The sequence below is a fragment of the Ctenopharyngodon idella genome, chromosome 15, assembly GCF_019924925.1.
Source record: "Ctenopharyngodon idella isolate HZGC_01 chromosome 15, HZGC01, whole genome shotgun sequence".
NCBI classification, from domain to species: Eukaryota; Metazoa; Chordata; class Actinopteri; order Cypriniformes; family Xenocyprididae; genus Ctenopharyngodon; species Ctenopharyngodon idella.
Window position 1 is genome coordinate 28,133,582 of NC_067234.1, and position 122,892 is coordinate 28,256,473.

Sequence of the window (122,892 nt, forward strand, 5' to 3'; positions counted from 1 at the left end):
ACATCCATCCATCATAAACGTGTACTCCATGCGGCTCCGGGGGGATTAATAAAAGCCTTCTGAAGCGAAGCGATGCATTTGTGTAAAAAAATATCCATATTTAACAAGTTATGAAGTAAAATATCTAGCTTCCACCATACCGCCTTCCGTATTCAACTTAGGAAGAAAGCGCAATGCCTCTCGCAGTTCAAAAAGCTTACGTTATGTCCTACGCCTTCCCTATTCAACTTACAGAAAAGCCTAACTGACGTGGCGCCAGTTCAGTTTTTTCCGTAACTTGAATACGGAAGGCAGTCTGGTGTAAACTAGATATTTTACTTCATAACTGTTAAATATGGATATACTTTTTTTTACACAAACACATCGATTCACTTCAGAAGGCCTTTATTAACCCACCAGAGCCGTGTGGAGTATGTTTATGATGGATGGATGGATGTAGAGGGATGCAGTTTCTTCAGCTCATACTCGTTGATATCGCTCACTGCCATTATAAAGCTCGGATGCGTCAGGATATTTATTAATATATATTCGATTATGTTCATCAGAAAAAAGAGTAATATACACCTAGGATGGTTTGAGGGTAAAGCTTGGAGTAATTTTCATTTGAAAGTGAACTAATCCTTTAATCGTTTGACAGCACTATGTAAGAGGAATGTGGAAACTCATATTCACTACTGTACTAATATTATTTTGTCATCTGTCAAGTGTGCACAAATACAAAAAGAATTTGCTGTGGTTTCCAGATGCACATACATGCATATATAACACGAGAATAGACAGAAAAAAATAAATGAGTAGGATTAAGAATGAAAAATAAAAAAATATACTTACATCTAGAGTACGCAGAATATTATATATTATAATTATATATATATTATAAACGGAATATATTTAAACGTGTTTAATGCGCTTGTATTTTGAACTATCTTTTCAAATAAAGATAAATTACAGGAAAAAATGGGAGTCCTGAAGGACAGCAAACCACGTGGTGGCGCTGTGAAGACGGAGCGCAGCGCAGAGTGTGGTGAAGTGCTCTTGCTCTAGTCTCCGCCTCTGCCAGCACCACCGCGGATGACGTTGAACAACAAAGATGGCAGGAGGAAATAGCAACTATTGGGAAGGTGAGGTGGCAAAGCGATACAAATTCCACTTGACCAAAAGCTTTATTGCGCTTTGTGACAACTCACGCCAATTCCTAGTTCTGAAGAGTCTTTGGTAACGTTTTCATGGAAGCGCAGCCAGATTACCACATTAACTATCGCCGTTAGCATTAGCTCGCTAGTCCGCAGAAACGTCAATGCTTTCGATTAGCCAGAAACCTTGAGGAATACAGCGAGATGTCTTTCACTCCTCTAAATCTAAACATTTGTCTGATGCCTTTATACAGACTTTCTGTACTTAATGTACCACGAACATATGTAATCTGTCAGAAAAGTTACACAACTGTTTGTATATGAAACTGAAACGAGCTTTTACACCAAAATAGAATAAACTCATGGGCTGTGTTTTAAAATCTAGTAAGCTTCCTTCCTAGACAGCACTTTTGGGCTTCATATTCGCGTTTTGAATGTTCGTACGCGCCTGTGATGCCTAAAACACATGACAGCAGTCAGACACTGTAGACACTAATGACAATAAATGTCATCTGTAAAGGATTCATAGAGTGTTTTTTTTATTAATAACTACCAACTGAAGTTCTCAGTGAAAAGTCTTGTGCAATTCTATTACTTTTTCTAATATCATTTCATCTAATGTAAACATAAAGTGCCACTAACTAACTGCAAGTGCATATTGATTGATGTGTGTTGTCATTTTATAGTTTTACATTATATGAGTGTATATTTTCACTGACATCATTTACTGAATGCTGATAACGTAATCTTTATGATTTTGCACATTGACAGACCTGCGGAAGCAGGCAAGGCAGCTGGAGAACGAACTGGACCTGAAGCTGGTGTCTTTCAGCAAGCTGTGCACCAGTTACAGCAGCTCTCGGGACGGTCGTAGAGGAGACAGGTGGGACGTCACCATAGTAGCTCATTCACAGATTTGTGAAGTTTTCTAGATATCATTGTGAAAATGGTGGTGACAACAACACGGTTCTTTTCTCTCTGTTTCCAGTAGTTCGGATACAACACCTCTGCTCTGTAACTCCACTCAGGACAGAATGTTTGAGACCATGTCAGTGGAGATTGAGCAACTACTTGCGAAAGTAAGAACTATGTAATGCCATGTGCCAATATTAGGTGCAGTATTGCAGTACACAATCTCCCATCTTGATCTTCATGTTTATTAAACTACTGATTAACGATAAGTATTTTTCAGTTGATCCTGATGTCAAGAGGGCAGGGTGCCACTTCAATACCACTTCATGATAACAAATATTAATGATAACATCTATTCTTATTCTTTCTTGCATTTTAAAGCTGACAGGGGTGAATGACAAGATGGCCGAGTATACGAGCACACCTGGAGTAACGTCTCTGAACGCTGCTCTAATGCACACTCTTCAGAGGCACAGAGACATCCTACAGGCAAGTTTCTTCTCGTTTATAATCTCTGTTTTCATGAAACAATCTTAGTGGTTTACTAGTGATATTATTGTCCACAAACAGCTGCCTGTCCAACTGTTATTATACATGTATGTACACTATTGTTTAAAAGTTTTGGGTCAGTAAGTTATTCATTTATTTATTATTTTAAAGAAATTAATTATTTTATTCATCAAGGATGCATTAAATTGATCAAAAGTGGAAGTACTTTTGTAGAATGTTACAAAAGATTTCCATCTCAAATAAATGCTGTTTTTTTTTTTTTTTTTAATTTCTTCATCAAAGAATCCTGAAAAGAATGTATTACAGCAAAAATATTATAGCACCACAACTGTCAACAATGATAATAATCATAAATGTTTCTTAAGCAGCAAATCAGCATATCAGAATGATTTCTGAAGGATCATGTGACACTGAAGACTGGAGTAATGGTGCTGAAAATTCAGCTTTGCCATCAAATAATTATGATAATATTACAATTATTATTATGTATATATTATTATTATGATAATTATGATATGACAATAATTTGACATTATTACTGTTTTTACTGTATTTTTGATCAAATAAATGCAGCCTTGATGAGCATAAGAGACTTCTTTCAAAAAAATTTTAAAAATCTTACCGACCCCACACTTTTGAACGGTAGTGGATTTACTGTATATGTATTCTCAAGATAAAAGGGCAGTTCCTGTACATAGCTGGCTTAGCTTGTTATTTATAATCCTTATCTCTGTTTTCCTTTTCTAGGACTACACACATGAATTTCATAAAACCAAATCAAACTTCATGGCAATCAGGGAGAGAGAGGATCTTTTGGGATCTGTGAGAAAAGACATTGAGTGAGTTTTCTCTTAATTTTCCTTTTAAAACTAAAAAGGTTTTGAAGACCAACCCCATCTAATACGTAATTAATTTGTATTATATAGCCTTATATATGAAATTAAATTCTCCATAAACTTTTTGACTGATCTTTATAGTTAAAATAAGTTGAATCCGTGCCCTCATGAAATCTATAGATTTTTCTCTCATTTTCTGAGAGTGCTCTGTGCTGATTTTGTAGGAAAATTTGTGGAATTCCGCTGAATGGGTTTAAAAATGTTAAACTGATATGGGAATATTACACTTTCATTTTAGTATATTTAATAAAAAAATATGCAAAGACTATGCAAGCTTTCTGTGGAGTTCTTCAGACACAGATTTGACGTGGTTCTGGTTGTAACCCTGAGATCATGACTGCAGGGCTGGATAATGAGTTATTGATCTGAGCTGCAATGCTCTGGCACCTCTATGGGTTGCTTATTTAATTCGTGTGCCTTGAAATAGTTATTTGGTACCATATATGATGGGAAAAAGTCCATACTGCTCCTTGCAATTGCTATTGAACTTATTTTTTCAGTCGAAATAAACTGACTGTCAGAGTTGGATTTGAGCTCAATCCATCTCTTGCAGCACTGTATTTTTAAAGGGTTAGTTCACTCACAAATGAAATCTCTGTCATTAATTACTCACCCTCATGTCGTTCCAAACCCGCAAGACCTTCGTTCATCTTCGGAACACAAATTAAGGTCTTTTTGATGAAATCCGAGAGTTTTTTTTTTAATCCCCTATAGAAAGCAACATAATTACTACATTCGAGGTCCAGAAAGTAGTAAAGACATCGTTAAAATAGCCAGTGTGACTACAGTGGTTCAACCTTAATATTATGAAGCGACGAGAATACTTTTTGTGCGCAAAAAAACAAAACACAAATAATGACTTTATTCAACAAATTCTTCTCTACCCTGTCAGTCTCCTACGCAGTTGACGTAGTGAACACAGTGCAGTGCTTTCGTGTTTACGTCCGAATGTCGGCTCCTGTGTCAGCATCACACGCATTTGTTGTCACATGAACAGCGTCAGCCAATACTGAGTCGGTGTTCTGGTATAGAACCTGGAAGTGCTGCACTGCGTTCACTGCGTCAACTGCGCAGGAGACTGACAGGGTAGAGAATAAATTGTTGAATAAATTCTTTATTTTTTTGTTTTTGCGCACAAAAAGTATTCTCGTTGCTTCATGACATTAAGGTTGAAGATGAAAGTTAAAAATTAAATTCAAAATTTGAGGTTTGTAAGATCTTTTAAAAATATTTTTGAAAAAAAAAATTGTGCTTACAAAGACTTTTTTTTAATTTTTTTTTTATATCAAAACATTGATGGTAAAGCTGTATTTTTAGCAGCCATTAGTCTTCAATGTTCGATAATCCTTCAGAAATCTTTATAATATTCAGATTTGGCGCTCAAAATATATTTCTTATTATTTTCAATGCTGAAAACAGTTGTACTGCTTAATATTTTTGTGGAAACCGGGTTACATTTTTTCAAGATTCTTTGATGAATAGAAAGTATAGCATTTATTTGAAAAATAAATCTTTTATAACATTATAAATGTCTTTACTGTCACTTCAGATCAGTTTAATTTGTCCTTGCTGAATAAAAAAAATTAATAAAATCTTACTCACCCCAAAATTTTGAACTGTAGTGTATGTCTTGTTGATAGATTGCATTATCTTAAACCCACTATTGTTTAGTATTTGCTTATCATACAGGCACAATCAGTGTTAAAAATTTGGTTACTTAGTCTGTATACACAGAATAGTAGAAAGTGGAAATAATAATTCATGTGTACATCATAAGTTGTAATGTGTGTATTTACCCCCAGAGGGCGATAATGCACTTTTAGTAATGCACTGCTGTATTTATCAGCCAATTTAGAGCAGTCTTTTTGCAACCTCGTACCGAGTTACTTTCTGCGGTCCAGGCTGTGAAGGTTCTAGTTTCAGCCGGGCTGCCGAAGCCTCACTCCTTGAGTTTGTGCAGTGCGTGTTGTGCGTGCTGTGCTTCTCCTGTTTCCGAACCCCCCATCGATCAGCAGCACAGCGCTATAGAAATGTCAGCAGGCAGAAATGACAAAGCCCCCTGTGTGATTTAGTGCACTGCCCTTTAAAGCCTTGTAGGAATGATTAAGTTGGCTGTCAGCGCCCTGTCACTTTGATTGGTGTGGACTGGCAGTTGATTTGACCAGCGGGCAGGTGTAATCCCATAGAAACTGGATTAATATCCTTTCTACATCAGTCTGTTTACAATAGGTGCAGAGAAAAACCCACCAGAGGGTGGAGTTTAGTTCGTCTGAGGTCATCGTTCAGGCTGCCATTTCAACAACCCTTTCCCAGCCTCATAAACTCTCCCATCTGAGATGGAGATTTGTTTTAATTTGTGCTGTCAGACCAGTGTTTGTCTGTTAAAATAGCTTAGCTGGTGTTGCACAAGAAGAGGGGATGTTTTTGTCTTTCATTTTCTTTGATGAACTCTTGGGAAAGGGCTGTTTTTCCCGGCACTGTGTTCATTCATTATTAACACTAAATGCTCTCTGTGAGAGAGAGCTTGTGCATGGCACAGGATGAAGAAAAACCCTCAATATTAACCCAACCCCCACATCATCCAAAATGGCAGGCTTTCTGCAAGATAATGTTCATACAATGAGCCGCCTGAGTAATTGCATGTTTCTTTTTGATTGCTAATTAATTTTCTTTTCTCGTTTCAGGACATATAAGAGTGGCTCGGGGGTGAATAACAGGCGGACAGAGCTCTTCCTGAAAGAACACGAGCACCTGAGAAAGTAAGAGACTTCCTCCTCTGCTGCCTACTTGATAAAGTACTCTGAATTTTACTAAATGGTTGCACCATTTTTGTGTGAAGAAAAACATTATCATTTTACTTTTCCCCCCTTTCTTTTTTTTGAATGATAAGAAGGTGCAGTGATTTTTTTTTTTTCTTTTGTCTACCTGATTTATCTTATAGGAAGTAATTTAAATTTTGGCGTTTAGTGGTGTATAAATGCAATGTTACGCTTGCATGTTAGAAAGAAAAAAAATCACACATGGTCTGCAAGATTTGGGAGAAAAAATCTAATTGCAGTTTTTTTAGTGAAAGGGAAAGAATAAGACACTCAAAGCGTAGCACCTACTCACAGTGTCAGAGCCACTTTGCCTGAAGAATGAAGGAAGTAACAGACACGCTTTCATTCATCAGTAACTCAGCAAGGCTGGTGGTCTCTCTCAAATTGATGACTTAAATTTGTGGAGTGATCGTAAGTGACTGCCCTGGCTGCTTGTGTAGGCATGGGGTAATTTGGTATAACAAAGGATGGGTATAAAATTTGCACTGGTTTTAAAACATAAAAATGAATCGATGGGCTGCGGTAAAAAACTTGACAGAACATTTGCTCTGGGTCATTTGTTTCATAGCAAAGATTCAATGTATCAGCTTGCTAGAGGTAAGTAAAAGAGACCAGTGACAGAGATTAATATTACACATGCTTAAAGACTCATGTGGATTGATTATTGCCTTAGGAAAGCTTCTGGGATTAAACACACTTTCTTATAAAGGACTATTCCAATTTAATTTTCTTTTAAAGTGAATGCAAATTGATGTTTCTGGACAAGGTTTGATTTGACAAGTTAAGAATAGTTTGATTTGGAAAAAATAAATGTTATGAACCAGAATAGGGTCCCAAAAAAAGAGTAAAAGTCCCATTCATTTTCTCCAAAGAGAATGTTTTTTTTTAAGACAGACCCAACATGAGCTCTGAGATTATTGATCTGATGCTTCATTTTTAAAAGCTATTTAATAGATAAATCCCATGAAGCTTCGCGAATGATGGGTGATAGACTCAATTACACTTTTAAACTCATCAAAAAATCCTTGAAAATAAAAGTATCACAGTTTCTGTAAAATATTAAGGAGCACAGCTGTTTTCAACATTGAAAATAAGAAATGTTTCTTGAGCATCAAATCAGGATATTAGACTGATTTCTGAAGAATCATGTGACACTGAAGACTGGAATAATGACTGTTGAAAATTCAGCTTTTCCATCACAGAAATTAATTACGTTTTAAAATATATTAAATTGTAATAATATTTCACAATATTGATGTTTTACTGTAATTTTGAATGCAGCCTTGGCAGACATAAAAGACTTCATTAAAGTCTTCATTCAAAAGTCGTAACCCAAACTTTTGATCGGTAGTTTATATATGAATATTATATAGAATATGTATATTTTACATTATATAGAAATGTAAACTATATTGTTTTTATACAATCATTAATTTACCAGTGAATATAAGTTTATTTTTTTAGTTGATTACATTATTCACAAACCTTCATGGGATTGTAGTTTTCCCCTCATAAAAGGTGTTTATACAGAGTTGTGCACCTTTTTCCTTATTTTCATATACTTTTTTTTTTTTTTTTTTTTACTTCAAATTAAAAATCGAGTTGGTTGCTGTGGTTCATGACTCATGAACTACTTATTGAAGAATTTTTTTAAATCTTCTTGTAGAGAAAATAAATTATACTTCTGGAACCAAAGCAGCTAAAAAAGTGGGCGGTTACTGTTTTGCCCTATGGAGCCAGGTCCTGATTCACTTGCAGAGAGTCTCTCCATTTGCCTGCTCCTCATGTGCAGAGTGGTAATTGGCAGAGTTGAGACTGTAAGCTGGCTGAATGCTGAGTGTGTATGTGTGCCTCCTTCTCTCCCTGCAGTCCTGGCCACATGCCCACTTTGTTTCTCAGCATCAGTGTGCCCTTCCTTCTCTCAGCTCAGTGCCTCACACCAGAGTCTGTTAAGGGGCAAACACAGGGCATAGTCTTCTAGCATTTGCACTGCTCTGTTGTTTTCTTTTCTTTTATAGGACCTTTGTTGACTATGTCTAACATTTATCTATGATCAAATATGATCCAGAGTATCGGATCATACCATAAGTATTGTTGATGTATTGTATATCCATAAGCTGTAAAACAGGTAACAAGAGCTGCGCATGTATCACTTGGGCTATGGTTGTCTCGTCATCCTCCTTTCACATGCTTCTCTGCTCTCAGAGAGGAAGTAATCTCTTATGTTATTGCTTGAGCCCATTCCAGTGTAAAGAGCATTTAAAGACATTAACAGCTATGACAGTCTGACTCATAGATTACATTGAGCACTCAGAGAAAACAGGGAGGGAGACTGTGGAAAAACATCCCAGACAATTACTCAGTCAAATAAGGGAAGATGCGATGAGAACAAAGCGAGCAATAAAACAATGACAACTTGATACAGGAACTGAGGCTGTTCTAAAGAGCTTTTTTACATTTATTGAAATGTTTTTGTTTTGTTTTTTCACTACTTTATTGGACATAAATTCATTTATTACCCTGTGTCATATAGTGTCAATCTGCTGATTTTAAAGTAGATTAAAAAAAATATGACCTGAAGATAAAAGATGGTTCTCATGCTGCTTCAATTGTGATGCTCACACAATTGACCTTACAACAGTGGTTACTCAACCACAGCCACAACTTTTCATGCTTAGCAGTTTGATTGGCTGTTTGGGCTGTCAGTCATTTATCTGTTGTAAGGTCAATTGTAAAGTTCTAGCAAAGGATACATTTTATCAGATTATATTAAGAATATTCCTACAGGAAGCATGGCAGTACTTTTGTTCTGATATGCTGTGTATGATGGGAACACTGCCTGAAATGCATCAGATGATGAAGAGCAAGCAGCTCTGGATCCATTAGAATTTTACTGGAAATGTCTGAATGTATTAATGCTGTTTATGTCCAAAACAGACTTATAGCAATTACACAGGTCAGCTTCTCTTTCACAGCTGGCTTGAAAATACACAGACTTTATTGAAGCCTGTCCAAGTTGATCCAAGATTATCTTAACAGCCTTCTTTTTCATTCATAAATAAAGGAGATTGGTAGACTAACCAGTTTTTATTTTCTATACAGTATGTAACTTCACACAATGCATTGAGTGTGCGTTAGAACATCTTACAGATGTAAAAATTGTTTATTTTAGTTTGACTTAATAGAAATATACAAATGAAGCATACGCTGTAATGTGTACTGGTTCTGTGATTTCCATAACTGTAACTTTAAATATTTTAAGTTTGTCACGTCGCTCTTGCTCCCCTTGCATAGCACTAAATCTAAAGTGCTGAGCACTTCTTTCTTGGGACACGGGCACAAGGAAATCAGGGAGGCTTGATTTTCATTCACAGCTCTGTGTGTATGTGTGAGTGGAGACAGAAGGACTCTGCAGTCATGCCTGTGTGAGTTTTGGCCCATGTCCACTCATATCAGATGCAGCCAGCAGGTTAACGAGTCTTTGAAAGTCATATTCAGAATTTAATTTGCATGTAGCTTGGCAAACTTTTTGACATGAAGTGCCGTTTTTATTTTATATTGGTAATCACTGTGTCTATTTATAGGTCTTTATTAGGGCTGTCAACGTTAACGCGTTAACGCATGTGGTTAATTCAAAATCCTTAATGCGTTAAAATAATTTAACGTATTTAATGCAGAAAAATTACTGAAGCATGTGAAATTGCATCATTAACGTAATTTACGTCATGCAGTTAGATCATTTTAAAAGTCCACGTTGATTGTATCAGAGATGGCAGAGAGAATTATTCATTCTTGCTTTAAAACACAAACTCTCTGTCATATTCTGTCATTGTATCTGAAGTGTGCGAGCCCTCCCACATTGCGCTGTTCCTGTCTGAACAGAACGTCGAAACATCCCACCGCTGTATGGCCAGATGATATGGAAACTATTTTTCTCGGCTGGATAAAGCAAACCAGCGTCTCGCTATGAACGTTTTGATGGATGAGGAATGCAATCAAAGTAAAGACGATTGAGGTGATGCACAAGAGTCGTACATTAAGCATGCGTGAGTCCGTTATATTGATGCGCAAACAAATCATGTATGAGTGCTCTCGATGCACTGATCGCACAGACACATTTCAGTACATTCACATTGTTTTCACACACATTCAGGATAATGTTTGGATTTGTCTTGTGTATGTTGCTGTGTATTTTAGTATGCAGATCAAGGCGGATGATTTAGGTTTTTTGGCATCTCCATGTGGTTCTGTTCAGTATCGCAACTTGACTTGTCTAAAATGTAAACAAGCTCTTTGCTGTTGCACATACTATACGCTGTGAATTCTGAAATGGTTTTTTTTGCTATGATTTTTTTATAGGTGCTTTGGTGTACATAAATGTATGAATTATATGGAATCATATAATTTGGTTATTTGGTGTCCTTTTGGAGTCTGCAAGTGTCCTTATTTGGAAAGACACCTAAATTTACCTTGAAAAAAAGCTGAAAAATACAGTTTTGTGAAAACCACACTTCAATCTGATGGTTTACCTTGCTGGAAAATGGACAATGGTGGCAAAATGGACATGGTAAACAAGATTAATCGCCCTAGTATTTATACTATAATTAATACTATTAAAACAGTACGTATTATTAAAACATTTAATACATTATAAAAGCATTTAATACTATTAAAACGTGTAATAGGGCTGGGTGTTTACACAAACTTCACAATTCGATTCACAAGCTTGCGATTAGATTTTGATTCAATATCGATTAATTGGGGCCTATGAGGTACAGTACATGGCAAATTTCCTCAAGAAAAAATCTTTTAACTAATGCTGTAAACTACAGGGAACCCCAGTTGGTAATCACTATAATATTAAAGGTTAAAATTAACTTATTTGTTGGCTACTTAACTTCCTTATGTGTAATTTAAATGTTTTATAATAACATTATAATAATAACATTTTAATGACATAATTATGTTTCTACTTTTAAATATAAACATTTAAATGGTGGCTGTCATGAAAACATGATGGATTTATTCAAACATACAGTGGGTACGGAAAGTATTCAGAAAGTATTCAAGTATTTTTTTACTCTTTGTTATATTGCAGCCATTTGCTAAAATCATTTAAGTTCATTTTTTTCCTCATTAATGTACACACAGCACCCCATATTGACAGAAAAACATAGAATTGTTGACATTTTTGCAGATTTATTAAAAAAGAAAAACTGAAATATCACATGGTCCTAAGTATTCAGACCCTTTGCTCAGTATTTAGTAGAAGCACCCTTTTGATCTAATACAGCCATGAGTCTTTTTGGGAAAGATGCAACAAGTTTTTCACACCTGAATTTGGGGATCCTCTGCCATTCCTCCTTGCAGATCCTCTCCAGTTCTGTCAGGTTGGATGGTAAATGTTGGTGGACAGCCATTTTTAGGTCTCTCCAGAGATGCTCAATTGGGTTTAAGTCAGGGCTCTGGCTGGGCCATTCAAGAACAGTCACAGAGTTGTTGTGAAGCCACTCCTTCGTTATTTTAGCTGTGTGCTTAGGGTCATTGTCTTGTTGGAAGGTAAACCTTCGGCCCAGTCTGAGGTCCTGAGCACTCTGGAGAAGGTTTTCGTCCAGGATGTCCCTGTACTTGACCACATTCATCTTTCCCTCGATTGCAACCAGTCGTCCTGTCCCTGCAGCTGAAAACACCCCCACAGCATGATGCTGCCACCACCATGCTTCACTGTTGGGACTGTATTGGACAGGTGATGAGCAGTGCCTGGTTTTCTCCACACATACCGCTTAGAGTTAAGGCCAAAAAGTTCTATCTTGGTCTCATCAGACTAGAGAATCTTATTTCTCACCATCTTGGGAGTTCTCCATGCAGGCTTTCATGTGTCTTGCACTGAGGAGAGGCTTCCGTCGGACCACTCTGCCATAAAGCCCCGACTGGTGGAGGGCTGCAGTGATGGTTGACTTTCTACAACTTTCTCTCATCTCCCGACTGCATCTCTGGAGCTCAGCCACAGTGATCTTTGGGTTCTTCTTTACCTCTCTCACCAAGGCTCTTCTCCCCCGATAGCTCAGTTTGGCCGGACAGGCCAGCTCTAGGAAGGGTTCTGGTCGTCCCAAACATCTTCCATTTAAGGATTATGGAGGCCACTGTGCTCTTAGGAACCTTAAGTGCAGCAGAATTTTTTTGTAACCTTGGCCAGATCTGTGCCTTGCCACAATTCTGTCTCTGAGCTCTTCAGGCAGTTCCTTTGACCTCATGATTCTCATTTGCTCTGACATGCACTGTGAGCTGTAAGGTCTTATATAGACAGGTGTGTGACTTTCCTAATCAAGTCCAATCAGTATAATCAAACACAGCTGGACTCAAATGAAGGTGTAGAACCATCTCAATGATGATCAGAAGAAATGGACAGCACCTGAGTTAAATATATGAGTGTCACAGCAAAGGGTCTGAATACTTAGGACCATGTGATATTTCAGTTTTTTTTTTTTTAAATAATTCTGTAAAAATGTCAACAATTCTGTGTTTTTCTGTCAATATGGGGATGCTGTGTGTACATTAATGAGGAAAAAAAAAGAACTTAAATGATTTTAGCAAATGGCTGCAATATAACAAAGAGTGAAAAATTTAAGTGGGTCTGAATACTTTCCGTACCCACTGTGCATTAAATACATGAAGAACAGGTTAGTTAAAAATAGGCTATATTTATCAAAATGCTCAATGATGATTGATTTTATGGGCATTGAATGAATTTCTGAGGTAAATGTGATGTTACGTGACATTTTTTATAAGCTGTTTTATTTACGTCTTTCTACGGTTGAAAAGATTGTATCTTTCAACATACCGTCTGATGATCATTTATCTTTTTGGGGGGCTGTAACTAGTAGTAAAGCAGAAGAGACGATCAGTTCACGTGCACTCTGCGCTGCCGCCTCGCTTGATCTGAGGCACTACAGCGATCTAAGGCGCCAAAATGGTATTTGTTTGAATTTCATAATAAAATTGAAAGAATTTGAAAGCTGAGACTTTGTTTCATATCAGAAGTAACAAAGCACAAAGCTTATTGCGATTTATTGGATGGGAGGCAGGCTGCAAAGTTTTATTGATTCATCTACTGAAAACAGGATAGACTAAAAGATGGATTCTTGGGATTTAAGAATCGATATCAGTTCATAAAAAAGAGAATCGATTAAAATTGAGAAATCAATTTTTAACCCAGCCCTAACATTTAAAATATACTAGAAGTAAGGTGTCCTTGTTTCAATGACATTACAGTGTAACCTAAAATTCTTATCATAATGTTCCTCTCTATTTGTTTTGGCTTGTGTGCAAGCATTTACCCTTCTGTACGCCCCATTGGTTGCTGATCTGTTCTCTGCTGACTTCTTAAGACTTTTAAATACAATTACATTATCCCTTGGACTCCCTTGATTCCATTTTTATAGCTGTTATCATATTGTAGGAAATTGTTATTGTTCTTGAGGTGGACACTTGGGATCAGAGCATTGTAGGGTTTCCAAGATGTCCATTTATTTATTGCATTGGAAATGCATTTGAGTTGTGCCCGTACAGCTACAGTCCATTAGCTCATCTAGAGGAGAGACTCTCTTACTCTCTCACTCTCTCAATATGATGACTCTCTCAACAAAAACAATAAAACAGATCCAAGTACAAATGATAAAAGTAGTTTAGCAAAGAGCAGATGACCTTGAGTCTTAATAAGTTTAAAACACTCATCATGGTGTTAATGGATGCTGAGAACAAAGCCCAGCAATAAACGAGAAACTTGTGCCAAAGGCATTTGTAGTTCCATTATCGAGCCCACAGAGTTTACTTCCTAGTTCTCTGTGGTGCTGGAAAACTCAAATGTCATGCTAACATTATTGGATAGGTACGACCAAACCAGATATGCTAACATGAACTATTTGGCTAAAATTTTACTGACTGATGTTTTCTCTCTTCTAGCTCATTATTATTATATTAACACGTTATCTATACCAAAGTAACCTCTCCACCTGTAGTTCCGTGACTGAAGGATCCAGCAGATGGAGCTCTCAAGCCTGGGGCTCACATGTCTTTCTCACTCTCCTCTTGTCAGCTCTGTGGAGCTGGGGTATAAATCTTTCCTTGCATAGGTCGACCAATAACAATGAGGCGGCTTTTCTGATGAGCCAGCAAGATTACTCTGTCTCTCAGTTTCTGGGAAAAAGAGAGAGGCTGGCTTCATGACTGATTACGAGGACTCATTAAAGTACCGTTCCAAATTTTAAAGCCAAGTTAAATGTGCAGTGCCTAGCTCCAGGTTTTTAGAGCAGGTCTTTAGAGGGCGGGACTTCCCACCTCCTTCCATGCCTTAAAATGGACTCCATGGCAGGCAGCTGTCAGGTTCAAGCAAGTGGGCCATGGGGTATCCGTTCTGGATCTAGGAGTTCATCACCCTACCGTCTGTCCTGTAATCACAAGCTGTGCATTCAAAGGATGTGCACTACCAGTCAAAAGCTTGGACACACTAGAAATGTTTTCTTCTCATGATCTTCAAAAGCCTTTGATTTATGCTGATCTCATTCTTAAATGCTTGAAATTCATTTTGTAGAGAAATATAAATTGTACATTCACTACCATTTAAAAGTCTGGGATCAATTGAATGTTTTTTAAAGAACTCTCTTTTACTCAGCAAGGCTGCATTTATTTGATTAAATATATGATAAAAACAGTAATATTGTGAAAGGATTTCAATTTAAAATAACTTTTCTGTTTTATATATTTTAAGATGGAACTTATTCCTGTGATGGGAAAAGCTGAATTTTACTCTAGTCTTCAGTGTCACATGATCCTTCAGAAATTATTCTAATATGCTAATTTGGTGCTCAAGAACCATTTCTTATGATTATTAATGTTGAAAACATTTGTAATAATTTTCATTTAACATCATTCTATATTTTATAATTGATGTATTATAATTATAATTTTAAATTAATAATACTAAGAATAATTTGTTTTGATAAACAGTTTTTGGTCCAATTCACATTTTCATTTATTTTTTAGTTTTGATGAAATTAATGATTATTTTAAATTGTGCAAAATGGACACAGATAAAGAACAGAAGGAAATGTGAGTGGTGTTTCACATTTGAAAAATACAAAACTTTTTAAAAACGCACACATGTGTCAAAATTTGGGGATGGAGTGATTAGGGGTTTTAAAAAAAATAATTCAGATCAATAGTATTGGTGATGTCTTGCTACTAATAAAGAATGAATTCGGCATTGTCTTGCAGCTGTCAGAGCAGAAATGAAAGCTGATGCTCTCCGTATGTTTTTCCGTTATCTCCGGGCGCGTTCATATGTAAATTATTTTGATCGAAAGATCTGAAAAAGCCCATAGACCCTCCCCTCGAAGAAATAAGGACAGAAGTGGTTGAAAGTGGACAAAAAAGATGGATTAAAATGCCAGGTGTAAACGGGTATGTGTCTCCCTCGTCTACCTGTGATCAACCAAAACAGTGCCTTTGGGATTGTTTTCCCTACCAGTGGAGCTTTTGTGTCTCATACATTGCACCAGACTTTAACATCTTTCCTATCTGCCTTGGAGCCAATAAAGAACTACAGTAAATCCTTCAGCTCAAGCTTGTCTCAGCCTATAAAAACACAGCAAGAATTGGACCTTGACACCCCTCCCCACATGCAGCAATGCGCATTTTATATCACAAGCCCGGTGACAGAAGGGTAAAACCAACACAGTCACCCCATGAACTCTGTCAGCTATCCATGGCTCCATACAGGTGTGCTGCTAGTTTAGAGTTGAGGTTAAATAACATGCATTTAGTGAATCAGTTTAAACTTAAAGGGATAGTTCACAGGTTTGGAACAACTTCAGGGTGAATAAATGATGACAGAATTTTCATTTTTGGGTAAACTATCCCTTTAATTTCAACCAACCATATTTATTTGCATATATTTTACTATTATTATTAAATATATGTGTAGAGTTCCTTGAACACAAATTAATCATAAACCAGAATTTTGAATCCATTCATTCATGAAACTAACAGTTTAAACTGCTTCACAGAAATGAACAGTACAACATTTGTGCTTCTTTTTTTTTTTAAAGTAAGACTATTTTTCACATTCAGATATTTGCTAGACATGGCAGCCTCGTGAATTTAGTGTCTTGACATGTTCTTAATGGCCAAAATAAAAAGCTTTTACAATCATTGTGATATGCTAAATGTTCTCTTTATATGTTTCCTTATTTGTTCCGTTGGTATGCAATATTTCGGTGACCAGTAAATTGGTTAAAGTTTTGGTTAATTTTTTTTGTTCATGAATTGTAGGTCCTAACTGTAGTCGGCGTTAAAGCTTAGGCTGTGTTATTTATGCACATTTCCAACACAAATTTAAATACATCAATATGATGCCTGAACCCATTAAGCTGCTCAGAAAATTGCTTACCCTGAAAGGCTATGTGCCAGTACAGTACCAGTGGTGTGCTGCATGTGTTTGCATAGATTAATGCTGAGTAGATTCAGAGATTAATTTAGAATTACTTTTAATTTTAGGTTAAAGGTTAGCATTTTTCCAGGACAATTAGATGTCAGCTCAGGCAAAGGAGAAATTAAGTTAAAATATTTGTTGGTAGGTTTCGGTATCGTTTGAATTTTAGCGAATCCACATCTGCTTATCGATTCCCAGTTTTGATTCCAATAAGATAAAAAAATGAAGTCAAACATTTAGATATCTAACATATTTATTCTATTTTTTTTTTTCAAAACAGTGTTGTAGATGAATACTATTAACAAAGATGAGCAGCCTTCAGAACACTTGCACAAATAATTTTTGCCTATGGTTTTAACAAAATTACCTCAGTAAAAACAACTAGACTAACTAATGTAAATTTCAAACATTAAAGACAAGTAAACAGTCAATAATAAAATAAGAACAAATAAACAAATTAGCAATAGCACAAATAAATACAACTGAAAGTTCAGGTACAGAAATTAAAATCAAATTAAAGTAACACTGCATAGTTTTCTTTTTATAAATAAAATATAGATTAATGCTTATTAACGTTACAAAAGTTATTCAGTCAAGATCAGTGAGTAATTTTCTTTTTCTTTTGTTGTTTGATTAACATTAATGACACAGACGGCAGCAGGTTTATTAGGCTGCTGTCACTTTAAAGGTAGGAACACACCAAGCCGACGCCAATGAACTAGTGGCGACGAAAGCAGACTAGGGGTTGGCTCAGGTCGGCAGCGTCTGGGTCCAAAGTTGCCCTGACACACCAAACCGACGCTCAACAGCCGACGGCCAAGTAGCACGTCCGTTCTGCGCCTGCGTAAGATGAAATGCCTTTCCATACCAGCAGGTGGCAGTAGCTGAACTGGCAACCAATTGGAATCCTCTCAAGCGAGGACCTCTACATTCTGATTGGTTGCCGCTGAACCGCGTCATAGCTCATTACCATAAAGTTGACCTGACTTCAACTCTCCTCGACGCTCTCACCGTCCAAGACGCGCCGCGCAGCTCTCGATGGCGGCGGTGTGAACGCACAGGAATGCACGGATCCAGTATACTGTTACACGTGTTTTCTTACTGTTTACATTCAATTAAATCATCATAATCGATTGTTTACGAGGATATGTTGAAAATGTAGTTTTTGCCCGTCCAAGCGCAAAAAAAATGCGAAAGAGAATTTAATTCAGTATTTGCGCACTATATGAGAGGCAGCTTTTTGTGCGAGTGCTTTGAATGTGTGCACAGCACAGAAAACAGCGTGCAAGTGCCGAACTGAGATCTCTGTCGCGACTTCCTGTGCTTGAATGGTTTAAATCATTAAAATGTGCAATTTTATTTTGTTTTTTTCCCCCCTTTATAGCAATATTTTTGGTCGAATTATGTTGTGGAATCTAATGCACTCACATTTAGTTTTATTGTAAACGGGTGCTTTTCTCAAACATGGTCATATCTGGAGGTCAGATTCGTTCATATTTGAGTTCATGCTTTCACCATGGGGACAATGATTTAGTGACTTAGCTAATTTGTTTTGCTTTTCTTCTTTTCTCTGAAACATTATCAGTATCAATCCTAATTGGTAAATAAAATGCTGAGTACATTGTTTGCAATGAGCACTTCTTGAAGCACGAGCCTCAAGGGGGCTGTTGGGTATGGCACACTTTTACACATGTATGTCTGTTGGGGTTGGTTATTGGGCCCTGTGGAATAGAGCCTTTTACACATCTCTTGTGTATTTCTCTGGTGGGGGGTAAAGCTTGTGGGTTCAGCTTCATTGCAAAACAACACTGTTCAGTATGTGATTTCTGAGCTAAATAGTGAATCATTTTAACTTTGTTTTTAAAATAGTACACACCAAGTTTGGGTGAGTATAAGAGACTAAACATTAAAATGTCTTACCGACCACAAACTTTTGAATGGTAGTAGTGTACATCTTCAAAACTTCCATTTCAGCTTTTAGACAATTGCAATTTTATGTGCATAATAAAATACTCCCCAGTCCAGATGTGTGTACCAGCAAACCAAGTCTAGATGTGCTCTGTTGAAAGCTTTACAGAACTAAATTGTATCACTGTAATTTTCAGGCTGGCAGTCATGTGTGATACTAGCTAATGTAATTGAACTAATAGCCCTGCTGTTGAGTTCAAAATGGATGAGGCTTAATGGGGGGACAGACTACATTTGCTAGAAGTTTTTGTTGAGAATTTCAGACTCTGCATTGTCCTCTCCCTATCTTTAATCTTCAGTTTCAACTGATTTATTTCTATTTAATGCAATTTTCTTTGTAGGCAGCCAAATGGATATATGTCTGATGCAGATGATGCAGATTAATGAGTCTTCAGGAGACCTTATTAATTATTTATCAGGATGAAATTCAGATCATGAATAAAGGAACCTGTTTGGTCAAATCCCACAGGATGCTAAATATTTGCCCTTCTAATTGCAATCTAAACTGTGCAAAATCAGCATCATTAGTACCCACTGAGACAATTTATAATCATTAGTCTAGCTGAGAACTCACATACTTTATCTTCACCGATGCAGTGTTTTGGCTTTTTGATCAATCAAAGGCAAAGCCATAAGCTCTTAAGAAGACAGCCGTTTGACAGAATGGAGCTTCTCACATCAGTTTTGCTGCACCTTTCTTTTCTTCAAAGCATTTAAAAGCAGGAACCATGATACATGTTCATGTGTCTGTGAAGAAAGAGCCCTGTTCTTCAGTAGTGGGGCTAAACAACATGTGGACCATTAGTCTCTATTCTCCCAGCTGCTGTTTGTGTATACCAGATTTCTCAAACCATGCAGGCAGAGAGAGAGTTCACAGGCATCAAAGGGAGAACTTGTAGTCTCATTTTTGCTTGTGTAATCAAAATTGGAGCTCTCTGTCACACTGAAAACCATTTATCTGGGAATTGAGGACTTTCTGTCCCCTGAGGTCTCGCTGGCCCTCAGACTTTGTCATCTAAATTGACGGAAGATGTGATTTTGAGCAAGCATAGAATTTCATTCCCACCCTGCAGGCCTACAGCTCCTTTTCGGGGAGAAAAATGGCTGTGGTGGGGGTATGAGACATTCCAGTATGGATAGTAATGCAAGATTGAAGAATTGTTCCTGAAAGATAATTTCATTCACACACTAGAGAATTGTCTTTTCGGAGCAATAATTGCAGTGACAATCTATACATCTATTTGTTTTACTATTTGGAATGAATAGCTAATTTTGAACTATGCGTATTATTAACAGATGCGTAAAATTCTATAAATACACATGGTTTTGAAAATAAATGTTCAACTAAGACATATGGATGTGATCTTTCCACATATTTTTAGCCTTGTAGTGTATGTATGTAGACAATGGACAATACTGATAAGTTGTCCATTAAGATAGTTGTTTATTGTAATGTTTATTAAATTCTTTATCGTCATATTTGTTGAAGAAAATACTTCTGGTGTTCGTGAAGTATTGATCAGCATTCATTGCATGTTTGCCACTGATTTGATTCTTTTACCCTGACTCTCAAAGATGAGAGAGGGCTCCAGTAATTCACCTGGTTATCATTGTCTAAATGTCTTTTTTCCTTTCTTTTTGTCTCCTTGCAGCTCAGATCGACTTATTGATGACACAATAAGGTAAGACTAACCTCATAAAAACAGTTCAGACACTTCTTCAGTTTCTATTTTTATTCATTTTACTAAAATATCTGGTCTCTCTGAAATAATAGCCTGCCAAGGGTCATTAACTCAGAGAGGAAGATCTCAGTCGATAGAGGGATACAAACCACTGACCCATTGCTTTTGCATTGAGTTGATACGGCTAGATCAGAACTGAAAGTGGATTCAGACTCTTAAAGTTCACCCAAAAGTGAAAATGTTCATCATTTAGTCACCCTCACGTCGTTCCAAACCTTTGTTTCTTCTGTGGAATTTTGAAGAATGACTGTTTTTGTCCATACAATGAAATTCAAAACAGTGTTATTTTAGTATTGTTTATAATATATATATATATATATATATATATATAATATATATTTTCAAAGTTCATTTTAATCTATTTTTTATTTGTTTTATTTTTTATTATTATTTATTTATTGTTTTATCATTATTGTTATTATTTTTATTTCCAGTTAGTAATTTTAGTGCTTTAACTTCGACTTATTTCAGTTACTTGCCAAGAAATCATTTCTAATTTTCATTTAGTTTAAGATTTTCATCTAACATTTCTATTTTATTTCATTTCAGTTAACAAAAATCATTTTAATGGTTTTAGTTAATGAAAATAACCTTGGACCCCAGGGTTAAACACAAAACTGGACCCCATTGACTTCTGTTATTTGGACAAAAAACACAGACATTTTCAAAATATCTTTTTTTGTTTCCTGCAGAAGAAAGTCAGTCATACAGGTTTGGAGCAATATGAGAGTGTGTAATTGATGACAGAATCATATTTAGGTTAACTATCCCTTAAGGGAAACTAACAGAAAAGAGATTCATGTGCATGAATCTCCCAGCTGTGCCTTGTTCCTGAGGTGCGTTAGTAGTGAATCTCGTGCTATTGGGCACTACCGTCTTTCCCTCACTGCAGATCTGTGCTGGGCATAAGAGTAGCCTACACTTTCACTGCGCACCTTTGGGATCCCCACAGCTGGCAGCCGGCACTGGTACTTAATTACGGCTCTTGGTCTATGCAGCTCTTTTTATCCCACCCCAGTCTTGTTCAAGCAAAAAAATTATGCTATATCAGCTACTTGTAATTATTATCTTCCCTTTGTAGCACCCACAGCCTGGAGCCACCAAGATGAGGGCTCATTGTTTAATGTTTCATCATAACTCTGATCTCTAAAGAGTGTAGGCGTTCATGTTTCTCTTTTTAATGATTTAAAACAAGACAAAGAAAGAATTAAAATAAGCCAAAAGTCTTCCATCTATCACAAGCGAGACATATATACACCCTTGCAGGTAGTGTATTTAAACAAATGCATAACTTACAATACACACATAAATATGAAGTTTAGGAGATGGATTAAGTCCATGTGTTCATCATCTCATGGTGTGCAGATGCTCAGGAATGTAGGTTAAGAACAGAACTAACAGATGGTAAAGGGCCTGTCTAGAGGTATCACAGCAAAACTCTGGCTATAACAAAATAACTACTTGTTCGTGACTGAGTGCTCCTGGGAGTACAAAACACTAGAGACCTTGTGGCCTTCAGGGTGCACTGTCATGTTAAATGTGCTTTTTGTGTGAGTGGGGTTTGGCTACTGGCAACTAATCGTCACTGCATGGCACACTGCTTAAAAATTGTGGTGTCTAGACCAAATTTCACAGGTTTTGCCTCAAACACATTTTAGACGACACCTGTTTTATGTGGATATGATAGATAAGATCTCCTGTTCATTAGGATCAAGGTATAGGGTCTGCTTGAACACTTGTTTTGGACTATATCTGATGGCTTTTGTTCTGCAGAGTAGGGCAGACAAGAGTTTAATGGGTGCCCGGCTTTAGTTTGCACTCATAAATCTGCTGAGCTATAGTCGGAGTGAGCTGTATTGTCATATAGCAATTTAATCTTCTCCACTAGGAACAAGAAAGCAAGACTCAGCTGAACAAAACAAATAAGTAGTGGGACTGGACCTACCCTGCAGTCTTATTATAGCATGCAACAGTGCTTAATTAAAATGCATTAGATGAGTGGTTCTCGATCTTCTTGACTTCAAGTCCCCCTCCCTCCACCTCCATTGTCCACAACAATATTCAAAGTCCCTTTGACTTTCCAGTTGTTTTTAATTTACTTGATAATGATTACATTTTACTTTTCAAGCTTAAAAAGGATAAAGAATGTACTTGGTTTTTTTTGTTTGTTTTTTTTCAGGCATTTACAAAGCAGTCCTGTGCATTCACACTTCATTTCTATGTCTAGCTTAAAAAGGCACAAGACTAATATACATCCCCTGTCAAAAATCACCACACTTTGAGAATATTCACATAGCCTTTTTACTTTATAGCAAATAATCAAATCACAGATATGAGACACACACAAAAAAAGGTTTTGTTCAATAGCTTAACATTCAGGCTTCATGAAACATACCTAAAACAAAATCACATTATTTTATTATTATTTTTTTTTAATTAATGGCATGTCTTTTTCCAGATCAAGTAGAGGAAAAAAGTATGGAATCACTCAATGTTGAGGGAAAATTCTGTAATCATCAACAAAAAACCATAATTAGTACTTTGTTGCTTTTATGACAGCCTGAATTCTTTGAGGCGTGAAATTCATGGAGGCATTTACTAATGAAAAACAATATTCCCCAAAAAGCTGGTTCCAACTTTTTTCGAATAGTGGTTGCAGGATGGAGCCTTGCCATGGACCAGTTTGTTTGTTTTTAAATTTCCACTATAAATTTTCATTTGGATTGAGATCTGGACTGGTTCCTGGCCATGTCATTGAGTTGAAATGCCTTTTCTGAAGAAAAGCTTTAACACTCTTTGCTCTGTGCCAAGATGCATTATCCTGAGAAATGACTCCATCATTAAACCTCTTTTCTATCGATGGAATGAGAAAAGCGTCCAAAATTTTAACGAACACCTGTGCATTGTCTGTTGAGGTGAGGATTGTCATCTCCCCTGGTCCTTTGCCTGACATGTTTTCTTTAGGCAGTCATCTTTATGTGCTTCATTAGAATGGCACCATACAAAAGTTCCAGCATTCATCACTGAATATCACTTTCATTTAATCACCCACACTTCATGATTGCTTCTCTTTAGCCCACTGTAACCTTGTTTTTTTCTGTTTCGGTTTTAGTGCTGGTTTTCGTTTGGCTTTTCTATATGTAAATGCCATTTCATTCAGCCAGGAGTTACAAACATTGACTCCTGTTTCCGCCCATTGTTTTTGTTGGGAATGTTTTTCAAGGCATATTGCTTTGAGGTTTTTTTTTTATCCTAACGCTATGACATCTTCCTTCATCTGCCCGTATGTTTTCCTTTTATAACCATCCCCTAACCCTAAGCCTAACCCTATACTTCCACCAAATTTTAGACACCGCTGACTGTGAACAACATTTTTAGGCTTGTCTCGGTATTCGTTTTAGAATTGGAAATCAAAAGATGATTCTTTTGATTCAGAAGATGATTTTTTCCTAAATATTGAGTAATTCTATACTTTTTTTTTTCCCCTCTACTTGATCTGGAAAAAGATGAAAAGAAATATAAGTGAATTTGTTTGAGGTATGTTTCATGAAGCTATTGAACAAAACTTTTTTTGTGTCATATCTGTGATTTGTTTATTTGCTATAAAGTAAAAAAGCTGGGTGAATATCCTCTAAGTGTGGTGATTTCATAATTTTTTTTGTATATATATATATACACACACACACACACACACACACACACACACACACACACACATACATACAGTCAAATCAAAAAAAATTTTTAATATATTTTTACTAGTGGGTGCAGGACACTATACTTCATTTATGTAAGTGAGGATAGCAAAATAGTAAATTGTGACATACTATACCCAAAAATTCTTCATACAGTGGACTACCAGTAAAATTGATAAAAATTTGGAACCAAAAATTATTTAGTCACTTTGACCTGACCATGTTTTGCTTAAGTGTTATCTGACATAATTAAGATTAATTAAGTTTAACTCTGAGATCTTGTCATATTTTATTACCATTTTTTTTTTTTTTTAAACTATAGTGATTTAAACTGTATTAATGAATGAAAATGTGCAAGGTGTCTGAATAAATTTTGGTTTGACTGTAGATCATTTTATGGTGCTTTTCCATATTGTGTCCAATTTTTTCAAAACAAACGGTACATTCGTTTTCTTTTGTGATTCACAAGTCATAAATACTTTTAGAATAACATGAGTGTGAGTAAATAATGACACAATTTTTATTTTTGGATGAACTATGCCTTTAAGCCAGGACAAATGATGGCTGTTGTAGGAAAAACTCTGATTTGTCCATAATATGAGGTGTTCACTTTTTGCAGTGTCAAGGGAAATGGATATGTAATGGTTGGTCACTTTTCTGCATACTTTTAGTTTCTAGCTGTGTGTGGCTAATGTCTCTGGAGCTTTAGATTAATGCTTTCCTGCTTTCCTGTCTGAAATCAAACCTAGTGAAAAAGATGTTTGCCGTCTTTGAAGGACTTTCTCCTGTGTCTGCAGTCCTGACAGCTGCTACGCCCTTGACGCACTGATCGGAGCACTTTTTGACCACTTTCATTGCATATGAGCTGTGACGGGCCAGTGCCAATAAAACCCACTCTTCTGTTTTTTTCTTTCCCCACAGCATTGCCATGGCAACCAAGGAGAACATGACCTCCCAGCGAGGTTTTTTGAAGTCTATACAGAGCAGGGTCAACACCCTGGCCAGTATCCTTGATTTCCAAAAAAAAATGCTTGTGTGCATATATGCATTAGGATTGCATGATATATAGGTACTAGATCCATTACTGATTTACCGGTATGTAATTGTGCATTTTCATGTCCCCAGTTTTTACATTTAGATTTACCTTTTTTTCTTCATATAACATTCCCGACGTTAATCTTCAAAAACACAAATCATTTATTAACACTGTCGAATGTAATCTGTTGCAAATCTTAAAATCAATATCCATTTTCATACTGTACATTGTTGTGATATTTAAATTCATTTGTTTTTTAAAATGATTTTTTTTTATCTCTTTATTATTTATTGTGCCTTTAATTCTATGAAAAGGTTTATATATTTATATACATTTATTTTTATTTACTTATTCATTTACTTTTTTGTGTACAAATTAACAAAAAGTGATCGATTTTAGTAGTTAGATTTTAGTTATTGATTTATTTTAGACCAAATAGGACATAACTTTAATATAGACTTTTTTTCTTTTTTTTTTAATTATTGGCCTATCGGTACTGTTGTAGTCAAGACCACCTCAACCAAGACCAAGTCAAGACCAAGAACAGTGTCTGTTTAGACCAAGACAAGACCAAGACCAGCACTTCTCAAATTCATCTGAAGGATCCACATTTACTCCCTGAGAAATGCCTTATATTTAATCAATCAATACAATTAGAATAATAAGACATACAGTATAGAGCTGTTACCAATCAAATGAAATCGCTAACAACAAACTTCATCTTTGCATTGCAGAGCTGGCACACAAGTTGCATCTGAATTGATACAATTACAGCTGCATAAATATTGAGATTAATGTTTTAAAAAAAAAATTTTGAATATAGAAATATGATGAAAAAGTAATATGATACTTTTAAATATGAAACTAAAACTGCCAGTAGCTGGTGGCAGATCACTTAATGAGCGAGTCACGGAATCATTTATTCAACTGATTCGTTCAAAGCAGCTGATTCATTCAGTAACAAAAAACTGCTGTGTGTTGTTTGGAAACAAACTTCTTGTTTATTGTCGTTTGTATAAAACCAATATCACGTTTGCAGTCGTGCTCCTATTCGTGAAAACAGCTCTCTTGTGATATTCCTTATATATCATGAGTTATAATATAAAAAAAACAGATCTCGTACAAGTACTTTTTTGCAAACATATCTTGAATTTTTTTGGGCATTTTAATTTTAGTAAAAAATTTTACCCAATTCCCCGTTAAATTCTAACCTGGCACAACAGTAACAAAAGAAATCAAATTAGTTATTGAGTGCATTTGAAGCAGGAAGTTTTACAAATGCGGTCCAGACGAGACAAGACCCAGACCGCTCTCGAGTATTACAACACTACTTATCGGTATTGTTATCGGTAGAATCTGTGCATCCATAGTATGCAGGATGTACAGTAGGTTTCCTATAAATCTGTAGATTTCTATAATATTTTATTTGAAGAGCTCTCCTCTACAACATACATCACATTTATATAGGAAAAGGCCATGTTATCTTACAAAAATGTGAACTAATTTTCTTGTTAAATACTTGCTGTTGGTTTTTGAGGAAAGGCAATCTGCTGTATCCCTGTATTTCCTTAACTGACCTCTACTTTAGACCGTTTCCCTGCCATTAATAACCTAATACAGCGGATCAACTTGAGGAAGAGGCGGGACTCATTAATTCTGGGAGGAGTCATTGGCATCTGCACCATTCTTCTGCTGCTGTATGCATTTCACTGACAAACAGGGGAGCTAACGACTACTTTTAGGGGGTGTTCTGCAAAGAGGTGGCAAAGCCTTGAGAAAAGGCTCAATGAGAGGTGGACCATTGGGGACACAAAGCAGAAGCCCACCTGGCCTAGTCTGGAAACAGGATTGATTGTGGCCAGCATGGACCTTATTTGTAATTAGCATCAGAAGGGGTTTAGCTCTAAGAGCCTTTTTTGTTTCTGTACTACAAACAATGCGCTGTTCAGATCTGAACTGGGACTGGAGACCAAATTACTAACAGGAATAGATTTAAAAGGGCATATTATAACACGCTGGCTTGAGAAAAGAGTGATGCTGTGAAGCATCAACATGGCGTTGTGTTGTTCCTGTATATTATTAATCGGAAGAGGGTTTTAATTTGATGATCCTTTTAGTAAGAGGGTTTCTCATCATGCTGTGTACTTTGTGAATTAATAAATTATTCATATACGGAATATTAAAAATGTGTGTGAAACACTAGAGGTCTGTCCTCTAAAGCTTCTATTTTTTAGATATTTCTAAACTCTCTTAACAATGACATATTACTCTGCAGGGAGTGTTGGAAAATAAGAGTCCAACAATAAAATAGTTGCATTGCAGTTCATGATATGTGTAACCCTTCTCTTTCGAGGTGCTAATTCTTTATGCCTTTACTGATGTGTTTCAAAGTTTAGAGCAGGTTCCCATTAGGAATATCTGGCAAGCCTGCACTCGCAGCCAACAGTCCACTTGTCTAAATTGACTTACAACCACATAACTCCTCCTATGGAACTGGAGCGTGAGAGACAGAAACGGACCAGAACTTTAACATGATGAATATACAAGCTGAAAGGCATCGACCCCTGGAAAATGAAAAACTAGTAAAAGTGATTGCATGTAGAGGTAAGACTAGCACACTATGCAGCATGGTTGTCGGAAAAAGAAAGAAGGATTGGAAGCCTTATTATCATGCGCCTGTTTCTCCTTCCCTCTTATATTGACAAATGATGTCCCTTCCTAAAAGTGAGCTATTTCTGCTGAGCAGCTCTTTGTACTGATCATTTTTTGATGTTTTTGCCACATTTAGAGCAGTCAGACTGGCTATAGTTCTTGTCAGACTGAAGGAATCTGTTTGCCTGAGATTTTTCCATAGGCGCATAAAGAGAGTGTTCACACAAACTCAATACAATCATCCAATGGAGACATCGGCTTCCCCAAAACAATAAACTAAAATGAGCTGTTTGAAAATAAGAAATCTTTCCTCCTTTTTCCTCTATTCCCTGTTGGTCCATTAACTAAAGGTCACATCAGTCTCCTACTGTTCCAGTTCATACATTGACCAAGTGCCCTGAAATACAGAACAAATGTTGAGGGACTGAGGGCCTTTTATAGATGAAATGGGGCCCTCGTTGACCAAAGGATGATCACAAAACACCATAGTACGGGTTGCATTGTAGATAAGATGTTTTAAAGTCACAAATGAGGTACTTTGTTGTTTTCTGTGCCTAAATGTGTCTGTAGTCGAGGTACTGCAGCAGTCATTTGGAAGCTTGTAGGCCACCCACAGAACTCCACAGGAAGCTGTCATCAGCCTCATCACCTCCCTTACTGGCTGAAACGTGTTCTCTTTACACCACCCCAGAGAATAAATGAATAAATCTTTGTCATCTCCACATTGTTTTATTTTGCTCTATACGTTGCCTTATTTTGTTCTTTCCTAGTGATCTCTAGTAATGGGACTTCTAACTGGTCTGAGGTGAGAACGGAGACATGACATACATTATCTGCGCTACTATTCATGAATGTTGAGGTATGGCAGATCTTCTGTATATTTTAGAGTCTTTATTCCTTGGCTCTGTTAAGGTTAAAGTAGACTACAAGTAAAGCTGTTTAACACTATAAAATGAAGCCCTCTCTGTTTGATTTCATCAATAGCTGCAGTCATGTAGTAATGCGTGAGTTGAGTGTGAATAGGAAGAGGGGGTCATATAATACTTGGTTTCCTGGGCTGCTTTCCAAAAAGTTACAGATGCTGAGTAGTCAGTGTGAGTCTGAAACTGGAGACTTGCAGAGATCACAATCTTGCTCTGTCACCATTGTGCCCTTGAGCAAGACACGTAACCTGAAGTTACTCCTGGGTGACTGTACTGACAGTCAGTCTACATCAGGGGTGTCCAATCCTATTTCTGAAGGGCCTGCAGAGTTTAACTCCAACCTGCCCAAACACACTTGCCTTGAATTATCTAGGGTGCATCTCAATCAGCTCCCTAGCTTCCAAGTTTGTGAATCAGTATATCGTGTACACAAATTCAGGCACTAGTAGGGACCCTGGCTCACTGCACATTGGGACACTGATGACTCTTCAGAACTTCTAAGAAAACACAGTGAGCATTGATTCTCCCTGGTTTTCACTGTGCATTGTGGGACTTTTTAGGGAGCAAACGTTTCAGTGCACTGGAAGGGTTTTGCGATTGAGAAAGCCTTTAAAATGGCTGACTCCATGATCAGTGCCCTGACTACTGAACTAGAGAGCTGATTGAGACCCACCCCTAGTAATCGTGGACTTGATTAGCTGGTTCAGGTGATTTTGATTAGGGTTGGAGCTGAACTCTGCAGAATAATGACCCTCCAAGAGCAGGACCTGGCACCCCTGGCGTACATTATACTGCAAGTTCAGTAAATACTTTGTTGACCATCCCTTGTCTCTCATTTGTAAGTCATCACTTTTTTGATTTTGCAAAGAGTTTGATGTTGAGACCTTTTCCTTCACTTGAAAGTGCAACACATTTTATCAATGTAAGATGTAATCTTGGATCAACACCCATTTAAACCAAATATAGCCCTTACAGTAACCTTAAACCATCTCATGAATGGCATCCTATGCCCTAACCCTACTCCTAAACTAAAGAGGGCGTTGATTTGTTGGTACGTGTTATTGCACCAACAAAGAATGTTGATCCAGAAACATGTTCTTATTGTGTAAATCATATTAGCCACATTTGAAGCCACTCGGGAGGAATATGGAAATTTCACCCAGTCCATGCAAAACTAAACTAGATGGTTGAGGCTGGTGCATTAGCATTAAATCTTGTCAACAAAAAAAGACCTCAAAGGACTTTTCCAGTTGTTCGTGATTTACTGGATACGGATTAAAAATAATAATTTTTAAATTATTTATGCACAATTTCTACCAGATAAAATATTTTACAGTGTGGCATGCATATTCATAAAAATGTATGTTCATTATAAAAATGTCCATGGAGATTTTAATTTACATGACTCTTCCAGGTCTAGAAATCACACTTTTAAAATTGGGCTAATTCATATTTTTTCAAGACCATGTGAACCCTGGTTTTTCAAAGGAAAAAGAAAACTTGTTGTGCGAGTGAATTAAAATAAAAAAAGTGGCTTATTTTAAAGATTTATTTGTTGGCGTTTTTGCCTTTATTGCGATAGGACAGTATTCAGACAGGAAGCGAAGTGGGAGAGAGAGGGGGGGTGGGATTGGGAAAGGAACGCGAGCCAGGACTCGAACTCGGGTCCCCAGAAGCGGGTTGGCGTGCTGCCCACAAGGCTATTGATGCCAACAATTTTAATATCTTGTTTTATCATATTTTAAATCATTTTAAATGATCTTGAGGCCCCCTTGGATGTTTGCTTAGGACCCCAGTGACCCCCGGCCTCCCCCCCGGAAAATCACTGTTTTTAATTCACAAGTATCCAGGTTTCCTGAACAGGAATATAGGCCATGTTTGTTATATCCTGAAACGCCAGTGCCGAATTACATTAAAATGTATAACTGAAAAATAAGCGTAAAAATGGACATGCAAAGATGTTGTAAAATTCATTATATTTTAAAAGATTTACATTCTTTGACATCTCACTTCAAATAATTTAGGTCCTTGGCGTTCAGCTGACAAAGAGCTCTATGGCTTTGTCATTGTTTCTTCCCCTTCCAAATAAAACCTTTTCAGATTATGATCCTAGATGACTAATGACGGCACTTTAGTCTCATTTAAGATGGTGGCTAGATTTGTGTGGATTTAAACACTTTGTGTCAATGTGAATGAGAGAGCGCTGTTAGTGCTGAGTGCTGGAGTGAGGCTGGGCAGAGGGCCATACTTAGAGATCAGAGAACCAGGGAAGTGCAAAATCAGCCAGTAGATCTTGTGCCATTTCCTTAGCCATGCATTATTTACAGCAGCGATAGTCACAAGCATGAAAAATAAAGCTTGTGTTTATGTGCTATGGGCTGGAAAGCTTTGAAAGCTGTTGTCTCGCTGTGTCTCTTTGTTTGGTACGTTTAACATTTTCACTTTTTTGCTAATGCAGTAATTTTCTTGCTTATGTTTCTCCGCCACTGTGCTGTACAGGATCAATAGCTGCAAGCAAGTTGTGGACCATGCATGTTAAAGTTTATTTCACACTTGCAAAGGTACATAGAAAAACATATGTTGTACATAACAAATCACAGTTTTAAAAGACACATAGCAGCATTTTTGCATCTCATTCATATGGGCCTAATGGTTATTATGAATTACACAGTAACATAATTGCTTACAGTGAACAAAATAGTTATGAGTAGCATCAATTTCCAGAAAAAAAGAGGCATCTGATCACATGAATTTACAAAACACTAAACTATTTAGTACAATGCCTATAAATGAAGTCTTAGGTGTTTAGGTGCTAACAGTCTAGTTTATACATGAAGGTCATACTTGTAGGACACAAAAGTATTGACAAGACACGAGAATAATGATGAAAAATAAGTGATAAAGTGCTTATAAATCTATGACAGGGCAGTAAAATACTTAAGTATGAATGAAGCAGATCAATAGACTGCTGTGGAATGTTTCCTTCCTAACCATCCCTTAGTCTAACTATCCAGATAAGTGCTGTTATGTATCTGTACCTCCACTTTTACATATTTAATTTGTGTAATTTTGTCTTAATATCAGCAGATTGATGAATTAGCAGTCACAGAGATGCAGTCAACACTGTGAGACGTGTCAAAGAAAAGTCATTTAGCTCATTCTAGGTGAAGATAAAAAAGTGTTTTGTCCACCCACAGCATGCCTAAATATTTCTATAAATATGCTGATATATATCTCATATTTATAAGGGTTAAGTAAGGGAGATTTATGACAAGGAGACTGGCATTCTGTCCTGGAAAAGATGAATAGTCCTGTGATTTGTTTAGCATACTGATATAAAGGTCTTGTCACAGAATGGTGCTGGCCATTGCATGCCTCTAGTTGAATGTCCATGCTCCAATAGTTGTTGTCAGGAGAGAGAGGCATGGCATGCTTAACGTTACAGTCTTACCTCTCTGAAGGAAACTATACTAGTGCAGGACGTGTAGTGGAGCCTCATTGCTAGGACAGAGCTCTCCATGAACTTTGTGCCATTGAGAGAATATAGCATTGGACACGCACTGGACAATGAATTACATTCCCATCTGTAGATACCCACTACTCTCACAGATAAAAAAAGATAGTAATGAAAAATGCTGACAGTTATTCACATACAAGATCAGGCATGCACGTGGTCATTTTTATAATCAAAACCTACAAAATAAATAAACAAAAATGAAAACTCCAACCCCACTGACCATTTCTGTTAAGTCTAACAAGGCCTCTAACAGTCTTGCCATCCCTAGTTCATTCCCGTAGCTTAAACTCCACATATAAATCTTTTTATAAAACATACATCAGTAGTTATATTGCAAATATTTCTGTGCATAATTTTCGAATGCAAGATCAACCAGGAGTAATATAAGGTTAAAATGCAGCTTGCCGGGCGTAGCCTGTTTTCAAAGACCATCTTTGAAAAGCGTCCCCTCGTCCTTTGTGTCATCCTCAGGCGAGTTCTTGCCGAAACAGCTATGTTTCTCATTTACATAATGCAAGCCATCACTGTTCTTTTTAACATATGGGATTTTTTTTCTTCTTCACTGAGCATGCTAACCTACTGCATGCATTTTTGCTATTTAATCAGATCTTATTTAGTTGCTACAGTCCTCGTTTCTTTTTCAACTTTTGTGGCATTATTGTTAAGAGGGAGATCTTATTTTAATTACATTGTGTGTGAGTTTTTTTGCAGTAGTGCTGTAGATGGGTTTCTCATCTTACTACGCCCCCTTTCCAGTCACTGAGGATAGAGGAGAAAAAAAGAGCGTATGAATCATAACAGCAACACTGAGTGTGGAAATGCATGCAACCTATCAAATCATGGTATGTGACCTGCTCCATCATTTTGAGTCATTTTGGCCTAGAAATTAATTTTGAGTATGAATGATATAATTATGTTTCTAAACCATTGTCGAGATGTTATCATGTAATGGCTGTCATGGTGGCTGTCATAACTTGTTTTTAAGAAAATCTTCTCAAAACTATTTTCAGATATTTTTGACAGAATCAGGTAACTTATTCAAACATTTCAAATATTTATGTTACGTAAAGATTTTATTAAGAAGTTTATTAAGAATACTTTTTATTCAACAAGGAGACATTAAATAGATCAAAAGTGACAGTAAAGACTTTTATATTGTTGCATAATATTTCTATATTAAAATTGCTGTTTGAACTTTCTATTCATCAAAGAATCCTTAAAAAAGTATCAGTTTCCACAAAAATATTAAGCAGCCCAATTGTTTTCAACTCCGATAATAAGAAATGTTTCTTGAGCACCAAATCAGAACTTTAGAATACAGCATCAGAACAAAATTTATTTGAATTCCTTGATAAAGTTGGCATAATCTGAAAGCCGAGACTTTTATTTATCAAAAACAACACAGAACAGTCCAAATTCAAGTCTTTTGCTTATCACATTTCTCCACAAATTTCTTATTGTGATTTCTGACTCAAAATAATAGAGTGTGTCACATCTATCATGTCTGGTATTTGGCTAGGTGATATAGTCAAAGCTTGTAATGTGACGTACCTGCAACCACCACATAGATTATGATGCTAAGGAGGCCCACGATGATGGCCACACAGCTAATCAGGCGAGCCAAGCGTCCCAGGCGTCTTGCCCCATCCATATCCCCCTGCTGTAGACTGTTTCTGGACTGTAGCGAGAAAAAAAAAAGAGAACCTCCTAACAAAAAAGTATGCACAGTATAATCTGTTACAATAGACTTTTTTTTTTTTCAGTTAAGCCATCGGTTGAAATCTAAATGTGTGGTCAGAGGTGTCTTTCTGAATTGTTCAAGTGATTTAGATACAGGATTAGGCGAGCTGTTTCCTTATTAGTGCAGCCCTATGCCACAGTCACCCATTAGATGGTCAGTGTACCCTAGGGAGAGCCTCTCCAGTAGACTGCATTAAAGTAATCAATACTGAGCAATAGATTGTGCAAGAAAAAGCCTCTGACACAGTGGCCAACCAATCTGCCCACACTCAAATGCTAATTCCATTCTCCATCACATCGGCGTGGTTTTCGTCTTGTGATGTGACGCAATCTCACGTTATCATAAAAGAAACTCAGGAGTCTCGGGAGTGGCGGCGCTGTCCAAGGTGCTGAATGGACTTCTCAAAGCTTCCCGAAGCACTAAGTAGGACTTTAATAGAAAGTAAGTTGTACTTAATATGTACGGCTTGATTCCCAAAAGCATTGTTATCTAAGTAGGGCATAGAAGAGCCTTGTACAACTTCAGCTTTCTCTTTTTCCCCCAGTTTATCCAAGACAAAGGGACACAAATTATATTAATGCCAGTGTCATTTAAGTATTATTGAGATACTATTATAGTTTTTATTAAAATTGGTTTGGTTTATTTTTGTATTTTTGGGATTTTGTTTAGATTTTATATTTGTTTTTTTTAGTTTTAGATAACAATAATGACCCTGATTAATGCATTTGGATGATCACAATGTCATTGAAGAATATACTATATCTGTGGAAATGTAGGGTCTTTTTTTTTTCTTAAGATTTTACAGATTTTAAGATTTCTTACAGATTTTCAGGGTAAATTAACATAATTTGACACTCAAAAATCCAATATGATTTTCTACACCTCATCTTTTATGGACTATAGGGAGTACACAACAGGTTGAGTAGTAACTACTCTTAGTTTCAGGTTGATTTGGTTGCTCTAAAAAAAGCTAAGTTTTTTTGCTATTACCATGTCAGGTAAAAGGCCTGAAACTTTATGTGGCCCTAATTGAGTGTAACTAATCATTTTCACACTACTTTTATTATGTTTCAGCCTTTGTTCAGCACCTTTGGACTTGACAGCTCCCGTAATGATACTACTACATACATACTAACTTGGGGAAACAGTTGTTACTCCATATTAATATGATGACATAAGACAAAAGGTATCATTCACTCAAAACTGAAAAATTCTGTTGACATTTACTCACCCTTATGTTCTTCCAAACCTGTATGGAAACCTTATGTTTCATTCTTCTGTGAAACATAAGAAATGTCCAAACAATGGAAGTCAGTAGGCTCAAATGGTGTTTGATTCCCAACGTTCTTCAAAATATCTTCCTTTTTGTTCCACAAAACCAAAATTTGCATGCAGGTTTGGAACGACAAGAGGGTGAGTAAATGATGACAGAATTTTCATTTTAACTATCCCTTTTAAAGCCCTTATTCAATGTGTTTTGACGTAATTTCAACTGAAACAGGAAGACAGGTCAGGACATATCGAACAGCCCTGCCCCTTTGTTTTAAATAGCCAATAGCTTTTTGTTTATACCAAAACTTGGCCAGAGCTGTTAAACTCAGTAAAACCTCCGTTTCCTTCTAATCTCTAACCGTTTCTCCTCCGAATGCCCTCTATATCACTTTAAAATACAGCTTTCTGTGCAGAATTCATATGGGTCGGATATCTTTTGTGGTCTGAGCTGATTCGCGGTCCGCTGATATGATCCACTCTCTGCTCTCGTGTCTCTGGACCAGAGCAGACTGTGCGCACGCTGCAGCAGTTCACGTGACACTAACGCGAAAACGGACTTCATTCACGTCAATGGAAAGAATATTTAGACTGTCAGAATCGTTCCCTATTCTCTTTATATGTGCCATTCACTATGTGGAAACTAGTAAATATGTGAACAAATGACCAATTTCCGCTGCAGTTTCAGCGTCTGTTTATATTGTAAGAGGAGGCGGGACTTCAGATTCTAGAGAGCATTTGATTGGACAGAAGATCTGACGAGAAGCTGAAGTGTGATGTCATGAAAATCCGTGATTCATTTTAGCGGAAGTGAGAGACTGTAAGTTTTGAATGCTTATATCTCCTAAATGCGAATTTTGTCATTGTTTTGGAACACACCAGCCTATTCATAACCTTAAGGCTAACATATCCATACTAAAAGCTAAAAAATTTTAATTTTGATTTCAGGGGGACTTTAAGATGATCTTTGTCAAGTTGAGAAAAGAAGAATTCAAAAGTTGAAAATGAGTTATAAACAAAATATTGGCTATGGAAAAAAGCTAAATCCTTAAAGTTGCATAATGTTAAACATACCGTTTATAAACAGTAGGAAGCCACTTTCGCATTCCTCCCTGGTGAATGTACAACCAAAGACTGAAAGGCAGACTGTGGAACCATAATACTCTTAATCATGTCTTCAGCGTTCACTTAGAGCAGACGGTAGGGCAAGATAAGATTACAGCTCTATTAAACTGGTTTTGTTGGAGAAACTGAAGAGCTTTCCCCATCACATACACATCTCCCTCACCCACAGGGAGGCTCCGCTTCCTCAATGTCAAGCTGCAGTTTACCTGTTGCTTTTGGAGCCACAGTATTCAGTTCTGCTCATGATAATAGCAGATGAATAAGTGACATGTGAAGGCCAAGTATGGTAACCCATACTCAGAATGTGTCCAATGCATTTAACCCATCCAGTCAGTGCACACACATTAGGAGTAGTGAGTAGTGAACACCATGGGCAGCCATTTTGCTCTGCCGCCCGGAGAGCGATTGGGGGTTAGGTGCCTTGCTCAAGGGCACCTCAGTCATTTCCTGCCGGTATTGAGAATCAAACCCTCAACCTTTTGGGTTACCAGTCTGACTCTCTAACCATTAGGCTTGTAAAATATATGTTCAGTACCAATCAGAAGTTTAGGGTTGAGTCAGTAAGATTTTTTTTTTTTTTTAAGAAATCTCTCACCAAGACTGCATTTATTTGATCAAAAATGCAGTAAAAACAGTAATATTGTGAAATATTATTACAATTATAATTATAGTTAAATCAAAATAACTGTTTCTATTTTAAAATATTTCAAAATGTACTTAATTTATTCCTGTGATGGCAAAGCTAAATTTGTGCTGATTTGGTACTTAAGAAACCTTTACTTATTTTTATCATCAATGTTTTTTTATGGAAACAGTGATACATTATTACAAGATTCAAGTTCAAAATAGCTGCATTTATTTGAAATAGAAACCTTTTGTAACATTATATAGTTCTTTAAAAATAAATCGTAACCCTAAACTTTTAAATGGTAGTGTATGCGCGTGTTTCCTCAAAGAGCATCAAGTTTGACAGTTCAAACAAGTTTCTCAACCATATGTCCAGATTTGGCACAATTGAGGAATTCCTGCATCTACACAACTAAGCCTGCAAACAGCAAGATCCAAGGCTATCTAAACTTCTGAGCAGCACCAATTGTGTGATTTCAGTTATTTTGTCTTGTGAATTATACTTAAATATCTGTTTTGCAGATGTATATAAACTCCTATGGCACTTTTCACGGAGCCATGCCTTTCCCTCTCTGCTAACCGACCCATCGTCTCTCAGTTCAAATACTGCAGACTGGCTCTGACATCCTAGCAGGGGTATAAAATGTGGCTGGAGCAGCACAACGTTATTGATTCCCAAGTCTAATCACTGTGAAAAGCCGTATCAGCGCTTTCAATCAGTGGGAGTCTTTTGAAAATACTGTGTAGTAAAATGCCATCTGCCATTCTTGCGTTTCAATCTCACGGCCGTTCTCACCTGCTTTCATTTAGCAGGATGACAGTGCAGTATGTCGTCGTGATGCAGCCGCACAAATGGCTTCCGGCTCTTTGTGTTTTGAGGTGCATTTTGCCTGAGTGCGGTTTAGAGAATGCTCAGAAACGCCAGTGGATTCTAATGGGCTGTGTGCGGCTTTTCCGAGCAGAGGAGGGGTGTGGTCCCGTGACACGGCAAATGGATAACGCTGATTCCCCAGGAGCTTTGGCCTGTAATATATTTCTCTTGAACTGGAAAGTCTTTGACAGTTCTTCTGGGCCGATTTGATGACCCCCTTTTCTCCTCACTTTCTCCCCTCTGTCACATAAACACACAGGAAATCTCCCCCTCCCCCTCTCAACATGCGGCAGCCTGGGAGTGAACAGGAGCTCTTAGCGTTCCCTCACAAGCCTGAGCCATTAATTATAAACAGCCATACCAGCGGCCAAAGAGGAGTGACTGTAGAAAACCTGCACAATGGAGGCCAAGTCCCCTCTCTTTGTTTTTCTTTTTTCTTTTTTTTCTTAGTCCAAAATGAATTAATTTTCAACAAGAAACCAATACTATAATATTTTTGTATTAATTCGATTATATTGACAGTAACAAATAAAACCACATTCATGCATATTTCATGTTTTTTTTTTTTTTTTTCTTCTGCTATTATTATTATTAATAGCCGCTTTCTTTTCGGGCCACACTGCATGTGGCAACATTAAAGGAGGTGCAGCTTTAAATTAATTGAGTGAAGGGGTCGATAAAAAAACTGCCTTACCGATCATTATTTATTATATTTATTATTATATTTTACTTTTTTTTTTTTTTTTTTATACATACCTTGGATATACAGTATATTGATTGATATTGTATATTTAATTGTGGATGTTAATTTCCCCAATTTTTATATTTAGATTAGCTTTTTTGGCATCATCTAATGTTCGCTTAAATTGAATATTTAAAAACACTAACCATTTTATATCACAGTTAAATTCTTTAGGAAATTTGAAAATTAATAAATTTTTGTTGTGATGCCTAAATTTGCTTGTAACATTAAAAATGATTTATTTTAGTTTTTAGTGTTTTATTTTTCATTCATTTTGACAAAATTGATCCATAATGTAGAATTTTTAAAGGGTTAGTTCACCCAAAAATGAAAATTATGTCATTAATTACTCACCCTCATGTCGTTCCACACCCGTAAGACCTTCGTTCATCTTCGGAACACAAATTAAGATATTTCTGATCAAATCCGATGGCTCAGTAAGGTCTGCATCGCCAGCAATAACATTCCCTTTTTCAAATGCCCAGAAAGCTACTAAAAACATATTTAAAACAGTTCATGTGACTACAGTGGTTCAACTTTAATATTATAAAGCCACTTTTTGTGCGCCAAAAAAAACAAATAACGACTTTATTCAACAATATCTAGTGATGGCCGATTTAAAAACATTGCTTCATGAAGCTTCGAAGCTTTAAAAATCTTTTGTTTCAAATCAATGGTTTTGGAGCGTGTATCAAACTGCCAAAGTCACGTGATTTTAGTAAACGAGGCTTCATAACATCATAAGTGTTTCAAAATTTCAATAGTTCACCACTGGGGCGCGTGACTTTGACAGTTTGATACACACTCTGAACCACTGATTCGAAACAAATGATTCATAAAGCTTCGAAGCTTCATGAAGCAGTGTTTTGAAATCACCCATCACTAGATATTATTGAATAAAGTCATTATTTGTTTTTTTGGCGCACAAAAAGTATTCTCGTCGCTTCATAATGTTAAGGTTGAACCACTGTAGTCACATGAACTGTTTTAAATATGTCTTTAGTAGCTTTCTAGGCATTGAAAGTGTTAATTGTCTTGCTGGCAATGCAGGCCTCACTGAGCCATCAGATTTTATCAACAATATCTTAATTTGTGTTCTGAAGATGAACGAAGGTCTTACGGGTGTGGAACGACATGAGGGTGAGTAATTAATGACAGAAATTACATTTTTGGGTGAACTAACCCTTTAAATCTGCCATTTATCAGTTACGTGAAATAACATGAAAACAATTATGGACTTACTGGTATCTGCCAAAATTTTAATATCTGTGCATGTCGTTGTGCAACTTTATCTGTTGACATTGCTATTGTCTACAGTATTTTTAATATTATTATTTTTTTCCTAATTCTAGTTTTTAATGTATTTATTTAGTTTTATTTCTTTATTTTTTGTCTAAGACTCTCTCTGTTTTTGCCCATGGAAACAAGCGTCTGTTGTCAGTGCATGAGCAGGTGCGCTGGAAACATGATCTCACTGGCTGTTTGCTTTTGTAATGTAATGTTTCACTCAGCATTGTGAGAACATGATGACACCATATTACAGTATAGGGCTTGTTTGAGAGACGAGCAACATACTGCTTAATGCATCAATATTTTCCAAAGATATTTTATATGAGCTATTGAAAAGCTGGAAAAGCAGAAAATGGCAGCCTATTGTAGTCTCAAATTCCTGTTATAGTGTAACGTCACATACTATCGGACACAGAAACAAAGCCATTCAGCAGCTCTGCTTACCATATTTTACCAGCAGAAGCTGCAGTGTGTGCAGTTACTGCTTTACTGGTCCCATTGAGATTGTCCAATAAAATCCACCTCACCTCCCCATGCCGAGCAAATGGTTCCTTTCTGCTTCCATGAGCTTCAGCTTACCATAACATCTTATTCGCCACTGTATTGCTTCTGTAAGCTCATTGATTTTGCCGTTCCTGATGCATACCTACAGTACAACACTTTGCTATGTTGCCAGTTACAATTGCTTTCTAGTTCTCGGCTGAGAGGAACTGTTTAGATGTCTGTGGCTATGAGTCTGGAATCATCCAGATTCCAACACAAAATAAAACCTAAATATTTTTGTAGCATCCCATTTTTTGTAGACTTGCTCTAGCGACCAGTGAAAGCCACAAAATGTCTATTATTCTTATTTCTTCTTTGTGCTCTTATATTTGTGTGTTAATTGTTTTAGTTCTGTTTTGTTCTATGAATTTGCCCTTGTACTGAGGGTTGTGCTAAAGTCGGACACATTATTCAGAAAGGCACAAATATTGTCTTGAGAATAATATGATTATGAAAAAATGATTAGCCTGATTTTCATAAATGAAAATGTGCACAGTGTGATTTCAAGTTCAAATCAGATGATTGTGTTGCGTCTCTTTTTATTGTGCTTGTCTCAGAAATCCAAACTTGTCAAAAGTAACATTAAATACAATATGATAAACATTTCTTATATTAGATAATTATTTTCTGATGTCTATTTTAAAGTTTTAAACTTACCAAACAAGATATACAATAACATGACTCTCTCTCACTCTTCTAGTTGGCTTTTTGTTATTTTGTTTTGTATTTTAGCTGCTTTAGTTTGTAATACACAATAATTTTCCAGTTTAAGCCTCACCCACATAAGAGTTATGATATAAATTCTAATAGAAATCCTGTTCACATTCTATTTGCATTTATTTATTTTATTTATCTATTATTTCATGGTATAAAAATATTTTTAATGAAGCAAAAACATTAAAGGATTAGTTCACTTTCAAATAAAAATTAGCCCAAGCTTTACTCACCCTCAAGCCATCATAGGTGTTTATGACTTAACACCAGTCTTCATTCTGATGAACACAATCAGAGAAATATTAATAAATATCCTGACGCATCCACGCTTTATAATGGCAGTGAGCGGGATCAACAAGAATGAGCTGAAGTGCCTCCTTCCACATCCATCCATCATACTCCACATGGCTCTGGGGGGTTAATAAAGGCCTTCTGAAGTGAAGCGATGCGTTTGTGTAAAAAAAAAAAAATCCATATTTAACACGTTATGAAGTAAAATATCTAGCTTCCGCCAGACCGCCTTCCATATTCAAATTCCAAAAAAAAAATGGAACTGGCATTGCGTCAGTTCCGTAAGTTGAATAGGGAAGGTGTAGGACGTAGCGTAAGCTTTTTGAACTGTGAGAGTTTTACACTTTCTTCGTAAGTAGAATACGGAAGGCAGCCTGGCGGAAGCTAGATATTTTACTTTAAAACTTGTATTTTTTTTACACAAGCGCATCGCTTCGCTTCAGAAGACCGTTATTAAAGAAGTAATTAGAAGGCCGTGTGGAATATGATTATGATGGATGGATATGGATGGAGACACTTTCTTCAGCTGATACTCGTTGATCTCGTTCACTGCCATTATAAAGCGCTGATGCGTCAGGATATTTATTTATATTTCTCCAATTGTGTTCATCAAAAAGAAGAAAGTCATATACACCTAGGATGGCTTGAGGGCGAGTTTTCATTTGAAAGTGAACTAATCCTTTAAATTGCCCTATATTATGCTATTTCAAAGGTTCCTAAGGTTCCTATTTTGGAGGTCTCCTACAATAGGTTTACATGCATTCAAGGTGAAAAAACGCTTGAATTTTCTCATAATATACATTTCAGCATCACCTCTTTTTCTCACAGTGTCTGAAACGGTTTGATAAAGGATTCAGTCTCTCTAAACCCCTCTCTGAGAGCCTCCTTTGCTCTGATTGGTCAGATGGCTCAGTCTGTTGTGATTGGTCTCCCGCTTACAGCGTGTGTCAGAAATGAAATGCAGATTAAAATATCTGAATTTCAACTCCGGAGGCTTTCTCAGCACTTGTATACACAGTGATAAGAACAGTAACAATTGTTTGTGTATAGACAATGAAGACAATAGGCGGGCATTATGCAAATTTGTTACAAACCTAAGTAGGTTCGTGCCGGAAGTAAGACTGTAATTACTGACGACTCCTTTCAGGCAGTTCAGAATAATTTTTTTCTTTGGGAGACAATAACTTGTGCACATTGATCTTTGAAACTTTGCAGATCCTTTACATTCACAAACGGCTGTATTACACAGTACATGTAAGGTAATACCTGAAAAAAGCTTTACAAGGGCTCTTTAAGAATTACGACCCTAAATAAGACATAGAGGTCCTTATTTATAGCAGGGTAGAAGGCTAAATTGATCTGTCTTGCCCTCTCTTGTATTGTCAGCCAGCTCTGATTTCAGCTGTCACTCTGCTGGCATGGAAGAAAGGCTTATTTGTATTTGTTTGGACAGACGAGGCTGGGAGTTGCTATTTGCATGAGTGTGTTCGGTAGAACAGGTGTTTGCAGAATATTGGTAGCTTTTAATGCATCCTCAAAAACTTGAACTGGATCAGGTTTATGAGGAGTGTTCATGACTCTAAATATCCAATCTGTCTTAACACAAAGGCACTGCAAAGGGCATCAAGTTAGATGGCTTTTGACGGGCACAGCAGGGATCATTCTGTACAGTAAATGCACAGAAGGATTTTGATCTTTACAAGAAACTGGAGCACATTTGTATGGCGCCTTTCCACTGATGAGAATTTAATGCTCTAATTTGTGTTTCTCCAATAGTGCATGTCCCACTGAAACACTTAGAAAGTTGTAATGAAAACTGAGCACACAATGGTTCAAAATTCACTTAAGGCTGAATTTGTTATTAAATTTATTGAAATTATGTGTTTAAGAGCTGTTCTCATGTGACTATGGTGGAAAGTATCACTTGTATCCTGCTGAGGTCGTACGCTGCTGATTCACTGTTCTTTCAGAGAGAGGGGATGAAAAAGTGAACACAGAAACACTCATCTTTGATTAGAAAAAGCAGGGCACACTTATCCGCTAACAAGAGTATTTTTCCAGAGGGACAGTCATGTCATGGATGCAATCTCTTGCAAGTCTTCATTAGGCATAGATAAATGGCACCACACCCTACATGTGTGCACTCTCACAGTGTGATCCTCAGAGTTACACGGATAGAAATAAAGATTTTGAATAAAATAATTTTTGTATATGCTTTGAAAAAATTAGGCTGGCTTTCATTTTATGTCTAAAGAACAGTTCACACCCCATTTATGCTTCCTAAATGACTGTTTTGCTTCACAGTCCCTAGAGTTTCTGCTGTGTAGGTGCTTCATGTGCGGTGGAGGTAGTCTGCACCAATTTTCTGGCAAACAGCTCCCAAGCACGCAGTCAGGTCCGTTTACTGCGAGCATATGCAGGGCTGTAAATCACACCTGTCAGTAGATTTGTGCTCTGCTCTCTCAATGCAGCTCCTGTGCATTTGCATATGATTTGCAAGAGTATGGCAAGTCATTTTAGCAATTATACTCAATAGTATCAAATTAAAACTAAACTAGTACTATTAAAACTAACTAGTATCTAACTATTTTAGTACATGTTAACTGAGAAAGTAATCCAACTATTAGCGACTACTGTCGTTTTCACTTTCACTGTACTTATTCAGTACTTTTGCCTTTGCTACTAGTCAGTATTCCAGTAAATAACTCTTCCATTGGTACTGGCAAAAAGAAATGGAATTGAACTCTACGGTGGTCTATGGTTCAATTTACCATTACTATTAACATTTACATCTTAGTAAAACTATCCCAATAGTTACTATCTGTTTCAGTTTTGCTTGTATTTATTTATTGGATAGTACCTATTTATGAGACTAGCTCAGTGAGCACAAATGGGAAGAAAATAGATACAGCTGGAATAAGAATCTAAAGAAAGGTTACTAACGAATAGTCACTACAGACTTTCTAGTAATTTAAACGTATGTTAGTACTAGTAACAGTAGCTTTAAGGAATGAATGTAAAATGGCTTGCCATACAACAGACACTGTTTATTTAAGTGAAAGAGATTACTGTTGTATGTTCAAGTAGCTAGCTACTTTTAACACAATTTCGTGTCAGTAATATATAAAATGTGGTAATGTTGGTCTGAATTACGAAATAAAACCCATAATTATTTCAATTGTAACTTATTGGTTACTGCCTACTCACCATAATTGAATAGACCAACGCAACGATGCTTAGTGGCCACACGGGACAAAAGCAGGAAAAAATGACCAGTATGAGGTAGTCTTTGGGTTTCTGCTGCTCTTGGGCGGCATTACCGGCGAATGATGAGCGGCTCGCTCTGGACGGGGAGAGAGGAGCCGGTCCGAGCTGCCCCACTGATTCGCATCTCAGCGGCAGGCTGTGGCCGTTCTGATCCCCGTCGAGAGCCTTGTCATCCCCGACACTGACCGTGAAGGAGCTGGAGGTCTTCACCCCGGTGGGCTCGGTGGTCACGAGGAGTTTCTCGGTCTCGGCTGGTTGCGTGCCGCCACTCTCCCCTAGATTCGATTTCGCAAACTCCGTATCTGTGTTTATTGCCATTGTGGAAATCCAAAGTTAATATTTCTGAAAGAAAAAGAGAACTCCTTTTGGCAGATGTGAAATATTATAAAAGTGGTCAGACGGCGCTAATTTCCCATTATTTACGATTTCTTCAACTTCAAATCACGCGTTTGATTGTATTCATACGGTTAATATGACTTGAAACGTCGAATAAAGATGTCCAGATTATTAATATTTTCTTTTGCTTTGCAATTTTGTTTGTAAACTAATTAAAACAAGTCAAAGAAGCGCTGTGACATTATCCTCCCATGTCGAAATGGTCATCCTCTCTTTGTGATCGGGTTTAATGGATTCAGTTCCACTCAGTTCAATCCAGATCGGAAGACAATCTCCTCTGCCCACACACTCAACTAAACCACAGAGATGCGACTCATCTGGACTTCAGCGTATCCACCGCAGCATTAACCAAACGTCTTAAAAGGCGTAGAGAAACCTGAAAAAAAATGAAAAAGCAGGTTCTTTGCGCTCTTTTGTGATGTTGCAGCAGGAGAACAGCAGGTTTAAAGTAATTGCGCAGCAGTGAGTGCAGGGATGTTCCTCTCTCACCTCCTCTGCATCAATGATGGAGGTGCGCTGGTCCTGCAGGACTCCCCGTGCAACACTCACAGTGTTCTTCCCCTGGGGATGCTGCAATACCTCCCTGTGTCTTTGTGAGCTTTTTTTAAATGTCATAAACAAACATTACTTGAGCTTTTGTTTATTATTTTGTTAGTTAACTAATTAGTCAAAGATTCTAGTAGTTAAAAGAAGGATTCAGTAAGAGAAAAAGCAGCATATTTTTCTCAAAAATTCACGAGGCTTGCACACCTTCTGCTATTGTTGCTTATTATCAACCCAAAACCTCAATGATCTTTCATTAATCAAACTAGTGGATGATGCTTGAATGATTTATGCGCTGTTCCTCATTTAATCATAATTTAATCATTAGTCTGTTACAATGTTCTTGGTTGTTCCCACCCAATAAAATGCATGGTTACATAAGGAGCATGTGAATGTGCTGGAAAAATGTGGATAGAGAAAAGGGAATCCCCTTAAAACAATTTCATATGATGTAATGGTATTGATCCAGTTTGTCCTTTAACAGATATGATTGCAAGTGGTTTCATAAACCTCAGTGCAGACAACATGTACATACGCACGTATTCACTAGTGCAGGGTTTCATGAAAAGCTAATAATGATTTAAATTAAAAAAAAATGTTTATAATTATAAAAGAAATACAGTCAAAATAAATTAATAAGAGAACTGTGAATGTGAATGTGTTGTAAAATTTTATATTATTAACTTAAAATTAACTTATAGTAAATATTTTAGGTCAAAGGGGTTCGACTGATGAAAAAAATTAGGGAATCCTTTGTGTATATTTAGCATGGGGAAAATCCACTGTTAATCTGTAAATCAGGGTCAGTAATGGATTTCTAACAAGTGACTTATACAGTCAAAAAAAAATTTAATCAGAGAATAGCATCAAGTCAGTTAAACTCCTGGGATATTGATCTGGTCAGTTAAGTAGCAGAGGGGGTTGCTAATCAGTTTCAGCTGCTTTGGTGTTGACGAAATTAACAACAGGTGCACTAGATGGGCAACAATGAGACGACCCCCAAAACATGAATGGGTTTACAGGTGGAGGCCACTGACATTTTTTTCCCCACTCATTTCTTCTGACTGTTTTTCACTAGTTTTGCATTTGGCTTTTTGGGTCAGTGTTACTACTGGTAGCATGAGGCGATACCTGGACCCTACAGAGGTTGCACAGGCAGTCTAACTCCTCCAGAATGGCACATCAATACATGATGTTTTATTAACAAAATTCGGGAGGAGCAGCGTTCAAATAATCTGACTAATCATCACGTCATTTCAGCCAGCTGTTAGCAATCAGTAATCAACATATCTACCCAATCAGCATGAGTGAAAGCATGTATATAGACACAGTCGACTCACCCATATTCCTTGACAGTTTTGCAGCATCCCTCCATCACCCCGTCTCCTCACACTTGCCTAGTTACTTTCCTAACCGGAATATGGGGGGAGTACTCTGGGTTCGGGCCAAATATCGAGCTCGGAGCCCTCTCCTCGGACAGCACGCCAAATACGCATACTATTACGCATACTATTTACTATCTGATTATTTGTAAGTGTGAACTCGTGAAATGTCATTGCCAGAAGGTTTGCTGTGTCTCCCAGCACAGTCTCAAGAGCATGGAGGAGATTACAGGAGACAGGCAGTTACTCTAGGAGAGCTGGACAGGGCCGTAGAAGGTCCTTAACCCATCAGCAGGACCGGTATCTGTTCCTTTGTGCAAGGAGGAACAGGATGAGCACTGACAGAGCCCTACAAAATGACCTCCAGCAGGCCACTGGTATGAATGTGTCTGACCAAACAATCAGAAACAGACTTCATGAGGGTGGTCTGAGGGCCCGACATCCTCTAGTGGGCCCTGTGCTCACTGCCCGGTACCGTGGAGCTCGATTGGCAGTTGCCATTGAACACCAGAATTGGCAGGTCCGCCACTGGTGCCCTGTGCTTTTCACAGATGAGAGCAGGTTAACCCTGAGCACGTGACAAATGTGAAAGGGTCTGGAGAAGCCGTGAATAACGTTATGCTGCCTGTAACATCGTCTAGCATGACCGGTTTGGTGGTGGGTCAGTGATGGTCTGGGGAGGCATATCCATGGAGGGACGCACAGACCTCTACAGGCTAGACAATGGCACCCATTGTCAGACCCTACGCTGGTGCAGTAGGTCCTGGGTTCCTCCTGGTGCACAACAATGCCTGGCCTCATGTGTGGCGAGAGTATGCAGGCAGTTCCTGGAGGATGAAGGAATTGATACCATTGAATGGCCCTCACACTCTCCTGACCTAAATCCAATAGAACACCTCTGGGACATTATGTTTCGGTCCATCCGACGCCGCCAGGTTGCACCTCGGACTGTCCAGGAGCTCAGTGATGCCCTGGTCCAGATCTGGGAGGTAATTCCCCAGGACACCATCCGTCGTCTCATTAGGAACATGCCCCGACGTTGTTAGGCATGCATACAAGCACGTTGGGGGCCATACAAACTTTATGGTTTACTTTGATTTTCAGGGTGTCTTTGAATTCAGTCCTCTGTAGGTTGATAATTTTCATTTCTATCAAACGATGTGGCATCCTTTCGTTCCTAACACATTACCCAGTCCATATCAGCATAAATATCCAGCATGATATTTTTCCCTATTAAGATCTGATGTGTTTTCAAAGTGTTCCTTTAATTTTTTTGAGCAGTGTATTATGTTGTGACAACTATTTCTGCAGCATAAGGCAGAATTTTTCTTGAAATGGCAAAAACAATCTGACTCATGTTTGAGAATCAAGAAATCCAGGAGACCTCAATTAACTAAATACATTTAATTACTCAGTTAAAATTTTTAAATAGCTCAAACATGATTAATTATTACATTTGATATTATTTAATTCTTTACAGGACTGTTTGCCTATGCATAAAGTCTGGTGCACATGAGAAGGAATTATCATCAAGTTTATGAATCTCTTATTTTGAGACACAAAATGCTACTGACGAATTAGCCACCACAACAGTAATTGAGTGAGTACTATTTTATTGGATGATTGGCAAAACTACAGTCACTATGGTGAAGTCATACATTATGTGGAATACATGAAAAGCATCAGACAAAAGATTGCTAAGTAAAACAGGTCAAAAGGATTCAACTTGGCCCCACACCATCATAGTTGTACTTCTCTTGGTTGGTATGCTTAAGACTCATTGACTGGTGTTGAGTATTCTGGTGTCATTTGAGCTGGAGTCGTTTGTTCTGAAGATACTGGATCCTGGTCTGCCTCTTCTGGACATGTTGGCTCAGGAGTCGCATGCTCTGGTGATGTTTCCTCAGAAGTCGATTGCTCCAGAAACGTTTGTAACTGTTCTGGAGTAGCATCTTCTCTGGTAGTTTGTTCTGGAGTTACATTCTGAGTTATTGAGTAGCTGTTGAGTTTTGGGATCACATGATCAGAGCTTAATAGCTCAGAAGGTGTTTGTTCTGGACCAGACTGTGCTGAAGTTATTTGCTCTAAAGTTGTTTGCAATGAGTTTGTTTGTTCTTCAGCAGTTTCTTCTAGTGGTGCTTCCTCTGGACTCTCTTGATCTGGTGATGTTTGCTGTGGAATCTCTTGATCTGGGATCTCCAGCTCTAGAGACTCTTGCTCTCTTGCTATTTTTGTGAACATGCCCTTGTATTTCAGTCTGTCCTCCTCATTTTTTGATTCCATTCTCATTTTGAGAACTGCAAGCTCTTTCTTGATTGTCTTTTTCATGCCAGGGTCCAGATCCAGCACTCGCATGAAATCATCTCTGGCCTCGGCTTCATTCCACACCTCCATGTGCGCTTTGCCACGCAGATAGAAGGCTTTCATCGCCCCTACGAAATACAGAGAATGCTTTCAGCTGGTGCATATGACATTGGGAAACACATCAGATATTATCTTCTCCTTATAAATGGTGGGAGAACTGACGATTTACAGTTACTCACCAGGGTGCTGGTTGATGATGTCAGTTGTGTGTTCGATGACCTCATAGTACTCCTCCATGCGGAGCAGACACTGACAGTAGTTTAAAGTGAGCATGTTGGCCATCTTCTCCAGTTTCAGCCAGGGAGCTTCCCATGCCTTTTCCTGAAGAAACATACATATGTCAATTCAATGAGACATGCCATGCTTCATTAATATTACATTAGTGGTATTATTAATCTATCCTTTCATGATCAAAACAATTTTTTTTCTCAGAATATAGTCTTTTTTTAAGCTACTGAATGTATTAAAAACCAGCTGCAGAGGTGTATTCTTACCTTTGTCTGCACATTCTTGATACACATAATGGCTTCTTTATATTTCATTGTGGCATCCTCATATCGGCCCTGTTTGAAGAGCTTGTTCCCTTGACCGTGGAGCACAGGTACCGCTTTCACCCTCTCCTCATCGCTCAGAGCCCAGGACTCTCTGTCATACTCACTGGGCTGCTGTACCTGAAACCATTATCGATTATTTTAGCAAGTTTCTCACATATAATTAATTTCCATTTAATAGTATGGGTATCTTGAAAGAAGAGGATTAATGGGTTTGAAAATAATCCCCTAGCTCTACCTAGTGGTCATTTTGTGTACTGCTCCTGTGAATTGAAGCACAGTAGGCAATGGTCTGGCACAGATCTACTTCAGGCCATTAGTTGAATAATATATTTCAGCCCAAATCATATTGCAGATACATAAATACACAGTTGTGAAAGGTTAAAGCTGGTGCACATATGGCAATTATCTTAATAAAGACAAGGTCCTGCACACCGCTGTAGCCTGCAAAGAATAATTGAAATATTTATTAGCACTGCAACGTTTCAGTCTAAAAATCTTCCTAAATGCCTGAAGAAAGTCTTTAGACTTAAACCTTGCGGCAATGCCTTCTTTATAAGCAAATGCAGTGTGTTGAACCTCTTCTTCACGTATTGTAAGTGACAAAATATCTGCTCATTTCAAAATGAATGCAAATATTTTTCTCAATGAGCCTAAAAAAATAATATTGAATTCAGACCTTCAGAAGTTCCATTACAAAGTAAAGAGGCTGTGGTTCTTTCTGAAGCTCGTCCAGATCGTCATAGCCCAGGCTGTGGTAGGCAAACATATTGGCCATGCCGCAGGTGTGAATGTGCCAATCCACTGGATCTTTCCCCACTGCGATACGCCGCAGACTTTTTGCCACTATTGGATATAATCCGGTGTGCTTCTCGGCCACAGAAAGAAAACATTAAACACTGAATACATAATGACTGCTAAACCTTAAAATAAGTCATTTTTTTAAGTCTAAAAGTTACATTTATTAACTGCAAATATTTCAAATTCCAAGGCATGGTACTTTTATAAAGCTTGAAAGTGTGTTTACGTTTCAGATATGTCTGTAAATCTTGGCATTCCCATAAGGCTAGAGGGTGTTATAGCCACAGTAATCTATCTTATGTGCTGGAGCTGGGATGGCAGCTGTAAATGATGATTATACCATGTGGAACAGACTCGGATTAATCCTATTTTGTAAAGATTTAAGCTTTCCGTCAGGCTAACGCATGACGCGCTTCAGTCTGGAACTCACTGTGGTATTCCACAACCATAAAGGTACGTGACTGAAATCTCAGTCACCATGTCTCATCCGAAAGCTTTTACTGGCTATCAGTTAACTTCAGCTTTAATTACAGAAATACTGTTCTGACATTACTTTCATAATGAGTGTCCTGGGCATTTGTTAAATGGTATTTAATTGTTTAATGGATTTTTTGACCCTCATTCAAACTTGAGGAGTAAATTATGCATACAGTCTAATTATTCATACACTACTGTTCAATTTTTTTTTTAAAGATATCAACTATTTTATTCAGCAAGGATGCATTAAATTGACAACCGTCAGTAAAGACTTTTACATTGTTACAAAAAATTGTATTTCCAATGTATGTTCATCAGAGAATCCTGAAAAAAGTATTGCAGTTTCCACAAAACCATTAAGCAGCACCACTCTTTTTAACATAAATAATCAGAAAGATTTCTGAAGGATCATGTGACACTGAGTAATGCCATTACAGGAATAAATTACATTTTAAAATATTTTAAAATTGCAATAATATTTCACAATATTACTGCTTTTACTGTACAGCCTTGGTGAGCATAAGAGTTTTTCAAAAACATAAAAAATCGTACCAACCCCAAACTCTTGAACAGTAGCATATTTATATAATATTACATATATTGATTACTTAAGTTTTCACCATTGAGAATTTGCAGGAGCCAAGAGGATGTAGAATTGAAAGTAAAATGTGAATTTGAGGAAGTAATATAAAATGGAGTAAAATTCAATTAAATTCATATAATTGCACTTGTAGGTTTTAACAATACAACAAATACGACAAGTACAATACATATTATACTTAATAATAATTAATGTTCATTAAACAATTAAACATTTATTTAATCATCATAATTATTGATTTTTGATAAATTCCCATTCCTTTCGTTCCAATTTAAATTTAAATTTAATTGCAAGGTTTTATTCCCCCTGAGTAGTTTGTTCCCCTACTGACACATGGAGGTCCACAATATACTTACGATGACATCACACCAGAACTCAGCCACCTCCCCTATGTGCATGGACGTGAGCAGAGTCTCCCAGACATCCAGTTTAAACATGTTCCCGATCACCATTTCCATGGGCATACCCGCCTTTTTACTGTCATCTATAACGGTGCGATCATCATTGCAGAGTTGGGTGCGGAAATGGAACGTCACCTGTAAGCAACATGGAAGTTAGAAAGGTTGTATTTGGTTCTTTTTGGTTAAATTTGCTGTTATTTCCACAAAACAATCTAGAAGCCATTACTAATAATATCCCCTATATCTCTTACAAGCCCATATGTGACCCTGGACCACAAAACCAGCCATAAGTCGCACAGGTATATTTGTAGCAATAGCCAACAATACATTGTATGGGTCAAAATTATCAATTTTTCTTTTATGCCAAAAATCATTAGGATATTAAGTAAAGATCACGTTCCATGAAGATATTTTGTAAATTTCAGATGATGCATAAATCTCAATTTCAGAAAATTGACCCGTATGGCTGGTGTTGTGGTCCAGGATCACATATATATTATGCTTATTTGAAATCAGACATTCCCTACAAGTGCAAAGATGAACTTATTATGACATTAAAGAGCCAGGAAATCTACTCTGAAATGCATTCTATAATCCTATAAAGACAACCTGTTACATGTGCAATGAAAAAAATACATGATCCCTAGATTAAATTAGTTAAACAATTAAATGACTCACATCCTGGAACAGTTTATGTATATTGGACTGTGAGGCTGTAGGCTACCTTAGTTCCTGTGACAAATTTGGGCTTCTCACTGGTCCCTCCATGCAAGATGGTCTTCTTGATCCCTTCAACACCTAGTATCATGCTGTCCTCCATGATGTCTGCAATATATTTGAATTGGAAGTGTGTTTGTATTTGTGTGACTGAAGAGGTGTAAACACTGACTGGAGCTGGATTAAGAAGGTTGGGATAACAGGATTAGGCCCAACAGCCCCACCTTCTCATCCACAGAAGGGCTTTCCTCAGCATTTTCCCACTACATCCATCTCCAACTAGAAGAGCCTAGAACCTTCTGGACTAAGCCGAGGTTCTTCAGTCGCCTTCAGTTCATCACAGCATTGTGGTCCGCAGCGATGCTGAAAGAAATGATATGATGTAGAGCTGGCTGGGTAGCTATGGACTCAACGACCCCATCGCACACATGTGGCCGACAGCTGGATCACAACAGCGCTGCCGGTGCCGAGCCCCTGCCGAGACAAACGTTTTTAGAGCAACCCATCTGCTTATTGTCGTTTTGTAAGACTGTCCTGGATTACGGAAGAGAGACGCCAAATTAAACGCAATTATTGTTTTTACAAGCCGTGTCTGAACATTGTGTACTGGCCAATCACATATCTGAACCCCTCTTAGATTCTGCCATATTAATAACAGGGGTTTCGAATTGAATTTACTGGACAAACGAATCAGGGAGGGGCCCAACCGTCATATTGTACATTCAAAAGTGTAAAAACACATTTTGTGATCGTCACGGGACGGTTATCCGCTTATAATAAAAGGTAGCACATTCTGTAGCCATCTGATACTGGTCACATCTGTCTTTTTAAGGATGCTTTGAAGCATGTTAAGAGGGTGTTGTACATTTCCTGTAAAAATAACAGAATGTTTGATTCCTGAAATCTCGTGCAATGCTAAATATTGCAAGGCAATATACAGTATGCCGCCACAAGTCTATTTAAAATCATGTATCGCCCTCTGCTGGCCACAAACATTGAGATCTTATCTTGCTATAATTTAGGACTTTTTCAGATACAGAATGCCACTCGTCTGTCCATGTCTTGCTTTATATCAAAAACAAAGTACTTTCTTAATCATTGTATTTTATTTATTATGTATGTTTAGTTAAAAAGCTAATAGTTATACAGTAGTTCGTTGTAAAGATAGCTTATCTTATATCATATTACAGAAGTGAAGGTTTCCTCATCAAATGTTTCTGTGAGCTTCACCTAGAAGTACTAGATACACTACCGTTCAAAACTTAGGGGTCTCTCTTATACTCACCAAGGCATTATTTATAAAAGTAGGCTAATACTGTGAAATGTTATTAAAATAACGTTTCTATTCTAATATATTTTAAAATGTTATTCCTGTGATGATTTTCAGCATCATTACTCCAGTCGTCAGTGTCACGTGATCCTTCAGAAATCAGTCTAAAATGCTGAGTTGCTGCTCAAGAAACATTTCTTATTATTATCAATGTTGAAAACAGTTGTGCTGCTTAATATTTTGTAGAAACCATGATATATTTTATAAAGGATTTTTTAATGTATAGACAGTTCAAAAGAACAGAAATTATTTGAAATAAAAATCTTCTGTAACATTATAAATGCCTTTAATTTTAAGCTATTTATTGCATCCTTACTGAATAAATGACCGCAAACTTTTGAACGGTGGTACGTCTGGTACTAGACATGTCTGAGGCTTCAAAAGCTAAAAGCTAAATTATCAGCATGTTGCCATGGGTACAAGCTTGAATCTAGCATAAAGAAGCATTATGATGTTGTTTGTTTTCCTGAAATGTGTGCCATGTTTAATTTTAAAACAACCTTGTAAGTAAAACAATTAATTAAAAATGTTAATGACATAGAGCCTATGTATTATACAGTTTCACTGTTTTTGACATAGTTAACCTATTCATACTTAAAGGTTTTCTATGGCGTTTTTATGATTTATGACTTGATGTTACTCTAATTACACACACACACACAAAAAGGACTGGATTCTGCTAAACTGATCTTTAGGTGCCATAATTGCTTTTTGACTTCTAGCCTGTGACAGAGCAGAAAATATGGCATTATATTTATATTAAATATTTGCCACAACCAGAGCATATCGTCCAACTTGATCTTTATCGAGATATATATATATATATATATATATATATATACTGTATTTATTTGCGCTAATAGATAATAATAATACTGAAGAGAATAAAATGACAGAATTTTCTGGATGTTCCTACTGTTCAGTAGCAATTTTCATTGTAATGAACATTACAAAAAAATTAACTTTAGTGTAGACAATGATTTTTTTCTTTTTTTTAGAGTAGAAATAAAGTATGGCCATATCTTATGTGTTTCTGGAGCAGAGCTAAACAGGTTAATTTATTCAAAATTGAGTTTCTCGAGATTTTCATGGCTGTTTGATGGATCCTTCAGTGGAGAGGCAGCAGTGCGATGGCTGCAAGTGGGTCTGATCTCTGCAGCTCTGCGATTGCTCACCTGCCACAGACGCAGAGAAGGACATTAATGATGCTGTAAGTGAGGTTTGGTGTCAGAGTGAGTCATGGAGACTGCGTCAGTTCACCCACGCGTGCTGCGTCGTGCAGCCACGTGGAGAACGGCATGTGCTCCACTGAAATTATGCTACGATGAAAACCTGAATATTGAAGTTGTATCAGTGATCCGCTCATGTAATGTGACACTCACTGTTGGGCTCAGAATTAAGCTTTGATCCTGTATTCATAAAGAGATGAGGAGCGCACAGGAACAGACAGGTGCTGCTGTGACTGCATGTGTCTGTGTGTGTGTCATTCTCATCCAGCCTTGTCATAATGTGACACACTGTGCTGACCTGACACTACATGAAAAGTGTAGGAAACATCCTGTCTTAGGAGTGGAAGTGGTATAAGATGCCATTCCCCTTCAGGGAGCCCATTTTCTGTGGCCTTTTCACACATCCTGTGCTTTTCTTTCAGACTTTTCCGTCACACATGATTTACTGAGCCTCTCATCACTGTTCCTTTACAACAGATATGACAGGTCCTGAATCAAAAGAGCCCTGGATATCCCTGTATAACAAGCTCACACACACTGGTGTTGGTGTGTTTGTGTTCGGGTGTGTGCATTAATTTCATCCTGAAACGGATGGTTGGATGGATGGATGGAACCTGAATTCTGGAAATGTTGGGACGTTTTTTAAATTTGAATAAAATGAAAACTAAAAAACTTTCAAATCACATGAGCCAATATTTTAGTAAGCAATAAGGTATGAGAGGCTGTGCTGTATCGTGAATAAGTCAGGCGTACCTTATTGCTTTTATAAAACGGTTACCACACAATACAAATATTAAAGCCAGAAATATGTATCAATGCAACTTTCATGAAGTAAGTTAAACTTTTTCTAAAAGCCTTCCTTCTGCCGGAAAAAATAGTCCCTGACCGTGAACAGCAACAGAAGTTACATTTTTACACCATTAGATGGCGGCAAAGACTGTCTTTATGAGTGTGTCAGTAGGTAGCGAAGACTTTTATATTGAAAAGACTGAATTGTTTTAAAAACGGAACAAGACGCAACTGACAAATGCTTTGACTAGTGCTGTCAGAACCCCTTAAATGTTAAAAGGACAAGATGATACATCGGACAATTAAACAGATTTTTATTATGAACATAGGACTGACCTGAAGGAAAATGCTAAATCTGAATGCAGGTAATAAACTCGTTCAATCGATCTCTTTCTCACAACATTCTTCGACATAATACAGTAAGCTTCGATGAACAATATCAATTGAGAACATACAGATTACATTGCTAAGAGTGGTTGCTAAGGGTGTTGTGTAGTGATACACAGAACCGTTGGGTGAAGCGGTCATAGCCGTGTTTTATCATGAATCAGGGACAGGAACTAACCGTTAACATAGATAAAATAACAAATGTTTAAACTGAGAAATTTTTACAATTTTATGCACAAAATGAGCTCATTTCAAATTTGATGCCTGCTACAGGTCTCAAAATAGTTGGGATGCAGCCATGTTTACCATGGTGTAGCATCTCATCTCCTATTTTTAAAACAATTTGAAGACGTCTGGGCATCGAGGTTATGAGTTTCTGGAGTTTTGGTGTTGGAATTTGGTCCCATTCTTGCCTGATATAGGTTTCCAGCTGCTGAAGAGTTTGTGGTCATCTTTGACATATTTTTCGTTTAATGATGCACCCATTGTTTTCTATAGGTGAAAGATACTGCAGGCAGGCCAATTCAGCACCTGGACTCCTCTACCACGAAGCCATGCTGTTGTAATAGCTGCAGTATGTGGTTTTGCATTGTCCTGCTGAAATACACAAGGCCTTCCCTGAAATAGACGTCATCTGGAGGGGGAGCATATGTTGCTCTAAAACCTTTAAATACCTTTCAGCACTAATAGTGCCTTCCAAAACATACAAGCTGCCCATACCGTATGCACTTATGCACCCTCATACCATCAGAGATGCTGGCTTTTGAACTGAACGCTGATAACATGCTGGGAGGTCTCCCTCCTCTTTAGCCCGGAGGACACGGCGTCCATGATTTCCAACAAAAATGTCAAATTTGGACTTGTCTGACCTTTTCCACTTTGAAACAGTCCATTTTAACAGCCCACAGGACACGACGGTGCTTCTGGACTATGTTCACATATGGCTTCCTTTTTGCATGATAGAGCTTTAGTTGGCATCTGCAGATGGCACGGCGGATTGTGTTTCCCGACAGTGGTTTCTGGAAGTATTCCAGGGCCCATTTAGTAATGTCATTGACACAATCATGCTGATGAGTGATGCAGTGTCGTCTGAGGGCCCGAAGACCACGGGCATCCAATAGGTCTTCGGCCTTGTTCCTTACCCACAAAGATTTCTCCAGTTTCTCTGAATCTTTTGATGATGTTATGCACTGTAGATGATGAGATTTCCTCAATGTCAATTTGACGTTGAGGAACATTGGTTTTAAAGTATTCCACAATCTTTTTACGCACTCTTTCACAGCTCTGCCCATCTTTACTTCTGAGAGACTCTGCCTCTCTAAGACATCCCTTTTTATAGCTAATCATGTTACAGACCTGATATCAATTAACTTAATTAGTTGCTAGATGTTCTCCCAGCTGAATCTTTTCAAAATGTCTTGCTTTTTCAGCCATTTGTTGCCCCCGTGCCAACTTTTTTAAGACCTGTAGCAGGCATCAAATTTGAAATGAGCTCATTTAGATGGTAGATAGATAGGTAGATAGATAGATAGATGAAGTTGTAAAATCCCTAGCAGTGAGGTGAGTGTGTGTTATACCTGTAAGCTCCAGCAGGGGGGTGTCTGTTTGTTCCACTTTGTTCCGAGTTGATCAGAGCTGCCTGGGCCTGCAAAGACACACCTGTAAAATTGAACACTAATCTGTTCCTCATAAATGTTTTACAATGTTTCAAAATGTCTAAACCTGTAACAAACTCAAACAAGTCATGGTAAAGTCTGTAATGGATATACATTTTCCTATAGTTATTTTTCTAGAAACATGTCATTGGCTAGACATTGTTCTTAAATTTATCTATAATTAACAACTGGAAAAGTCATGGCTCATAGGTTGGTAGCCTTGAAACACCAAGGTTGCCAGTTTATTCTCAAATAAAGTTGACTGGAGAGTTACTGGGATCACAAACCTGATCTGTGACTATTGCGCCCTTGAGCAACTCACTTAACCCCAGAATGCTTCTGTAATCAGTACTGTCACTTAAGTTAGATTTATGCATTCATATATACAAGAAAACTTGATATGACACTATTCTGAATTCCCTGATATAATACTGTAAGATACAAACTCCTGACAGTATAATAAATTCAAAGTTGACAGTGTCATTTTCGCCTTTGGGAACCAGGGCAACGAGTGGCCCGATATCTCCCCGCTGGAGCCTCATGTACCTCCCCTCGACCTTTAGATACATACCACTGCGCATAGCAGGCAGTACAAAGGGCACATGAGCGCACACTCACACACCGAGTGCCTGCTGACACAGCCACCTTCCCACCATCATGTGGGACGAGCTATTCTATAAGCTCCGTCACTCAGGGAGACCAGCTGACCAGCGGGATATTCTGGGATGGCTGTAGAATCAGATGGTCCAGCTCTCAACCTTAAATGCTCTTTAACCTCTTCGCACTTTAGAGACCTGCAGTCTCCAACAGCAGATCTATGGCAGACAACACGGACACTCCACGGGCCAAAGCCTTATCATTAAAGAGTCTGGTCATAATACTCTCTAAGCATGGCATTACTTAACACACAGACAGGTCACCCTTCTCTGTACTGTACTGCACATTCATTTGCAAGGAAAAACACACTACTCTTTGAAAACTGCATTTATTTTTACTGCGAAAAGACTTTATTACATTTTTAAAATAATGTTTTATTTAATATTTTTTAATATTGATTTTTTTATGGCCAATTCCAATTTTTTTTGGAGGAAATTTGATACCAGTTGCCAATTTTTTCTTTAATTAATTAATTAATTTGTTGTTTATATGTTCTATAACAGGCCAAACTGGCCTTAAACAAAAAATGTGTGTAGGCACTTGGTATACAGGCACCACTGCATTTTGAGCATGAGCATTTAAATTAGATTGTATAATTTCAAGATTTACAGAAAAAAACAGCATGGTCTGACTTTATAGCTTTGTGAAATTATGCTACATAAGACACATGCACAAAACAAAAATAGCAGACAGACTGAATGAAAATGCAAATTCACTCTCTAACAGTAGGTGGCGCTTGTGGAACAGCAGCGACATAGCGTTTCCTTGGTTACCGCTGTACACAAAGCAGCGCTGTGCTTATAAAATAGGCTACTTATACGGAGATCGAAACTTTTCTAAAGACAGTTCGCTTCTAAGTTACATTCATATAAAACCCAATTTAATATTTATATTTTTCTTCCTATATTTCACAAACAGTGAGCTTGGCCTGGTGCAGTATTCGCTCTGCTGGCGCTTCTGTGTTCTTCTCTTTGCATCCGTATTCAGCATGTGCCTGTGTTAACGTTCTGTTTACAGACTTCGTAATATTTCCACACAAACGACAGTTTGGGAAATTATTGCAAAGCAGTTTGTTTGCAAGTCCAGAATAGATATTGGCCAAAATAAAACAAATAACCGTTCGGATTTATGGCCGGTGGACCATGCATAACTGTTTTTTTATTATTGTTCAAATCATCCCCCGGGCCGCATGTTTTGCCGCAGTACCAAAAGTTTTCACTAGATGAAATTCGTCTCCCATTTATTTCCAATGCGGTAAATTTTGACCGCGAGGAGCACAAGTGTGACCGATTGTCGGCCTGGCCTATTATCGGCGCCAATATTAAGCATTTTTATGGTTATCGGTATCGGTCATTTTCAAAACCGATTTGCCGATAAAATAATTTAATTTTAAAATGCGCTATTTGGCTCTGATGCAGCCACCTCTGTCCGAACGCACCACTCTGTGACCTAGAGCAAGCTCCGCCCTCCGCCCATCTGATTTGTTGGGAGACGTGAGTTCAGCCAATCAGCGCGAAAGGCTGAAGGCATGGAAAGTTTTGCACTCTCACACCGAAAGCACTTGCTAACTGGAGCTGCTTCAGTGATATGGAATCCCAAGCCTGCCAAAATTAAAAATAAATAAATACATAAATAAATATACAAAGAAATGTAAAAAAGTACAAATAAATAAATAAATATATAAATAAATATACATAGAAAAGCAAAAAAATAAAAAATAAAAAAAAATAATTATTATTATTTATACATTTATTTCCTTATTTATGTACATATTTATTTTTTCCCACATTTATTTATTTTTTTCTTTTATTTATTTATACATTTATTCATTTAGATTTTCATTTATTTCCACATTTATGTATTTATTTCCATATTTTTTTATTTCCAGATTTATTCATTTCTACATTTCTTTATTTCTACTTTTCTTTTATTTTTACATTTATGTATTTTTACATTTCTTTGTCCGTAGGGTAATGAGGAGGGTTGTGGTTTACCTCAGACATAGCAATCGAGCTCAGAGTAGGCGAGAGCGAAGCGTTGAGGCCACAGTGACACCTTGTGGTGTGCCTGAAATAGTATAGCCTACTGGAGTTGATACTGGGATGAATGATTTGAATGAGTAGTTATGGCCAAAATCTTATATCACGGGTTAAGTAATATAAACCTAACTGTACTGTGTGACATGGATAGGCTACTCTTTATTACGGACATGGCCGTAGAACATCGTCTGGTCTGGATTTGTAAAATGTCCTGCGCTGGCAAACATGAACAGCAACATCTTCAGCAGATCTGATAACAGGGACTCTGAAATGGAAGCGCTTGTTATTTTCCATTATCAATCATTTGAATGAATGGGCTTGCGTTTGACTGAAATTCGGACACCGGTCAGAACACGGGAAGGATCGAACCAGCGCACATATAGGCTACAGTGAAGTGAAGTGTATCGACACGGCTCCTCAGCTCGTGGATTAATGTTTTGAGGAGAATGTTTACTGTCAGTCACCGCACCAGTGGATACTGTACTTCGGAATCTCTTGGAAGTATGACCAAAATAATAATTTTCACCGGAAAATGTCAACAAGTAAGTAACATATCTGCCACTTTTGTTCTGACCAATTGATAAAAAAAGCATTACAATAAATCGCGCTACCAACGGTGATTAAATCTAATGATCGCTTAGCTCATATCACATCAAACCGTTCAAATTATTATTATTGTTATACTTTGTTCTCAAATTATTAATGTTAACATCATCAGCATTGCGTGATTACGTGTATTTAGTGTGTATTAGCGTTACCTGTAGATTTCAATTTCTGTACAGTCTAATCTCTAATTCATTTGTCATACCATACAATCCGCCATCAAAATGATAAGTTTAATTTATTTCAGCTGCTGTGAGAAAAGGCTATAGATGATCTGCCACCTGCAGCGTCCTCCACATGCCATTTAGCCTACTAGCTGGGATTCCTTCTTCATGTAAACAGACGTGATGTAATGACGCAAAGACGAACGGCTGCATGCTCGAATTTCCCGCGGAAACCCACCAGTACCACCCGAATTAGAAAACATTATTACAAGCTTACCGTTGTGAATCGGGCTAAGGTAAGGAGATAGTTTTAAACACTGGCTGGTTATGTACTTGCTCAAAAATTGATTTTGGATAATTTTTAACCAAAAACAGTTACGGACAACAGCTTTAAGCCTTGGGTAAAATAATAGAATCTTTCAAAACAGTGATGCCTGAAACACAGTACAAGTACTGTGTGTATTGTGAAAATACACAAAGATAAAAAAAGTAGTATAATTCCACTGTAAAAACAAAAAAAAAAAAAAAAAAACTAAAACTAAAACTAACAGTGACAGATTTGCATATCACATAATTTTCCTGCTTTTATTTTCATTGAAACCAATGTTATTCTTACTCTTTGGTACTGTTCTACACGCTAAAAAATCCGTAAAAACAGGGCACACTATACTGTATTAATTTGACGGAATTTTCTGTATTTATTTTTTTACAGGTGTTTTACCTGTAGGCCTATTTTGAATTTTGAACTTCATTGCGTTGTTTTAAGGGTTAACAGACATGCCTTTTTTATTAATAAAATTACTTGATAATGTCCGGGTAATAAGCTACCAGTACTTTTTCTGTTATTTTACGGATTTATTTTTTACAGTGTGTAATGCCATAGTGTACTTCAGTTTAGTCCTACAGTAGCATCTTCAAAGCCCTCTTAAGATTGTGGATTCAAGAGAGCACGCCAGCAAATCCTCTTCATATAAATCTCATTTTATGTGTCCAGCCTGAAAACCTGAACACTGTAACCTCACAGACATTCCATCGTAAACCCCACCTCACAGACACACACGCCGCTCGTCCAGGCCTTTGACATTTGGTCACAAGTGTTCAGTCACGCAGATGTCGTTGAATGTGCTGCTAGTGTGATGCTGGAGAGGAGATCTCTCGAGGGAGTGCGCAGTGTGTGGTGTTCTTAGGTCCCGCAGGTCTCCGGGGGGGCCAGAGCGGAGCAGAGTCAGAGCCAGACACGTGTTGGGAAGCCAGAGACCGAGGCGGCCAGCCGCAGGGCTAAGCCAAAGCTGGGATGCATTATCACATTCCTCCATGCAGAGAGCCAGAGCAAAAGGTCCACTAAACAGTCCACTCGCAAGAATGCAGGCAGCAGGGAAGTTGTGGAATAACACAACATCTTCTGTGTTTATGTAGCAATGTGGCTGAGGAATGTGGCTCATGTGATTCTGGAGTCATCGCAAAACACATGAACTCCACCTTTAAATCTTCTAAATGAAAAACAAATAGATGGAAAACTCAGTTTAAATGATGATGTAATATCAAAATGAACCCCAGTGTCAGAAATCCATGTTCTTAGAAATAATCTGAGGTCAAGACTAGAATTAGAGCAGTTTCTCAAAAGAGTAGCGCCACATACTTTTCATTCCTGTGTCCCAGTGGCTTCGCAGTGTCAGGTAAGTCTTCACAGGTGAACAAAGGCGTATACTTGTCATGGTTCACGGGAAATGTTATAAATAAACATAAATACACAGATCACGAGGGCGGCAGGGTGTGGAAGCGAGAGAAGGGCTCAGGTGAGGGCCTCAGAGAGCTTGTGCCAACATCTTAGACCACAGACCCACCCAAACGCACTCACTGACCTTCTCTGAATCAAACGCAAACCTCTCCCCTGGAAAAATGGGTCAATTAGCCACAAGAAAGAGAAAGAGCGTGAGAGAGTTTGAGGGAGCGTGTGTGTGGGAATGCCAGAGCGTTTTAGAAAATGAAGAAAAAAGCTTTGTTGCAATCTATTCTGAATTTTAAAAGCTACTCTGGTAACAGAGAAATCTAACGTGTGCTGGCAAACAGCTATCAACAATTTCTGTTAATATGCATGTTGGCTATATTTGCAATGAATAGTAAATACTCACACCCCCATTATACAATAGATCATTTTCAACCTCAAAGTTGATTGACTTCGCTGTCTCTGGTTACATAGTTACAACAGTAGGTTGTGAAAAGTGACTGGTTTATGAGTGAGTTATTGAATCATTTAATTAACCAATGAATCCATTAAATCATTTGTTCAACCAAAAAAACACATTTTTTCAGGAAGTGGTTAGCTGCACCCAAACTCACACTTCTCTACTATATAGTAGGTAAAAAAACAGTATGTGAAAAGAGTTGTATGGCAGAATTCACAGTATTTAATAGTAGACAAAAAGTTCCCAGGTGACTTACTACTTCCAGTAAGATTCTGATGTGCTCATCTAATGGACACTTTACTATCCCATGAGGCCATGGGAGAGGATTTGTAAATGGCAGTGAAGCAAGGAAACTGATGCTCCTAGATCAAAGAACAATGACGACGTCAAATGTATACGTTCAGATTACGTTCAGGTAACACTTTATTTCGATTGTCTAATTTAGACATTCTACTTACTATAAGTAACTTGCCAACTACTGTCCATGTCAATTGACTCTTATTAGAGTATTAGTAGTCTGTTAGTAGACTGTAAGTTTAGGATTAGGTGCTAGGGTTTGTGTAAGTAGAATAATTTGATTTGTAGTTGTAAAGTTACTTATAGTCAGTAGAATATCTGTTGGGGGAGCATCAAAATAAAGTGTTAGCAGATATTAAGCAGACAGTCTATTAATACTCTAATGAGAGTTAGTTGACATTTAGTTGTTTATAGATTGTAGAATGTCTAAAGTAGATCAATCATACATTAAATCATTAATTCAACCATTTAATTAAAAAAAACTGATTAATTTAGGAATGCAAAAAGTGACTGTCTTTATGAGTGAGTCATTGAATCATACATTCAACTGTTTCATTCGAAAAACTGATTAATTTAGGAACACAAAAAGTGACAGTCTTGATGAGTGAGTCATTTAATCGTACATACATTCAACAGTTTCATTGGAAAAACTGATTCATTTAGGATGGCAAAAAGTGATGTCTTTATGAGTGAGTCATTGAATCATACATTCAATTGTTTCATTAAAAAAAAAAAAAGATTAATTTAGGAATGCAAAAAGTGACTGTCTTTATGAGTGTCATTTAATCATACAAACATTCAACAGTCATTGGAAAAACTGATTCATTTTTTAGAATACAAAAAGTGACTGTCTTTATGAGTGAGTCATTGAATCATACATTCAACTGTTTCATTGGAAAAACTGATTAATTTAGGAACACAAAAAGTGACAGTCTTTATGAATGAGTCATTGAATCATTTAATCAACCTATTAGTTCATAAACACTGATTCATTCATCAACAAAAACAGCCGGTACTGTTGCTTAGAGATGTAAGTGTTAATTCTGCTGTCGCTTTGTTGTAACTATTTTCGTTGGTGGAACACAAATAGATAAAAGGACCTGGCAATATTGTTTGTAAAATATAAGTTACTCAGTATAATTTCTTGTTTATTGAACTATTTTGTACTATCAGCAGTATTGTGTACAACAGCCTCATGCCTACGACCAGATCCCAGCCTTGCAATTCAGTACAACATCATTCTCCTGCATGTTACTGCTTAAATAGCACTACTTACCTAAACGCAGGGTTTGACAGGCCTCAGCCCGTTGAGACAGATCAGCTGAGAGCAACAATGAGCCAGTGTGGGAAACGCCACTGTTCCTTTTTCATTAAACAATAGCGCTAGGCACCATGCCATGCTGCTGTTGCTTGTCATGTCACCCTGTTCACATGGACACATACTGTTCAAGAGGAAAAAGGAACTAGTACATTCATTCCTCAAACCGCGCTGTTGCAGAACAGCTTTATATGGTCTGAGCGTGTCAGTGACGTGGTGGAATTTACACAGTCGCACAATCTACTTCAAAGAGTATGGTACATTGCCCAAAAAAAAAAAAAAAAAAAATAGAAAAGGAACGCATCTTTGAAAATGAAGGTGCACAATTATTTCACCTTAAAATAAAATGTTTAAAAACATGTTTCTAGTTTCTTCAGATTATTCATTAATATTTAAGGAATTACATAGCAGAAATGTACCCAATAGGAAATAATAGTGATGTAAAAAAGACATGTGGCTCAACTGTGAGGGAGACGTACACAGAGGCATCATGTCCCTTTAATGAGATTGTCTAGCTCGTGTAGTTGCCCCGGTCAGACTTTCCATGGAATTACATAACCAGCCTTTAAACAGAGAAGGGAATCGTCTGGCGGACAGGTCTTGTGATGATGTCACCACTAGGATTAATCATGAAGGTACAAAGATGAAAGATTAATGTTTCAAAATTAATTTCAACTGCCTGTATTTTCTCCACTCTCATTCTTCACCTTCTCCATCCATTGCTTCTCTGAAATGTAATCAATTTTTCACCTTTTCATTCTAGTATTTTCCAAACAGAGTCTCTCCCCTGGCTATTTCTGGATTTGCTGGCTGTGTGCTGCTATATGTATCACACTGCTTCATTTAACCAGGAGGCCAGTTACTTACTCATACATTGGTGGGTGTACATATGCTCTGAGTCATCCGGCCCTCAGACACCCTGCATATGGGTTTTTCCAGCAGCATCTAATGAATTCACCAGACTGTGGGAGCGGCTGTAATCACAAGGCCTGAATGTGGACCTGGGCGCTTGTTTTTGACCAGGAATTGAAGCCCCTAAAACGTCCCTATACACAAAAAATAAGGCAAAGTTTAAGGGCAAGTACGCATATTTGTGGTAAATTATGATCATAACCTACAAACGTGTTAATCACAAATTAGCAAAACATTACAGTATTGAACATATTATCTAGCTCACGTGATATATAAATACCCAAGCTAGTGAGTTATAGGGTTAGCAGAGACTTTATATATAGAAAGACGGTGCACTCGTATTATTATGAATGGGAGAAAGTGCAACGTGCAATATGGCAGAATATGTCCCGCCTTCTAAATAAGAGCCAATCGCCGATTGGTAAAGTCATCGCGTCACTGCAGCAACCATTAGAAACAGTCAGACGCGCGCTTCCTAAAGAGACGCACATTTAGGACTGCGCATGCGCATTAGCTTGATCCAGCCTGGAAAATACTGTTTTTTGTCATGATTTGAGCGTTTAGAAACAAAATTTATGAGACAGTTGTTGTCAGATTTCATTGGTGATTTCAAATATGAAATTTATCGAAAGCTTGTCACACAGATTTGGAGAATTTCATGTTTCCCCATTCAAAGAGATAGGAGCTGCACTTGAATGCCCGAGAGGCGTTTCAAAGATGGCCGCTGAGTGAAGGGACCTTGGGGTTAATTAGAAAGAGCTGGTGGATTCCTAAAATGGCGTACATCCGAGTAAAACGGATTATCGAAAAAAGGCGGAGACTCGGTTCTATGCATCGATGGTTGATTGGATGGAGACAGATCTGAATGAGAGCTTACAGTAAGAAAAGCCACTTTTCCACCATCAGTCCGAACGGTTCTCATTGCGTAACCGTTCCATTCCGTGCCGATCCGGACCAGCTAGTACGTTTCCGGTTTCGTTTTCCACTGTGGGGCTGATAAAGGCCGCTCTTTGGAATGTAATATAAAAGTGTCAGTTGTTGCCTTGGTAACGCAATGGTTTATTTATGATATGAGATGTAATAACGACCGCGTTATGGTGGATGATTAGATATTTCTTTTAATTTTATTATTAATTTGTGTTTACGTCGCTCAAATAGAGCGCTTAGCCAGCTACGGAGAAACTGGTAGCCAGACAACAGACAAGTGACCAATCCTGTGTGTCGACGTCACTTTACGCATTTTACCAGCACGATTCAGTTAGACAACCATGCCAAGAATTCCAGGCTAAGAACGGTTAGTAATCGTGCCGTACCGTACCAGGCTCCAGTGGAAACACACAACTGGAACCATTCCTTAATCATTCTAAGAACCGTTCGGCCCGACGGTGGAAAAGCGGCTAAAGAGGCGGAGTTTAAGTGGACTAAATGACTGGAAAAGTCTGACATGTCACCAGAGAGTCTGTCATTTCACAAGACTGAGTTATGATATTCTAATGAGATAATACAAGGTTAAAAAAATAAACTTTAAAAATGATGAATCATTCAGAAATGCAATTTCAAAATATACAGGGTGAATTTTCATTTCAAGCAACGCTAAATGTTCATATGTCTTTAGAAGACTTGAAATAGTGCATATGTTGTTTGAACCACTTTTACGGCACTTTTTTCTTTTTTTTTAAGCTTGTAAAAAAAAATCACTGTCCATTTTCATTCTGCAATATATCCGTCATACAGGTTTGAAACTGCATGAAGCTGAGTAAATGATTTTCATCTTTGGGTGTACTCTCCCTTTAAAGCACACTGTCAAAATGTAAAAGGAGGGTTCATGTATGTCAGCACTGAGTTAAACAAACGAGGAACATTTAGACGCTGGAAATCTGGGCCATAGGCCATTCCTGCAGTGAGTGTCAATGACATGAGCCACAAAGATCAGGTGGGATGCAGATATATAAATATGGAGCCCTGTAGTGTACATGCTATAAATGAGAGTGACAGCCTAACATTCCATGTGACTGTTTTACTAAGCAAAGATTTTCTTCTTGGCCATAAGACCGAACAGTCACCATGAATCACCCTCAATCTCTTGAGGCCATTGTACAGTACTGAATTACACATTGTGCCACTTACCAGTCAGACAGGTTACATGACACCCGCTGTGCAACAGGCAGACTGTGGTACATTGACCCGGTAATAGGAAAAAGGCACCGGCGTGCCACAAGCTTAAGGGCAAAGGTCAGACAGGATTGCGGGATGCTGGAACAACGTTGCGACACGGATGTTTCGTCAGGTGAATGATCTCCTGCTTGTCTGGAACTCAAGGTAATCTGGTTAAGCAGCTTTAACCCTGCGGACGGGGGAATTTAGACTAGTTGTAAAAACCCCTTTGCACCAAGCCTGGATCAGTTCTCTCTTGCTCGCTTGTGTCCAAGCAGTCCATGTGGAGATAAATGTTCCATCAGTCCACCCAAATGGGCTTCTGTTTTGTGAACAGATTTGGTGTGAATGAGTGTGGAACATGGTGTGTGAAACATGGTGTACCAATGAATCTTTAAATTCCTTAACTAACCAAAAGACAAATAATAATAACTCCAGAGCTTATAATTATTATAAAACACATGTATGATCAGATTTGATCCTCAATTCCATGGATTTTAACCTGTGTTAAAAGTGAGGAACAAATCAGGATTTATAAAGACATGTGAAAATGTCTGTATACTGTCACTATATACTGTCAACTGAAGAGCATATGTGCAAACATTTTGCCGCTCATTTACCAGTAATTTAATTAATTCAACATTATAAAAACGTAAAGATAACTAGGCAATCACAATATGAATTAATATAATTATATGCGCAAATGAGCAACATTTTAACTGCTTATAATAACAATTGAATTTAAGATGACCTGCAATTTAAAAAGGAATCCATTTAGGGACGTTTTTTTTGTGCATACAGACATTATATAATCATTTATAGGAACGTTCCGGAAACCTGTCGTACATTCACATTTGGGATCGTTATACACTTTATAATTGAGTCTCCAGATATTGTCCATTTTACAGTTGTGTGCTTTTTGGCTTCATGACCCTATTTGGTTTGAACATTATCTTAAGTGTCGAAAGTACATTGATGATCTCTGATGGGTGATCTGAGCACCCTTCACCCTGGTGCAGAGTAAATGTGAGGTATCTGACCTTTGCCATTTGGGATTATTTTGCACATGTGAGGCCCTTTCAAGCTCAAGCTTAATTCAACAAAAAGGGTTCTGTGACCCATCTCACATTCAAGGAATGTTCCAGTTCAACAAAAGCGGTCTACAAAAAAATATTTCTATTTGTCCCTCATATGAAAGCCAACAACCAAACAACCAACTCCCCCCACAAAAAAACTAAGAAAAAACCCCAGCATATCTACTTACAAGTCTATAGGGAATCGTAGTATGCATCAGATGTTGCCAACAGGCCTGTTCCTTTAAAGAATTCTTTGAGAGGCACTATTCAATGGTAAATTAAATTATATTTAGATTTAACAGTGCTTTGTTTCACAATTAGCAGTTAAATCAATTAGTACCACTATATTAAGTGGTGGGACAGAGGCTCGAAAGTGACCTTTTTGAAGACGAGGTCATCAGCCTAACTGTAAAACAGCTCCAACATTATCCCTAGTCTACCACACTATTTCAAAAATACAACTCAAGAATGTATATTCTCATGTATAACTTATGTTCACATTCATAGAGAATTAAAAAAAAAAAAAAAACACATTTCATTGTAAGTGAAGATAAACAAGGCATGTTTTCCCAAAAGCCATTTTATTTTTTTACTTGAGCAGCACATCATTGAAATTACATTTTGTTCATATTGAAAGCCTGTTCATTTGGACCTTCCTAGTAATCTAATCTAAAAGTATCTGATAACTTCACCATCTGACTCTAAAGAGGGTTAGTGCGAGATGTTCTGACAGTAGCGTACTATCTACGGCCTAAGTGCACCTGCAACACAGACAGGCCGAGCTTCTTATGTGTGTCGTTTCTTTAAGAGCAGATGAGACGACCCTCAACAATCTTTTAATGCACTTGAGAGGAGATTGACATTAGACTAGAGCGGATCACGTAGGCGATCTTCATCCATGACCTGAAGAAGCCCTTGGATGGAGGTCAGAACTATAGGTACGGTAACATGTGCAAAACAGTGTGACGTACAAGAGCTTGATGAGAGAGTGGCATGTTCTTGTACACGTTTGCAGGGAGAAAAACAGCATATTTCCGGCATCTGGTTCTGCTAAATGCCGAGAATATTCTCAGTTTTCATCTGGCTGGGAGGATTTTAGAGGGAAGAATTTTCATATCCTGTTTTCTGAAGAAGTCGGCCTTGAAGAGTTTATGGCTTGCGTAAGGTCAGTTTACGTGACAAGGGTGTGTATATATGTCGACCTGTCGACCAAGGTCAGATTTGTACATAGCGTGCACAAGCACAAACACACACACACACAAAATATTTACTCCATAGATTGACCTCGGAGAGAAAAGAGGAAGTTACATACACTCTGCAGTCTTTCATCAGTCATTCCCTGGAGAACCTATGCGCGTTTCAACACACAAACACGCCAAAGCCTGGGCACATCTCCAGAATATACAAAAACATCTATATAATTCGTCTTTCAGTAGTACTCAATGTTTGTGCCTACTACACGCCACCATTTGCTACAGCAGAAGAGCAAGATGGCCATCTCTGTTAGCTCTGTTGAGAGTACAGAATGCCACTCCCTGCCTGCTCCACACCCAAATAAGGGCAAGGGGACCTCACCGGGCCAGGAATGTGGCTGAGTCAGCATGGACCCCGTACGGTAGCTTTTGTTTATGCCTGAGAAGTACGAATAGCCAAGCTCAGGCAGCTCACGTGAGCAGGCTGCTGGAGGGACAAAAATGGGATATGTCTAATGGTTGAGACAGCCTCATCGACTGTCTGGAACGACTTAAAGCCTGAACCGTGACGCCGTTACCTCTGCATCGCCATCTCTGCGCTGGGGTGCCAGGAAAGAGCCAACCACAACAGTTCTTCAGCTGGCAGCTTTAGCTGGTACACAAGGACATAAAGCTTGCCAGTGAAGAACTGCTGCAGGTCAGCCAATGGGCTTCCCGGAGTCTGTTCCCGTTTCTTCTCAGAAAATGTGGGAACAGGGCGTGGCAGGATCTGTAGGGCCGAAGAAAGAAAGGCATGTTTGAGATGAATCAAGATGGACAACAAGACTTAAATTTAGTGTCAGTTATAATAGTAAAAAATATTCCAGTATAACATTTCAGTTCATTGTGATTCATCATTGAGTCAATAAGGTAAAATTCAGTCATTAATACCAAAACTTCATGAGCCTCAATACCAATTTTGATACCAAGGCAAAAAAACTAATATGCTATTGAACACACACCTTCTTAAATAAAAAGTTTATCTATATTAATTTTTTTAAAATGTTATGAATCAAATGTATTAAAAATGTTTTATTAATAATAATATTATTTAGAAAACATTGCATCAATTAATCAAGTAAAAAAAGAATAAATTAAATTATTTAAAACTAAATTGATTAATTCAGTAAGCACAGAAATAATTTAGCAGCTTAAATAGAGAGCAGTTCTCTGTTTTATAGTTCTCTTTTCTCTATTTGTTGTTTAATATTAATGACTATCAATTCCCAAGACATTTTCATCAAAAAGGTCATATGACTATTCACGTGCACAGCTGCAGCACCACAATGCACAAGCAATCTTTACAGAGTACACACACACACACACACACACACACACACACACACACACACACACACACACACAAACTACAAATACTGCAGAAAGACCTTTCATTCTTTAATATTAGTATCTTTATGGGATATGACAACTGGAGATGTCAAAAGTACCAGTGCTTTTGACATCTCTAGTTATCATATTCCATAAAGCTTATCAAATTCACTTTAAGCAGCCATCATCCACAAAAATTGAAAACAGACAGGGTGGGTGGGTATATCTGGATAAAGTTTAAATAGTGGATTTTTTCAATTTTCACTGCCACAGCCATGTAAACGAGAAAGAGAGAGAGAGAGAGCAGTCTAGTCATGTGCTCTTTTTGCCTCAGAGGTATTACAGGCCTGCTACTGCTTCAGCATTCATTCACTCAGCTCAACTCCTGCCTTTAATTGAGTACAGATAGATCCGCTGCCTGTGCGTTTGATCATCCTCAAACTCTTCTGCAGGGAGACCATCAACCACTCACACCGCATTAAAAGTTTCTCTTTATCCAATTGACTTAAAGGTTTAGTTTCATTTTCAAACACGTCTGCTTCATTTAACCAGAGAATCTCCTGTATGCAGCCAAAATCAGGCCATTCATTGAGGGAAGCTCATGAAGTATGGTTTCATTTCCTGATTAAGTTTTTTCTCTTACAGACAGGCTGTCTCTGGGCCTCACTCTCCCATTGATCGGCGCAGCGTTAAAGGTGGCTGTAAAGCTCTGCGCTTTTGCTGCAGTTCAAGGACAAGGGCTGGACGGGTATGGCCTGTACGAACCCATTGACCTCGCTGAACCACGGAAAAAGGTCCAGTTTGCAGAGCAACGACTGGCACTCCCACACACATTCAGCTTTGCTCCCTGTCTCTTTCACACACACACATACTCTCACCCACGACTCGGAAATGCCAACTCCTGCCAAACAGCACGGATGATCTGCCCATACTCATTGAGCTGCCCAGTGGAGAAACAAACACAGTGGAGTGACAAAGACGGAGTTCAAACTGCACACAAATACCATTTGGTTTTGTGTTGAGACATTTAATGTGCACTTTATTCATTTCATGTGTCCAAAACAGCTGTCTTGTTTCACTATATACTGTGTATTATGTACTCTTTCTCTATATACTGTAGAGAATGTGACAGTTCACTATATAAGGAAAAAGTGAGTGAAATTTAGTGTATTCAGACACTGCTGCAGACAAAACTACCATTTTAAAAACTATTCAAAGTAAATAAATGAAATAAAAAGTAATAACAATAATTTGTTATATTTAATAATAATATAATGCAATACAGAATATAATACAATACAACACAACCATTTTTCGCATCACAATCGCATACTTATCGTAAAATTAAAGGGTTAGTTCACCCAAAAATGAAAACTATGTCATTAATTACTCACCCTCATGTTGTTCCTCACCCAAATTTTGATTTAGTTTTAGTCATAGTCTTTTGACTAAAATGGCATTTAGTTTTAGTCATATTTAGTCATCGGAAATTGTTTTAGTTTTAGTCTAGTTTTAGTTGACTAAAATGTAATTTAGTTCAATTGTAATGCATTAAGTAAGCATTTCTCTAACAATACACACACTTTACTCGCCAAAGCGGACAGTTTTTGACCGCTCAAGTGCAAAAAGACACGAAAGAGAGCTCAATTCAGTACTTGTCATTTCAATTCAGTTTTTCTATATAGTTTTTATTTCTGTTTTAGTTGTTTTAGCACATCAGGTTAAGCTAAAGCTTTGAAACTAGATGAAATAAAATAAGTTTACATTTTTATATATATTTATTTTTTATTTCAGGTAACGTTTATTTCAAGTAATGAAGATTTTTTTATGGTTTTAGGTTTAGTTAACTATAATAACCCTTATACTTATATAACAATAAATACAATAAAATAAAATATAAATAAAATATATTGAATAAAATATATTGAATAATGTGTCATATAATGTTCTTAGTCTTTCCTTCCTGTGACAGAAGATACAGTAGTTAACTATGAATTAAATAGAAATTAAATTAAGTTAAATACACTTTATTGTGTAAACAAAATAACAATAATGACCAGGGGAAAAAATAATAATAAACCATCCCGAAATACTCTGCGACTTTTGTTCTGAAATGTCTGCGGTCTATACTGTAGTTGCAGGCTGCTCATTTAAGTTCAGGTGAGGGATAATAAAATATGTGTTCATACAACCGTCTAAAACATATTACCGTATAAACATATAGTAAACATTGTCATAATTCGTCAACATTAGCTCATAAGCAATCGCTTGGCATAAATGTGCGCTATTCGTTAATTGCGAAGCAGTCTGAAGTGCTGCTGGATGAGCCTGTAGAGCGCACAACAACACCGCTTTTCCCGTGGTTAGATCAGCACGTTACACTTCAAATGTGCGCATCTTCCACACAGGACAGCAGTCCTGACTGGAGATCTTCCCAAATCGTCCCTCTCTATCATTTTCGTCTTGTTTTTATTGGTTGACGAAAATTAGAGTAGATTTTAGTCATAGCTTTAGTCATTCAAAATGCATTTTTATTTAGTCATCATCTCGTTTTTGAAAAATTATTCGTCAACGAAATTAACACTGCAAAACACTGCTTCATGAAGCTTAATGAATCTTTTGTTTCGAATCAGTGGTTCAGAGCGCATATCAAACTGCCAAACTCACATGAACCATTGAAGTTTCAAAACACTTATGATGTAACGAAGCCTCGTTTACTGAAATCATGTGATTTTGGCGCTCTGAACCATTGATTCGAAACAAAAGATTCGTAAAGCTTCGAAGCTTCATGAAGCAGTGTTTTGAAATCGCCCATCACAAGATATTGTGGAATAAAGTCGCTATTTTGTTATTTTTGGCACACAAAAAGTATTCTCGTCGCTTTATAACATTAAGGTTGAACCACTGTAGTCACATGAACTGTTTTAAATATGTTTTTAGCAGATTTCTGGGCATTGAAAAAGGGAGTGTTATTGCTGGCAATGCAGGCCTCACTGAGCCATTGATTTTATCAAAAATATCTTAATTTGTGTTCCAAAGATGAACGAAGGTTTTACGGGTGAGGAACGACATAAGGGTGAGTAATAAATGACAGAATTTTTATTTTTGGGTGACCATACACCATTGATCTTCTTCAACACATTTTTTTTTTAATCATTTGCTATATCCAGCAAAGTAAACCATCAGTTTGAACAATATCAGTCATTTCTTTTGATTGCCAAAACTAAGACACAAAACAACTTATTCTGAAATGTATTGTCAGCTTACTTTTCTAGTCAACATTTAACCAGCTGCTAAGGCATACAAGTTTGTTAACATTTTCAGGTGCCAGAGTAGCCCTCTTCTTGCAAACTATGTGTCTTGTGAGTGAAAATAATCTCTTACACGGCACAGTTGAAGCAGGAGTTGCTATTTCTGTGCTAGAGATGAAACGGTATGAAAATTTCATATCACGAATATAGTGACTAAAATGATCACAGTTATCAAAATTATCAAGGTATTGTTAAAATATGCTGGAAACGTTCAAAAAGTACTGACAGGCTAAATTAATGTAAATCCACTCTCTGACAGTAGGTGGCGCATATGGAACAGCAGAAATAGCGCTTTCCATGGTAAATGCTGTACACAAAGCAGCGCTACACTTATAATAAAAAAAACAAAAACGACTTTATTAGTTATTACACAGACGTAAGACGAAAAGAAAATGGCATTGCAACTTTTCTGAAGACAGTTGGTTCCCTTCAGAGATACATACATATAACTCATTCATTCAAACATTTATTCGTTGTTTTAAAACCTCTCGCTGCTCTTTGGCATGTTTTCACACAAAACAAAACCTGCACTTGCAACGTGAGTCTGTTGCTAACTTTGCTGGAGAGTATTTGGCATTTCAAATCGCAGTAATTAAACTTCCAAATTCACTGAGATTTATTAAAGTTTACATTTAACTACTAAATTGTAAGATGTTAAGAGTTAGATGATGGAAAAAGTCATCTAAATGTAAAACTAGAGGAAATCACCATGCTCATTTAAATATCCAATATCAACCCGATACAATACTAATAATTTTTTTTAAATGATCAGATAAACAATATGCTATAGATATATTGCGCATTAACAGATGCGAGAAAAAACGTATTAGAGTCTGAACAAAGCCAGAGAAGAAATGCTCGCTCGCTGCATATATTTTGTTTTCAGTTACGGAAATCACATTTGGTTGTAGCTTCCCCCTTCTGCTGAGTCTTTAGCCTGTTGTTATCAGACACCAGGGCGGTTGAATCGTCCTTTGTCTGAAGGCGGAGATAAGATCCTTCTATGTCCAGGAGACTGCAGGCAGGGAGGGCCGACAGCTTTGGTTACAAGACTTAAAAACAATCACACACCACTGTCCAGTATCACACCATAATGTGCTCTCTAAAGTTGTGACACCCATGGATTTAACCCCGCTGAATGGGCGGCACAGACAAAATGGAGCTGGATAACATGCAGTTATGGAAAAGCCAGAGACTTCTCTTCAACCCACTCTCAGAAGAGAAAAAAAAAAAAACATTTTCACTAGTCCGTCGCATGGCCTTTGATGTCCCCACCCAGTCAAGACGCTCAGAGAGCCACAGGCTAACAAGTGGTCAGCACCGGTCACAATGGAGCATGTTTAAACTCTTGCTGTCTCTCTCACACACATACTCTGACTCACCGACATATACAAACACACAATGCCGACAAATCCTGTCGCATAGAACACAGTGTTCCCAAGGAGTGATTTATTGTAAAGCAGTGGAAGCTTCCCAAACAATTACAGTCAGGCTGCTCCACAAGGCAAAGGGAAATGGTAAAGTATGTGCTCTTCTCTCCCTTTCAACAGAGTCTGGTCACATTTTCCTCCCTACAGCCCTTCCTAGCTCCAAGAAACCATTTCAAATGAACCAATTAATCAATAGCCCATAGATGGCTCAAGATGGGAGTCTGGGTGATGGCTAAAACTTCTTTTTACCTCCATTTCTAGTGCTCTTTATTGCACCCAAACTGTTGCATCAACTGTTTAGTGGCACTGTCCAAGAGTGACAGCTTGCTCACATCACCAGAACAGCTTGGTGAAAGACAAAGGTGCACTTCAATCCATCTGGCAAAGAGGGTGGTTTTGGATCTAATGGGCTTGCCCAACATCTGGAAGACAGTGGGAAGAGGTCACAAGTTAGATTTTCAAAGCAAGCACTGTTACACCCTCTGTCTAAACAGATACATGTTCACCTACTTGACTTAGCCGTCAGTCATTACATCATTCAAAGCCTCACATTAATTGCGAGCGACGGATCAATGCATTAGTTGTCCTCTTCAGCTTCCAGATTAATAATCGTGAAGTGACCAAATGGGGTGGGTGAAGGGGGGGATCTTTAATTAAAGTGAAATATTGCATTTATCCTAACAGAAGCAGCACAAGGGCATTCCTAAGCCGAGATAAAGATTATTAAGGAAAACTGGCTTCAAAAGGTGCAAGCTTGCCGCTCATCAGAGACATAGCCAACGGTAGAGATGATACATTCCTCTCATGCTTGTCCCATCAAGCAGGGGCTTTCAGAGGGAGTACAGTACAGAAAATGAGAAGAGAGAGAGAGAGAGAGTACCACACCCAGAGTTTGAAAGTCTCTTGTCTTTCTGCTACTGTGGAAAAATGCGAGGTTGGAACCATAAACTGGCAGAATGCAGTAAGAATCTCTGGAAGGAAACCACTAAATCCCTGAGGGATATGAGAATCCATTTTGGTTATGAATTGCCACATGACACAGCATGCAAGCAGATCATCTGCATGTGGGGGGAAAAAACAGCCGTTTCTTTACAACCGGAAGTCGGTGGCTACAGAACTTTTGAAACAAATGCCTCCAACATTTTAACAGATTCCAGTTCGCCACATGAAGCCACTTTTTGAGACATTCTGAAAGAGAAAACTCCAGAGTGTCCAAAGATCTTTTTATGTGACTTTAGGGCAGATGCCTGAGTCTGAGCTTGTCCAGTCCACTCCATTACCCATTCTCCTCTGTGTCACGTAGGTCTTGTGCATTATTCACCATCCTTTACATATGCACAGAGCGGCATGTACACTTGCATCTCGACTTCATCCTTAATCAAGCATCTTTGTGCCCCTCTGAAGAGGCCAGGCAATCACCTGTTCCAACAGCGATGCTTCAAATGCTGAGGCGGCTCCAGTAATTCTGCCATGAATCACGGCATGAGTCAACCGGCGGGCAGGCAACAGTGAGCAATGGAGAAGTGCAGACATTGAGAAATGGATGCCATTCACTAATGTACAGATGAAAAGACTAAAAAAAACGGCAGATGCCAGGAAGGGGAAGAGATCGAAACAAACCGTTATAGAGAAAATCGCACCTGTACTCAAAGGACTTTTTGATGACATTTGTTTGTTTGTGAAGACGACGAGGTAAACAGGAAGACTTACCCAGGGCTCGTCCGGGACACAGACGTCACGCATACATCCTGCTCTTTCTCTCGGCTCCCAGACTTTGTCTTGGTGCAGGCGTGCCCTGATGACCAAAAACTGATGAATTGTAGTGCATGTGTGTACAGGGAAAGACACATGAATGTCTAAATAAAGCTCAGATGAACACAAATCCAAAGATGTCACAGCCAAGTCATGGCCACAGAAAGTTTAACACGCTCAAGGAAGGTAATCTTAGCCTTAATCTGAAATGTCTAGCCAAAGCCTGAGCTTAGCAGGAAGACCAAGTGAATTTATCTCAGGAACCCAGAAGGAAAAGGGGTGTGGCGCATTTAAGTGTTCATTTGCATCCCAGCACCCCATCATTGCTTCCCCAGAACTAAGATGACGGTTGCGAAAGGTCTCTGAAACTAGCAAGAGCCACCACTTATTTGTCTAAACTGCTATTCTGCTTCCTCCAGCCACTTGACAAACAGAAAAACATGCAGGCAAAACAGTTTGATATAAAAGAGGAAATTCCAGCTGGGTTATACAATGGAAATGACTGTGGGGCAACGCGGAAGAAGCGAAACCATTTCAGGAATTCATGTAATCTCCTGCTAATATCAGGGTTGAGGGGTGGGGTTTCTATAAATCTCAAATGAGAGCTCCAGGGACCCACACGTAGCCAGAGGAAGCGGTTTGAGCCCTTAAAGAGTGCGATGAGCATCCCACACATTTACACTGCTGTTTGAATCACAACGGCCGGCATGAATGGAGCACACTTATACAGCACAAAAATCACAGACACATGCATATGTGAACTGCAATGAATGCCACATGCTGCAGGGTACTGCCTTGAGAAAAATAGGGAAGTTTAGTACTTGGAGGTAATTGTGCTTTCTTTAGCCCTTTCTTCTGAAATGCAGATTGCAGCACCAAAGAATGCAGAACATCTGGCCGAGATTAAAAACGAGGCTTCAGCTTCTTCTCGTTATTTTTTAAAACACAGCTTGTGGCAAAGCCAAAGACCCATTTAAACCCTGTACTGTGAACCTGACGAATCAGGCATATTTCTGGCATATCATTCCTTAAGGAGTGCTGCAGCCCTGCTGCTCGTATGCGTGTGTGCATGAGTACATAGCTTTAGCAAGTCCATACCTCCTCCCTGCTCTTCTCCAATGCAGTTCCACTGGACTACATTCAAAGGAACATTTTGTATTAGCAGCAAATGCAAAAGGAAGCCGATGCAGCTGGTAAACCATGAATAAGCAGTAACTCAAATTAAAAACTTCGTTCATAATGTTGGTTGTTTTAATGACAAAGCGTCGCCTGTTCTCCCCCACCCCACCCAGTGAACTCTGAATCATTGCTCGCAATGTAAGCAGCGATCAGAGTGGCAGCTGCCTCTCCCAGCACAGAAAAGGAAGCAAAAGCTTTGATTTGACTCAATCATGCTTTTAATTCTGTGCCATGGGTAAATCAGACTGAATAGGAATCTCTCTGTTCAAATTTATTTCATTAAAGTAATGAAAAATCTACACTACAATTATTCTGTGACACAGCAAATGACTCAACCAAAATTGGTTACTTACTGACTGAGTGCAACTGATCTGGCGAGACTAGCATTGGAACTGAAAATATTTTAAATGTAATTTATTCCTTTGATGTCAAAGCTAAATTTTCAGCATCATTACTCCAGTCTTCTGTGTCACATGGTTATGTCATGTTAAAGCCAGTTTTTCATTTATTAATCATCTTTAATTTACACCACATAATTTACTGATTTCCTTCAGAAATCATTCTAAAATGCTGATTTGCAGCTTAAGAAACATTTCTTACTACTATCAATGTTGAAAACAGTTGCTGTGGTATATCTAATTTGTGTTATTTCTTCTTTTTCTCTATATTATAAATGTATCCTTTATATTACTCCTTATATTCATTTATATATTTTAAATATCAGTTAATCATTTATCTTATAATAGACTATATTATGTTTTCATGTCAACATGATTATGCTCATATATTCCACATTTAACCTTACTGTACCTTTTCTGGTATAAGTGTGAGAATGTCTCATCACAGGTTCCCTCTTTCTGTTTTATAGATGTTATATTTCCGATAAGAGGAAGTCATGTACATATGTCTAAGGCCTAGCTTGGTAGAGATATTGATCACTTGTTGAGAGGTGTCAAAACCACAATAGCTTATCAATAACTTTATCATGCACCTTGACCTATTCACATTTCTCAATTATTGTTAAAATAAATTAGGCTTTTCAGCAGACACCACTCCATCCCCCGATCTAAAACCCTGCTAAAAAGTGTCTAGGTAACTTCGTGCAATTCAGACTTCTTGTAATTTGCATATATTTCACATTTCAAAGGCTTGTTCACAGCAAGGACAATAACTATAAAGACATAGTTCTAAAAATCGTTCTAAATATAAAAGTCCACATCATAATTTCAATAATAACAGCACAGAAAAAGATATTGTTGGAGTCACTTTCAGAATGATTTTTTTCCAGCTGATTAACTATTAAACATTTACAGGCAATCATAATCCATTCTGCTTTAAGAGTGCAAACGTTTAAAACGGCAGATGACATATCAGCAGCGCGCGTTTATAATAAAGTCTGCTGGTGTGAATGATAATATAGTTATTGCTATACTTGCCGTTCTTAGTGTGAACAGGCCTTAAGGTGCATCTTGTCTTCCTTTACATTTAACTTATTCTATTCTTATTTGAACTTTATCTATTGAGAAAGAAATACTAGTCTCACATCAGAGTTAGTATCTTGGACAAATATGTTCTTGTTCTTTATTTCAACATTTATTTACTATTACAAGTTTTAATAATTTTATTATTTTTTATTTTGTAATCATTTATAGATTGTTAGATATTGCAATACATTTATTTTTTACTTATTAAACTTGGTTATTCCTTATACTCTAATTCTGTTTGGACATAATTTTTCATCTGCCTGGATCACACTGTAACATGCTGCTTAATATTCTGGTTACACTTTATTTTAAGATGACGTAGTTACATTGTACTTACACAAATAAGTACTGAGTAATATTAATTAACTACTTGTACTTACTAGAGATATGGTTAGGGTTGGGGTTTGGTTTAGGGTTAGTTGTCCGTTATGTCCGTAGATTAATTATGCATAACTTACTGTTATTACTATGTTAACCTTAAAATAAAGTGTGTTACTGATATGTTTGTGAAAATCGTGATAGGTCTTATTTTCCAGGATACTTTCAGAACAGCTTTTATTTGAGATAGAAATCTTTTGTAACCTTATAAAATGTCTTTACTGTCACTTTTGATCAATTTAATGCATCCTGGCTCAATAAAAGTATTTATAAAAAAAATATCTTACTAACTTTTACTTTTACTAACTAACTCTTACAAACATTTTGAACTGTATATTTCATAGTTAATGTGTCTTTTATTTTATTTCACTATACAAAATCTACAGTCCATCAGCACTTACCTAGAGACTAAATATTTCCTTAGAAAACACTGATGGAATTATACTCAACAGGTTCATTCCTGCAGCCTGCCCTCCCGCCCTCTCTCTCTCTCTCACCCTTTCCACTGCGCTTTCTCCAGTTCTTTCCGTTGGTCAAGTCTCTGTGCCATGCATTCTTGGGATGCCTGGTACATATGGTATAAATTCCATTCTGTCTGCAGAGGCCCTTCATGCTGTCTGAGATACGCCGAGCTGGACTGACTCCACCCTCCCACAGAGCTGGGCCAGCTCACAGTCTGTACTGCTGAGGTGAACTAGCCTGGCTGCCTTAAATAGTCCACGAGTGAAGTCAACAGAATTTAAACAAACCCGTTTTCTCCGTATAGAATGAATGAACTCGTTATTTAGAGCTCAGGGCATCTCCGCGATGTATATGTGCACCGCCTTGTATGTCAAGGACAGAAATTCAATGAAGAACAATAGCACAAAACCCCAAACTGGGTCACTTACATGGCGGTGCGGAGCACAAAGCCTGCAGCCCATTTAATCAAAGGGAGATTATACAGGTCCCTCTGGGTAGACAGCAGAAGCAAACTCACTCTAGAAGTCTACAAGTCACAGACAGTGCCGAATCATCTCCTTACTAAGACTATGAATAATGCTAGAAAGTTAACTGCGTAATGTTAATGTGGTTGAAAATGTGGACAAGCTCTGCAGGCTCACTTCCTGAGACCTCGTGGCACAAACCGCCTGAGCGGCCAGCATTTGGTCCCACAGGACTGCGGGGCTGCACAGACGGGAAGCTCCACGGTCCTTGAGACAACAGCAGACCTTCTTCTGAGATCCTCCCCTCCCACACTCAAGACAACTACAGCCACCTGCCAAACAGGCAAATCACTGTCACAGCCGAGCTTCATCTGCAAAAAAAAAAACCCACTCACAGTCTGTGCGGCACGATACCGCACCAATTACGGAGGCAATGGAGGAATGTATGCCAAGACTTCAGAAAAACCACTTAAAAACTCTCAAAACTCCACAAATGAGAGTGTAAAAAAAATCTAAATGTCAAAGAGGCCTGCAGAACAGCGAAACTGTGTAACGCTAAGGGTGTGGCTCCAAAAGTCTCCATGCTATGACATTTCTCCTCATCTGTCCACGCATGCAGATGTCTGCTGTGGTCCATTCGTCCGCAAAGATCTGCTCACGCAACTCCATGGGGGCCCGAGGTTAAAGCAAAAATATGAACATAGAAAAGTTCAATGTTTCATAAAGGCCTCACAGTAGAGCCAATAACGGTCAAAAACTAAACAGAAAAAGCAGCAATAGCAATAAAACATCCTTTGATTTCAACTCCACTGATATATTTCGGTATCTTTCCAGCCACGCATGAATGAAGAATAAACTCATGTAGCAGTGAACGCAACTACAAGACCAGACAATGGGTTCACAAAACAAACATTTCCCTGACCAAAAAAAAAAAAAAAAAAGAACACTGCCGCCTTCACATGCCCAGACACTGGAATCAGGAAATAAGAGTCGCTCTTACTAAATTTGTTGCATTGAAAATACTGCAAGAAAATTAGACATAGATTTCAAGATGTCCAACCTATCTACGGATGGTGATTAACATGGGCACGAGAACAGATGTTCCTTTTTCCCCCATAAACTGCACTGTGCTGCTTCTTTAATGAGGTACTTCAATCTGAACTTGCTTATTTAAAAGTGTATACAACTGACATGTAGTACATCATTTTACAGCCCTTCATTTATTCAGACATACTGACTTTCATTCAGGGTAAATGGCATTTAATTTTTCACACATTTACACTGATTTATAAAAAATAAATAGTTCAAATTCCAAAGTAGTTCAACTGATGTATTAAAAACATGATGCAGGAAGGCAAAGATCATTTTCAATCATGTGACAATTTCTTGCTCGTCTCACGGTATATCAATAAGATCTCAAAATAAGCTCATAAGAAACAAAAACAAGGAAGAAATATTCTTAAACTAACATTACAAAGCCAAAATAATGTTTCAAATATTTCTTTATTCAGTAAATGATGTGGTGTAAATTAAAGATGATTAATAAATTAAAAACTGGCTTTAACATGACATAACCGTTAAACATTAGCATAATTCCAGTAAGAGTACAGAGGTAAAATGGCGTGTCATGGCTTAAAATGTTGTATTTTACTTGCAACTTATTGCTGCAATGAAACCCATTAAAACGGTTGCATAAACATGAGTTAAGGATATTTGTCAACACTTAATTGCTTAATCCCATCCACAAATTCAAGTGCAAAAGAAGAATCACCTGGTGATATGAAGGAACTGATTTTGAAAATACCTTGCTTGCTTAGCCATTTGATATATAATGGCCTGAATGATTGTGTTAAAAAAAAAAACATTTCACATCTTAGTCTGTTAGACTTTATCAGTTCATTTATAATAAAATTGTAGAAGCTGAAAAGAATATTTGCTATTAGTTGCTATCAGTTCTGACACATCACCCTCACCACTTGTCACCTCTTACAGTCATATTTCATAACTTACCTTCAGCAGGCGGACGTCATTACAGACGTAAGAAGAAATCCATTTAATGACATAGTGTTGACACTGGTATTAAACTGAGGTCTTCACTCCAGATGTTAGGCTGTGTGTGAAAAGAGAAAAGTGAGAGAAAGCAGACACAAAAAATTAAACAAGTAACCTAGAGGGGAAAAGAGGACAAAACTCGTATATATCGCACCGTAAAGGGTGGGGTCTTGAGGAATTTGCCATGCTCTCGCCTCACAGGAATCAATGTATACGCGTTCTTTCATGACCAAATGCGTGTTTTATGTACTAATAATCCAACTACACAAACTAATATTTTGATATTCGCCATTTATCGTATAGCAGAAATATCCTGTTGCTCCTGTAAGTCATCTTTAAAGAGAGAGACTAAAACTCCGTGCATTAGGCTTTACCTTAAAGTGACAAGCCATTCAAAAATTAAAAATCACTCACACTAATGTTTTTCCTTCAGTAAAACACAAAAGAAGGTGTCTGGAGTCTGACAACCACCATTCACTTTGATTCCATCTTTTTTCCATTCAATTAAAGTGAATGGCAACTACTTATTCTGCTTAATATCTCTTTTTGAAGATGTTTATACGGGTTTAAAACATCATGACGGTTAATAAACAATTATTAAATATTCATTTAGGTTAACTATCCCTTTAAGGCCTATTCCATGTCATCTGACGTAAGTTAAAAAAGAAGCATAAATATAATCAACTAAGAAAAAAAAAAACAAGCAAAATAAATTATATATATATATATATATATATATATATATATATATATATATATATATATATATATATACACACGTTAGGCGATATGAGTTTAATATATTGTAGGCTAACTGAAAGCAGAGCAACGCCCACTGTTATATCAGTAGTCCGTGTTAATATTGTGTTAATTCTCAGCGCCTTGTCTGATATCTGTAAATTTACCGGAGCTGATAAATAGCGTCAAATCGATATCGGTGCAGTATTGAGTTTTTCGATAAACACCTTCTGAACGAAAACTTCTGAATGAGGAATGTCCAACACCTACCTACTTCAACTGGTAGAATTCTCGATCTCTGTCGTCGATCGATTCGTATGTCAGGCTGGTAAAAGGTTCGACTCCCAGATATTATCAGATATCAATATTCGCTCAACATCCTTTAATTTCGCAATGGTTTTTCCCCTCATACAGTCTACAGACTGTCTACTAGCGGACGGCTCACGCCCTGTACGGCTCAACTCTGAACCGAGCGCTCTCGCGATCTCCTCCAATGGAATGTAACAGATTCCATTCGTTCTGAAGTGGTTTCTCACACTTCCGAAAAGTTATAAAGAATGTTGCAACGGTCATCGAACGATTAGACTCCGTCCTGTAATCGAATGCTTCCTGGATTTAAATAGCTCAGCAGTGACACGCGCATCAAATTCTCGCGAAAAGCCTTATGATTCAATTCAGCCTGAGCTCTGGCGTACAAAGGTAGCGCACATTCGACATTTAAAAGCGGTTGGCTCACTGGGAACCCAAGTTCGAATCGACCAGGGTCATGTCCCGATCCCATTTCCAGTCTCTCTGGCCCACTTTAATGTCCTACTCTAACTGTAAATCAAGGATAAAAATCCAAGAAATAAATGCAAGTTCTGCTACAGTTTAAGTAATTCGCCCTTTTGCTGAAAGCCACACCTTAATCTCAAATCACTCCTGAAATCAAAGAGCTAAAGCGCGACTCAGCTAAAATATCAAATCCTAACCTACTCAGACAACAAGAGTGCTATAAAAATCATTAACCATATAATTACTCAACTTCAACACGACACCATTAGTCTACCGTCCTAAATGTCACAATCTAGCCCACATATCGCTGCGTCCTGAGTCTCCGCTTCAACTCCCCTCATACCGGCTTCTCCTCCCGATCAGCTGGCAGCGCAGTGACGCCAAGAGCAACAGCTGACCAATCAAACACTAACGTCAAAGACCAGAAGTAACGCCCACTTATGACCGATCATGAATGTCAGGCCTGCACACCAATGCCATGCTCTGAGTCAGACGGGTGTAAAGCACACTGTCCAATGACGCTATCTTTCTCCGACAGGCGTTTCACGGTTCTTCTAAAGAGCAAATGACTGAGCACCTCTGTAAGCAGGACTGGATAACTGTTTTCAGACTCCTATTAAATCTTACTTCACTTTGATACAATTCAGACGTAATGTCTTCAACATTTCAACAGACGTTGTTTTATCCTTGTTTTTGAGACTCAAGCTGTGAGCGGCCTTTTATAGGTTCATATTCACGTCCATATTATTTTCGGACTTATTAAGAGTGCACTCAGTAATCTTTCCCTATTAAAAGGGGTTTACATAAAGAAACAAATAAATACTATATTTTTAAAATGATGTGCACTCACATAAGATGAATACTTCAGCCATATCAGTAGGTGTTTTAATTTAAATGGAGGCCGGAAGGTCCACTCATGGTGGCCGCCATGTTGAGGTCACATGACCAGCGAAAAGCCACTTTCTGCAATCCCCCTATTATTGGATACTTGCGCTTATGGAAATGTGAATCGATGGCAGTTGTGCATTTCTACAATGGTATTAGAGTAGACTGAATACAATGGATCAGAATTAATTCAAGTTATGCAGAACTGGAGAATGGAGTCAGGTAAAAAAAAAACTCAGCAAGGAAAAATGCTGCATTTCATTTTCTATAAAAAAAATGATTCCTGAGGTTTCTGGTGAAAATTAAAGCTGTCTGCCATTTATGCTATTGCTCATTTTGTGGACGGAAACCTTAATTGGTGGCTTGCTGAATCTAGAGGGATTTTTGAACAAAAATGCAAATTCCTGCCACTGAAGGAGAGAAAACCATTGAAAAACACAGGCTTTTATTCTACAATCAGAATTTTAGACCTTGCCATTCTTTGTGTTTTTGGCTTTAAAAATGCAGGAGAACATTGTTGTATGTGTTGTATGAAATACAGGAGGAGGATAATTAATCTTATTGTTTAGTGTTATTGTAGATGTGAGTTTCAGAAACTCAAAAACAATATCAGTAACTCCACTGTATCCTCAGTAAATATTCACAGCAAGTGAACTTAGATGATTGCTTGTGTGTAACCAAAAAAATATTGTTTCTTCATGTGCAAATGTCATTCCATCCATATTTCTTCATGTACTACACAGTCAGCTCAATAAATGCGAATAAGAGCATGTATTTTATCAAAGTGATATAGTCCATAACTGAAGGCTGCAAGAGAGTGTCTGTTGGTCAAAAAAGATTAACGGAAAACAGGGAGCTATAATTTTAGAGGTTACATAGTAGAGCTGTAGTGAAATTAATGCTTCCAGGTCTAATTGGAGACTCCTTGCTTGGATACAGAGTTGGAGGTGGTGACATAAACACATTGACGAAGCAGTTTCCTGTCCTGTTCCCACATGGATAGCATTTCCTGAAAAACTATTGATTATTTATATAAACAAAGCGCTACCAGCTTTGGGGAAAAGGTCATTACAACCCAGTCACAATATTCCAAATTTGAATGTCACACAAATTTGCTTCATCTCCAGGAGTGGTATCGGTGAGACATCCTACATCCTGTTACTTAAGAGACTGTAGACATTAAGTATATCTGGTGTAAGTCCTGGAGGGCACTTTCTCTGCCTGATCCTGATTAGGTCAAATACACTAATGCGAGCTCCGGCCCACTGTCTGGGCATGTTCCTATCTATCAGACACATCACAGTGTTAAGAGACTTAAGACAAACCTCTTCAATTTAGTTATTAAATGCCACTCCGTTTGTCCCCATGTGAACAGATAAACACAGTTTGAGAACATGCTATACGTTACGGTTAATGTTGTGATAATATACCTGGTGCACAGAACCGGTCCCGTCCTAGGACACATTAATCTAGCTCTTAAATGGATTCCAGGAATCTATCGGCCCACTCCCAGGCAAGTGCCTTCCTGCATGAGTACAGCGATACACGTCCATGATGAGAACATATTATGTAAATGACCTCCTCTTGAACAGGATCTTATTTCTCTCAGTGAGGCATCCTTTTTTAATATAAAATATCAGTTTGTCAAATGCAGTCTAATAATAGAAATGTGGAATTACTTTTCCTATGAAAATGTCTTATGGCTATGGTAATTGTGCGTTGATCATGATGCCTTTTAGATTGTATCATGTAGCTTTGGTATTATTCCCGTACTGTTGTAATAGTACCTACCCTGTAATATATTGGCATTTTATATATATACATACATACATTTTTTTTAAATAAAAAAGTGTGCATTCTAGCAGTCAGTTTATGAAAATATGCAGGTGAAGTTTCATCCCATGTTTGCTGTACTTCCCATGGGTGTGACCGACTTGTAAGACAATATATGATAAAACCATTCCCACATCATAACACATCAAACTTGCATTAATACTCATCTAATCATCTACCATCCAATTCTTACTGTATTTCTTGTTTATATTTGAACCTTTTTTAATTAATTTGCCAGCATCATGTTTAATTTCATTTAATGTTTTACTTTTATCTAAATAGCCCAACTTTTGCCTAACCCCACCCTGTTTACTGTGAACCAGCACCCAGAAGAATCAGAGTGAAGCCACTGTAACTTTAAGAGCTGCCTTTTGCAAAAGAGAACTGATTAGTGGTCCTGGCAGCCAACCACACAAGCGGCTGAGTGAAGACTCGAGCCAATGAGAAGTCCTGCTGGGCGGAGGTTACAAAACCAGCCTGAACCCAATGACTCAGCACAGGCAAGTGCGTGCGAGATGACACTTAACAGCAATTTAAAGAGCCAGCGCTCACCATGCAAAAGTAGGTAAGGGTAAAATACGCACTCTCAAATCTCAGCAGCTGTTCCCCTCCCTGCGAGGAGGACTGTGAATGTTGTTCAATGTGACACGGCTGAGCACAACTTTCAGTTTTTTGGCCATTTTCTCAAAGGACCACACCTACACACTCATGATAGACGCAGCATGACTCAGCACTGGCCATCATGTCACATAACCGCACATGACTGGCAATGGCAGTCATGATGAATGCTGGCTAAACAAAAATAATGGTTTGTGATAGAGCCGCACAAAGACGACAATTATGCGTCACTAAGCAAAATATAAATCTTATGTTCACCATAAATATTCAAACAATCACAGGATATGCAGAAGAAAATGCTCTTTAATTTTCAGATGAGTGAATATGTGGGGATTTGAGCCACATCCTGGATAGTTGCAACAGCCAGAAAGGCAATACCTCAGTGACAAGGCACTAGCTATATTTACATCATGTGCTGTTAACTTCAGAGTATACTTCTCAAGCTGACGGCAGGAGTTCTAGAACAGCCTCTTTGTTTAAGGTAGGGCTGGACTTTACAAGTTCCTGAAATCGCAGGATGTGATGAGAAGACATTTTAGGTGCTATTTGTGTTAGTTGTTTGAATGACATTGCACCATCTATTATGAAGAGATTAAACAAGCTCATATTAATTTACAGTGTGAAACAGAATATTTGATGAGCATGTATGCAATTCATTTAACATCCAAGCATGAATTCAGGACCAATTGTTAATAATAAGATCATCGTTTAGAACAAGCATGTATTACATTATCATGTTTTTCCACCCTTTTACATGGTAAAATGATGTTTACAGAAAACCTCTTTAACAACAGGGAACTGTAAGGGTGAAAATGCTTCGGGATGGGAGGTGTGATGAATCACGGACATATTTTACAATGGTAGTTTTGGTATGTGAGCTTATGATTGAGCCACAGCTAAATGAACAGTGTGACCTGATTTAGTTTAAACTGAATTATTCAGCATTCTGTCAGGCTCCCTTACCATGAAACACAGCGAGACCTATAGTGCACCGCATGGTCAGAACTACACGGGAGAGAAAATATTAAGAGGAATGTTGACCCACAACATTCAAGGGCAAACTGTTTTAGTCCCTAGAGAACCAAACTGAGGGCATTTGATATGCTACTTACAGAAAAAATGAATCATTAATCAAAAGGATTATGTGAGCAGAATTAATTCCATTACACATATTCATAAAACTGATTTATTCATTGCTAAAAATATGATTAAATATTAAATCATTTTACAAAAATTCTAAAAGCATATTATATATATATATATACACTACGGGACTGTTGAATGCTCGAATCTGATTGGTTGACCAACGTTCTAAGTTGTGCAGTTATTTTCAGGGAAACGCACGGCTAAAGTAGTTCTAGCAGGTCTTGACCGCATTACAGTTCCATATCACTTCGCCAAATGTTTTCAGTTATTTAGGTCCTTACAGCCTACAACCGCAAAAGAAACAAAACCCACAACGACACAGACCAAGCAAATAAATAAAGTAAACAATAGGATGAAAACAACAAATTATTGTCATGGTTTTTGCCACAAAATACGTTTTATTGTGTACTGAAAGCGCATACTCTCTCGCGCGCGCTCTCTCTCTTTCAAACGTACACACGTACTGTATCATACAGACACACACTCGCACATAAACGTTTGGTCAGCGCTGCTCCGACGAATTAATCAGAGTAAAATAGTTTAGCAGCTTAAGATACATAACTCACCAGCGAGGTAGCTAATAACTGTGCGGTTCTTGAGATAAACTTATAGTTTCGCTATTAGTATACTGCTGCCGTTAGAGGCTCACAGATCAGGTAGGCTAATTCACAAATTCTGCTTACTCTCTCTCTCTCTCTACTGCGTTAATAACTGTATAAACGGTATTATGATTTTGCTATCAAGGCTCAAGCCTCCGTTACTAGCTCTGAAATGACGTTTTGGAATTAGCAACGGAGGCTCGGAGGGATGAGATGCGTAAGAAATTAGTCCCACACACAAGAGTGTTTTAAGGACAAAAACCTTACAAATGTCTTGAAATACAACATCGGAACAGTGTATTGAAGTGTGGTATCCGTAGTATTCTTAGAAAATAATCGTGTCGTGGCTGCATTATCACCTCGGGTGTGCATTATTTTCTAAGAATTCAATGGCCTGTCATCAATAAGCTATGCGGAGCGTTATTTAGAACTTCCGCATTAATATAAGCCAGCTCGAAAACTTCCGGTGAGATGTCATTTGCTGGTGTGTTGAGCATCAGTAGTGTAATACTTAGTTTATAATCAGAATATAGTCACTTAAATAGTCAGGCATAGCATTAATTTAGTTATTCAAACGTAAGATGGCATAAAAAACTAAATAAATAAAGACGTACCTGATTGTTCCTCCTCGGCTAAATTAAATTCGACCATCAGTTTTCACACTTTTATGTGGAAAAAAAAGCTTCAAAAATTAAATATTTATTGTGCACTTTAGTTAGATTAATTGAAGAAAATGTGTGTTTTTACAAGTGTGCTGAAATCATTGATCTTGCGCTGCACTGACTGACAGCTGCTGTAATTACAAAGGGAAAGCGCGGTGCTCGCTTTCTGTCATGAATCACAAGAAAAGTTATTGTTTTTCTTAAGATTTTTTGAGTATTTCATACTTCACATTGACAAAATGTATTAACCCTAGTTATTTTATAATGTTTAATATTTAGTCAAAAACGAAGTGAAAAACTATTAGAGGAAATGGCTGATATATGCGCAAATAAATGCTACTTTGCCGCCACCTGCTGGTTAAAGTGGTAATTAGTGTCTTTTTTTATTTTGAAATAAGTGTTTTCTATCAAACGTTGAATTTCCTACATTTTGAAACGTTCGGTTTTACAATGGGGACAATCTCAGAAGGATGAACAAATAATGTTTGTGGTCAACACATTAAAAATAACATTTGAAGTGCTGGGGGGAAAAAATGCGTGTGTGTGTCTAATTGCAGACACGGCGTTTTTAAACGGTCCCAATAGCTTCGTCTTTATTGCAATCAGTAAAACTGGTTTATTGGAAAATTAGGTAAATGTGATAACTGCATTACAATATGAATACAACATTAAAAAGTCAACCATTGATGGTTTTGTGTCGATGTACAGCGACTACAGAATGAACAGCTAACAGTTCACCGGAAATGCCCGAGCTGGCTTAACGACAACCAGGAAGTAACCGTGCATATAGCCCATTATTCCTTCCTTACGTATATAATCCTCACATCTTTATGGTCTTTATGTTGTCACTATTACAAAAGTTGTAGGCTTATACTAAGTTTGAGGTGATTTAGGTCAGTTACTGGCAGTTTTTTAGGGTAGTCTAGTGTTTTACACCACTTAAACATGTTGTCTGTGGTTCTGACATTATCAAATATTATCGTATTTGCCCAACTTATGTTCCATTGACCATGCCTTATGGTCCTGTGCATGTTAACAGGCCTGTGAAAGTTTGAGAGGAATTTATCTCCCTTTACGCATGCAAGGCCAAGGCCTACAGATATGATTAGCCTTGTTCATGCAACGGAACACACTCTCCTTGACATGCTGAGTTTCAAAGCAGCCAAACTCCATTTGAAAGCAGTTTGAGTTAGCAAATATATATATATATATATATATATATATGATCTCAAACCTCTTGCCTTGATTTCTTTATCAGAGAATGTTCAGGCTAAATGTTAACTAATCAAGACAACCCAGACAACAAAGGAATGTAACCAACACAAAATCTGACAACATGCAGTGGAAACCGAGGTGCAGCCTTGCTAGAGAGGAGTCGAATTTGACGTGCCAAGCCATGCGAAGTTAAAGCACACACCATTGCATCACTAGTCTATGGAGTACAGATTGATTTACCCTGAATAAAAAAATATAAGGTATAAATTAATGCATAGCAAAACGCTTAGGCCGTGTGTCCAGAAAAGCATTTTTAGCCAGCTGAAAACGACTATCTGTGAGTGCGTGAGAGGGCTTCGACAGCACAGCGTTTTTTTCAGTTGAGAACAGACTGTAAAAAAAGATGCACCTTTACTCTCTTCCATTGTAGAAAGTGAAGCCGCCAGTGTGCCAATATGGCACTGACATCTTGAGTCTCGAGTCTGCGCATAGTGAACTCAGAGCCAGAGTCTGCGCAGTAATGAGCGCAAAGTGGAGCCACAATATCAAAGTAATACTGCAGAACAACTCATTATGTCAGTGTGAAATAAACAGTTCTGGAAATGTAGAAATTAAAGTTAAAGCTCCAATCTCCTCCCGAAGAGGAGGTAGTTTGTTTAGAGAAGCTGTCATTCATGACGTCAAGACCTGCGTTTTTATAGCATAAAATAACTAACTAAAATCAAACTTATTTAAAGAACGAACACTTTAACTAACATCAGCGTGATAAAAACTGCCTAAAATGACAGAAACCATCTTTAGGAAAAAATATTTGATGTGTAATTTGACTGTTTAGTTTGTCTCGCGTCCCATTACATTTCATGGAGAGGATGGGGGTTTATGAGCTACACTGCATCCAGCCATTTGGGTGCGATCGAGACACTTTGGCTTCACTTTTCAGGACTCATGTGGTATGCTTGGTTGAGACGCTTTGCTTGCTATGATACAGGATATCCGCAGATGTGTTACTAGTATCTAATTTCACAGATTGTTTTTGTACTGTTTCTATATAAAAATGTTGATACAATGTAAAGTATTTCCTCTCGTTCTTGTTTTAAATGATTTTATTCTGTTATTATGCTTGTTGTTTTCATCTGTTGACGTTCTACAAGCAGAATGTGGCGGTTGGTCGGTGTTGTATTTGTCCCGCCCCTCCTCCACTGTGATTGGACGGCTGGGTACAAAGTGACAGTGATGAGCACTGCATTTTACCCAAAGTTGAATATTCTTCGACACGAGGCGACCGGTAAAAACGCAGAGCGTGAAATAGACCAGTGTTGCTAAGTCTGTGGTTTTCCCACGGAATTGGGCTACTTTTACACTGATGCGGGTTGTTTTTCATGTCCGTGGGTTGAATCGACCCAAAATATTTAGTCCCTGGAATGCGATTTTTACCGTGGGACCCCCCTGAAATGCGATTGGGCTAGTTTTGGGCTAGCAATTGGGCGGGTTTTGTTGTGAAAACCTGACAACCATGAAATAGACGCTCCGAGCCTCGTTACGCTCCTGGGCATTTTAAAAACGTGGCTCTCCCATTGAAAACTATTGGAAAAATATGCTAGCCTCTGGAAAATACTTTTGGTGGACACAGGGCCTAAAGACTAGAGTCCGCTGAAACAGCTAAGATCATTTTATAACTTGGACCCTTGGAGTTGTTGCATCACTGCAGTGCTGGTAATTAGTGAACCAGCACTGTGTCTTCGAGAGCACCATGGAATCAACAGCAGGTTATGTAATGGCCCTGATGGCTGGAGGTGCGATATGAGCTAGTTAAGCATGTGACAGTGATTTGGGTGTGCGTGACCCACATTCACATCCCAGCAGCCTTTGCCCACTAGGTCACCCGTGTCATGCTGTGCACAATTTACTGTTTTTTTTCTTCTGAATTTAAAAAAAAAAAAATCTGTCCTTAATAATCATCGTTATTTAATGTGAGCAAAATAACATCACTTAAAACTGACTCTAAGATCCTAGATGACCTTGGAAACATGTCACAAGCGATTGTGTCAACTGACAACACTATTTTTGTTGTCTCAAGTGAGGTCATTCTATATTCAAGTAAGGCTTCCCTCCCAGAAGGGTAAAGAGCTCAGCCTGTTCCTAATACACACAAGCACCTGTCTAAAAAAGCAGCCATCCTCCCACCACACCTGCCAATCTTACAGTCTGACACAGATCCAGCAGTTCGCCCAGCTGATTTTCCACAAATAGAGCCCTGCGTTCCAACTATAGCACAGCTCTCCGCTTAGCACCGCACATTTACATAACCTGGCAGGCTGGGAAGGAAGTGCCACATCGCCAAGCGGTGACACTGCACCGCCCCACGTACCCGGAGCAGCTACACCCTCATCCTGAAAACAGCACAGACACCTGAGAATACCCATGTGCGGCCGTCAGCCTCGTGACAGAGGGGCTCTCATTCATATCCAGGGCAATCCTTTTAATCTTCATAGCAGTAACCTGTAATATCTGCTGCGGTTCACATCTGTTGTAAGGGTGGGTGTTATATACCTCTTCCTGGATTTTTTTCTCTGTAGAAAGAAATCTATATGAGGAGGAATGAGAATAATTTCTCATTGAAAGTTCTCATTTGAATTGTCGCCTGAGTTTCACATCCGGTTCTTTCCATTTTTGTCATGCATGACATGTTTGCTTAGTCATGTCATGTGAGTTAGTTGAAACACATTATACTGATTGGTTTAATCTGTAACACTGTGGTCAGGATTGGAGAATAGACCTCAAGGAATGCCATTAGGACATATTTGGTTCAGATATCAGAGATTTTGAGTCAGTAAAGGCCCTCTCAAAGACGAATGCAGACTTTTACATGAACACATCCTGCCCAGCTAAGATTCTGTAGGGAATATAGGAATGAAAATCACTTGTGTGTGTATGAATGGAACTAATTTTATGAAAGCAATGGCTCAGTTGTTTTAAAGTGTTCACTTCAAAACTGTACTTCACACTCATATGGACATGAATGGAAGTACTGTTTTTATATGTAGATAAAAGAATTCACTAATGCTTGTGTGTAAGTAGTATGTGAATTACAGTAGGTCAAAGGTCAATATTCCATTAGTTATGGTTATCCATTAGCTAACTTTTTAAATAAATAGACATGTTGAATTGTTTATTAATTTTTAGTGCATTATTTTATTATTAACATTTTAAACTATTTTATTATTATTAACATTTTAAACTATTATTTTATTATTAACATTTTAATTAATATAAATTAATTAAAAATATGTTATATAATTAATGAATGAATTTAATTTAAAATTTTAAATATTATAAAAATGTTCAATGTCTATTTGTTTGTCAATTTCAAAAGTGAATTATTAATGTATTATAACTACATTATTATTTTTTTTTTAAATATGTCAATTTATTAAAAAAGTAATATAAAATATAAAAAAGTTTAGTTATATTTTTGAATTAATTTGATGTAATTTGATGTAATTTGATTCCCTAATTTTATTTTTAAGTGCCACTTGTCCTCCATACATCTCAGCAACCCAAATTTAGCATATAGTTACTCAAGCTTCAACTTTCCCAAAGATTTTTCAAATTTTTTGTGATTTACTTGCAATATGTAGCTCTAAATAAAGAGATAAATAATAACTTATCACATCCTAACCTTTTGCTTTCACTTCCCAAAGGTTCAAGCACCTTAAAACATCTCTGTAATTCACACTTTATTTGACCTTACCATTTCCCTCTTCTTTCAAATATATATATATTACATGAACACATCCACCCAGCTAAGATTCTGTAGGGAATATAGGAATATATATATATATATATATATATATATATATATATATATATATACATACATTTTATTTATATTTTTACATTTTTACATTATATATATATATATATATATATATATATATATATATATTGGCAAGGGCATCTTCTAGCCTCTATGCCAAAAGCAGTCCTTTTTTCAGGAGGATTCTTCCTAAGATATGAGAGAGACAGGATTGGGATAGTGAAACATCCGGCCAAGGCTATTTCATGTGGAGGTAATGAAACACAGCATCCAATAAGCTGGGAGACAAGCGCTGTACTTTTCCAGGACCAATACTCCGATGGCCATGTGAGCGAGGGGCCCGGCCCACCCCAGCCCGCTTTTTTGTTATGAGGAAGAGAAGCGGAAAGGTGCTGCCCTGCGGACAGAAGACACAGATGTCTGATGTACCCAGGGTACCCAGCCACCCTCCCCCATATCCTCTACTGCCAGAGGCTCACATCCCAAGGACGGGAGCCAGGAGCTGTGCAGTCCCTGCATGTTTCCAATAAATCAGACAGATTAATTACGGAGCCAGGCATGTGAATGCTTCAGGTCCGCATCTAAAAAGAGGACAGCACTATAATTGGCAGTGTGCGTTAACACTGTGCAATACCTTCCATTCAAAAGCATGAGTTACATTCACTGACAGATAAAGAAGGGATAATGTACAGGGATAATATTATCCTGTGTATTTCACTGCGACTCATCCAAAAAAAAAAAAAGTAAACATAAAATATTAATTGGAGATTTAAGCTACACTATGCAATTTTTTGATAAAAAAAAATTGATGAGTGCAAAAGAATCCATCATCCAATAATGTCTTTGCTTTGCCTAAATACACATTCAGTTATAATAGAGAGTTGTCAGGATGTATTTTGTGGGAAATTGCATACATAAGTTATTCGCCTGTGTGTGTCACGTCATATCTGCACTCAGAGAAAAGCAGTTCCGGCTGTGGGTAGTATGAAGATAAACGAAGGAGAAATGAAGGAGAAAAAATTACCATGGAAAATCAACGGTTGTAAGAACAAAACAAAACCCCAAAAGCCTAACCCCACCCCACCACCAAACCCTACCCTTAATGAGGATATAATTCCCACACTAATTTATTGCTGGCCTGGCGCTGCTGTTCTGAAACTGCTGTGACGTAGGCCTATGGCTCTGCAGTTCTGCAGTTGGTTAGTATTGGAGATTGAGGACTCGCAACAGTAACGAGCGCAATTGACCCTTCGCTGGGAGTTCGAGTGACAGGCGATCTAACCAATCATAACGCCGAATCCGCCATTTTGTCCGACAAAGCAGTCAGGGGAGTTAGTAGTTTAACGTCAGTGGACTTGAACTTGAAAAATGGTGTGTACTGACGTCTTTCCGCGGTTGAAACAACATTCCTTATGATGTTCATTCATGTTTATTTGATGCTATAAATGAACTAGTAGGAAGAGATGATCGGTTTACGAGCCGTTTGAACTAAGGCACTACAATCTGTCACGACACATTAAAAAGCCGCAAAACGTCTCTTTAATGTGATTGGTATTTATTGTTTAAATTTCCTTAAAAAGACAAAATTTGAAATTTGAGACCTTGCTTCATATCAAAAGTAACCTGCTCTGTCTTGTCTGTTGACGCGTTGTCAGTGTCCTCTTTGCTCCGCGATGTATTTTTCACTGCGTGAGAGCGGCATGGCTTGTCGGACGTAGCAACAGTAACTAAAGGGGGCGGGTCTTTGCGAACGGTCGAGCCTTACACTGTAAGTTGATGAGTGGATTTAAAGGGTTAGTTCACCCAAAAATGAAAATAATGTAATTTATTACTCACCCTCATGCTGTTCCACACCCGTAAGACCTTCGTTAATCTTCGGAACACAAATTAAGATATTTTTGTTGAAATCCGATGGCTCAGTGAGGCTTTCCTCTCCCAAGATCCATTAATGTACTAAAAACAAATTTAAATCAGTTCATGTGAGTACAGTGGTTCAATATTAATATTATAAAGTGACAAGAATATTTTTGATGCCCAAAAAAAAAACAAAATAACGACTTATATAGTGATGGCCGATTTCAAAACACTGCTTCATTAAGCTTCGGAGCGTTATGAATCAGCGTGTTGAATCAACGGTTCGGAGCGCCAAAGTCACGTGATTTCAGCAGTTTGGCGGTTTGACACACGATCCGAATCATGATTCGACACGCTGATTCATAACGGCTTCCTGAAGCAGTGTTTTGAAATCAGGCCATCACTATATAAGTTGTTATTTTGTTTTTTTTTTGGCGCACCAAAAATATTCTCGTCGCTTTATAATATTAATATTGAACCACTGTACTCACATGAACTGATTTAAATATGTTTTTAATACATTAATGGATCTTGAGAGAGGAAATGTCATTGCTGGCTATGGAGGCCTCACAGGAGCCATCAGATTTAATAAAAATTATCTTAATTTGTGTTCCGAAGATGAACGAAGGTCTTACAGGTGTGGAACGGCATGAGGGTGAGTAATAAATTACATTATTTTCATTTTTGGGTGAACTAACCCTTTAATATGCCTCTGGTCATAGAGCTTTAGGGGCCGTTTACACGAAACTGCTTTCAACTAAAAACTGAAAACTTTTTATGCATTTTGGCCATTCATTTACACGACAATGGCGCTTTGGGGAACTGAAAACGCAAACTTGAAAACGGGTTACAAAGTGCAAGTTTTTGAAAATGATATCATTATTGTCTCTGTGAGCTACAAAAATGAATTTTTGAAAGAGTTGATGTCATGCGCATTCGTATTATGTGTTCAGTCTATAGGCTATAGTTTTTCTTTACAAAGTGACATCGCCAACTACTGGCCTGGCATGAATAATACAGTGTTTTTAATTGTTTTCGCGGATCCGTGTGAATGGGGATCATTTGACAACATTGTCGCCTGTATGCGAAAAACGCAAAGGAAAAACGTTTTAGTACATCATTGTCGTGTAAATGTACCTTTAGATGGATGCAAAGGCTTTTTAGGTCGGGTAAAATCTGCGATCTCTGACCCAGATTGTTTGCTGGCTTCCATGGCTGCAATATGGTGTGTTTTCCGCCGACTGGCAACCCGGGGTGTCAAAATACTATTGAGTAAATTGGCAGCGGGCGGGATCACACAGACCAAAACAAAAACAGACATTTGGACACAAAATTCACATTTCAAAGTAAAATAACTGGATTGTTTTTCAGAGCAATAAGTATGTGAACTTAGTATGTTTTCTAAATATCTGCAAACATTATGGTATTTTTATGCTTTAGTACAGTCAAAAAAATTACATACAGCACCTTTAATACTGAAGTGCTCTAAGCTGTTAATACAATCAGCTGAGACACTAGATGGCGTATGTCTTGTTTGTATGAATCTAGTGCAGTGGCTCTCAACTTTTTTGACTTCAAGGCCCGCCATTTTCCACAAAAATATTTTAAGTCATCTTGAGGCCCCCTTGGAAGTTAGCCCCCTAGTTTGCCCCAGCCCACTGGTTGAGAATCATTGAACAAGACGGCGAGTTAGCGAACGATCAGTCAGAGCGAGGAAAGCTGTATCTAGAAGAGGAAAAAGGGATAAAATTTTGTTTGATAGCCTGATGCGAAATGCATTAAATTAACATGCGTAATGCATTCCCTATTTGCAGTGTCATTCAATCTTATCACTATGAACGAAATAGAAATGTATTTCCTTCTTTATTTAAAGCTTACAATAGTCATATATACTAAGACACCATTTAAATGTGTTGTGTTTTAGTTATTTAATCCTTCCTCATTGCAACAACCCTTGACTGTAACAGTGGAAACTAATGTCCGTGCTCTTTTGGCCTGTACCTGGTATATCTGATGGCAGTCAGCAGTCCAGTGCCCACAGATCATGCTACACAGGCGTGAAGTTGCACAATGGAAAAAAAACCTGATGCAAGTCTCCACCAGAGAGGGCAATACCACTGGTAAATGTGGCCAGCTTCTTCTTCCTTCTCAACCAGCCGTAAAGATTGCAAAGAATGCGATTCAACCATGGTGAAATCAAAGAATGCGAGGTCCTGATCTAGCCCCCTTCAGACAAGCCAGGCAACCTGTCACCCCACATTACATCTCCTGCCATCAGTCCTCCTCATGTCTCTGCCCAGGGGACAGGCGTTAACCAGCTCTTCTCCGAGTCACAACCAAAACTATTCAGAGTCATTAAAGCAGATTTAGTTATGGGAAGATAGAGCAAGAGAGATATATAATGTCTGTTAGAGAGAGAGAGTTCACCCCACCTAGTACATCTGCATCATGCACACGTGAAGAATTTGCCGAAGGCTTCTACAAATATTTGCTGCTTGTGTTGGGAAATGGTCACACCTGGGTAGCAGCGACAGAGGGCAGGTCAAATAACACAGGTGTTGTACCTCTGCAGAGTCCAGATTACATCAACAAAACACACAAAACATCAGCCAGAATCATGTGGTCTTTAGTTCAAACCTGAATTTGAAGCTCAAAGGGAACAAATCTATCCAAAAACATAAGGTATTCAACGCATTTCATTAATGCGGATGTGGCCTTTCTTACATCTGCCAATGATGGGTCAATATTGCCCACAGATGACCCACTAATGATGTGCATCCCAACCGCGCTGCTAATTCACCCCTGCAATGCTGTTGGAGAACTTTTTTGAACTCTGACACGGTTAAAGCCCATTCTGTGAAACCCCATTCTTTTATGCACAGCAGGACAAAAGCGTTGCATGAAATTCAAAGCGGAATTTATTTAGGCTACATGTGTCATATTTCAGCTTAAAAATAGGTGCTAAATATAAACTTGTTTCCGAGCCAAAACGAGAGAGCTCTGCGTCATGGTAACTGTCACTCATGCCTTCACTGCTTTTCCATAGTCTCGGGCTGTTTCCCATACTGCCATCTGCTGCTGGAACACACTTGTGCTTGAGTATGCATATAACATGAAGATCTACAGACATTACCAATGGCAAAAAAAAAAAAAAAAAGTTGTTAGGTGAAGCCTGTAGGATTATAATGCATATTAATAATTGATAAAAATGCAAGCAGAGCTAAATATTCACTCGTAGTCACGTATCACTTTGAGAGCATTTCAACTGATGTGTTGATTAAAGGGTTAGTTCACACAAAAATGAAAATTCTGTCATTAATTACTCACCCTCATGTCGTTCCACACCTGTAAGACCTTTGTTCGTCTACAGAACACACATTCAGATATTTTTGATAAATTCCAATGGCTCAGTAAGGCCTGCATCACCAGCAATAACACTCCCTTTTTCAATGCCCAGAAAGCTACTAAAAACATATTTAAAACAGTTCATGTGACTACAGTGGTTCAACTTTAATATTATAAAGCGACGAGAATTGTGCGCCAGAAATAACAAAATAGCGACTTTATTCCACAATATGCGATGGGCGATTTCAAAACACTGCTTCATGAAGCTTCGAAGCTTAACGAATCATTTGTTTCGAATCAGTGGTTCAGAGCGCCAAAATCACATGATTTCAGTAAACGAGGCTTCGTTACGTCGTAAGTGTTTTGAAACTTCAATAGTTCAAGTGACTTTGGCAGTTTGATACATGCTCTGAACCACTGAATCGAAACAAATGATTCGTAAAGCTTCGAAGCTTCATGAAGCAATGTTTTGAAATTGCCCATCACTAGATATTGTGGGAAAAAGTTGCTATTTTGTTATTTTTGGCACACAAAAAGTATTCTCGTCGCTTTATAATATTAAAGTTGAACCACTGTAGTCACATGAACTGTTTTAAATATGTTTTTAGTAGCTTTCTGGGCATTGAAAAAGGGAGTGTTATTGCTGGCAAAGCAGGCCTTATTGAGTTATTGGATTTTATCAAAAATATCTTAATTTGTGTTCCGAAGATGAACGAAGGTCTTACGGGTGTGGAACGACATGAGGGTGAGAAATTAATTACATAATTTTCATTTTTGAGTGAATTAACCCTTTAATGTGGCACTATCTAAATTTATCAGATATTATATTATCATAGACTGCTAGTTAATTCATTGACATACCAGTGGTGTTATTGTTAACAAACTATTAAAAATCGTTTTTGTCAATTAAAATAAATCAGAAAAAAATAAATGAAAAATGTAGACTTAAAAAACAAATGAAAATTAGGATTATTGCTTTGGCAACTAACTGAAATAAAGTTTAAGTTCTAAATTACTAAAACAAAATCAAAAATTAATCAAAATAGAAAGAAAATTCTATTTTTTAATTCTAAAATTTAAATGACAAAAGCACATAACAAATTAAAACAAAAACTAAAAATACCATTCATATGAATAGACAGTATGCTATATAAATATATATAAAATAAATAGACATAAAAACAATACTCTAATATCACTGTGACAAACACTACATGGCCAAAAGTATTTGGACAGTCCCATATAACTATAGGTTTCAGCCACTCACATTACTAAGTGCTTAAAATACACTTAGTGTGCATGTTAGTATCTTAAAGGAATATATTAATAGTTTTTTTTTTTTTTTTCACATTTTGTATTCTGACATTGAAGTGTCCTTTTCTGTTATAGCATTATGTCCCTATGTACAAAGTGAGTTCCATAAAAAGTCACTAATATTCAGGATTGGAAAAGGCCCAGCTGTAGTCATTTAAGAACTTGCCAATAAACCACTAATGGACAGTAGTGCTGACAGACCGGTTACCAACTATTGTCCACTAGATGGCACTATAAGGCAGTTCTGTAAATATCCTTGAATTTATCAATCAATGTGATGAACAGAGCGGCAGATTTTGATTATTACTTAGTAAACATTCTTGCTCTATTTATAATACAGGTTGTTTGACACTGTATGTATCAAAATATTCAAATTGAGTTTGCAGATTCAAACCATGGCAAAGTTGAATATTCGCCATGTGGTGTCACTGGTAGACAAGGTAAGAATTTATGACATATTAGGAGCTAATGTTATAATCTTAATGCTTGTAATGTATTAAGGCATACATAATCGAATAAATGTTTGGGTCTCAAAAGGGCAATTAAATTAGTGTGCTAATCAAAATGGTTGTCTTTTTGTCTCTAGTGCCCCTCAAGTGGAATGAAGACAAACTACAGTTCAAAAGTTTGGGGTCAGTAAGATTTTTTTTTAAAAGAAAGAAATATTTTTATTCAGCAAGAATGCATTAAATTGGCAAAAAATAAAAAAATAGTAGTAGTAAAGACTTTTATAACGTTACAAAATATTTCCATTTCAAATAAATGCTGCTCTTTTCAACTTTGTTAATCGAAGTATCCTGTAAAAAAAATGTATCATGGTTTCCACTAAAATATTAAGCAGCACAACTGTTTTCAATATTGATAATAATAAGAAATATTTCTTGAGCATCAAATCAGCATATTAAAATGATTTCTAAAGGATCTTTTGATAATGCGTAATGATGCTGGAAACTCAGCTTTGCTGGAATAAAATGCATTTTAAAATATATTCAAATAGAAAAGTTATTTTAAATTGTCATAATATTACATTTTTTACTGATAAATGCAGCATAGGTGAGCGTGAAAAAATCTGACCAACCCCAAACTTTAGAACAGTACTGTAGATGCCCATAAATGTCCAAAGAGTCATATTACTATCATACATTCATTAACAGAACATATATCAATGTATATTAAAAAATATTTTTGGTAACACTTTAGTATGGGGAACACATATAAACTATTAACTATGACTTTTCCCTCAATAAACTCCTAATTTACTGCTTATTAATAGTTAGTAAGATAGTTGTTAAGTTTAGGTATTGGGTAGGATTAAGAATGTAGAATAATGTCATGTAGAATAAGGCATTAATATGTGCTTAATAAGTACTAATAAACAGCCAATATTCTAGTAATATGCATGCTAATAACCAACTAGTTAAAAGACCCTAAAATAAAGTGTAACCATATTTTTTTCCAGGATGATACTAACTGGAAAACTGACATGATTTGATATATAGGTTAATTATGAAGAGTAAAGCCAGAGGAAGAGACCATTTTGAAGTGCCTATAGTTCTGTGCTGCCTATCAGCATGAGCGTCAGAGCTGGAGTCTGCAGAGACTGTCTCTTCTAATCATACCTCCTCTCTCTGAGCTCAGGCTCCAGGCTGATGTTATATTTGGGGCTGTCCAGTAAAAGCGTGATCATGCATCCAATGAACTGTGTGATTCCAGGATCAGATAGCATGGAGCTTTGTGACTAAATGCACTAAACGCTCACAAATGCTTCGGTTTTACAGTCACTTTTGTGAGTCTGCTCTCAGGAACAGCTGTGGGAGTAAACGAAATCCCCTTTTTCATGCAGTCTATTGCATAACCTATAATTCTGACATACCGTTTACAAACAAAAACCTGATTTACATACATTAATGTGTTTAGCTGAAACCCTTTAATTAAATCTCCCGTGTTCACACAGATAATTTAAACAAGAGGTTTGACACCATTTAGACATTACACATTTTTGAGATGGAGACAGAAAAGGCAGAAAACAAAAACAGTGGGGGGAATAAAATCAGTGTTGTAGTTGTGAAAATCTGCAGAGCTAGCTCCACCCTTGTCACCGGGAGACCAGTTTTTCCCTGAAACCTCAGAATGACGTCATAAGAAACCCCAGCAGTGCCGACTGACTCTTAACTCCTATTCCACAGGCTCCTTCTCTAAACGCAGACTGTCACTTTTCATTATTGTATGCACAGAATATACGTAGACTGTTTTAATATTCTCTACATTTTGGAATGAAGTGCTGAAACATGCATGAGGTATAGAAAAAAAAACATTTGGACCAATCCCTTTGAAAAAGACAAACACAACTTCAAGGCTTATTTATATACTGCCATTCAAAAAAAAAAAAAATCTGTATTGTTATCATTAAAAAAATATATAAACAAATTTGAGAAGCAAAACTGACAAAAGATATTAAGGCTTGTTTTTAGAGAATATATCTTGAATTAAGTTGATTTTCTGTTATTTTACTTTTTTAATTTTCTTTAGTTTAGCAAATTTTAACTATAAATCCTACCAAATTTAGTGAGCCAAAATGGGGTGAGAAATTTATTTCAGGATATCTAATTAAGTCTAATTATCTGAAACCAAAAAATACCTTATTTTAAAGATGTTAAAACATTTTTTTTACAAAAAAAAAAAAAAAAATACTGTTATAAATACTGAAAAGTTGACTGTCAAATTTTGAAACCATGATTCAGTAATATCATCTTTCTAAAGTCCTACTTCAGCTTTTAGCATTTTTCAGGACAAAAATCAAAGACATGCGCTGTCCATCTGTTGACAGTGGTAGTCCAATTCTAAATAGTCCTGAATGTAAACTGAGATATTTTGACTTGACTGCTGGTTTTCTTGGCTGCAGTGAACAGCAGATCAGACAATGGGTTCTAATTTATCATTTTCTGGCAGTGTTCTTTGCTATTTCAGTCTCTCCCAAATCCCAAACAAAGTAGGGGACCCTCTGAGCACATCATCATCTGGTGTAGGACCTCTGCCAGTTGTAAATGGCGTGAATGTTATGTGAGCAGACGGGCAGTCTTTTGCATGTGCTGACGCTGCGATGGCGGAAAGTCTTGCCAGCCCCGCTCACACCCCTCCGCCGGGCCGCCAGCTTGGCACGCTCCTCCGCGGCGAAGAAATCAGTGGTGGCGCGAAAGAACTCCAGTAAAGCCTGGTGGCTCCAGACGATCGGGCCCTCGTCTGATGTGGAGAAGCCACAGTGGCCTCCGTGGGCAGTCAAAAGCAGGAAGAAATGTGGATTGCTCTCAAAAAGCTCTAACGGTAGTGTGGCCTGGTCATCCCCTCGGATTGGGTCGTCCTGGCTGCACACACACAGCACAGGAATGGCCACTTCATCTATGTCCCTCAGAGGGTCGTTCCGCTCCCAATACGCCTCCCAGCTACCTGCTCCCTCCGCCGTCGCCCCTTTTAAGCCAGAATGACAGAACAGAGCCTCCTCCATTGCCTTCAAAGAGCAGCTGGAGAATAAGTTGTCTGTGTGGACAAGCTCCCCGAGCACAGTTTTGTACCTGCAGATGGGATTTAACACATTATCAAGTTTAATCATAATAGAGAAGAGCAGCAATGGAAGAGTTTTGTTATCATCATCGATTCGAGTTGCGACTAAGCAGGCAACCTGTTTAGACAGATCACAGAAATCAATAGCACTGGATACGCATCGCTAGTCGTTATGGCAACAGTATTGTATTTCAATTTGGATCACCCTGAGCTGATTTATTTTAGAAATACCTTATTGTGACCAATCCCTTTGAAAAAGACAACACAACTTTCATTTACATAAGCTAATTTGTATACTGTCATTCAATGGTAATTTTTATCATTAAACTGCCAAAAGATATAAAGACTAATATTCAAAGAATATATTTTAAATTAAGTTTTCCTTTACTTCCTCTTAAGAATATATATATATATATTCTTATTTATATGTATTTTCATAAATTTCTTTAGCCCACTGTCAAACTGTTTCTTCTTGTTGTTTTTTTTAAATTTCTTCTTCAAAATTGAGCAAAAAAAAAAAAAAAAAAAAAAAGATAAATGGGGTAAGAAACCTGATTCAATATATAATATCTAAAATCAAGTATTAATAAAAAATAAAAAAAAACTTGTTTTAAAGGGTTAGTTCACCCAAAAATGAAAATTCTGTCATTTATTACTCACGCTCATGCCGTTCCACACTCGTAAGACCTTCGTTAATCTTTGGAACGCAAATTGAGATATTTTTGTTTAAATCCGATGGCTCAGTAAGGCCTCCATAGCCAGCAATGACATTTCCTCTCTCAAGATCCATAAAGGTACTAAAAACATATTTAAATCAGTTCATGTGAGTACAGTGGTTCAATATTAATATTATAAAGCGACGAGAATATTTTTGGTGCGCCAAAAAAAACAAAATAACGAATTATTTAGTAATGGCCGATTTCAAAACACTGCTTCAGGAAGATTCGGAGCGTAATGAATCAGCGTGTCGAATCCGCAGTTCGGAGCGCCAAAGTCACGTGATTTCAGCAGTTTGGTGGTTTGACACGCGATCCGAATCATAATTCGACACACTGATTCATTACGCTCCGAATCTTCCTGAAGCAGTGTTTTGAAATCGGCCATCACTAAGTAAGTTGTTATTTTGTTTTTTTTGGCGCACCAAAAATATTCTCGTCGCTTTATAATATTAATATTGAACCACTGTACTCACATGAACTGATTTAAATATGTTTTTAGTACCTTTATGGATCTTGAGAGAGGAAATGTCATTGCTCCCTATGTAGGCCTCATGGAGCCATCGGATTTAAACAAAAATATCTTAATTTGTGTTCCGAAGATCAATGAAGGTCTTACGGGTGTAAAACGGCACGAGGGTGAGAAATTAATGACAGAATTTTCATTTTTGGGTGAACTAACCCTTTAAGGATGTTACTTTTTTTAACAAATATATTGCAGTGAAAGATTGCAGATGACGTAACATTTTGAAAACATGATTTGATAACATCAACTTTTAGTGTCCTAATTTTAACCTTTTTCTTGACAACTTTTTATCATGTTGATATATATTAGGGGTGTAACGGTACATGTATCCATCCCAAACTGTACGGTATGGACGTCATGGTTCGGTTCATGCAGTTAGACGACAAATACAGTCAGTCGCAGACGATCCACACTCCAATCCAGCAGGATGCGCGCGTTAATGCAACGCTATTTGCTAACTGCCACAATAGGAAAAAGCACAGAAGAAGAAGAACAGACAATCTAGATGCGTGTAATCTCTCAACCCGTGTTTCAACCGCGGAAAGACCAATAAAATAGCTTGAGAATAATATCTCACATAGCATTACATTTACCTCAGGAAAGTCATTTAGTGTCCACAGCATGTTAGTTCATTAGAGGGGAACATTTCATTAAATATAGGCACTATATTAGCTTATATATATTCGTTATATTTACTTAACCTGTTAGTAATGTCTTAATTATTTTGTATGTTTAAATAAATTTGTCATGAAAACAAGTTATGACAGTAACTGTGTAATTGATTATATGTCAAAAATGAATTAGAGTAAAGGTGCGGTCACACTGCACTTTTCGTTCCATTGACTTCCATTCAAACGCATGCGACTGCGTCAGACCGGAAACGCAAGCTAATGCGAAATTTTTCGCACTAGCTTGCGTTCCAAAGTTCAAGTTTGTTGAACTCTGACCTGCGAATTCGCATCACGTGAAGATGTGCGACCAGTAGAAGATCGATTCATCATGGCATGACCTCTTGGCTGAATTAAAAGAATTATATTTTTGCAGTAAAGTCGAGTAGGTTCTATATTTTTACATTTTGAATGTATTACTTTAAGTTATATGTTGAATTCATGTTTATAAAAAAGACGCTGTAGACCGTGACGTCATATCACAACCGTTACAGAATCCGAAGAAATTTTGCACGTTCAAAGTCTAGCGTGACCGCGGCTTAATAATTTTATAGTTAGATTTAGAAGTTAATGCAAAACTTGCCTTGTGTGCAATTTACATGTTTTTTTATTTGAGTGTTGATTATTGTATCTAAAAATAAATAGTAACTGAATTTAATAGTTTGGGCTCTGTTGTTAATTGTAATATTTAATATTATAGTAATGTGCCAGAAAGGGCTCCCTGTAGTCTACATTCTACAGCATTAGCTGAGATAGATTTTTTTTTTTATCCTTAAGAAAATGTTAATTATATTTGAGTTGGAGAGACACAATTTGTTCAGTAAACCACTGTTTAAAAAGAAGCAATTGTGTTTAGTTTTCTCCCCCTTGCTGTACCGAACCATGACTTCAATACAGAGGTACGTACCATACCGTCATGTTTGTGTACTGTTACGCTCCTAATATATACATTTATAAATTTTATACTTGAATGTGAACGATTTTTTACATTTAGTATATTTGATATGTGCTGTGTATTGTGTATTTTTATTGTACAAGCTACTGGATGCCTTGAATTTCCTTCGGGATTAATAAAGTAAAAAATCTAATTAAATCAAAATGTTTCAGCATCCTCAAAGATAGGTACTATCCATCTGCTGAAAGTGGTCATCCAATTCTAAATAGTACTGAATGTAAACAGAGATATTTTGAGGAAACTGAGAGGAACAACATCCTCCCTATAACCCTACCTGCTGAGGCAGATTTTTTGGTAAAGCAGGAGTGCCCAGTGGAACGGCCAGGTCGGGCCGCTCTCAAACCAGCTCTGGCAGCGGAAAACAGGAGACAGGCAGGCCGCAGCAGTCACATAGCTGGAGGAGCCGCACTCGCCCAAGTAGGACAGGAGGAGTCCTGAACCAGTGCTCTCGCTCACGGCGTAGATCTGGCCCGCCGGCTGCCGGTACCGAATGTAGCGCACCGCTTCCCGCAGGTCGGTCGGATCGCCGAACTGCTGCAGCTTGACAGTACAGAGCGGCGTCCCGTTCTGACTCCGGCGGTTGAAGATCACAGGAAGGTAGCCGTGACTCAGAGCTGCCTCACAGAGCTGAGGAGAAGAAAACAGAAACGGTCACATGCCAGATACAGCACACAGGGGTCATACTTGTGCACATAAACAGAGATGTTTTGCTTGAGTCTTGTCCACACCTGTAATAAGTAGTCTTGGGTTAAAGTAAAAATAAATATTCTAAACTATACACATTTCACTTCATTTTGAAGTGAAACTTTCTGTTAAACATTATACACAGTATATAATATATATATATATATATATATATATATGTGTGCATGCTACCATAATATGGTCATTGCTACCCGGTAGTTTTGTTTGTTGCCGACTTGTGTTAATATCAGGGTTGTGTTAAATTCTGTTACTCGATGGAAGCAACACTGACGCCAAATTCCTCAAGTTTCACAAGTCTGAAGAATCCTTATAAACAAACAATCCATCAGAGTGCAAACTATTTACACAATTTCTCATTTTTATATAATCTTTGAGTGAGATAAAGGTAAATATATTTAGCTTGAGCTGTAAATACCCCCCAAACTGCTTAATTAATGATGATTTTATTGTTACATAGAAGTAATATTTCATATTTTTAGTATTAAAAAAGAAGTAAACAAGATGGAGTTGAAAAGGCACTGCTTGATAAAATTCTATACCATGTTGAATAAAATCAAATAAAAAACACACTAAAAAATTAAATCAATCTTTTTAAATCCTTAGTTGAATTTAGGCATCACAACATTATAATGTACAGTATGAAAACTTAATAGTTATTTTGAAATTTGCTAAAGATTACAATTGACAGTGTTAAGTTTATTTATTTTTTTTTTTTTTAACTTTAAGTGAGCATTAGATTATGGCAAAAATAATAATAGAAATAATGAAACTGAACGTGCACAATTAAATACCCCTGCCCCCCTCCCCCTATAAAAAAAATGATACCGATATATTGTGCATACTGTAACTAAAAATTAGGGTTTCAAATCTAGCCAAGCGTAAAGTCCAAAGTGTATTTCACGTTTTACGCGTATGCGAGGGTAAGCGTACAGTGCGCGTGATGCGAATTTAGTCATCAGAATAGTACGCACGTACTGTACGCGCATTTTTGTAACCGTGCGTACTTGTACTCGCACGTGCGCATTTAATTTTTTGCAGTAATTACTTTATCAACAAGGTGGCAGCCGTGCCCTGGGGGGCGTCGATTCACAAGGTAGTCAGAGAAAAACTGCATAAACAGAACAGATCAGAACGCATGCGAGCTACAGCGACGATGGAGGCCTACGTATACGAGAGATTGTGTGAAGAGGTTAGAAAGTACCCTCATTTGTACAACTCTAGCATGAAAGAATACAAATATGTTTACATGGGTTGTAACTCGTGGCGAGAGATTGCTCAAAACTGCGCATGCGTCGAGTCAAATGAAGTAATGAGTCAAATGAAGTATACTTTCCAAGGCTGTGCATTCGACTGTGCGCGTACACTAGCATACGTGTAAGAAAACAAAAATACACCCATGGCTTAAGTGTGCTGGTGTTTTTCACAATGACTTGTAGTGTGCTCATTCCTCTTTTCCCTATTACTTCCTGTCATCTCGCCTTCTCTTACTATGAACAAAATTGCAAAAAGACCAAACACATCAGCAATTCCTCTATTTTATTCTTGATGGCAAATGACATCAGGCCAAGATGCAAACGAATATGACTTAATGTAGAAACAGGATCTACCCAAGCACACCACAGTATTTTCATGTTCCTTACTTACGTCAATTCCCTGAACAGCCAGGAAACACTGCTTTGCGATGTGCAAATTGGGTGCAGCCTCTTGCTTAGTGTGCTATGATCACAGCTTAAATAACATTCCTCTGAAACACTTGAAAACTGGAGTGGACTAGAATTCAACCCCAACCAAACTCTTAAAATGTTTCTATTTGAACATATAGACTTACATACAACCGTGAAACAGACACTGCCAAACCTATAAAACTAAAAGGGAACCATATGCATCACTTTATTGTTCTGTAAAAAAAAAAAAAGAAGAAGAAGAAGCTGGATCTGGACTAATTTAAATGCAGTTACTGTAACAGTCAGTCTAATCATGGCCAAGTGTCAAATATATAGTTTTTCCACACTCACAAAATGCACATCCCACTGGTTCCAAAATGGGTTTTTCGCAGCAATGCCATAGAAGAACCATTTTTGGTTCCCCAAACAACATTTCAGTGAGTTTTTTGCTTTTTTCTTAGTGTGAAGAACTATTTAATAATCTAGAGAACTCTTTTCCACTATAAAGAACCTTTCGTGCACAGAAAAAGGTTCCATGGATGTTAAAGGTTCTTCATGGAACCATCAATGCCAATAAAGAATGCAGTGCTTTGACTTTTATATGCCTCTTATCTGTCTACAAAGATATCTTCACCATCACTGTTCTCAGTCATGCTCTACACAAAAAGGAGAAGTAGAAGAGCCTGCTGCTAACACATTGATTATATTCTCCACAATGCACAGCTAACAAAGTTCTGGTGAGCACAGAGTACATTTCTTCAGGAATCATCCATGATGGGAGTGTGAATCTAATGAATTTACTTAAAGTTGCCTGAAGCTTTAGGTCTGGAACATGGAGTGTGCTCCAAATTGGCTGAGGAGGAATGACTCACTTCTGACTCTGCTATCAAGAGTCAGAGAGAGGCTCTATCATGCAAATAGCCAGAAATATAAGTCATGCAGCATCTTCATTTTAATGCAAAACAGTCAAGAGTATTCACTTCACCTGTACTGTACCCCAGTTTCATACTGTATTCCTTGCCTCTGGGAAGTAATACATTTTATTGTTTTAGTTTGTTTTCTGTTAATTTCAGAAAATAATAAATACATTTTTTACTCAACGTACATTTATTGAACTCTTTCCATACAGTAACAATGTTTCTCCTGTCTTTTAAATATAACCCTACAGAATGCTTTTATCCTGGACAGTATATGTGGATGATTAAACGGTTTCACATGTAAGCCAAACACATTTTTAGAGGCATCACCTGTTTGTTTGGCACCACATGTACATGCACATTTAGCTGCCTGGGCCAGCCTGAAAAATAATTTGTGTGTGTGTGTTTATATAAGCACAATTTTTGAAACCACTTTTCCGTCTTTCCTCATTCAAGTAGACAGAAATTTGGAATTTTTCAAAATTCAAAAGCTACTATTAAAAAAACCCCAGGTGAATTAGCTTTCTGTATTGGCCTACAAATTGACGTCACAACAGAAAAGATATATAAAGGTGTTTAGGAAACTGCTGTAAACATTTTTGTTGCTATGTAGTGTTTTAGGTGAAAATTACATCCAGTGGGTCTTTAGCCTCATTATATCCTATAATGGCAAAAAATATAAATACCTTTTAGACATATTCGCTTCATAAATTTACAAAGCTGCATAGCACATTGAAAGGTCAAAGGTGAAAGGCTCTAATTGGTTCTATAAATATGAGTCATAAGACACTTAAAAAAAGATTTGTATACATATAAACACACACACACACAGTATGTATGTATATATATATATATGCGGTATTATAAATTGTTAGTCTGTTTTCGATATAAACGATATGGTATTTATATAGTGTCCTACTCTTTACTCTAAAAAAAAAAAAAAAGATCCAAAAAGACAAATACCTTTAGCACATTCCTGGTGATTTTCCCAAAAGAGTTGGGAATGATAAGAAGAACTGGACTTGTGGAATTACTGGAAGTCCTGCGCCTCTTGTGATGTGCTGCACCAACAACAGCCCAGTCTAACGACACGAGTCCATCATCACTCAACTGCAAATGATCTCGGATGAAATGCACAGGACAGTCAAACGGCCACAAAGCGCCGTAAACAGTTTGTAAAGACGAACTCATTCGCCAGTTCCATTTTGGTATCGATAAAGACTTGCAAAAAGTCATGCAATGTTTGAGAAGGTAGTTTGCCAGTGCAGAGGGCTTGCATATCAATGCGACTGTGGCTGATTCACCTTGTCCCTCTAGTTTCGAGTCGCATCTCTCCGCGGGTCTTTTGCTCTCGCGCCGTGGAAGCAGCAGCGTGGAGTGACTCTCTGCTCCAAAACACTTCACCACTGGCCAGAGTATGGCCATTAAAATCATAAAACAAGCAGCACCAATCCATTCCAGCATTTGAACGGCTTCTAAGGCTGCACAAATAGCCTACCTCCAAAAGCTTCCGATGTTGTCTTCAAAAAACAAACCCTACCAAATCACATAAGCTAGTCAGTTCAGTGTTAATTGAGATCACACTGCACAGGTAGCCTAAAAATGAATGCAACCTCTGGTCGCGAGAATTTAAACTTTAAAGTTTTGAGGCAGGATGTTTTTTATCATCATATCCAACAATTCGTCGCTGTTCTCCAGATAGTACGTTTTCCCGTTATCAAAATTTATGTCAGAAGAATGAGGTTTGTTGCCGCCATAGTTCAAAATGAAGCTGCCTCCTCTCTTTGTGCTCCGTCTGATTATGCAATAGCTCCACTTTCGCAGTCAACTCTTCACCTGCATCCGCCTGTCAGACTCATGCAGCGCGTCTTGTGGCATTTTGTCCTCATTTCAGTGGTGTGCCACAGAACTGCTATTGTATTTGATTGTCAGATAGTTTTCTGTGTAGAGTCGCATCACACACTGGCTCGAGTCCGTGAATCATCCCTGTTGTAGACTAGAGAAGGAACGCCCTCTCCAGAAGATATTATTCATCTGCAAGATACTTTTAAGGCTGATGCAGTAATAAAACGGACTTACTTCTTTTAACCATGTTTCATAACAGATATTGTTGCTCATTAAAAGCCTAAATGCTTCATTAGCATTTAAACAAATTCAACTCTTCTACGTAGTTTAAAGTTTTACACCAAAAAAATGAACAGCACTCAAAAAAAAATTAAAAAAAACATTAAAATGAAATGAAAACTAAATATATCGGTCATCTAAAGCCGTTTTACTCTACATGGAGCGGGTCGCCCCCTCATGGGTGTCGCTATGTTGACATCACGTGATCAGCCGTTTCACGCAATTGAGTTACTATTACTAATAATGTTTATTTTTATTTTTAGCACTTTTAGCCAGTGTTAAAATGTTTTACAGAACATAAAAATCTAAACAAAGCAAGCAAATGTAACAATATAACAAACACAATATGCATATACAGACACAATGATATGACAAAACCGCTCCACTTCACAAATCAAGGACAAATGCTGTGACATCAAAGACAAATTGAAAGAAGTAGGCACACTGCTTAAATGCATTTAATATCCACAGAATCATCTTATATTCATATTATATAAATATATTAGCTTTATGTGTGTCTTTAATGCGTTTAAAGGTAGTCTGATCCTTCTTAAAAAAGTAGCAGAGAATTCAGTTTTTGTAACTGCATTATGGCTGAATGTATGAGTGTGAATGAGTGTGAGTGTGTGTGTGTGTGTGTGTGTGTGGGGGGGGGGGGGGGGGGGGTTCACAACTCTAGCTGGGTGTGTTGCACACTGCTGGCACCACTTGAGCTATTGTTTTCAGTGTATTCTTAATACCTTCAGAATAGACACTGAAATGGTCCCATTAATGCAGCACGTTTTATATATAGTGGTACAAACCAAGCATCAAGATTACAGGGACCATGTGACATTAAGCTTTGTTTCTTTGACATTAAGGCTTAAGCTGGATTTCTACACGCAACAAAATCTGTTTCCTCTCACATTTAACTTGGTCACTCCAGCGTGATTGCTGCTTTCATGTGGAACAGGGTAAATATGGATTGGGGATTATACTGTATTGTGTGGTGAATTGTTATGAGATGGAGAGATTGGGTCAAGGTGCATATGGGGAGCTGTCTGTCTGAAACATATCTTTCATTTTCTATTTAAAGAGGCCATTTTATGCCCTTTTACAAAGTCTTGATTTCGTTTTTGGTGTCTACTAGAATAGGTTTTTATGCTTGAATGTTAAAAAAACACATTATTTTTCACATATGTTGCATTGTTGCAGCACCTCTCTTCATAGTCTGTCTGTAACACTCTGTTTAGCTCCTGTATATGAAGCCCCTCCTTCTGAAAAGCGCAATGTGCTCTGATTGATTGACTGGATTGGTCAACTGCTTCGAGCGTGTTTTGAAAATGCTATGCCCCTTACAATAAACGTTTTAGATCCGGGGTAGAAAAAAAACAGCATCTTTTGGACATGGCGACAACACACTACTAACGTAACTCAACCAGGCCTCGGCCAGTACTTTTTGCATATGCCTTGGGCGGGAATTATTTAAATGAGGAATATTGTGACTTATATGAAGAAAACTCGAGACTACCATTGAGGCGCTTCAGGCGTTAATCATTCAGAAACAGTGATTACTGATATAGAGAAAAAGGTCACTTCCTTTAGTTGGACTTTGTGCTTTGTAATTGCAGACCTTTTCTATGCTCAAACAGCAATATTACACACTAAAGAAAGCTGAAAAAAGCATAGCATAATCCTCTTTAAGGCACAGAACTCCAAGTCTTACCTGGAGAAAATGCTTTCCATGTTTTGTTGTTGGGTCCAAACAAATTGCACTATATTGGCATACATTTATTTGTCACTTAGAAATATTCAACCCAGTGTTTGCTCCATCTGTACAAAATGATCACATTTTCAATGTCATGCTTATTTTGGACATGCACAGTTCACAGTATTTCTAATAAATTCCACTTTCTGATTTTAAGGAAATTTTTATTTACTTTTTGTATAATAAACGATTTTAGTGTGTATGTCCAGTGTAAAAACTGGATCCTGAAGCAAAATCAGTTGAGAACCAAGACCTCAAGGGAGTCAGGCAGGATATACAAAAATATTGTATTTTGGGAATGCACTGCAGGTATATTATACAAGTTTTTCCACAAGTGTCACACCCACACAGGATTCAATGACAATGAAAGTGTCCCTTTGCTATGCAGGAAATGTCTCAGAATAATCTTTGAAAAAGAAAAGACCGCCTCTGATTGCCTTGGGTGGACAGTGAGGAAACAACGGATTCAAATGACAAATGGGGGAAAGGTTTTTGTACAGCCATGACCTTCAGGGCACAAATCCAGCTGTCTGAACACTTTGTAGAGGCCTGACTGTATCACATTCTCTTTTGTGCCTACTCGCCCTCCCTTATGATTCTGATCTCCCTTGTATGTGATTGTGATAACACACACCTGCACTCACTGGGCCATATAAATATGATGAAAGCCTTCTATACTAATGTTTTTCCACTGCCACTGCCCATTAATGGAGCTGGGAAGGGCTTGTCTATATCTGGCCCCTTCCCCTGAGTGCTGATTCCAACTGAAATACTAAAATTGAATCTAAGCCTACATAATGGCTTGAATTATAGAGAAAGTCCCACCACATACATTATAAATAAGAAATCTCCTGCACAGGCAGCTGATCGTTCAGCAAAGTCATGCAGATTTAATTTACAGTGAGTTGAACCTGAACTAAAGAAACATTCAATCTTTATGAAAATGAAATTAAAACATACTGAGTCAACAGAAATGTTTGCTTTAGTGCACAGTGCTTAGAAAAAAAATGAAAGAGTCCATACACAGAGAAAGGAGGGGGTTCAGTTTGGATTTAACCAACCAGTGTCACTACTTTATTTTATTTTTATTTTTATTTATATTTATTTATTTATTTTAGACAATCTAGAAAATAAAGATGCCAAAATGAATAAAGAAATGAAAAAAAAAAGAATAAAAATAAAGAAGTAAAAATAAAAAATAAATAATAGAAATAATAACAGATCAAATTATTAAAAAGTAAAATTATAATAAGTAAAAGATACATATAGATAAATTATTTAGCAGCTAAGTAATATCACAGGTGGTGCATATTGACATTTTCATTTAGCTATATATATATACATTCTCTATATTAGTAGTAATATATATATATATATATATATATATATATATACAGGTGCTGGTCATATAATTAGAATATCATCAAAAAGTTGATTTATTTCACTAATTCCATTCAAAAAGTGAAACTTGTATATTATATTCATTCATTACACACAGACTGATATATTTCAAATGTTTATTTCTTTTAATTTTGATGATTATAACTGACAACTAAGGAAAATCCCAAATTCAGTATCTCAGAAAATTAGAATATTGTGAAAAGGTTCAATATTGAAGACAACTGGTGCCACACTCTAATCAGCTAATTAACTCAAAACACCTGCAAAGGTGAAAAATGGTCTCTCAGTCTAGTTCTGTAGGCTACACAATCATGGGGAAGACTGCTGACTTGACAGTTGTCCAAAAGACAACCATTGACACCTTGCACAAGGAGGGCAAGACACAAAAGGTCATTGCAAAAGAGGCTGGCTGTTCACAGAGCTCTGTGTCCAAGCACATTAATAGAGAGGTGAAGGGAAGGAAAAGATGTGGTAGAAAAAAGTGTACAAGCAATAGGGATAACAGCACCCTGGAAAGGACTGTGAAACAAAACCCATTCAAAAATGTGGGGGAGATTAACAAAGAGTGGACTGCAGCTGGAGTCAGTGCTTCAAGAACCACTACGCACAGACGTATGCAAGACATGGGTTTCAGCTGTCGCATTCCTTGTGTCAAGCCACTCTTGAACAACAGACAGCGTCAGAAGCGTCTCGCCTGGGCTAAAGACAAAAAGGACTGGACTGCTGCTGAGTGGTCCAAAGTTATGTTCTCTGATGAAAGTAAATTTTGCATTTCCTTTGGAAATCAGGGTCCCAGAGTCTGGAGGAAGAGAGGAGAGGCACACAGTCCACGTTGCTTGAGGTCCAGTGTAAAGTTTCCACAGTCAGTGATGGTTTGGGGTGCCATGTCATCTGCTGGTGTTGGTCCACTGTGTTTTCTGAGGTCCAAGGTCAACGCAGCCGTATACCAGGAAGTTTTAGAGCACTTCATGCTTCCTGCTGCTGACCAACTTTATGGAGATGCAGATTTAATTTTCCAAAAGGACTTGGCACCTGCACACAGTGCCAAAGCTACCAGTACCTGGTTTAAGGACCATGGTATCCCTGTTCTTAATTGGCCAGCAAACTCGCCTGACCTTAACCCCATAGAAAATCTATGGGGTATTGTGAAGAGGAAGATGCGATATGCCAGACCCAACAATGCAGAAGAGCTGAAGGCCACTATCAGAGCAACCTGGGCTCTTATAACACCTAAGCAGTGCCACAGACTGATCGACTCCATGCCACGCCGCATTGCTGCAGTAATTCAGGCAAAAGGAGCCCCAACTAAGTATTGAGTGCTGTACATGCTCATACTTTTCATGTTCATACTTTTCAGTTGGCCAAGATTTCTAAAAATCCTTTCTTTGTATTGGTCTTAAGTAATATTCTAATTTTCTGAGATACTGAATTTGGGATTTTCTTTGTTGTCAGTTATAATCATCAAAATTAAAAGAAATAAACATTTGAAATATATCAGTCTGTGTGTAATGAATGGATATAATATACAAGTTTCACTTTTTGAACGGAATTAGTGAAATAAATCAACTTTTTGATGATATTCTAATTATATGACCAGCACCTGTATATATGTATGTTTTGTCGAGTATCCTCATAAGAGCAGCCTTGAATGAGTTAAATAAAGTCTTAAACGAAAGTAAAGAGTTGTGAGAAAGTGTGGAGATCCGCGTCATGTGCACCAGCGGCAGCTCTAAAGTGACAGCAGCCAAAGTCCATCATTGAAGGTAATCAAACAACAAAGGTAACAGAGAAAATTACTCACTGCTCTTAACTAAAGAACTTTTGTAGCTTTAATAATGATTAATTTATATTTAATTTAGGCTATAAATTATGCAGTGCAGACTGTTTGATAACTTTATTCAATTTCTGTATTTTTCCTATCTGTTAGACAGGTAGGAAGGGCACAGGTAAATATGACATTTATTATGTGTTTATGTGAGGATTGGTCTAAGTTCACTTAAATTAAAAGTTGTTATATTTTTGAAGCCTAAAAAATGATAGCTTTCAATTACACTGTAATGTTGAATGGCTATAATTCATGTTTAAAATTAGGGCGAAAAAATCAATTTCATCGAGACATCAGTAGCTGTATTAGTATCAGTGATTAAAATATACTATCTTTATGTTGTTTCTTTATGTTGTTTTAATTAGGAGATTAACTGTGAAATTATTACATTATAAAATATATTAACAACGTATAAAAACTGTTTTTAATTGCGATTAATCACGATCCAATCCAAGAAAAATGTGTGATTAATCTAGTTAATTTTTTTAATTGATTGACAGCACTAATACATATCACTAATACAGTATTGATACATATCAATACTGAAATATCTGAAACGCTTCCAAAACTTTCCGCAGACAAGATACACGATACCAGCTGCTTTCTCGCTCTCTCATCTCAACACACAAACCCGCCTTCCCTCACTCACTCGTTTCATTTGCTCCAAATGAATGTTGTTGGTATTACAAGGCTTGAATTTTGGCATGGGATTGCGTGTATTGCGGATAATTTTATTCATTCCCGCAGATTTTGTGCTCAAACCCCAAAGTGCGCAAGCATAAAGCCACTTCTCAGTACTAAATTGAGTTGTTTTTTTTTGCTGCTTATTGTGTTTAAACAGCCAAATACACGCATGTGTAACAAAACGCATGTGTAATAGTATATTGGATCCGTGCGTCAGGTCTTAAAGTGACAGCAGCCTAATATACCTGCTGCCAAATTTTAAAGGGTTAGTTCACCCAAAAATGAAAATTCTATCATTAATTACTCACCCTGATGTAGTTCCACACCCATAAGACCTTCGTTCATCTTAGGAACACAAATTAAGATATTTTTGATGAAATCCGATGGCTCAGTGAGGCCTCTATTCCCAGCAAGAAAACTGACACTTTCAAATGCCCAGAAAGCTACTAAAAACATATTTAAAACAGTTCATGTGACTACAGTGGTTCTACCTTAATATTATAAAGCGACAAGAATACTTTTTGTGCACCAAAATAAATAAATAAACAAACAAAACACTGCTTTGAATCTTTTGTTTAGAATCAGCGGTTCGGAGCCCCAAAGTCACGTGATTTCAGCAGTTTGTCAGTTTGACACGCGATCCGAACCGCTGATTCAAAACAAAAGATTCGATGCAGTGTTTTGAAATCGGCCATTACTAGATATTGTTGAAGTCGTTATTTATTTATTTATTTATTTTTTTGGCGCACAAAAAGTAGTCGCTTTATAATATTAAGGTTGAACAACTGTACTCACATGAACTGTTTTAAATATGTTTTTAGTTCCTTTCTGGGGTGTTAAGGGTGTACTCACACTAGGCACGGTTGCCTTGAACCAAGCCCGAGCGCGATTGTCCCCCCTCCCATCCCCCGCTGGCCTACACTCACATGGCACTTAACGTTCCGGGCCGGAGCACGCTTATGTCATATAGGATGCAACTTTTTGAATGGAAGAAAACAGGAAGAAATATATATTATCATTTAAGCCGCGCATCGATTTTCACTTGCACGTATCAGAGGATTACAAAGACAGCTGACATTAATGGAGGAATTTGCAGCTTTACTCGCAAACTACAATTCTTCTTCATCAAAGGTGAGAAGCAGACCCGTAATAAACCCACATACACTCGAATTAATTACATGAATTGATAAGTGTACTATCAAAGTAGTAAAAAAGATGTTTGCCGTTGTAATGATGACAGTAGTGCACACAAAAGTAGCAGCTGTTCCGTGCTCTGGCGCGGTTAGCGCTCACACTGCATGTGAACCGCGCTCGAGCCCAACCAAACCGTGCTCTGGCCCACCTCTTCCAAGCGGGCCAGGGCCGGCTAAACGAACCGCGCCCGGGCAGTGTTTTGAATGAACGAAGGTCTTACGGGTGTAGAACGACATGAGGGTGAGTAATTAATGACATTATTTTCATTTTTGGCTGAACTAACCCTTTAATATTATATTAATAATATTGCTGAGTGGCTAGTAACTTTGGAAAACCACTAGCCAGTGGCTGGTGAGCATACAGTAATGTATATATACACCCTTTCTCCCTCTTAATCACTGTGGTAACTCAAACCCATGACACTAGTATACAGTACATGCACATGCCATAAATCATTTAAGTGTCTGAGCACCATCATTATAGTAAACAATGAGTTATATCCATTCTTCCACTCATATATCACACAGCCGACAT

The 122,892-nt window shown here is 37.6% G+C and overlaps 4 protein-coding genes across 11 annotated transcripts; 1 reads left to right on the forward strand and 3 right to left on the reverse strand.

The window, feature by feature from the left end:
- The first annotated feature begins 974 nt into the window (after positions 1 to 974).
- Positions 975 to 28,574, forward strand: gosr1 (golgi SNAP receptor complex member 1). 4 transcript variants are annotated; one of them, XM_051862441.1, is made up of 9 exons: positions 975 to 1,121; positions 1,905 to 2,016; positions 2,122 to 2,212; positions 2,427 to 2,534; positions 3,303 to 3,394; positions 6,136 to 6,210; positions 20,380 to 20,409; positions 25,086 to 25,168; positions 26,789 to 28,574. In XM_051862441.1, the coding sequence occupies exons 1-9, from the start codon at positions 1,091 to 1,093 to the stop codon at positions 26,911 to 26,913; spliced, it is 747 nt and encodes a 248-aa protein (XP_051718401.1). In that variant the 5' UTR covers positions 975 to 1,090; the 3' UTR covers positions 26,914 to 28,574. The 4 variants fall into 4 exon arrangements, with proteins under 4 accessions (XP_051718401.1, XP_051718402.1, XP_051718404.1 ...); XM_051862442.1 differs by having other exon boundaries at positions 1,057 to 1,121; positions 2,125 to 2,212; XM_051862444.1 differs by having other exon boundaries at positions 1,115 to 1,215; positions 2,125 to 2,212.
- A 2,720-nt stretch (positions 28,575 to 31,294) lies between these two features.
- Positions 31,295 to 45,691, reverse strand: trarg1a (trafficking regulator of GLUT4 (SLC2A4) 1a). Its single transcript, XM_051862445.1, has 3 exons — positions 44,713 to 45,691; positions 33,844 to 33,970; positions 31,295 to 33,051 (listed from the first exon to the last, which is right to left on the reverse strand). Exons 1-3 carry the CDS (start codon positions 45,088 to 45,090, stop codon positions 33,032 to 33,034), a joined length of 525 nt encoding a protein of 174 aa, XP_051718405.1. The 5' UTR covers positions 45,091 to 45,691; the 3' UTR covers positions 31,295 to 33,031.
- Positions 45,692 to 48,686: 2,995 nt separating this feature from the next.
- Positions 48,687 to 86,843, reverse strand: aipl1 (aryl hydrocarbon receptor interacting protein-like 1). 5 transcript variants are annotated; one of them, XM_051863127.1, is made up of 11 exons: positions 85,883 to 86,843; positions 84,833 to 84,932; positions 65,618 to 66,705; positions 58,318 to 58,385; positions 53,230 to 53,368; positions 53,013 to 53,113; positions 52,244 to 52,423; positions 50,688 to 50,876; positions 49,952 to 50,128; positions 49,637 to 49,778; positions 48,687 to 49,525 (listed from the first exon to the last, which is right to left on the reverse strand). In XM_051863127.1, exons 6-11 carry the CDS (start codon positions 53,106 to 53,108, stop codon positions 48,864 to 48,866), a joined length of 1,446 nt encoding a protein of 481 aa, XP_051719087.1. In that variant the 5' UTR covers positions 53,109 to 53,113; positions 53,230 to 53,368; positions 58,318 to 58,385; positions 65,618 to 66,705; positions 84,833 to 84,932; positions 85,883 to 86,843; the 3' UTR covers positions 48,687 to 48,863. The 5 variants fall into 5 exon arrangements, with proteins under 5 accessions (XP_051719087.1, XP_051719083.1, XP_051719085.1 ...); XM_051863123.1 differs by having other exon boundaries at positions 53,230 to 53,479; XM_051863125.1 differs by lacking the exons at positions 65,618 to 66,705; positions 84,833 to 84,932; positions 85,883 to 86,843 and having other exon boundaries at positions 58,318 to 60,784.
- An 18,739-nt stretch (positions 86,844 to 105,582) lies between these two features.
- abhd15a (abhydrolase domain containing 15a) lies at positions 105,583 to 115,697 on the reverse strand. The gene is made up of 3 exons (XM_051862044.1): positions 114,347 to 115,697; positions 110,372 to 110,724; positions 105,583 to 107,243 (listed from the first exon to the last, which is right to left on the reverse strand). The coding sequence occupies exons 1-3, from the start codon at positions 114,845 to 114,847 to the stop codon at positions 106,688 to 106,690; spliced, it is 1,410 nt and encodes a 469-aa protein (XP_051718004.1). The 5' UTR covers positions 114,848 to 115,697; the 3' UTR covers positions 105,583 to 106,687.
- Positions 115,698 to 122,892: the final 7,195 nt, after the last annotated feature.

Bases quoted from the DNA above. Each gene is read 5' to 3' on its own strand.
- gosr1 (XM_051862441.1), top strand. From the start codon at position 1,091: ATGGCAGGAGGAAATAGCAACTATTGGGAAG. The intron at 20,410-25,085 runs GTAAGACTAACC...CTTTCCCCACAG, and splicing joins CTTATTGATGACACAATAAG to CATTGCCATGGCAACCAAGG. The intron at 25,169-26,788 runs GTATCCTTGATT...CCTCTACTTTAG, and splicing joins CAGGGTCAACACCCTGGCCA to ACCGTTTCCCTGCCATTAAT.
- trarg1a (XM_051862445.1), bottom strand. From the start codon at position 45,090: ATGGCAATAAACACAGATACGGAGTTTGCGAAATCGAATCTAGGGGAG. The intron at 33,971-44,712 runs GTGAGTAGGCAG...TTCTCGCTACAG, and splicing joins CGTTGGTCTATTCAATTATG to TCCAGAAACAGTCTACAGCA. The intron at 33,052-33,843 runs GTACGTCACATT...CTCTATCCTCAG, and splicing joins AATCTATGTGGTGGTTGCAG to TGACTGGAAAGGGGGCGTAG.
- aipl1 (XM_051863127.1), bottom strand. From the start codon at position 53,108: ATGGAGGACAGCATGATACTAGGTGTTGAAGGGATCAAGAAGACCATC. The intron at 50,877-52,243 runs GTAAGTATATTG...GTGGCCGAGAAG, and splicing joins AGTTCTGGTGTGATGTCATC to CACACCGGATTATATCCAAT. The intron at 49,779-49,951 runs GTAAGAATACAC...ATGTTTCTTCAG, and splicing joins TCAAGAATGTGCAGACAAAG to GAAAAGGCATGGGAAGCTCC.
- abhd15a (XM_051862044.1), bottom strand. From the start codon at position 114,847: ATGCTGGAATGGATTGGTGCTGCTTGTTTTATGATTTTAATGGCCATA. The intron at 110,725-114,346 runs GTATTTGTCTTT...TCTTCTCCTCAG, and splicing joins TCACCAGGAATGTGCTAAAG to CTCTGTGAGGCAGCTCTGAG. The intron at 107,244-110,371 runs GTAGGGTTATAG...TCCCATCTGCAG, and splicing joins CAAAAAATCTGCCTCAGCAG to GTACAAAACTGTGCTCGGGG.